General features: G+C 32.3%; 16 protein-coding genes and 1 non-coding gene across 32 annotated transcripts; 9 read left to right on the top strand and 8 right to left on the bottom strand.

Annotated features, from left to right (window-relative positions):
• Window positions 1-2296: 2296 nt before the first annotated feature.
• On the bottom strand, window positions 2297-5985 carry LOC114191930 (acetylornithine aminotransferase, mitochondrial-like). Its single transcript, XM_028081384.1, has 4 exons — window positions 5831-5985; window positions 5277-5739; window positions 3635-4069; window positions 2297-3242 (listed from the first exon to the last, which is right to left on the bottom strand). The coding sequence occupies exons 2-4, from the start codon at window positions 5694-5696 to the stop codon at window positions 2715-2717; spliced, it is 1383 nt and encodes a 460-aa protein (XP_027937185.1). The 5' UTR covers window positions 5697-5739; window positions 5831-5985; the 3' UTR covers window positions 2297-2714.
• Window positions 5986-20528: 14543 nt separating this feature from the next.
• LOC114192536 lies at window positions 20529-21276 on the top strand. Its single transcript, XM_028082284.1, has one exon. It carries the CDS (start codon window positions 20670-20672, stop codon window positions 21102-21104), a length of 435 nt encoding a protein of 144 aa, XP_027938085.1. The 5' UTR covers window positions 20529-20669; the 3' UTR covers window positions 21105-21276.
• A 2158-nt stretch (window positions 21277-23434) lies between these two features.
• Window positions 23435-24217, bottom strand: LOC114190223. Its single transcript, XM_028079022.1, has one exon. It carries the CDS (start codon window positions 24183-24185, stop codon window positions 23640-23642), a length of 546 nt encoding a protein of 181 aa, XP_027934823.1. The 5' UTR covers window positions 24186-24217; the 3' UTR covers window positions 23435-23639.
• A 3202-nt stretch (window positions 24218-27419) lies between these two features.
• On the bottom strand, window positions 27420-28028 carry LOC114192386. The gene has a single exon (XM_028082092.1). The coding sequence runs from the start codon at window positions 27973-27975 to the stop codon at window positions 27547-27549; it is 429 nt and encodes a 142-aa protein (XP_027937893.1). The 5' UTR covers window positions 27976-28028; the 3' UTR covers window positions 27420-27546.
• A 1235-nt stretch (window positions 28029-29263) lies between these two features.
• On the bottom strand, window positions 29264-36330 carry LOC114191104 (ABC transporter G family member 7). The gene is made up of 12 exons (XM_028080281.1): window positions 36007-36330; window positions 35550-35740; window positions 35309-35459; window positions 34906-35038; window positions 34337-34538; window positions 33133-33427; window positions 32715-32846; window positions 31503-31723; window positions 30864-31076; window positions 30615-30699; window positions 29756-30047; window positions 29264-29685 (listed from the first exon to the last, which is right to left on the bottom strand). Exons 1-12 carry the CDS (start codon window positions 36274-36276, stop codon window positions 29675-29677), a joined length of 2196 nt encoding a protein of 731 aa, XP_027936082.1. The 5' UTR covers window positions 36277-36330; the 3' UTR covers window positions 29264-29674.
• A 2540-nt stretch (window positions 36331-38870) lies between these two features.
• LOC114189709 (1-acyl-sn-glycerol-3-phosphate acyltransferase 1, chloroplastic-like) lies at window positions 38871-43348 on the bottom strand. Of its 6 annotated transcripts, none has more exons than XR_003605721.1 (8): window positions 43120-43346; window positions 42990-43033; window positions 42819-42879; window positions 42435-42596; window positions 41955-42361; window positions 41699-41800; window positions 39663-39992; window positions 38871-39211 (listed from the first exon to the last, which is right to left on the bottom strand). XR_003605721.1 is itself a non-coding variant. In XM_028078362.1 (8 exons), exons 1-7 carry the CDS (start codon window positions 43172-43174, stop codon window positions 39780-39782), a joined length of 1044 nt encoding a protein of 347 aa, XP_027934163.1. In that variant the 5' UTR covers window positions 43175-43347; the 3' UTR covers window positions 38871-39211; window positions 39740-39779. The 6 variants fall into 6 exon arrangements, 4 of the variants coding, with proteins under 4 accessions (XP_027934163.1, XP_027934164.1, XP_027934162.1 ...); XR_003605720.1 differs by having other exon boundaries at window positions 39668-39992; XM_028078362.1 differs by having other exon boundaries at window positions 39740-39992; window positions 43120-43347.
• A 1267-nt stretch (window positions 43349-44615) lies between these two features.
• On the top strand, window positions 44616-48708 carry LOC114189496 (ELL-associated factor 1). Of its 2 annotated transcripts, none has more exons than XM_028078071.1 (5): window positions 44616-44759; window positions 46330-46498; window positions 46693-47060; window positions 47552-47594; window positions 47974-48708. In XM_028078071.1, the coding sequence occupies exons 2-5, from the start codon at window positions 46381-46383 to the stop codon at window positions 48405-48407; spliced, it is 963 nt and encodes a 320-aa protein (XP_027933872.1). In that variant the 5' UTR covers window positions 44616-44759; window positions 46330-46380; the 3' UTR covers window positions 48408-48708. The 2 variants fall into 2 exon arrangements, with proteins under 2 accessions (XP_027933872.1, XP_027933873.1); XM_028078072.1 differs by having other exon boundaries at window positions 44619-44759; window positions 46350-46498.
• Window positions 48709-51766: 3058 nt separating this feature from the next.
• On the top strand, window positions 51767-56634 carry LOC114190926 (beta-glucuronosyltransferase GlcAT14A-like). Its single transcript, XM_028080004.1, has 4 exons — window positions 51767-52696; window positions 55366-55441; window positions 55522-55637; window positions 55724-56634. Exons 1-4 carry the CDS (start codon window positions 52213-52215, stop codon window positions 56236-56238), a joined length of 1191 nt encoding a protein of 396 aa, XP_027935805.1. The 5' UTR covers window positions 51767-52212; the 3' UTR covers window positions 56239-56634.
• Window positions 56635-57009: 375 nt separating this feature from the next.
• On the top strand, window positions 57010-58840 carry LOC114190925 (pentatricopeptide repeat-containing protein At1g71060, mitochondrial). Its single transcript, XM_028080003.1, has one exon. The coding sequence runs from the start codon at window positions 57027-57029 to the stop codon at window positions 58632-58634; it is 1608 nt and encodes a 535-aa protein (XP_027935804.1). The 5' UTR covers window positions 57010-57026; the 3' UTR covers window positions 58635-58840.
• Window positions 58841-60073: 1233 nt separating this feature from the next.
• LOC114192445 (probable splicing factor 3A subunit 1) lies at window positions 60074-64468 on the top strand. Of its 6 annotated transcripts, none has more exons than XM_028082167.1 (6): window positions 60074-60222; window positions 60570-62814; window positions 62929-63227; window positions 63399-63808; window positions 63907-63977; window positions 64078-64468. In XM_028082167.1, the coding sequence occupies exons 2-3, from the start codon at window positions 60652-60654 to the stop codon at window positions 63196-63198; spliced, it is 2433 nt and encodes an 810-aa protein (XP_027937968.1). In that variant the 5' UTR covers window positions 60074-60222; window positions 60570-60651; the 3' UTR covers window positions 63199-63227; window positions 63399-63808; window positions 63907-63977; window positions 64078-64468. The 6 variants fall into 6 exon arrangements, with proteins under 6 accessions (XP_027937968.1, XP_027937966.1, XP_027937969.1 ...); XM_028082165.1 differs by having other exon boundaries at window positions 62929-63250; XM_028082168.1 differs by lacking the exon at window positions 63399-63808.
• Window positions 64469-67988: 3520 nt separating this feature from the next.
• LOC114192834 lies at window positions 67989-68105 on the top strand. Its single transcript, XR_003606153.1, has one exon. It is a non-coding gene; the product is annotated as a U5 spliceosomal RNA (small nuclear RNA).
• A 565-nt stretch (window positions 68106-68670) lies between these two features.
• Window positions 68671-74121, bottom strand: LOC114191746 (putative pentatricopeptide repeat-containing protein At1g53330). Of its 3 annotated transcripts, none has more exons than XM_028081116.1 (5): window positions 72396-74121; window positions 71562-71814; window positions 70113-70518; window positions 69505-69616; window positions 68671-69407 (listed from the first exon to the last, which is right to left on the bottom strand). In XM_028081116.1, exon 1 carries the CDS (start codon window positions 74085-74087, stop codon window positions 72714-72716), a length of 1374 nt encoding a protein of 457 aa, XP_027936917.1. In that variant the 5' UTR covers window positions 74088-74121; the 3' UTR covers window positions 68671-69407; window positions 69505-69616; window positions 70113-70518; window positions 71562-71814; window positions 72396-72713. The 3 variants fall into 3 exon arrangements, with proteins under 3 accessions (XP_027936917.1, XP_027936916.1, XP_027936915.1); XM_028081115.1 differs by lacking the exon at window positions 69505-69616 and having other exon boundaries at window positions 68671-68875; window positions 68950-69407; XM_028081114.1 differs by lacking the exon at window positions 69505-69616.
• A 646-nt stretch (window positions 74122-74767) lies between these two features.
• On the top strand, window positions 74768-77207 carry LOC114190516 (mediator of RNA polymerase II transcription subunit 21). Its single transcript, XM_028079431.1, has 4 exons — window positions 74768-75140; window positions 76269-76346; window positions 76472-76523; window positions 76746-77207. The coding sequence occupies exons 1-4, from the start codon at window positions 74934-74936 to the stop codon at window positions 76826-76828; spliced, it is 420 nt and encodes a 139-aa protein (XP_027935232.1). The 5' UTR covers window positions 74768-74933; the 3' UTR covers window positions 76829-77207.
• A 568-nt stretch (window positions 77208-77775) lies between these two features.
• On the bottom strand, window positions 77776-82611 carry LOC114191878 (CWF19-like protein 2). The gene is made up of 10 exons (XM_028081323.1): window positions 82286-82611; window positions 81783-81846; window positions 81335-81703; window positions 80746-80949; window positions 80489-80656; window positions 79955-80329; window positions 79745-79824; window positions 79094-79451; window positions 78491-78703; window positions 77776-78375 (listed from the first exon to the last, which is right to left on the bottom strand). The coding sequence occupies exons 2-10, from the start codon at window positions 81816-81818 to the stop codon at window positions 78037-78039; spliced, it is 2142 nt and encodes a 713-aa protein (XP_027937124.1). The 5' UTR covers window positions 81819-81846; window positions 82286-82611; the 3' UTR covers window positions 77776-78036.
• Window positions 82612-86967: 4356 nt separating this feature from the next.
• Window positions 86968-87932, top strand: LOC114190705 (heavy metal-associated isoprenylated plant protein 20-like). Its single transcript, XM_028079685.1, has 3 exons — window positions 86968-87168; window positions 87274-87349; window positions 87463-87932. The coding sequence occupies exons 1-3, from the start codon at window positions 87097-87099 to the stop codon at window positions 87747-87749; spliced, it is 435 nt and encodes a 144-aa protein (XP_027935486.1). The 5' UTR covers window positions 86968-87096; the 3' UTR covers window positions 87750-87932.
• An 8269-nt stretch (window positions 87933-96201) lies between these two features.
• LOC114189704 (heavy metal-associated isoprenylated plant protein 37) lies at window positions 96202-98654 on the top strand. The gene is made up of 3 exons (XM_028078357.1): window positions 96202-96434; window positions 96618-96693; window positions 97228-98654. The coding sequence occupies exons 1-3, from the start codon at window positions 96396-96398 to the stop codon at window positions 98340-98342; spliced, it is 1230 nt and encodes a 409-aa protein (XP_027934158.1). The 5' UTR covers window positions 96202-96395; the 3' UTR covers window positions 98343-98654.
• A 2233-nt stretch (window positions 98655-100887) lies between these two features.
• LOC114190584 (actin-interacting protein 1-2-like) lies at window positions 100888-107686 on the bottom strand. 3 transcript variants are annotated; one of them, XR_003605829.1, is made up of 7 exons: window positions 107097-107686; window positions 105555-105716; window positions 104891-105077; window positions 104128-104553; window positions 102332-102739; window positions 101176-101648; window positions 100888-101101 (listed from the first exon to the last, which is right to left on the bottom strand). XR_003605829.1 is itself a non-coding variant. In XM_028079532.1 (7 exons), the coding sequence occupies exons 1-6, from the start codon at window positions 107486-107488 to the stop codon at window positions 101391-101393; spliced, it is 1833 nt and encodes a 610-aa protein (XP_027935333.1). In that variant the 5' UTR covers window positions 107489-107686; the 3' UTR covers window positions 100888-101177; window positions 101363-101390. The 3 variants fall into 3 exon arrangements, 2 of the variants coding, with proteins under 2 accessions (XP_027935333.1, XP_027935332.1); XM_028079532.1 differs by having other exon boundaries at window positions 100888-101177; window positions 101363-101648; XM_028079531.1 differs by having other exon boundaries at window positions 100888-101648.
• Between the last annotated feature and the right edge of the window lie 2964 nt (window positions 107687-110650).

The raw sequence follows: 110650 nt of genomic DNA, 5'->3' as shown, positions 1-110650 counted from the left end.
TATATATATAAGTATATTTTATTTATATGTATATATACTATATTATATTATATTATATTATATTATATTTTATGTGTAAATATATTATTTATTTATATATATTTTTTAGATTATTTAATAAATTATAAATAGTTTAATAATTTAAGCGGGGACGGGTATTTGGGCGGATATATATATATCCCCATCCCCATTCCCATCCCCAGTTGAAAATTTCGGGTATTACCCATACCCATACCCATATCCAGTCAAAGCGGGGATTCCCCGTCAAAACGGGGACGGGTTCGGGTGATACCCACGGGCACGGGTTTATTTGCCATCTCTAGTAAGGTGTACTAATTTGGATAAAAATATAATTAAGGTTTATGCCATTTTGATAAAAGAATTCCTAAAATCATAATTAAGGTTCATATTAATTTGAGTAAAACTTAATTTGGAAAAAACAACATAGGAGAATCATAAATTTAAGATACATAAATTATAAATTTATCGACTTTCAAAAATCGGTATTACCAGCTTTCAGAATCCGGTATTACCGACTTTTAGAATCCGATATTACCAAATTTTATTCTTGGAAGTACATGCTACAAAGATATTTAGTTTGTAATTTATTTATATTTTTTTTTGAAAGATATAATAATCTTCACGATCAAACTTGGAGGTGCAGAAGGAAAATTGGGAGTGCAGAAGATTTTATCAACCAAAACAATTTCAAATCATAAACACTCAAAACATCATCTGATTTTCGATCTAACATGCATTCATCACGAAGGCTGTGAAAAAGGAGTCTATGCAAATGTTACTAATATTAAGTCAAAAAATTAAAATAATATATTGTCTTTTAAAAATTAAATTAAATAATATTATTCCAAGTTAAAATATTACTAGTACTGTGAAGTTAAAATACAAAATTATATATTTTTGTTTCATTTTTTTATTTATTTTAATTTTATATATTATTTCGTTTCACTGTCATAAAATGAAATCTATAAAAAATACTTTTATATATAAATTTCTCATTTAATTTTAAATATTTAACTTGAGTTATTATATTTAAAATGTTATTATATAATTATTTTGATTTAAATTTTTATAACTTTCTGATAATATAATGCACAAATGAATTCCTTTTCCCATTCTATACATATTAAAAACTAAATTTAATTAAATATAAAAAGATTTGATTATAAATTATTATATAATGGAAGTTATTCATTTTTTATAAAATTAAATAGGAAATAAAACATATGAATAAATAATATAATATTTTCTATTTAATTAATAAAATGACTAGTTAATTTAAAACTACATTGATATTTATCTTTTTTTATTATTATTTAATATTTTTTAATTTATATTAACTAACTTTATATAACTTGTTAATTTATCTTAAAATGGATAAGAGATTTTCTAAAACTAAAAAGTAAAATTTAAATTTATTTTATAAGATAAAAAACACTATGCAAAAATATCAAAATTATTTTATAAAGAACATCTAAATTTTATTTTACTAAATAACTTTTGTGTATAAAAGTTAAAATAATTTTTATGTAACTAATATATTTTAATTACTTACAAAATACTCTAGTCAAATTTAATTTTTAAAAATTAATGTCAGAATCATTTTATACAAATAATTATATATTCCTCACTATTGATTACAAATTATTCAATATTTTATTTTACAAATATAAATTTTAATCAACATCATATTTAATGATATATTAAAATTGTATATAATGAATATATTACAATCATATATTAAAAATAAAATTATATAATAAATACATTATATTTTTCTAATAAAAAATAAAAAATATACACTTAAATTGATGAATATCACATTGATTTTTAAGAAAAATAAAAATGATTTTGTCAATAAAAATTATAAATGAATTTGAGAATAGACTGTTGTGTAGTCAGATCAATAGAAATGCTATATAAAATCCTTATTCTTTACAAGTTATACAACTTCATTGATGATGAAAAATGAAGTAATAATAACTATGTCTTTGAAATGAACAAATTAAGGTATGTCTCATTCAATTCAATTTTGTATTATGTCAGTGACCCACTGATCCAATGGCAGACAATTCTTTGCTTCATTCACAGAAAACATAACTCAATTGATTTTCAGAAGAAAAAGAATAAGAACAGAACAGGTAAAGAAAACTAGTTATTCAATTTTAATATGACCTATAAGATTTTCAGAAGAAAAAATCATAGAAAAACTTCGGCAAAACAAGTCAATGCGTCTTAGAAGCTTTTATAAAGGAGGAAAGACCTGTTGCACAAGAAATTTCCATCGAGAACAAAATAAAATTATATTCATAAACAAAAATAAACTTATAAATTAGAAAATATGTAAAAACTCTTATAACTTCTAGACAAACCCAAAGAAACACCCTAGATAACTAACATCTTCTACCAAAGGAGAGTTTATGTGTATAGAAACCGAGAAGATCTTATAGTCATTATTGCACTTCATACGAACAAAAGGCAACAAATAAAAGTGTGGGAGAATGGACCATATAAACCATCTCATCTGCCATGCATTACTAAGAAATGCAATAACAATGTTGAATTATTCTTACCATGAAAACATCTTCAATGAAAGGGAAGTAGTGAGGTTGGCATCTGAAACTTCAACTACTCAACAATACCCAACCAAATAAGTTAATTTTTGCTTGCAATGCCAGTCCTCTTTCTTCTCCCTCCTACTTATCAAGAACTTCTATAGTTTGGAACAAAATGTCAACAGCTTGCTCGATCTCCTTCTCTGTTATGATCAATGGTGGGACAATCCTCACTACATTTCCTTTTCCAGCAGTTAACACTAACAGGCCAGAATTTTGACAAGCAGCGACAAAGGGCGTGGCAGGTACATCAAAATCTATTCCTATGATTAGTCCAACACCACGAATTTCTTTCACATGTCGGTTTCCTCCCAACTTCTGCTTGAGTAGTTCTTTGAAGTAGAGGCCTTTCTTAGATACAGATGACAGGAAATCAGGTTTTGATATCTTATCAAAAACAGCAAGAGCAGCACTGCAAACAAGAGGGCTTCCTGCAAAAGTGCTTCCATGATCACCGTAATTTATAGAAGAAGCAATTCTCTCTGTCACCAAAACTGCTCCGATAGGTAGGCCTCCAGCAAGAGGCTTTGCAAGGGTCATCATATCAGGGAAGACCCCATATGCTTCATGGGCCCATAAAAACCCTGTTCTACCTAAACCACATTGAACCTACAAAATCACAAGAAGCATATGATAGTTAATAGAATAGTATATAAAACCAAATGCAATACTTAAATTAGCTATAATTATACCTCAACATATGACACCTATATTTTGTCACTCTATGAACAACATAATTCATGTGACAATGTCAATCTTCTCATCATTCAATCAACATGGCAAAGATAGACCAACAGACCATTTTTTGGGTCACAATGTCATCAACATACTAAACAATCTTTTCCAAAGGAACTTAGAAATAAACTGAAAAAAAAAAAACACTTAAAAGTGAAAATCAATGGAGTCTTGGCTTGTTACATACGCAAATTTAAGTTTAAAGTTTTTCAGGAACACTAGGCATTACCATTAACAGTAATATATCAATATTAGATGCACGATACCTCATCAAACACAAGAAGTGCCCCAGTTTCATCACAAGCATTGCGCAGGGACTGTAGAAATTCTTTTGTGGCACTGTAAATCCCACCTTCTCCTTGGATGGGTTCCACAAAAACTGCAGCAATCTTGCCCTGCTTAATTAATTCTGTTGCAGCCTGAGCATTTCCATACTCTAAAAAGGTCACTCCAGGCATTATGGGTTCAAAAGGTGTTCTATATTGTACTTTACTTGTCAAAGCAAGAGCACCCAAGGTTCTCCCATGGAAGCAGTTACTAAAAGCAATGAACTCTGTTGCTGGCTCCTTCCCATTAGTAGTTATTTGTCTCTGATGTTTTCTTGCAAATTTTATAGCTGCTTCATTTGATTCGGTTCCAGAATTTGAAAAGAACACACGATCAGCAAAAGAGGAATCCACAAGACGCTTTGCATATTCTACCTGCAACAATTCAAATATAATTATAGAATGCAACACTGTGCAGAGACGCATAACCTGCTTCTACAAGAAATGAACCAAAGTAAAGCATAATGGAACCACTATTAAATAAAGTATAAAGTTATAATAAAGACATACCCAATAACATTACAACCATATACTTATTAGAAAAAAAAAACATATACTAAATGTTATTTTCTTTCCTTTTCATAATGCAGATGCAATAACAGAATGACATAATAAAATCATATGATCAATGACCATCTCTTACTCCAAAAATCCAAAGCACAATAAAGAATGAAATCCCCAAACCAAATGATCAATGGCAAATCTTTTTCTATTTCTCTAACAAGTATAGGATCAAGGACTCATATACTGCCAGATTAACTGGCATTTATGCAGAACATATCAGGGATGGAAGAAATCTGATAATGGGAAACTACAATACTCTGGATTCTATGAACAGTAGAGTATAAAATTGGGGAGATGTAAATTAATCTTTTAACACCCTATGAAGACTAATAACTAGGATTACTCATAAAGTCCTTCATATTGTAAACTAAAAAATAATAGAAGCCTCGAGTGCTGACAACATTATGTACACTTATGTTTCATTGGGGACTTATTTATCATTTTTATATATTGGTTTAGTTTCCCTTTTCCTACTAGAGTTTTAAACAATTCTAATTTATAGAATTACCAACCAAGTAAGCACTATACTCTAAGGTTTAATGCCTGATAACAACAACTAGGTTTCCCTTCAATTAGCTAATGGTACAGTATAAAACAAGTAACCAATCCTGGAAATTAACTCTCTCAAGCTAAGGTAGATCACCATTAAGAGAATGTAATATCCATAGGAGAGGCACGTAGTGGAAACAAGGGACAGCTGGCAGTCCACAATGATGAAGAGCATGTGGCACCATAGTTTGTTAGGTGCAGTTGGTGACTCATCCCGCACGATTGAAGAACTGAGGATAGTATTTATTAAGGAATGAGGTCATATTCTTCTCTCTCTTCTATGGGCTCTTCTCTCTGAGATCACTAATTTTCTGTTGCTTTGTATGTAGTCCTAGTGACTTTCTATTTCAGTACTCAAATAACACTTTTAAGAGGATTTGTAAACTATACAGGTTAACTACAGTGTGCATACTAACACATAGATATGAAGAAATTGATATAACTCAGACATATAGTAACATGCACAAACCTGAGGTATTGTGTAGAATATATTGCTGGTATGAGTAAGGGTGGCAGCTTGTTCAACAACAGCTTTTAACCAATCTACATCACCATGTCCCAGAGCATTCACAGCAATCCCACCACTCAAATCTAAATATTCTTTTCCTTCAACATCATACAACTTGCAACCTTCACCCCTCTCAACCACCACTGGTGATCTTACATATGTTCCCACCAAATACTTCCCTTCCATCTCGATCACTTCCTTAATTTTCTCCAATTTTGTCTTCCCAGTGTTTGGTGCAGCAACATCCGCATTAAGACACGCACTCACAACACTCCGACCTCTAATCTGAATACCACGACTTCTTCCGATCAAAGTGCCCTCTCTGGGTTTGTAACATGATTGGGAAATTGAATGGTTTGGAGAAAGGTAAACTGCATTCATTCTGTTCAGTTAAGGGAGAGATTCTTCCACTTCTTCCCTTTTGCTGAAACAACAATAAAAATTATAAGAAATAAAAATATGAGCTTGCCATAGAGTTCAGAGTTCAAATTAGGTATTCAAAATCGCGTTTCAACCCTTCTTCTCCTTCTGGGATGGATCTCGAGTCGCCTGAAAATGTCGCGATACAGTCTCTCCCACCGGGGAAGAAGCCCACAGACCTTGCGGCGGCACTGATAAGGGCAATGTTACATGTTACTTGTGGTGGGACTTCTAACGGCTCCGTTACTTGTCATCCAAAAGATATTTTTTAAGTAAAGTTTTTTTCATTTAATAAAAGAAATAAAAAATTACTCTATTTAATAATCTTTTTCAACTTCTTCAAACAAGACGTTAGTTTTTATTTAATAAGGACTAACATCTATACTTAAACTTTAGGTAAATTAAAATAAGGTCTCGCTAATCAGTGTTCTAAGGTATTATTAAGAATAATTAATATATATTAGATTTTACAAGAATATATAGATAAGTATAATCTGACCTAATAATTATTAATGTAATTTTATTTTTTCTAAAAGACAAAAATATCCATAAATATTATACATGTATATTTAATATTTTATTTAATGTTCATAAATAAAATTTAAAAACTAATTAAATAATAAAATAACTATATTTTAATACTGTTAAAAATTAAATATAAGAAAATTTAAATTAACAAAAAACCAACAAAAAAAAATAGTGTTAAACATCTAAAACTTAAAAAAAATAACATAAAAAAGTATAAATTAATAGAAAAACCAACAAAAAAAATACTGTTAAACATCTAAAAATGTTACAAAAAAAAGAATAATTAAAGTGTCAATTTAAGACTTAATTGATTTTTTTTCTTTTTAGTAGAGACTTTAAAAATTCCAAAAGCTTGTTTTGTAATAGTAAGTTATTGTCTGCACATTTAAAAGGGTATTTTTATCTTTATAAAATTTATTGTGTGCATTTATACTATTTTAATTATTGTATTTAATTATTTCAACTTTTAATGTAAAAATGATGATATCAAAGCACATTTATTGTTCTTTAACCGGTGTCCTTAGGACACTGGTTAGCATTCTCCGTTACAATAATATAATTTTGGGTAAAACGTTTATAGAACCACAAATGTACACTTCTTATTTTCAGGAAATTTCTTTATGCAAACTCGTATTTTCTTCCTGCGCCCTGCATCTTTTGAAATTTTAATTATGCTTATGATGAAATTATAGGTCTAGATTACGTGATTAATAAATATTTTGATTAGACTATAATTCAAAAATAACAACTTTACGAAATTTAAATTATACAAATTCAAAATATAAATTTGTATTTCGAATTCGTAATACAAATTTTATTTCGGAATTATGTAATTCATAACACAAATTTCAAAGAGAATTCATAATATAAATTTTATTATAAATTATACAATACGTAATACAAATATTCGAGAGTTTTGCCTTTGACATATTTGAATTTGCAATGATGACTTAATTTGGCAAGGCACTATCTTACGACAATAATTCGTTTTGAATAATGATTATTAGGTGTGAGGAACTATGAACCAAAATGGAGGTGCACCGAGGCAAAGGGTGAAGGAGAGGTGCGGCTTAGGAAATCTGATATTAAGATTTTAAGTCATTTTTAAATAAACGGGGTGCAGTAAGAAAACACGAGGAGAAGAAATACCCTTATTTTTGTCCTACTAAAGCGACCTTTTTTTTTTTTTTTCTTATCCATGTCCTGTGTCTCAACTTTTTCTCGACATGTATTATAAATGGAGTTTCTCACTGCACCTCCAAACATTTATTCTGTATCCTCAAAGATTTTAAATTCCCATTTTGTCTTTAAGTTAAAATAACTACTTTTTTTCTTTTTCTAACTTACTTACTCCAAGGTTTTTTCGAATGAATTTCAATATCTGATATTTTTTATATGAAAGTCGATATTAAAATATTTTTACTATATATCAGATGTTGACGTTCAGTATTATGTTTTTTTTTCAAAGTTAACCTCCGATGTTTAATTTTATTTTACACATGCCAACATCTGAAATTTTAATTTTTTTTTATCGGATGTCAACATTATATATATATATATATATATATATATATATATAAATTTCTTTAATTTATTTTTATTTACTTTTCTTACTGTTAATCTTCTTAAAATTTATTTTTATTTTAACTTTTTAATTTATTTAATGTATATGTTTAATTTATAAATATTTAAATTAACATAAATTAAAAAATTAACATAAGTTTTGATACATTAACTAGATGTGGAAATTCGTTTAACACTTTTAAAAAAATTATAATTTTAATGTAATAAATATTAACATATTAAAATATAAAAAAATTAACAATAAAAAATTGAAAGTAAATATAAATTAAAGAATAAAAAATAAATGAAATATATATATATATATATATATATATAATTTATTTATTTCAAAATTTTATCTTAAATTTTTTTTTTTAAATTTGTTAACCAGATTTTCACGTTAAGATATGTAAAATGATGCTATTTTTGTAATTTATGTTAATTTAAATATTTTTAATTTTCATTAAATCAAAAATTAAACAAATAAAATATAATTTACTTTATATTAATTTATATAAATATTTTCAAAAATATTATATTAATATTTATTATTTTTAATTTAAAAGAAACATTTTTCAAAAAAATTTAACCGATTTTCATATCTGTTAAACATTTGTTAAATTATTTTAATTTAATTTATCTTAAAATATTTTATATTTTTAATATATTAATTTTAAAAAATTATATTAAACAAATTAAAAAATTAAACTATAATTAAATTGAAAAAGTAAGAGTAAAAAAATAAAAATAAATAAATTAAAAACTAAAAATACAAAATATAAATAATATATATATATATATATATATTTATTTATTTAATGGAATGTCGACATTCATAATAACATTTTTCTTTAAAAAAAATAATATATTAGATATCAACATTAGTAAAAACAAAACTAAACACCATATATCGACGATCGTAAATAAAAAAAAAAATAGACATAACATCCGTAAAAGAGGAAGAAAAAGGCATTAGATGTCAACATTTATGTGAAAAAGTTTCTTGAGAGTGAATTAGTTACAAATGATAAAAATAGATAAAAATGTTGTTACTTTTACATAAGGAGGCAAAGTGAAAATTTAAATTATTTTTGGAAGTACATGAAAAATGTTTGGAAGTGCATAAACAAGTCCCATTATAGATTTAGAGTAAAATTGGACTTATAATAAAAACATATATTAATATTTTGACGAATTGATTTTGGTATTGTATATTTTATATTTTTATTACTAAACCAGAATATTTTATCTACTTTACTTTTTATTACTATAACATTTTGTTTATCAAACAACTTTAACCTTTATATTATTTTTATTTAGTTATGCTCATTGTTTTCATTTTTAATTTCTTAATTTTTCCCTTTTGGTGCTCACGTGTCCTTAGACAACATTAAATGTTTAACAAAATTATTGAACATAAAAATAACCGTGGTTTAGAGGAAACATCCAATCTGAATTTCTCAATTCGATTAATTTTCAGATTACCTGTTCCGAAAAGTAAAAGGGATCATTTGCAAATCATAATTAATTATGCGTAACCAAACACACTACTACTAAATATGTGAAAGCAAACATTTAAAAGTGTCTTTTAAATATATATTATTCCCGTCACAAATGTTTTGCATATAATTTGCATTTACTTTTTTTTTTTTCAACAAAGACATATTTCTACCTATTTTTTCACTATAAACCACTTACATTGGGATGGTCAAACGATGAAACAAAAAATAATAATTGAAGTAGAAAATAAACTTGTTTAAATTGTATGAAGGATGAAGAAAAATAAATAAAAATGAGTGAAATATTTATATGTGTATGAGATTGATTTTATACAATTAAAAAGAGGTTGTTGGCATTAGAAAGTCCAAAGTGTCCTCCTACTATTTTTTACAAATTTAAAGATGCAATTCAAGAAATTATTTATGTTGGTGATAAAAAAAATGTTAAAAAATGTATATCTTGGGAAAAATAACCCACATAATCGGCTGTGTAGACATATCACCCGTAAAATAATGTCTTTTTAACAGTATATAATTATTACGAGTCATACATAATCAATTATGTTGGACTACTAACATATTATTTTTAATGAAATATCTTTACATGATTTACAAACTTCTCTTCTAAATATAACCATGACTTCATACAATTTATTTTCTAATATATAAGAGTATCATGTAAATACATGTAATAACAGTATCATTAGTTCAAATTGCACTACAAATAAAATTTGACATATCAAAGATAAACAACAATTTACAACTTGAATTACATTCAATAATCCAAAGAAAAAAAATTGGAGAAACTCATTTACAAACAACATATAAACAAATAATTTTTTTATTAGCAATAAAAAATATTAATATAAACGGTGAACAAAGATCCTTCAACTTTTTTACAAGAAAAAAAACTATAAACAAATAGCAAAATAAACAAAATTAAAAGAGAGAAAAATATAACGACAAATAAAGAGCAACACACAAATTAAACTAGAAAACATATTGGTTTCATCTATTCTTAAACTATCCTCTTAAATTTCTTATAAGGCTTTGTGTAAATTGAAGTTTGGATTGTCACGAACACTTAATTCTTCATCCCCTCTAGGCATGTTTGTCCTTCAATCGTTCTAGTCTATACGAATTTTACCAAAAAATAAAGGTTTTGACTACAAATAGCCTAACAAATGGTTAAGATAAATACCAGCAATCCACAAGCATATAGGCCATGCATGCTTAAGAAAAGTAAGTTAAAAAGCACAAAGATTGCACATAATTTGACTATATGCAAAACATCACACTCAATTTACGCCCTTTCCTTGTTAAGGAGCCTCAAAACTGCTTAACATATGGTTTGTTGTTTCCGTAGCTACACACATAACATACGTTGTGTTCCTACGATTACCCATTTGTTAATCAAATTTTCAGGGGTTACTACTTTATTAAGTAAGACTCTCTATGCGAAATGTCGTGCATAAAGGAGGACATTTAATTTTCAAAGTAATTAAAATAAATCAAGGTCTTCCTTTCTAAAACCATCATGAAGTTTCTTATACACTGATTTAAAAGTGTAAGCTTACCTATCTTTCATATTTCTATCTAGGGCATCCCGTTATTGAAATTTTTTTCTTAAACTCAACAAATTTAACAATAACCCCTTCAAAACCATAACGTGCAGTCAAAGTCAAACTATTTACACTATAACATTTTTGGCTTTAATACTAAATTTGTTCGCGAGTACAAAAGTGTTTCATTTACTATATTAAATAAACACTTTTGTAGGCGTTACTTAAAAACTACCAAAGGCAACACGAAATTAGACAATGCGTATAAAAATGTAGCCTAAAGACATGAAAGGCAACGTTTGTGCAAGTGTGGTGTTCAAATTACTAAAAGCCACAATTTTTTAAATGTTGGCACTAGAATGTATGACTACATCAATGAAAACTATGACCTCACTTTAGACTAAAAAAATTGTAGGATTTTTTCCACTAAACCCAAAATCGATGTGCTCGAGAAAAATCATTTTGCTTTCTGTCGCAACTGAGATCGCGGTGGGACAACAAAAATAATTAAAAAAAAACAGAAGAGTCGTCACCATAATTTATTATGGAAACTATAGAAAAAACTTAAAAAAAATAGTCTTCAAAATCAAATATGGGTTCGGGAGTCGGTTACGTGTGAAGAAGGTATTAGTACCCCACAATGTCCATCCTAAGACGGTTCCCTTTAATTAAGTATATGCAAGATAAAAGTAGATGTTTTAAAATATTTGTTGTTCCCAAAAATCAAACAAAATAAACATACAAAATAATAAAGATTTTTTTATTCTCCCGACAAAGATTGTACCTCGCTCCTACGCCTTTTCATTTGGAAAATTAGTGATAACGTAGTTATTTGAAAAAAAACTATTTGAGATGATGAGTTAAAATTTGAAATTTTAAATAATTATTTTTTCAACTTATTCATTAAATATCTTTTATAAAATAAATATAACTCATCTAAATATAATTTTAGATTACTTTCAACATCAAGGACAATTTGGTAATCTTGTTTTTTTCTTCATTAAACTTACTTTTTAATTTATCACATCAATTAAATAACTCAAACATTCACGCACTTTATTTTTAAATTCACTTCAAAATCCCTTATGTTATGTTTGAATTGAGAGATGAAATCGAGGGATGGGGTGAGTTTGAGTAAATTTGTGTTAGGAATCCAAGTGTGAGTCTAAGTCCCACATTGACCAGAATTGAGAAAGTAGAGCACCATATAAGGATCAAGACCCATAAACCCATCGCCTTAAGGTTTTGGGTTGAGAGTGGTGTCAGTGTCTTATGTGGTTGGGCTCAGGTCTCATTGGTGTTGTATCTCCCCAGTGATACCTTCTCCTTTATAAACCTGACAAGTGATATCAGAGCCGATGGTTAATACGGGCTCAGACGAGTGCAGTATGATCCCTGACAGTGTTGGTCAGGTAAAGCGTGTCCCGTTAAGAAGAATGGCGGTACAGAAAAGGGTAGCTTCCGCTGGAGGGGGAGTGTACCAATGTGGTTGAAGGTACTCTCCCTCAGTCTAAGTCTCACATTGACCAGAATTGAGAAAGTAGAGCACCATATAAGGATCAAGGCATAAACTCATCGCCTTAAGGTTTTGGGTTGAGAGTGGTGTCAATTTGAAAGTGAAGGTGAAGGTGAGGTTGTTTTGATTAAGGGAAAGATTGTGTGATTCAAAATCAAAATTGATGAAATTTTGTGTATAATATAATAGGTATGATAAATTAAAAAACAAACTTAATAAATAAAATAATATGATTACTATTTTGCCCTTGATGATAAATGTATTATAAATAGAAAAAATAATGTTAAAATGAAATTAAAATTGCAATTTAATATTACAAAACATAATTTATTAATTCATTATTATCATTATTTTAAGTATTGTTACTAATTATATTGTTATTACATATAAAGTTTTATAATACAATAGATTATAAGTAAGACTTTTTGACATTTCACTCCTTTTCTACACAAATCTGTTCAAACATGTGAAGAAAGAAAAAAGTGAACTGCACACCTTGTTTTTCATGTTTTTCATTTCGTTTTTCACACTATCTTTTCATTTATTTTTTGGTGTTCGCAAATCCTTATACGAATTCAAACAAATTATTAAAATGAACAACACAAACTTTATAATATAATAGATTATAAGTAAGACTTTTAAGACATTTCACTATGTTTCTATACAAATATGTTCAAACATGTGAAGAAAGAAAAAAGTGAACTACACACCTTGTTTTTCGTGTTTTTCTTCTCATTTTTCACACTATTTTTTCATTTCTTAGTTGGTGTTCGCAAATACTTATACGAATCTAAACAGATTATTAAAATGAACAACACAAACTTTATAATATAATAAATTATAAGTAAGACTTTTAAGACATTTCACTTCTTTTCTACACAAATCTGTTCAAACATGTGAAGAAAGAAAAAAGTGAACTGCACACCTTGTTTTTCGTGTTTTTCTTTTTGTTTTCACACTATCTTTTCATTTCTTTGTTGGTGTTCGTAAATCCTTATACGAATCCAAAAAGATTATTAAAATGAACTACAAAAGCTTTATAATATAAGAGATTATAAGTAAGGCTTTTAAGACATTTAATTCATTTTCTACACAAATCTGTTCAAACATGTGAAGAAAGAAAAAAGTGAACTGCACACCTTGTTTTTCGTGTTTTCTTTTCGTTTTTCACACTTTTCTTTCGTTTCTTTGTTGGTGTTCGCAAATCTTTATATGAATCCAAACAGATTATTAAAGTGAATAACACAAACTTCATATTCTAATCCATTCAAATTTATTTATTTTTACACAAATCTGTTCAAACATGTGAAGAAAGAAAAAAGTGAACTGCACACCTTGTTTTTCGTGTTTTCTTTTCGTTTTTCACACTTTTCTTTCGTTTCTTTGTTGGTGTTCGCAAATCTTTATATGAATCCAAACAAATTATTAAAGTGAACAACACAAACTTCATATTCTAATCCATTCAAATTTATTTATTTTTACACAAATCTGTTCAAACATGTGGAGAAAGAAAAAAGTGAACTGCACACCTTGTTTTTCGTGTTTTCTTTTCGTTTTTCACACTTTTCTTTCGTTTCTTTGTTGGTGTTCGCAAATCTTTATATGAATCCAAACAAATTATTAAAGTGAACAACACAAACTTCATATTCTAATCCATTCAAATTTATTTATTTTTACACAAATCTGTTCAAACATGTGGAGAAAGAAAAAAGTGAACTGCACACCTTGTTTTTCGTGTTTTCTTTTCGTTTTTCACACTTTTCTTCCGTTTCTTTGTTGGTGTTCGCAAATCTTTATATGAATCCAAACAAATTATTAAAGTGAACAACACAAACTTCATATTCTAATCCATTCAAATTTATTTATTTTTACACAAATCTGTTCAAACATGTGGAGAAAGAAAAAAGTGAACTGCACACCTTGTTTTTCGTGTTTTCTTTTCGTTTTTCACACTTTCCTTTCGTTTATTTATTGGTGTTCGCAAATCCTTATATGAATCCAAACAAATTATTAAAGTGAACAATACAAACTTCATTTTCTAATCTATTTAAATCTATTTTTTTTACACAAATCTGTTCAAACATGTGAAAAAAAAAGTGAACTGCACACCTTGTTTTTCGTGTTTTCTTTTCGTTTTTCACACTTTTCTTTCGTTTCTTTGTTGGTGTTCGCAAATCTTTATATGAATCCAAACAAATTATTAAAGTGAACAACACAAACTTCATATTCTAATCCATTCAAATTTATTTATTTTTACACAAATCTGTTCAAACATGTGGAGAAAGAAAAAAGTGAACTGCACACCTTGTTTTTCGTGTTTTCTTTTCGTTTTTCACACTTTCCTTTCGTTTATTTATTGGTGTTCGCAAATCCTTATATGAATCTAAACAAATTATTAAAGTGAACAATACAAACTTCATTTTCTAATCTATTTAAATCTATTTTTTTTACACAAATCTGTTCAAACATGTGAAAAAAAAAAGTGAACTGCACACCTTGTTTTTCGTGTTATCTTTTCGTTTTTCACACTTTTCTTTCGTTTTTTTTGTTGGTGTTTGCAAATCCTTATATCAATCCAAATTGATTATTAAAATGAACAACACAAACTTCATCTTTTAATGTATTCAAATTTAATTTTTTTTCCTAAATTAATTTCCACGTGAACACATCCTAAATCGGATATATTGATACTTAAAAAAATTGTAACATTCTAAAACAAAGTTTTAAAGTTCACATGTGAATAGCACGTGATTTTCATACATATGCATAGTACACATAAAAGAAGACAAAAAAAGAGAGGGCAACGGCAGAAAAAGGGAAAAACCTGAAACCTGAATTTTGCAACTATTCATGTAAAGAAGTGACAAACAAATAGGTCCAACATTTCTCACCTTCCTTGTTTGCATTTCAATGAATTTAAATCACAGGTAATGAGTTTTCGAAAACATAACAGTTAAATGTAATCTACATTTTTTCTATACTTACCCATGAACTTCAACTTTGAACTATGGATACAATTTTTGTTTTACTCGTCACTTTATTTCACACCATTCAAACATTCAAACAAGGTATTATAATGAGAGTTCCTTTGTTGGTGAAAATTTGTTGCATTAAAGTTAAAACTCTTGGTAAAAGAAAAAAAAAAAAAAACCGAGTGAAAAGACAACACACGAGAAGACGTGTTCGTAAAAAAAAAAGATTCCCCCAACTTGATTTATGAGCGATACTAGTTGATAGGTCTTCTGAAACATCAATGGCTATTTATCTGTGCATGTCACCTGTGGGGGTGAGTTTATCAGAAAAGAAAGAAATGAACCAATTGAGAATGAAGCATGTGATGTGGTTCGGAAATAACTAGTTTCGGTAGAAATTGATCTGATCGAGAAAACCTATTTGGTTTTGGGAACGAACCAGGTTCTTTGCATGGGAACTTACCTTTTCCTCTTACCCATGCCAACTTCATAAATTTACTCTGTAACTTGTTTGAATTTTAAAATTCATTCAGCAGTTGAATTATGTTTACACTTTCTTTTTTAGATAATATGTTTACACTTTTAGAAGCATAATACATCCTTAAACTTTTTCAAAGTATTCTTTTAATATGAGAATAATAGAATAATATATTCTCTACTTCCACCATTTCTTTATAAACAAATACCTAAAAATTTTAAATGAATAAGTATTTTTTTGATTTCGAATCAATACATCTTGAGTAGTTAGAAATGCAGAAGAGTTTGAAATGCAAGAGATGTAATGAATAAAGAAGTTATACCCTCAGAAAAAAAAATATAAAAGAAATTTTACAGAATAAATTGTTATATATATATATATATTATAATCAAATCATACCTTATAAATTATATAAATTATTATAATCATGACATATTTCATAATTATGAAATAGTAATGAATAATATAATAATAATTATACATTAATTTAACTGTATGAGAGATTTGAAAAAAATATCAATAGAAAAAATAAATATTTAGTTCATATTTATACATATTATTTCAAATTTAATAAAAGATATAAAATAATTTTAGATTGGTAAAATAATTTAGGCATAATAAGTGTACAAACTTTTAATTCATGAACAAGTTTTAAAAATAAGTTATCTGATTAATTTTTTTTTGAAACGTCGTATTATAATTTACATTAATATCATTATATATATATATATATATATATATATATATTTTTTTTTTTTACATATAATTTTTTATTTTACAAATTTACTGGAAACTCATATTTCATGACTACATAAGATTGAACTTCATCTCCATACATGGAGAATGATATACAAATGTGTATACAAATTCTCTTATATACACATTTGATAAATCTTCAGAATTAATAATCAATAAAGTAACTTTTAAGTCAAGTAGTGAATAATCATTAATGTATGTATGACAATTGAACTAGACAGTAAGTATTTATGAGAGCAAATTAATTTTTTTTATACATATTTTAGAAATACAAAATATATTTTATAAAATTTGTTTATAGAAAGTTAGATTACTGATTTTAAAGAATAGTATAATAAAGTATTCTATAAATTTATATTAACCAGTAAAAAAATTGTGTAATCTTTTATTTTGAAAACACTTGTAAGAATTTTATCTAAATATTCTATAAAAAAATAACGAACAAAATATGGAAGATGGATTTGAAATGATCATAATATCTGTTGCACCTACCAATCAATTTAGCTCTTTTCTTTTCTTCTCGGTCAATTAGCCACTGAGAAGAAACAGGAGCTTGTTACAAACAAATATATTGTATTCATCAACGTCATTATAGCTGGGTCAGTAAAATCTTGATCCGAATCTTTGATCCATTAACATAATCTTGCATTCTGGATTATTTTCTTATCAGTAATAATGATGAATCTGGTTGAAATTTGACCACACAAATACTGTGTGTAAAGAAATCAGAATGAACTCCATGACAGGAACATTCGTTATTTGAAGAAGATTATATAATACTGTAATGAATTCATTAATTAATGTTTTAGAATTGCCTAGGAGATATTATTAGTGTTTTTTTTTTATTTTCTTTGGACAGCATACAAAGAAGACAGTAATAATGAGGCGACACAGATTGCACTAATGGCTATGATAAGTTTTATAAGTAAACAAAATGGAAAAAAAAAAAGAATGGGAAAATGTAGAAAGTGATTTAGGTTAATTATAGAAGGACAATTGATGGAGGAAGAGGTGTCAGCAAGGCCAATGGAAGAGTAATGGAGCCAGCTGTGTTGTGTTGTGTCACAGAGAGATAGATAATGTTAAGCCATACAGCTGTTTGATTAGATACAAGCAAGTGTACGAAATTAAAGAGTTGTCTTCATGGATTGAAATGAAAAGGCCTCACTTCAACACCATCATCATCATCCAGAATCTTCGCTCACCCTGCTTTTAGATTTGTATGTCCCAAAATATCCCCTACCTTCTCCTATTTAAACACGCCCTTACCCTCTTCTTTTCCTCGTACTGTGTCCAAACATGTTAATGTTTGTCACTCCTCTCTCTCCCTCCTTCGCCTATCTCTCTTTCTCTGTGAGACCCGTTTTCTAATGTTTTGCTAGAAGTCTAGCCATCTTTGAATATAAATGTTAATTCTATGTTTTTATTTTCTATTAGACTGCACAGTAAGGTTTGCATTGCTTTGTCCATGGGTGGTTTTTTCTTTGACAAATGCAGTGCTATAGAGTTTCTGTGCTACAAATACTAACATGCATGTGGTTGTATAGAGTATGTGATGAGAAAACGAATTAAATTTAAATTATGTAAGGGTTACGAAGGGGCTCACTTCAGTCCAGTCCGCGGCGGTAGAAGGCTGTGACTCAGCTGCTGACTCGTTGGTTCAAGAGTTCACCATTTAAGGTCAATGTCAGCCCATGAAACAGTTAAGGTTGTAACAGTTAAGGTGGTGCGCTTCTGATTCAACGATGCGGGAGCTGCATTCGGCCGTCACTGTCACGTCTTGGACTGAAGGGGCCTCTTCATTTCTTTTATCTGTTTGGCTCCTGTTTGGTTTTTTTTTACCAGGTATTGCCATGAAGGTTGCAAATGGTCGATTCGAGATTATCAAACAGTTTTATTGAGATTACAGTTGCGATGAGAGGTATAGGCTGAACTTGTTATTTTACCTTTTTGATCTTGTAGTTCCTTTTTGTTTTATTGTATGTTAGAGTACTTTCTGTTACAGTATATTCACTTGTTATCGGTATTTTATGTTGATAGGAATTCTTCTGCAGCGGCTGAAGGAGACTCTTGTTTAACTGCTGAAAAGAACCCTTTTGAAGGTTTAGGGCATTTCTCTGACGTTGGTTCCTTTACACTTTGAGTTTATGGGTTTTTTTGGATCAGGATACTGTGTTTGTTGACAGTGTTTTATTTCTTTGAGCAGAATCAGGTGACTTCTCTGGCGGCTTTTGTTCTTTTGCACTTAGAGTTGAGGGGTTTTTTAATCAGACTGTTGTTATATATGTCGACATTGTTTTACCTAAGAGCGTGTTCTAGTTAATGATGTAACAGATGATTCATAAGGGAGAATTTTCCTTTGAAGAATCTAGAAGGATCTAGAAGGGGAAGCAGGATGTCACCTTTTTCTTGACATTTAATGGATTACTGAAAATGTCTGCATGTTAGCTTTTGGAGACTCGATTAACTGTAATCAATTAACAGTGTTATGTATTTTGATGGGAGAAGTAATGATATAAGTATTTTAAGTTGTATATGAAGTTGAATAAAACTGAATATGAATATATCATGATTTGCAGTTATTATATTTGTTAGACTTTAAACTTTGTTGGTACTTTATTTCTATCTTATTATATCCAAGGAATGTTGAACTACTTAAAGTTCATTACCTTTAATAGTTCATAGCCTTAAGTAAGTCTTTATAATTGCTGAGGTTGAGTTTTTGATAATGTTTTAAAAAACAATTTGTGCAAAAATTTCTGTAAACATAATGCTATGAAAACCAAGTCTTGAACAACAATTAAGTTATGTAATTTGCCATTTTATATTTATTTTATGTTGTCTGGAGATTTTTGATTTGGTAGGAGTTTGCATATTTGTATTGATTTACCATTATTTCGATAAAGGAGTGAGAAATGATTAATCATTTCTATTGTTACTACTGAAAGTCACTTGAATTAATATATATTAACGTCCATAAATATGTTGAGATTTTTTTATATATCAAGTCCAAAAAGTGTCTAATTCCATTGAATTTGAGTTGTAAAGCTAATTAAGCTTACTATTGTCTTCAATAATAATTTACAATTAAATTAAATTTGAACAAATTAACATTGAATGCTATTTACAATTAACTTGTGCACACATTGTTCTGTGATGAAGTATAAGTAGCAAAGCAGATGCACACATTGTTCTGTTACGAAGTATAAGTAAGTAGCAAAGCAGATGGTGTGGATGAAGATAGAATTCAAATAATTTCAGGTGAAGATTACACTAAACATGTAGTTTTCACCTATGCTGGTATTATGTAGATTTTAATTTTATTTTGTTTCTCTTTAAGTTGAAGGATTTAAGCTGTTTTTTGGAAGTGTTGCAACACTATTCAAAAGTATTATTAATATTTGAACGAACAAATTATAGATATTATAAGAAAATCTTGGAAGTAAAGTAATATGTGGAGAACGCATGAAAAACAAATTTGTACCAACTCAAAGTAATTGTGTATACCGAAAACGTCCTTATTCACACGTATAAATGTCAACTTTTATTAACATAACCTAAAATTTCTGTATTAACATAACCTAAAATGTCAACTTTTATATATATTTTTTAAAACGTTCTATCTTGTTCCTCCTGCTAAATATTTATGAATACACTTAAATTAATTAGTTCAAGTTATTTTAGTTTAAAATAATAAAAAAAATTGAGATTATGAAAAAAAGTTAAAGATAAAGAAAATATATTAGATTTGAAAAGAAAAAAAATACTTTTAAGATTTTAAATAATTTATTTTTGTGGGAAAGAAATTTGTTTGGTGTGCCTGAATTTGGTCAAAATTTACTCTTAAAAGCAAAGATAGACTGAAATAAATGGACACGCCACTTTCCCATTCCATCTGTAATTGATTTGGTGTGCCTTAATTACCAATCTCTCATTCTTTGAATCTTCATTTTAAGCTGTAACACACAACACAACACCCTTGTTCCTTTCAAAACACTCCAATCACAAAACTATCCATTGAAACATTTGATCCCTTTCGAGCATTTTCAAGTTCTACAAAATGCAAGCAACCTCTCTGTCTTCCCATGTGTTCTTATCACACCCTCTTTCACGAGAACACAAGGTCTTCTTTGATGCCACCAACCCTCGTAGGAGTTTAATCTGTGCATCAAAAAGTGACTCCTCTGGGCACCACTGTGATGGGAAGATGGTGGACGAGAACATGATCCTTCTCAGAATGCGAATTCGAGAGATTGAGATGCTCGAAATGAAGACTAAAGCTTCTTCGGATTGGAACGAATGGGAGAAGAAGTATTTTCAGAATTATGATTCGGATGTATGTGATGCAGTTGGAGTGTTGCAGAGAGTGTTAATGAAGACTAGACCTTCTTTTGCACTTGCCACATTCGCTCTTCTTATGCTAACCATGTCCATGGCCACGCTGCAACTTCTGTTTCATCTTGTAGGGTTTGCCAAGGGAATCTATCATATCTGAAAAGACCAGCTTTTTGCATGAATAAGAGATCAACTTGAAAGGATGTAGCAGAAATTGAAAAATCTATGTTGTGAACGCAACTTTCTGTGAAAGGGACAATAATTTGTTGCTGCAAATGTTGTTTGTATTGTAGAAAACTAAGAGATTATAATGTGAACAATACATGTTGTCTTGTCCTTGTTTTTTGTTTTTTTTTTTATTTATTATAACCTATGATTGTTTCATCAGCAAAGTTTTTATGCAGTGAAAAATCTGGTTACAATCAATAAGATAGATTACAATCTTTCCGATTAAAAAGTATATGGTTTATTATAATGAGTTTACATGTTAATTGATGAGGGTGACACAGCCATGTGTATAATTAGCGTGAGAAGAAACAACTATATTTTCATACATTTTAGGTGGAGACAATGGTGAAGGAAAAAAAATGGTTTATCTTCTATAAAATGGAGAAACTGACTAGTGTTTAAAAATTTAACTATTTAACCAGTGTTTTATGATTTAAAAATTTTAAATGAGGCGTTTTATTTTGAAGTGTCAATAAGTAATCTTAAACAACATTTTATAAAGAAATTGTTATAAAAAGGTTTGCATAAAATATAGTTTATCTTCTCATTAAATTTAAATTTTACAATGTTTGGAAATTAGAAGGGACATTTAAATATACTTTCTCAATACTAGCAGAAACAAGCCTTATTTGTATTTGTACTATATTATTTTAATGAGTTAAAATTTAGGGTTTATACTAATTTCAGTTTTATAGTTTCGTTCAAAATATATATATATATATATATATATATATAATATTTGACATAGAATTTATAATTTGAATAAAAATAATGTTAAAAAAATAATAAAAATTGGAGATTTTCATATAAAAAATAAAATAATAAACGAAACGTAATAGTATAGTATTATACATCGAAACTTGTGCCAAGTGAAAAAAAATTATTTATCTTTTCTTTTTCTTTATTATTTTATACGTACCATGATAATAATTTTGAAGTTTATAGTATTTAATTTCTAAAACACAATTAAAAATAAAAAAATTAAAATGAAATATACTAAATAAGAAAAAAAATTATTGGTATATATATTGTCATATATTATTTTGTTAATAAGTAAGGATATAATATTAAAAAAGTAATTATTTTTAGTATTAAGAGTAATATTAAAAAAAACATAACTTTTATATTTACAAAAACTAAAATTATATTTCTTATATCACTTTTTTCAATTTTCTAATAATTTCCTGAATTAATGTTAAGGGTGTTTAAGTAAATAGATTTATATGGGTGAAATTACTACGATTAAATTGAAAATGAATTTTTTGTTTTTTCTAAGCCAACCTTTTTTATCTATATTAATCCATTACAATTAATATATTTATTATAGTTCAATAAAAATAAATTAATTTATTTTTTTAATATAATTAAAGTCTTTAACTATTTAATATAATATTATTATAGAGATAATAGTTGAAAATTAAAATATAATTTATATAATATAGCAAACAGATAGATTAAATTAACCCTTAAACTTTTGAGAAAAGGAAAAATTTGGTGGGTTTACAAATAAACTCACCTTTAACCTAATTGGAATATTTTTAATCAAAATACTAAAAGAGTCTGATTTAATTTAAACTGTATATAAAAAGTTTGAATGCTTTCTGATCTAACGTGAGTTCGTTCATTTATTGAAATTTATTGCGACATTTCAAATCAATGTAAAATTTAATGATGTAGAAAGCTGGTTCTAGAAGATGACATAAGTAAAGCTCTATTTGTTATTTATAATAAAGGAGGAAGGAGAGAGGCACATCAAGAGTAACGTTGATCTGGATTTAGAGAAATAATAACATTGTTGCTCAGATCGTCACTGTTTTTCAATAATTTTCTTCTTGTTTGTTAAAATTTTCTTCTTATTTTTTAATAGTCAATTAAATATCATAAAAATTGTTACAGAGTAATCGACTATAATTACATTTAATTAATTAAAATTATTTTACATGAACCTAATGAGATAATTATATATAACTTTCGATTTCAAAATTGGCAGAGTTCCCAATTCGAATAGTTTATCTGGAATCACATTTTCAAAACCTACCTTTGAAGACACTCGATCTATCTTTGGAGATCTAAGATATTGAAATATCATTTTCATAACAAAATAAACTAATAAAAGTAACATGCACATAGGGGCTGATTCAGCACTTGCTGATGTATGCTTTTGTGATTATTGGAATCAATTGTTTATGGGAAAGAAAGTAAGAAACACCCTTTTCTTCTTCTTCTTCTGTATTTTCCTTTTCACCATATTCATCTTCAACATTTTTTAATATATAACTGCATTATTTAGGAATCTGACGACGCCATTTTCTTCAAGCAAAAGCAACTCACAATTACAAAGCGAGTCAAATCATAACATTTACTAATCTGTATATAGGTAAAATCAAAATCTACACCAATTGGGATGAATTGAATGGTTTTTACAAATATGAAACCAAATTCAACACATGATGAACAATATTTTGGTCTAGGAGGGAGGAACTCCAGCAAGAACAGTCTTAGCCAACTGAACCAAATGAAAGAAAACCAGTGCAGAAGAAGTTGGAACACTGATTGCAACCAAAGCCATGGCTCCAAGAGCAAAACTAGGTCTAGTATTCATCAACTGGGTCTGCAAAACCCCCAATGCATCACAAATGATGGAATCATACTTGGTATAATAGCGTTTCTCCCAATCCATCCAATCCGAAGGTGGCTCGTAGTTCCTCTCTATCATGTTCATCTCATGGATCCTCTTCCTCAGTGTTATCATGCCCTCATCCACCAACCTTCCACTGAAGTTCTGATCTGCCGAACCTCTCATCGAACACTTAATCGGAGATAATAAACAACAACTTTTCCTGCCACCACTGCAACAACATGGTTTTGAGGATGAAAATGGGTGGAACAAGATTCGTGAGGAATTGAGCAAAGAAGTTGATTGCATGCTTTTTTCTGTATGTGAAAAACTGCGTTGTGTGCTATGGATTTGGTGATGGGAGTGGAAGAGGAATGGTGTTATATTTATAGGCATTGGGAGAAGGTTCTGTTTGTTTGGCTCATATTATAACACTTTTTTTTGCAACGGAAAGCCTTAGAGAAGAAGTAATTAATGGCCAAAACCGTGTTTATTTTAAACAACAGTTAGTTAATGTCTTTGTAAAAGCGCGTTTCTAGAGTGTAGCTGGATTTGTTCGAGGATATTAATTATACGGATGAAGGAAAAGGTGACGCGTGTCTGTGGAAAATGGAGTAATCGTGAAGTTCGTCGAACTTCTCTGTAGATTAATGGGATGCACCGTTGTTGACTTGTACTATTTTAAAGAACAACTTGTGGAAGGTTTGTGTATGTGATTCCATGTAGCAGAAACTAATCTGATACAAAAAATGATGAAGAGAATGTAATATAACAACAAATTTTATTATGTATATTATAAATAAAAGGACATTTATTTAAATAGTTGGAAACAAAAACATCAACGGTTATTAAAAAGCATCCTTTGTGAATACATATAAAAGTCTTTCTTTGATAGTGACTTTGTCGACCAATATTTGAGTTGTGGCAGAAACAGCAATACAACACAATTGAGAACTATAAACTTGTCTCTACAACATCATATACAGTATAGATCTACCCAACATTTACGTAATTTAATGTTCTTGAAACTTTCACATCAACTAAAGATAAAAACAATTTATAATATATAAGTGAGTGTAATCTATATCTTACGAACCGATTTTGTAGAATTCAATTAAATTTAAACTTCAATTCTAACAAACGTGGATATGAAGAATGAAAAAATTATTAATTTGGGTGAAGCATGTGAATAAAAATTAGGATAGCATTATTGATTGGATTGATTAAATAGAAGAAAAAAAGAGTTATGAAAGTGTAAAAAAAATAAGAGTTTAGATAGAGTGTGGGGCAAAGGGTATAGGGTAGGCTTGACTTTTATTGCAAGAAAATAAAAAGAAAAAGAACAATGATGTCGGCGATTTGTTATTGTTAATGTCAACTTTGATTCAGTGTTTTTTTTTTTTTGAGGTTCAGGTTCTCTGCATCTTATCTAGGAGTAAAATTATAGTATTAGTGTATTGCGTATGGTTGAAGATGATTGATGAAGGTTCCTATTTATGGAACCAGCATGACATTAAATGAGAACATTAATTTAATGTTAGGCAAGTAATTAATGCCAAAGAGTATATAAATACCCTACACTCACCCTGCACACTAATCTACATTTCTCTTTTTCAAGCTTCAACTACTCCATTATTATCAATAGGACAAATATTTTATGCATCCCAATCTAATAATGCAAAGTGGTTTTAAAGTTTTGTTTAATTATAAAGATTGTTTTGAAATTTTTATTTTTTGTGAAGTAATTACTTTTATTAAAGTGGCTTTTATTATTTTAGTTATGAATTATCAATATTAAGAAATGTTTGTTTCTTTCTCTTGTATTTAAAAATTAAAAAATTGAAACTTTATCTCTACTATTATTTTGTTTTCACACGTTAAATATTTAAAAAATTACAAATACAAGACATAGCTATAATGTTATTAAAATATTTTATATTAACCTTCCATAATCATTAAACTCTTTTGGGTATTGTGTGATGAGATTAAGAGGCTAACATTTATTATTTTATAAATATGACAAATAAGGTGAAGTTTAATTAATTTGATTTTAATAATTTTAATACGATGTAATTTATTTTTTACAGTCATTGCAGTATAGAAAAAAATATTTTCTAAAAAATATCATCCTTCCGAGTGATATGTGGAATACACACGAGGCACACAATGGTTCAATATTTTTCTTATTAAATAATCACTCCCTCATAATTGAAACAATTATACGATCTTGTATAAAATTGAAAACATTAATATTATCAATTAGAATAAATATTTAGATAAGGTTGCTTATAAATATATAATTTGAATATTTAATTGTATAATTCAAAACTTGAAATCCCTATGCTTTTTACTAAAAGTTATGTTTTTTTTCTTAATGTTAGTAGTGGTCGTATTTTTTTTTAATTGAAAACTGAAAGAACTCAAATCAAAACCTTTATATAATTAAAAAAACATACTTAATTTATAAAGTCAAAGGTGTTGACTTCTGAGTAGCAATATTTATATAGAATCAACATTAATTATCTGAATAGAGATAATTGAGGACAGTTTCTTAGAAATTAAAGCGTGTACAAGAAATTGTCAAAGTGAAGGGAAGCATATATTGATAGCTTTTGTGGCTATATCCTTTCAGAAAATAATATATATAAATATTCTAGTCGGCATGAGCAGTTAATAAATAATAAATAAAAAATAAAAAATTGTCAACCTCACTTCATACTTAACACTTTTAAACTGATAACAATATATTACTAAATTTTTAGAATGTGTTGTTTATTTATTTTTTATGATATTTCGAAGTATTTTTTCAACATTTATCTGGGTTTATAAATAGAAAATTTATAAAGTCTTTTCAATTTTATTTTAATAAAAATAGACCTTACGACTTATTCTTATTGACACATATTCTTTTCATTTAATAATTTCTATAACTAATATAATAGAATTATTCTTACCTGCGTAATTTTGTAAGACTCTATTTTTAATCAATATAAGACATTAATTTTATAGATGCATCCACTCCATACCCTATATTATTGGGTTTGGTGGGTAAATAATAATATAATTATTAAGCCCTTTTAAAATTATAAAAATTAAACTTAAATTAAGCGTGGTCGTAGTTATAATTAGAGTTATTGGATTTTGAGGAAGAAACAAAGTTTTGTAGAAAAAGGTGCTTATAATTAGAGCCATGCACGTTGTCAGAGAAAGTAGAAAAATTGACCTTCTCTATCTCTACAATCTTAAACAACATGAAGAAGCAAACAACGTGAAAGAATAGGTTAATTAAGAAGTGAAACTTCTTCCCTGCTACGAAACTAACCATTCTAGAATAAGTGCACTTTTTCATATGTTTCTTTGAAGTTGTGACGATATTTACGTACTTCATATAAAAATATTAATTTGTTTCTTACTTTTTTAAATATTTTATGAAATATTAAATGCTTGCTTTATCAACCTGTTACTGTTTCCAATCACAGAACTTTCTCTTTCAGGAAATAGGAGGTTACATGAGAATAAGCGTCTATAATAAAAAATTCTTAGGACAAACATAAGTTTTGAGGCATGAGCTCCAACTAAAATTGTATATGTTGTTGTTTCCAATTACGTTTTGTTTTGAAGTTACGTGACATTCATACTTTCTTTAATTTAAAAATGAATATTTACCTATTTTATTTTTTAATATTTGAAAGAAGAATAATTTCTACATCAAGTAAGAACATGGTTTGTGATCTCAATCCATTGCCCTTTTCAGATATCATAGGATTCCTTTGTCCAACCCTAGAAGATGAAACAGAAGTTGCAACATTGACATTGACATGGTTAGCGTAAGAAGAGCGAATGTGGCAAGTGCAAGAGAAGGTCTAGTGTTCATTAACACTCTTTGCAACACTCCAACTGCTTCGCATACATCCGAATCATAATTCTGGAAATGCTTCTTCTCCCATTCACTCCAATCCGAAGAAGCTTTACCCTTCAATTCGATCATCTCAATCTCTCGAATTCGCATTCTGAGAAGGATCATGTTCTCGTCCACCATCTTCCCCTCATAGTGGTGCCCGAACGAGTCACTTTTTGATGCACAGATTAAACTCCTACGAGGGGTGGTGACATTAGAGAAAATCTTGTGTTCTCGTGAAAGAGGGTTTGATAAGAACACAGGAGAACATAGAGATGTTGCTTGCATTTTGTAGAACTTGAGAATACACAGGAGATGTTGTTATGGGGATGAGAATGCAATGGGTTATTTATAAACATGTGTGTGTGTGTAAAATAGCATGGGGAGGTAGAGGACGGTGGAGTGGAGGATTGGGCGTAAAATGAAGATTCGAAGAAAGAGAGATTGGGAATTACGGCAGAGCATGTAATTGGGGTTGAAGGTAGCGTGTACATTGATTTGAATTTGAATGTTTCGTACGCTAAGAGAACCTTCTTGTCTTGAACAACTTTTTGGATTTGTTCTGTTTCTTGTGTACATAACTGCCCAACATTATGCCCATAATATATTGCAATTTGGAAGACACTTCAGTTTTTAAATCAAATAAAAATAGCTAATCATAGGATGATCGTTAATGGGGCCAAGCCGAAGAGCCTACGCTACAATATTAAATTAAATTATTTGAACGCTGATGTTTCAAATGACTCTATTGATTTTTTTTTTTGTTTTTGTTTTGACAGGGCAGCTTTATTTAATAAATTTTAAAATTAAATAATATTGTAAGAATAAAATACGTGATTCGGAAATTAAACAAATAAAAAGTAAAAAAATCAACGCATTGATAAATTGAAGTCGTGATACCACCATGACGGTAACAAAGGTCAAATCTTTGGGGAGGATAAATAGCATGTTCTGTTTAATTCTATGGAAAATAAAAGAAAAGGATAGAAAAGAAGAATTAAAAAAAGAAAATAGAACCCCTTGTTTGATTCTCTTAATGAAAATTAGAACATGAATCATTAACGGAAACAAATAAATTGTCATAATTATAGATTCCAATTAAAAATACTTTAATAATCCACTATATCCTCATCTGTCACAATTTATTGCTTTTACTGAACTAGTCAATTTATTTAATAAAAACACTCAAATTCAAGTTTATTGCAATTTCTAATTAATTGAGGGCTAAACAAAACAACAACAAATAAACAATCATTTAAACTATACAAACTTTTTTTGGAATGTAAACTAAAATACTTTTAACTATTTTTTGTTATTTTATCCTTCCATCCTTTCCTTTAACTAAAAAGAAAAGTTATTTTTACACGCGTCTCCTCCTTAAATAGTTATTTTCCATTCCTCTCCTTTAACTCAATCGGTAAAAAGAGAGAAATATCTATTCCCATTTCTTGGTTTCTTCTGAACTTTTAACAGCGACAGAGATTTTCCTTCATTTTCTGCTTTCAAACATCATATTAGGAATTGGAAAATAAGCCCCGCTACCAACGGGAAAGAAAAAGGGAAATAAGCCCACAACTTAGGTAGGAAGAAATGATCAATTAGGCCAATGTAATTCAAAACTAAGTTCACAGAAAAAAAAAAAAAAACCTGTGACCAACCTCAATTTTCACAAATTGTTGGTCACGGTAGTAACAGTCAAGAAAAACCCATCTCATGGATGATTCCACGTAATCTCTGATCATTGAATGAAAAAAAAAAAAAAACAGTAATCAAATGAACCAACATGAGACAGTCCCGGATTATAACCCATCGCTCTTTATTATGACATCTAAAAGCCTGTAATTCGGCCCAAAACTAACATCCTGTAAGCATTAGCTGATGTTTTCGTTGTCCAATTATCACATTGTGTTTGTGGTCTTGTTCTATAGGAAACGGCTTACTGTCTCAGTATTTGCTGGTCATCCTTCGCAAATGTATCTTTTCTTTTCTACTTAGCACCTGTATTAGATAAATCAATAAATAGATAAATATCTGATATGAACAGCAGTAGGCCCAGCTGATTACAAACCTTCGAGGACAAAAGGACCAACAAGATCTCCTCCAGCTGACTCAGGGGGCTGGTTGGAATCAACTTGGTCAACTGGAGGAGCTTCAACTATCTGTTCAACTTGTAGAGAATGGAGCATCTCAGTTTTTATTATTGGCTCCTTGTCGTCAGCAGGGATTTGAAGTGGCTCGTATTTGGGTTTGTTTTTCTCGAGGAGAAGATAGGTGGTGAAATACCAAAATAGTAGTATTCTATTTTGTGCTATCACCGTATCCCTGATCCTACTTTTCCCAAAGGAAAACCGCTCTAGCGCCTGTGAAAAAGGGAAGGGAGTACCAAAGAGAGTTGGATCAGCATTCGAGAAAGCGCATAGAAAACAAAATAAACTACCAGTTTTCCACATATTCTAACAGCGGAAATGCAGATAGGTAATTTGTATTATTGTGTGGTAGCATCTATTCCAGGTACAGTTACCCAAGAGATGACAACTGATCACAATTTAATTTCAATTTAAACAGAAATGGTTGAGTGAGAGTATATTATATGTCCAGGCTAATATTCCAAAATTACCATTTATATGGAGAGAGAGTTAAAACCTCACTACTCAAGCAACAACTGTAGTTCAGTAACATTAAAAGATATAAGTTGATTCAAAACTGATGATGACTGGTCTTTTCTTCCTCCCTCACTTGTACATATTAGTTAAAAACCCAAAAGGAACCATGTTTCCCTGCTTCACTACTTTCCTTTTTAAATAATTCATAAGATTTCTCTAAAGTTTTGATGTCCAAAGGTCTCGATATATCCTCTCTTTTTCCATTTCTATCAAACCTGACCTTAATTCGAATTGAAATGAAAAGATTGATAATTCTACTCTCACCTGCTCTCCAGTTCGAATATCAAATGAATGTTGATGGTCAAATTGAAGACCACTAAATTCATTGATAGAAAGTCCCTGAAAAGCCCTGAAAGTGTGCATAAATCAATTTGGTAATCATTAGTATCAGAGCAAAGGAAACCATTAATAAGCACTGCAAGGATATTTAGCTCAATCAAGTTCTATTTCCTAGTAAAAGCTATATAGTTGAAGTTAACTCCTTGCTAACTCATAAATCAGAACTGAGCTTACCATCTAATCAGCGAAACATTAGGAATCCAGCGGAAAATGATTGGGGTATTCTCAGGATTAGCATAGTAGCCTCCGAAAACAATAAAAACTGTCATCAGAGAGGGCCCTACTGCCATTGCTGCTTCAGTGGTTGGAACCATAGCACCAACAGTGAGACCCATAGCAGATGCAGCAAAAGATTCCATAGTTATAATGCCACAGAACTTTCCAAATCTAAAATACCAAACTAAGAAGTTAATTATAAGAGAAAGGAAGAATTAACAGGAATAAAGCCCTCGAAAGAATAAAGGCAGAAAGGAGGAAAGTGAACAGACGCTGTCAAAGGATAAACTTTTCATCCTTTCCTTGCATTATTATCTTTTTTTATAATGAATACAAAAAAAAGATCAAGGGAAAGAGGGAAGGACATTCATTGGTCACCCCCTATGTATGTATATACCCCTGCTACATTTAGAACTGAAATAAAAATAATCCTCATAAATGAAACAAGGGCAATAATGGATTGTGAAGGACGGCTTAGAAAATCATGCACATTTGACGGTCCTCTTTATACAAAAAATTATAGAAACTTTCAATCTACTATCCAACAAAATGTAAAATATGAAATTTTTATTCAAACTGGCTAAGATAGAAACTAACCTTTGCAAAGTAGGATGAAGACGTGCCATTGGATACAAAACAGTACCAAACATTAATGGAAATGCTGCTCCAATGGGAAGCTCAGCCAACAATTTTGAGAACAGATAGGGACCCAAGGAATAGGAACCTTTAGCTCGTTCTCTATCTACAATTGCCCGTTCCTTTGGAAACACACCTATCGTCTTTGTGAGAGCAGCCATAGCTGTGTTTATTGCAGTAACCTGTGAGCCTCACCATGTAATTGAGGAAAGCAAACTTAGCCAACTGAAATTGTCATGTTGATAACATAACAAGATTTGGGTTGAAAGCATTTCAAAGTGATTGTCAAGACAATTACAGGATAAAAGATGGAACTCAAATAGTCAAGTGTTCTAGATTTTGTATACACTATCCCTGTACAATTAATTGGTGGCCCCATAATATTTTTACTTTTGTCAACAAGCAAAAATCACACTGTTATTTTATGAATTTGACCTTACAAAATCAATTAAACTAACATGACAAATAAATAAAATTGGTAGCGGTGCAAGAACATTTTATGACAAATACCAAATTACATATTTTTCATTTTTCTCCTTGGAACTTACTAATTTACATCATGAAATAATAACCATTCAAGATAACATGGTTACTCTATCGTTACTATCTTTTTCCTTGTTCAAATTTTTTCTTCCTAACTACTTCACAATATTAATTAGAACCGCCTCAAGTATCTAAATGTAGTTGGAAAACATTGGATCACTAGCTTCACATCCTAATGAACAGTTTATCAGATATATGTGGTTTATTCACGTGTTAAGTATGCTCAAAACAGAGGTACATACTTGCAGACAGGTGCCTATGCCAAAATTCAGAGAAGTAAAAAAAAAAAAAAGGGTAGAAAGTTCATTTAGTTTTAATAGTTTTGGAGAACAGAGCATTAGCACATTTGTGAACAGGGTAACCCTTGGTAAAAGCCTGAAGGGGAAACGACCAGAAGGAGAGTTCCTCTATGTTTTTGTTTGAAATTCAATCACTAATAACTGCAGCATTATGTTCTTTCTCCCTTTCCTGTTACCTATCTGAAACACCATTTTCTATTCATGGGTTCCTACCACATTGTAGAATAAAATTGCATATGTAGCATAGAAACATTTCTTTGTTGTACTGCAATGCATGTTAGCAGCAGGGAAATATGAGAAACAAGCAACATGAATCAAGAACATCACATACCTGAAGCAATCCCATTCTGTCTTGTACTGAGGTCTGAGAATTTCCCATTCTCCAAAATACTGACCCAAAGATAATTGCTGATGCAATTGACATCCTTGCCCGAACTTTGTTTGTTGGTGCATCTCGCGAAGCCTAATCAGCGTATCATTAATCCAATGAATGAAAAATAAGTTTCATTATATATCTAGTAAAAACGTTGAATTTTTAATATGGAGAAAATAAATAATTTAACAACACAAGATATCAGATGTGAAAACGATAAATATCCCACTTTTGTGATTATATCTTGCCAAATGACATAAGGAAACCTCAATATACTTAAATCTGTGCAAGAAGGCAAACTTTATGGTACTATCAAGCAATTTATGCATGTTCTCCCATCCTAAGGGAAAACAGACAGAATTAAAAAAGGGAGGACCTGCATCCACGCTCTTTTTAGGAGCAACCTAAATTGCTTCCACCAAGTTCCTTTCTTCTTTCGTACTGCCCTCTGGGTGATTTTCTTTCTACTGTTCGAGAGACCGTTTACATTTGGGAGATCGTTTACATTAATTTGACTTGTGTATATGATTCTTGATAACGATTCCGATAATGACTGAATAAGACCATCAACTCTTTTTCGAGAGGTATAGACACTATGAGCAGAACTGTAGTCTATGGATATGAGATCAGCCAAAAATTCAGCAGGATTTACATTATCTGGGCACCGGTACCTGTTAAATGAACAGTTACCCACCAATTATTCATAAAAGAGGAAAAAGTCATAGATAAAAGAATAAATAACATATACACAGGAAAATAAAGGTTTTTCATACTACCATCCAATCCCAAATCCCCTTATGTGGCAATCTTGGTAAATTTTATGATAATTACCTTATAGTCATACTGAGGATATTCATGATTGGTTAACAATGTAAAAAAAAAAAAAAAAAACTTACCCTGACAACATATGTCTACTGAACTCTTTCAAAATATTATAATATTATTGTTGGAAATCATACATCAACTAGAGATAAGACAAATTTATAGTATAGAAGTGAGTGCAAAACTCACCTTACACATCAAATTTGTTGGGTTGAGTCAAGATTAAAGTCCACTTCTTAATATAGTATTAAAGTCATTTAGATATTTATTCTAATGACATTTGTTGTTAGTTTGACCTATCATGCAACCCACTATTAGGATGCTATTGGACTAGCCACAATTATCGGCATGAGGGGTTGTGTTAGAGATATCACATAAGATAAGATGAATTTATAAGGACAAACCTTATTATGCAAACTGGTTTTATAAGGTTGAATTAAGTTTAAAGTCCACATCTTAATAATTATTTCAATGTGCTATTTTTTACTCCGATTCAGATATATAAAGATAGCAACTGTGATTTCGCATTGATTCAACAACCCATATATTGTTAGTCTGGATTTCTCGGCTATGCTAGAAGTATACCAATTTAAATTAATATTGTCAAATAATAGACAAAAATGGGTGTTTTCGCAACTGAGTATAAATAAGTCAGTTACCAAATAAAAGGTTTTAAGCAATATAATATTGAGAGTTAAGAGAATTCCTCGTATGGAGAATGTATAATGGAATAATGTTAATAAGATTAAGAGGCTAACCCAAATTTTGAGAAGTATGTCAGTGGTTCTTGATGAGCAGGACCAGCATAGGCAAGTGAACCCTCTGTTAGCAAGATGATATCATCAAATTTACTATACACTGAGCCTCTTGGCTGATGTATAGAACATATAACGGTATGACCATCTTGTGCAAGTTGCTGGAGAGTTTCCATGACTTTCTCAGCCTGGAAGGCATCAAGTCCTGAAAGCACACAAAGCAACTTTATGACAAAATAGGCGAAGTGAAAACGCTGATAATAGTCTGTAAAAATTGACCATTTGCACAATATTACATGAAAAATATATAAAAAAAAAAGGTGGGGGGGGGGGACATTCTGTGACAAAATCATCAAAGGTGAAAGGGAGTATCAGTACGAAACAAGAAATCCCTTAAGTATATGTCAATGTTAGAAAAACCAGTTCTGGTTCAAAACTTATCTCCCTGAACTATTTCTTAATATTAATTTAAAGGCAGCATATATTCTTGCTTTACCGGCCACACACCTAGACTATATCAAATGCAAAGTTTAAATTCAATTTAAAAGCAGATTTTGCAAGTGTGTGATCACCTGTTGTGGGTTCATCGGCAAATATAACAGATGGACTTGCAAGCAGTTCACACGCCAAGGACAACCGTTTCTTTTCACCACCACTAATTCCACGAACTTTTGCATCACCAACACGTGTATCAGCACAACTAACCTTTTGAAGAAAAAACATACAGGTGCCAAAGGGAGTATCAGTACGAAACAACTATCAGCAAGTGGAACACATTTCCTATCATAAATCTGAAATAGGAAAGCTGAAAAAAATTATTTAAATACAAATTGTAGTTGTAGACTTGTAGTTGATCACAATGGATGAATTGAAATTCATTCTTCAAGGATAATATAAAGGATTATAGAATAGCCTATTTAAAACTGTTCCTACATTCCAACATGAAAAGGTTCCGGGATACAAAAGCAATCTCACCAAGCCTAGTTTGAAAAGGAGATTGTTCACGAACTCATCCCTCTCTTCCGCAGAAGATATGTTAGGAAGCTGAAGTTCGGTAGCAAGTGACAACGTCTCCCGAACAGTGAGTTGCGAGAAAAAGAGATCCTCCTGTCTCACATAAGCAAACCTACACCAATAATGAAAGGCATCTTAATGAATCTTCTCAGCATGCAACTGAAAACATAAAAAAAAAAAAAACTCAAACAAACAAGCATACTTGCACGCGCTCTTCGAAGCAGGCTTTCTATTAAACTCCACATGACCAGTCAAATACATTCGAGGAGATGCTGTGACCTGACCCGCAAGAACATTAAGCAACGTTGTCTTCCCTGAACCTGAAGGTCCCATTATGGCTAATAACCTTCCAGGTGTCGCTATTCCACTCATATTTCTAAGCAGAAATCTCACCTATTCATTAACATCACCTTCCAAGAATCACCAGATTATAAAAAATAAACCAAAATAAATCAAGAAATCCCTATAAAACTAAGCATCTAATACAAAGGTTGATGTGAAATTCAACATGCAAATTTCAAAGGTAGAACCAAAATAAGATTGCATGTCACGAAATGATTAACAGATTAATTACAATAAATATCCAAAGCCTGTAATACTCAAGCTTAATCAACAGTGTGTTAGGTAACATTCAAGAACAGAAAGAAACAGGAACCCACGGTCCTGGTGGATCTATCGTAGAGGCAGCAATTGACGCTACTCCATCTGATTGTGACCGGTGTGACCTTTCCGGCGCCAGGAGCTTCGGCATCCTTAGAACCGTTCTCCAGCGAATCGTAGAGGTCGTTATCCGGCGAGAGAGCAGGGCTGGGAGCGGAGAAGACGCGGACGAGGAAGGAGACTGCTACAGCGATAGCGACCTGGCCGAAGCCACTGCCGCCGAAATCAACGATCATTTGGTGCACTTTTTTCCCGCCAAAACCCACCATTATCGTCTCTTCTCTTCTGTCTGAATTGTACACTGTGAGCCAAAGTGTGAGATGTGTGTGTTCTTAAGGAGAAAGGTGAGGTATCCCAATGGAATAACGACGTCGTTTTTAGTAACAGAGATCAAGACAAGAGTGACACGTGTCCACGTGTCCACAACGGTATTAGATAAGGTGCGTGGGAAAAGCCAAAATAGAAACCCATAACAATCCAATTAAGAGTATGCTATTTTTAAATGAATTCAATTGAAATTATTATTTGTTAAAATGTCAGATTAAATAAATAACTTGATTAAAACAAGGAATATTGGGTTATTTCTTTTTTGAAAAGGTATTTAACCTTTGTTTTAAAAAACTGAGAACAACTTTGTGAGAGTTTAACCAAACAAAATGAAAATAACCATATCAACAATTATACTTTCTCAAGTTTATAAAATAAAGTTTATTTTCTCTCCTGTCGTCAAAATAGATTTTCTGTTAGGTGGTAATAATAAACTAAAATAAGTAAGTTAGTTCTTCCTAACGGCATTGTCTCTTGTAAAAACCCCATAAAATAATAGTTCAAATATAAAAATTTTGCAACAAAAATCATAAAAAAAAAAAAGTTAAAAGATTTGTTGTTGTCTTAATAAATGAAAATAAAATATAAAATTACTGAATTTGGTCATTCTTAATTCAGTTTTACTAAGACTTGAAAATGTTTTCCAATCTTATAAATAAAATAGTTTATATTTTTGTAATAAAAGTTACTTTTATTAATAATACGTTTTGTAAATATAGAAGAAAGATAAATAATTGGTTCACTGTTATAACTAATTCAACTTTAATTCTACCGGTGGAAATACATGTGTGTCTTTTTTTATTTTTATTGTAGATAGTTATTTAATTTAATTTAAAAAAAATGAATTTAAATAAGTAATAATATAAAAGAATAAAACAGTAAAATAATTATTGTAATTTAAAAAAATAATAGAATTTAAATTAACAACCATTTAAAAAGTAGAGATAAAAACATAATTTATTTTAGTTTAAAATAACAATGATTTAAAGGATGAAATTGGAAAAAAAATATATGTACATGAAAAAAGAGAATCTTTGTATATAAGTATGGATTAATTTTATTTAAATAAAGTTTAATATAATGTGATTTAATAAAAAGAAAATTAATTTTAAGATTTAAACAAATCAAAAGCAAAAAGTAGAGGTAAAATATTTCCTTCAAGATTAATTGTCTATTAATATTATTTTTTCATTTAATAGACACAGGGATAATTAGTAAATATTAAACAGTTGTTTAATTACCTCTATGGTTAATATAGTTCAAATAAAAATAACAAAATTAAGACTGTTAATTGTTTTTCTTATTATACTAAAAAATAAAAAATTTAGTAATGCTTATTGTAATTAACTTACTGCTTATCACAAAAAAAAATTATAAAAATCTTATTTTTCACTACTCTCTTTGGATTGGATTGAGGAGATTGGAGGGGAAGAACATAAGGCAAGAGACAATTAAATGAGGTTATTTGAATTAACGACAAATTAATGAAAAACAAACAATAGAGATGAGTAGAAAGATTTACTTAGATTTAAGTTTTAATTTATATAATATAGAAAAAGTTAATTAGAATACATGATAAATTACAAAAATATCATTGATATAATTTTAACGAAAATATGTATTAATTAAGATTAAAAATTGATTAATTATAAAAATCAATATAATATTTAAATTTTTCTTGTTAATAAAATGTCATAAAAATACATCAATTTAATTAATAATATAATTTTTAATATAATTTTATATGTATATACAAGTTTAACTTATTTTGTTAAAATTCAATTTACAAGAAAGAAAACTATTACTATCAAATTAGACAGAGTGATTAAAAAGTTAAATCAAAAAATACCTTTGCATGGTATTAACTAATGCATCCTCTGATGACATACAGTTAATTTGTATGTAATTATGAAATACAATTAATTTATAACAACAAATTTATGTTATAATCTTTAAATTAGTGTAATAATCATATTAATTTTAGAATTTCAACTTTTGCAAACTTTCTTTTTTAATTATTGTAATTAAAAATTAATTGCATTAAGTAACACCTTATGAAGATTTGTCTCAATAGTTTCTTCTCCCCATCAATTCAACCGTGCTCATTCATGTCACTTTATAGAGCGTCACTACCAAATGTGATTCTTATATAAAAGTTGGTGAAAGTAGGATAAAAAAGGTTACCTAATTATTATAACCAAACCACTAATAAGATCAAAATAGTTAAAGTATTACATAGAAATTTAAGGTGAAATGTACACTTTTAATTACTGACGTTATTCTATAGTTAAAACAAAATCATAAAAACCAATCAAATCCAGTTTATGAACGTTTTTGTACATTGACAACAATCCAGTATCCAGAGTTCCTACAAAAAGAAATTTGATGTCTAAAATAACCCTTTAAATGATTACTAATTCATATCCAAAAAGATTAAGAGGTGTAAATACTACTTAATTTTAAATTTTTGAGAGTGTTTATAATTAATTGTCTTTTTTATTGCAATAAAAGATAAAGAATTAAATTCAATAAAAGCTGTATAAAATGTACTGATAAGCATTAAAAAATAGCTATAAAATACACATCCTTGTAAAGCAACCAGTAAACTGTTTGCCAAATTCTACACTATTAGCTGAAGAATGGGTGAGTTACTTTTTGGACATTTTCCTGCACATTTATGTTATATGTGTGGTCCGTAAATGACTTTTACATGTAAAGTCTTCTCATAAAAAGGTGAAAAGTCCAAACTTAAGCATAAGTGATGCTGACATCTAAAAATCCTTCTGTAAGTGCAATGCAACCTCCTACTTTCTCCTGAAGAACAAATGTCAGGTGTTCCAACATGAATCAAGATAGCCCCACCTAAGAAAAACATAACTGCACCACAGGAAGTAACAAAATGTTTAGTAGGAACATAATAAATCATCCCTGAAACATATCTCAAAAAGAAAACAATATTAAATTGCAAAATTAGTTCCATGATAATTCATCTCAGAAACATTCCCAAGAAAGAAAACAATATGCACACAAGATTAAATTGCAAAATTGTAATCTTATAGCTGTAACAAAGAATGAATAGCGGTATAAAAGAATAAATAATGTACATATCCAATCACCTTGATCGATACAATACCAAAATATGCTTGCTAAGTTGACTACAAAATACTAATGATCCCTACTCCCTAATCAAAAAAGACGGCTTCCTCTGCAATGACATTTTCACTGCATGACATCTTAGTCCTTAGATTTATTTAATTTTTAATATATTTTACAAAAACAATCTACAAAACTCGTGTTTGAAATTCATGAAAGGATAAGATGAACACACTTTACTTTTTCATTTCAAAATTCAAAGGAGAGAATTCATTCTCCAACGAAGATGCAGGCATTTGATTGTATAAGTACATAGTTCACTTCAGGAAGCACACTTTTTGCAGTCTATTTCTCAGCTTTGAGTCAGTACACTTGCGATTGCCATCCTAGCCTCTTTACATAACACGTCAGATTCCTTTCCAAAAATTGGTTTATGTATAACCACTTTCACAGAACCTATGTTCAGTATACCCTCCTTTCCTGCAGGCATGATTTGACCAGTTCCAATAAGGGTAATAGGAACGAGTGGAGCATTTGTCTTTGCAGCTACACTAAAAGCACCCTTCTGCAGATCCTCCAAAGAAAGTCACAAACAATGAGTTAGTTCACTGATATAAATCTCAGACAGAACAAACATGTATAAAAAGAAGAAAATGACATAGTTGAAATTAATTTATCTCAAGTTACATTCCGTAATCATCATATAAGCTAGGGAGTCTCTTATTTTTCTGGGTCATAGCTTTCATGAGTCAGTCCATTTGACACATACCCTGATACCCTGCACCCCCCTCCTACCGATTTTTCCATCATCTATATGGTACAGATTCCTATCTAGGTGCAATAAGCGCCCCAATCACTTTATTCCCAAGTGAAGACAGGAAGAAATGAAAAAGGAAATGCTATCAAAATTAAAAAATAAGTTCATTTGTAATATAACTATTACTCTTCCAGTGTTTTGAGTGTTTTAGTAATGTTCTCAGATTGTGCTAGTGCTAGTTACTTATTTAGTATGTGAATGACATAAACTTCATCCATCTCCCCACATGACACAATTCATGTTATGAACACAAGTCAAATCGGAATAACAAATACTTTCTTTGTATTGTGCTATCATCTATTGTAATATAAAAATTGTACACCTGTCACCACCTGTTGGTTGGACAGTACATTGGAGTTAACTTTCTGTTTTTCCTACTTTCCCATCCATTTACAACTTGTAGCATGTTACTAAAGAAAGATCATTGTTAGTCATTTTAGTGGTCAACATGCTATATAGTTGAAACCCTAAGCCTTTTTTCCATTATTCTCTATTTTTCTGCTCTAATTGAGCACCAACTCCTGCAACTCGAGACTTAGTTTTTGCTCCTATTTAAGGATTTCACACAACCTTCCAGTCAAGGATAGTTTCTGCTTCTACTCTTCTAGCATGACTAACCTCTTTTCAATGGTTTCTAAATGAACTTCTCGACCTTTTTTTAGTCTAATTTGGTTGACAAATTGACTGGAAATTGAATTTTGTGAAAAGGCATTGCCAAAAAATACCCCAGCCATATGTTGCTTTTACCTCCTTGGCCATGCAATATTTCATACAATACAGTTCATTTGAAAGTACATCATTACAGCCCTCTTCATTCTGAATTACTCTATAATGAAATGCACATTTTGATGTAACTACAGTAGTCATCTTGTTTAGAATGCTTTCTTTTGTTCTGTTGCCTTCCAGCAAAGTTTATTTTGTGTTTATGGATAACTCATACAGCTTCAAGTATTTTCTTTTAGTGCTATTTGCAACAAACTGAGAACTTGGAAAACTTCGGGGTCATCGTATGTTCCTATTGCTGGATTAGGAATGTATTCTTTGCAGTACTCTTGAACTAGACCTATAGATTAATTAAATAATAAGCATCAACAAGTGTAATAAATTTTTAGGACAGTGATTATAGCAGATCTTGCTACAAGTGAAATATTATATCTTATTCTTATCTTTCCATCATAACCTAACATCTTGTTTATTTGCCACTAAGTTGCTACACTTATTCTTCCTCTGTCCTTTTCCTAGCAGCAGCAATATTCATTTTTAAAATTGTGTTCCTTTTGTATGGTATGAATTGAGTTATTTGATCTTTTTGAACTTATTATATGTATACTACGTGCATAAATACATACATATCTTTTCCTATCTAACTTGGATCTCAGTGTCTGCTTCTATATCATAATTATCTATAAAGATGGCAATGATTAATGATTACAAATTTTTTTACACAAATTCACCTTGAATGTGCCTAGTTTTCCATCTTTACTGCGTGTTCCCTCTGGAAAGAAAAACACAGAGGCTCCTTTCTTGATCAAATCCATACATCGTTTAAGACAGTCCTGTAGGTTAAGAAGCAAGCAAAACTATGACTTGAGCGTCATTTATGTCTTTCAAGCCAAAAGGGGAAAATAATTGCACAGAAAACACTGTCATCCAAGCAAGAACCCATTAAAATTAACTGCAAAAATAATAATAGTAATAGAGAAAGAATACCAGCTGGCTTCGGCTGTCCATGCGCTTCAAAGGAATGACGCCCAAAAAAAACATTGCCCACCCAATTATTGGAAAAAGAAATATCCCAGTCTTGCTAATAAACTTGAAGCTTCTTCCTAACGTGAGAAGAGTATATATGTCTAGAAAACTCTGATGATTCGAAACATACACAGCAGGGGTATCTGGAGGTGGCAGATTCTCCATTCCCTCAAATTCAATTTTAAAAAATGGTGCTACAGTCAGTGTAGCCCACACCTTGGCAATAAAATGGTGGAACTTTCTTCTGTAGCGATCAAACAGGAGTACCAACGGATGTCCAACCATCATCAGCACAAAAAGAAATATGGCACTGAAGGCTGTGACAGCATAAAAGCAAGCTCCCCTGACTTTAGATTCCACTTTCAGCTCTGTAAAATAAACCAGCCTCACAGTTCAAACATAAATCACAAAATCTAATCAAATAGAACATATTATACATACCTGGTAGTAAATAGCCATCTTCAGCAGACCCAGCTGCAGTAAGTTCAGATCTAACAACTACATCTCTGGACAATTTATTCTGAACAAGAAATTTAGGACTAACAAACAGCCATGATACATTTCCAAGCTTCTTGGAGATTCCTTGCATGCAACATTGAGGAGCTACAAAGGAAAGGGAAACAAGGATAAAGAATAAATAAATAAATAAATAAAAATACAACCAGCCATTTACAAAATTTACGGCTAGAAACAATCATTGCATCCTCATCCAGGTATCAAGAAGAAGCAAACAAACTAATAAGCACCAAAAAATCACCAGATTAGTATTGAATCTTTTGAAATGTAAGATGTTATTAAGAATGCATAATGAGAGTACACACTTACCCTTATGTGAAATCCTCAAAATTGGGTGATTATAAGTTGTTGTTCCTCTGTGAGTACACAACTGCAACACGAATGGGATTCAATCAAACAAAGTTAAAAGCCCGTTCACACACACACACGTAAAAAATAAACATGAGACGGAATAGAATGATAAAGAATTACATCACTTACGAGGGTGGAAGAGGATCCCGCGAAGAATCTCGCTTTTTTGTGGCCTATAGATTAAAAGAAAGGCAAAGAAATAAGTAAAAAAAAATCTGTGAAGAAATTAGAGATAGAAATAAGAAAGGAAAGGACTAACCGAGCTGAGGAGGATGGTGGATTGGAGAAGGAGAAGAGAGAAGAGTGATTTCCATGGTATCAAAATTGATGCGAAGAACCGCTTAGGGTTTGATTTGCACTTTTTTTAATTTGGAGTCGGAAATTTCAAAGTATCACATTGTTCGGATCAATCACATTGTTTTGTTTCTCGACTTTTGCTTAAGATTGACACAGCTCAGTTCAGTGGAATTGTTTTCTATCCCATTTCACCTTGGTTCAATTATAAACTACATTAATATTATTTTATCTCTTCTTGAAAATGTTTAAAATTAACTATTGCATTTAAAATTATTTTCTTATCCCACTCTTCATCTTCCTCTTCCATCTAACTCTTCTTTTTCTCTTTCCCATATATTTTCTTAATAGAACAGAAGTCTACTTTTTAGTTTTGGCCAAAATAATAATATAATGAAAAACAAACAAACAAACAAACTATATTATCAAAGAAGACATGAATTGAGAGGGAAGAAAATATTTTTATAAAGAGAGGATTCCTGATAAAAATTTATATTTATGTTTATCTTTTTTTTTAAATAAAAAAATTTAGTAACTACCGGTAAATGTTAAATAAGTATATAAATATGATATATTTATTTTGGAAATGAATTATTAAACTAAAGAAAAAATAATAATATTATTATAAAATTATAGAATAAATTACAAAATTATAAAATTACACAATAAATTATAAAATTATAAAATATCAGTGTAAATATACAGTTGAAAGTTATATACATAATGTAAACATCAATTGTGAACGTCAAACAAACAAGATTTTAATGAAGAAAAATCCCTAGATACCTTTGTACAATAAATTAATCATTATTTCCAAACAAAAATCAATTTCAATATAATAACTTATATCTTTAACAACACAGTCATTCCAACTAACATCCACTAATATCTGTGGTGCATGATTGAACCTTAAAAAAAAATGATATCATTAGAATATCTGTTATTTACTTTGAAAGTAGATCTCAAAACTAAAAATGATTATTAAGATTCTAATATATTATGATAACTATATTTCATATTATATAAGGTAAATCTTATTTACATTTTTATAATATAAAAAGTAGTTAAATAAGATTTTTTTTTTGTAATTTACTAAAAACTATATTTTGTTTATAATTTTATATTTCATATTATTTGTAAAAATATCAAAATTAAAAATCAAGTTTTAAAAAAATCTAAAACTTAACAAATAGTCAATTAATTATTATTTAATTGGTGCTTGTATTGTGTTATTATAATATTATTATTATTATTATTATTTAATTTTTTATTTTGGCGGATAAAATTATATTTTATTCTACCTTTATGTGTGATCTTCTTATCTTATTATATTAACCGAATTTTAATCTTAAAATTCTTTTATTTTTATAAAAATAAAAATAAACAAGTTTAAACTCTAGATGCTGGAGATAAAATATAAAACTACAGTTAAGGTTAACAATGATTCGATATATTTTAACAACGATTTGTTTATAATAAAAGAAGATAGCAATATAGTTGATTTCCTGGCTTTCCCCCTTTCCTGTTTTCAGAGAACACGAAAACAAAACATCGATGATTGAACCCTAAGTTTAAATTTACCGTGGGTAGCCAATTCTAACACTGGTACGTATTTTTCTGTCTTTACCACCTCTCTGTGATTCATCTCTTGTAATCAGTTTTTTGAAAATCATTGAATTGAACCGAAGTTGTAAGTTGAGTGATGTAATGATCCTCGAATGAACTTTTTGTTATTTGTTGTGATGAATGAAGGTTGTTTTGTGTAATTCGATCAGATTTTCTTCATTATACTGAGGGGGGAAATCAGATTGTATGTTTGGACAATATTTGATTTTATGTTCTGAGGGTTGAATGGAGGGAGATGATACAAAGTTGCAGTTGTCATTGCCATTGTTTGAATATTGTAATGGAAGTGAAACGCATAGAGAGATAGAGTAAGAGAGGATTGGTTTGGGTATGTATCTTCAGAATTAGAGAATTAGAGGAAAGAATGTGAGAATTAGATAATGTAATAGCAAAGTTGGAAAACTTGACTTTTCTGTTTCTTCTGTTGAATAGGTAAAAGCACTCCAATAACCAAATAAAACCACACCTGAATTAACTGGACCACTTTTTTAAATGATTTTAACCATACTTTTATTTATATTTTTGGATGGTTTCTGGTTCACCATTCACTATACAAGTTAGGAATACAGAAAGTTCACTCGGATTCACGTCTCATTTCTCTGTTCAAATGAAAACATCTGCCTTCTCGATTTGCTACACCAGTTCCATCTCAGTCTCTCCCCACAATCAAAACAAACAAAACCCTTTATTCTTCTTTGTGAACTCTTAATTCACACATCCCATTCCAAATCTCAATCACTTTTTTTTATTTAATAGTTATCTTCCTCCCTTGTGTGTATCACTGTAAGCTTGATTGTGATTCTCTTTTTCTGCATCTGTCTTTCTCACTGGTTTTGCAGTCATTTCTTGATTCACAGATATATCTTTTTTTTTTTGTCTTTATCTCATTCTGTCTCAGATTTTTTTTTGCTTTTTTAGATTTTCTCCTTTTATGTTTATAATATATGATAAATTGGTGCTGCCATGTTAAGTTGTTCTTTGTATATATGTCTTTGATTAATTTTACAAAAAAACAAAACAGTAGTCAGATGTTCTCAGGTTTGTTAGAGGTGGACACAAAAATATGATTTGAGATAAATTTAAGAAATAGTTATTTTCTGGAGTTCAGGAGATACAACAACTGTAAAGCCTTTGTTAGTGTGAATATTTGTGACTCATTATCATAGTTCAAACACTTTGAATGTGAATGGTTCTTCCACCAATTAAATTAGGATTATGAGACTTTTCCTTAGTAAATAAATACACTCTATTTGGATATTGTGGAAGAATAATTTTCTTGAGTTAACCCACTGTGTAATGTCAATTGATGCTCATACTAAATCCTACCTGACTGTAAAGAATGCCACTAATAAATGAACTTAAACACGACACTACAAACTCAAACAATTTCCAAACTCGTTCAAGTTGAAAACAATTTTCAAACAATATGATTCTGTTTTCCCTAGCCTTATGTTTCTGAAACCATTGATGAGTAGAATTGTTTTATCCTGTTATAGTACTAGAAGACTTGTTTAGTTATCTAAATTTGTGCCTTTTTGAATGAATTCAGTGAAAAATTGTTCCAATCAGGCTGCTCAGGTTTGTGAATTTTATTTGTACAATGGCCAACAAATCTCAAGAAGAGCCCAAGACTGCTCCTGAGCCTGATCGGTGGTACAATCTCACCCTTGGACCTTCGTTCAAAGATGAATCCTCCAACAAATACTGCACTCTACGATGTAAGTTCCAAAATATAAAATTCATTTCTAGTCTTTTTCTTTTTTCTGGTGGGTCAGTTCTTGTTTTCCAAGTTACTGGCAACTAGGCGTGGAATGTTCACACTTGATTTTGCAATGATTATATTGTCAAGCTTTTTGACTTTGGCTCTATTGTTTTTCCTTATTTTAATCATTAAAGTCTTGAAATCTGTCAGATGAATTTAAGCCAGCTTCAGTTGATAAGAATAAGCCAGGATTGCTACGCAAGACCAAAGAGAACAGGATATCTGTGGAATTTCAGAATAACCAAATAGGAAAACCCAAGGTGACATTTGAGGGGAATAGTGAGGATTACAAGGAAAACGATGCTGTATTGTTTTTTGATGGTGAGACACTTCGATTGGAGCGGCTCCATAGGGCCGTAAAGCAACTGCGACACCTACGAATGCCTGGTGAATCTGCAGGCGCTGCAACTACAGCTGTGGCTGCTCCATCTGGACCAGCTTTGGATCCACGATCATCCCCTGTTGGGAAGTCTGTAAAGCCAGCATCTCTTGGCAGAAGCTCATTTCAGGCTGTTCCAGTAAGTGTTCACTAAATATCTACGGCATAGTTGTGTATACTAGCTAATTCCATTGCATCTTAAAATTGTATGGTGTTGGAAATTTGCATTATAAATATGGTTATTTTTGCAATTCATGAAGGTTTTTACTGATTTTATTTAGTTAAAAATTTACTATGTATGGTATGTGCATGATTACCATAATGTATTCTTGATATCATAATGATAGAGAGAGAAAGTTGGGGAGGGGGAGGGTGAGTTGATTGGAGAGGCCTGGAGGGGCAATATAAATGAATGAACTGAAGGCTATTTTTCATGGTTACACAGTAAGCTATGTTTCATTTTTCATCAATTGAAGCATTTGTTTAATTAAGTGGGAAAAGAGTTATAGAAAGAACTGAAGGCTGTAAAATTATACTTTTGAGACTGGCGAACAAGGTTTTCTAAATGAATGAAGCAAAATAGTTTGTCTCCTGTACCATTTTAACGATATTTCTGTTGGTTCTGCACAGGTTGAGGTGGAGCGTATTGATATTGGTGAACCCGAGAACACTGGTATGTATCATATAGTTTGAAGATTTTTGTAATTGCATATTTGGACTGTATTAAGTTTTAAACTTTTTCTCAAAGTAAACAGGCGCTAAGCTTTTCATTTTCATCATTATGTGATGCAGCTTTTTATTTTCATCATATGGTTATTTACCGTATGATCTTTTCAGTAAAAGTGTTCTATTCATGTTTTCCAATTTGGTGATCTGTGTTTCCTTTGCTGCGTGTTACAAATTGCCTCATTGTTATCCCCAGTGCTGAAAGACTTTTTTATTGTGTAAACGTGTTCTATTCACCATTAATGAAATAGTTGATACTGGTTTTGCTATTTATTTATTTATATATGAACTATGATTAATTTAATGTTGTACGTGTCACATGACAGGCACCAAAGTTGGTTCGAAGAGGTCATCTGATTGTCTAAATGAACCGCCCATTAATACATCTCCAGATGCGAAAAATGTAGTCGAGGAACATCACGATATAGATATTAAAGACCTTTTTGGCAGCGAGTCACCGGAAGATGACAATAATGTTGAAGAAAAAGATAATGTTGGATTTGACATGAATGTTCCACACACGGATGATGATATTATGGATGTGGATGTGGATGATAGCGGTGATGAGGTGGACAAAGGACACAATCCTGCAGAAGCTCCCGAAACCCAGGCGAATGCAGAGGGAAGGGATGAGCAGTCATCTTCTTCTAGCAGTAGCAGTGGAAGTGGCAGTAGTGAAAGTGGTAGTGGAAGTGGTAGTGGAAGTAGCAGCAGCAGTGACAATGAAGACAGTGATGAAGACTCGGTTCATTCAATCTAAAGTTATACGACACCGGTTTCATTCTTTTTCTTTTCTCATTATTGGTCTTTACTTTTTGCTAAGTAATCCAATACATAATGAAGTGAATGTGTTGGTCAGGCCTGGCTTGGAAGGGTTCTGAATAATGTGCTGTATTTTATGTGTTTATATTATTAATCGACTTTAAATAATTTCACTTTGACATTGAAACATGTGAAACAATTTTTAACTGGCCCAACTTCCATGGTGGAAAATTGGCTAGCCTGAGGTTGATCTTAGGGAGACAAAATGAATTTGAATTCTTTACTAATGTTATAGTTTACTGTCAATAGGACTTTCAGTGGTTTAAATACTATTTTAGTTCCTATTTTGATCTAGTTTGTTCGATTTGGTGACTCTTTTTTATGCGTTCAATTTGATCTTTGATTTACCTTATATTCAATTTCGTCTTTTTTATTGATGTGGTTTAAATTGATAACAACAGGTGTACAACTACATGGACTGTCGCTGCCACTTTTGTGTGTTTTATTCAAATAAGTCTTTATTTTAGTTAAATTTGTTCAATTTAGTTTCACCCTCCACTTCATCATTCTCACTATTTATTTCATGACCCTTTACCATTGCACCCTTCACCAATGCCACCACCATTGTCGCCGCTACCACCACTATACTAAAACCACCACCATTGTCGCCGCTACCACCACTATACTAAAACCACCACCACCACCAAACTAAATCCATAGTCACCACCACCACATTAAAACAACCACCACCACAACGACCCTACAACCACCAACACAACTATCCCATACCATCACCACCACCTTACTAAAATCATCACGACCACCTCTACCACCGCACTAAAATCACATTCATCACCATCACACTAAATCCATCAACAATAATACTAACAGTAGTAGAGGTTTTAGTGTGATGGTGGTGAATATGGTTTTAGTGTGGTAATATTGTTGGTGGTGGTTGTAAGGGGTGGTGTTGGATTTAGTTTGGTGATAGTAGTGATTGTGGTTGTAGGATGGTAATGGTGGTTTTAGTTTGGTAGTGACAATGGTGGTGAAGGGTCGTAAAATAAAGAAAAATAAAGAGTGAAAATGATAAAAAAGTTCATAATAAAATTCATGATGAAGTGGAGGATAAAATTAAATAACACTTATTCGTAGTTTTTGTTTTTTCTTCCGTAGCTCACAACAACTAAAATAATATGTCCGAACCATTTATTTATCCTTTTTTGTAAAATCTTTTTATTAAAAATGTGATTTAATTTTATTCCATCGCTTTCTACCAAACAAAAATTACATGACTTACAACCAACTTCATGACATTTCAATAATTGACCAGGATATGCATTTGTTAGTTTTCAGATAAGAGTAAAATAATAAATAAACATAATCTTATTATATATATTCCTTGAACCACCGTCTGAAAAACAAAACAAGATACAGTCTAAACATGAATCTAAGGTCGAAACTTTTGACTTTTATACTTCAATGTTGTATCTACATTTTTTAAAACCATAATCAGAAGCGTTACTTAAAAACTGTCGATCAATTTTGATCGAAACACGTCACTTCCAAATAAATTTTCCAACCATTGTATTCCAACACGTCTCTTTAGTCTGAATTTTTGAAAGCAAAATTAGGTGTGAGAGCTGATGTTGGCTATCTGTTCCACGTTCTTAGCCACGCCCCGTTTCCGTTTTCTCATAACTTTCTCATTGATACAAGTCTTTTCAAGTCCATCACATTAAAGATTCGACAACTTCCAAAATAGATACAAGTATTAAGTTTAGACATCAAACATTATGCATTTCTCAACTATTTTTTCATCGACAAACGGTGAAAGTGACAAGGTAAATTCCATGATTCGCAGTACAACAATTTTTACACATTACAACTTATAAAAATATTATTCTTTTACCACATAAAATAAAGCGTCAGCAGAAAAAAAAAATCAACAAAAGTGAAACACAATACTAAAACCGTATTGAAACCTATTTTATTATTTACGTGATTCTTAATAAGTTGGTAACACCCAATTACAACCACTTATTCCAAATATTTAACATTCAAATTATTTCAATTCAGGATTATCATTCAAGCTCAAACTATCATTTATTTGTGCTGAAATCTCACATAATTAAATATTTCAATACGGTAAGATTTTTTCATTAATACAAATTCAAGACACATAACAAATCATGCACCAATTTCGAATGAACAAACGTGAACTCAAACTTTCAAATTTGTTTAGGGATGCGAAAGCAGATTAGGTTTGTCAGGAAAAGAGTTGGCCGGGTTGGAATTTTAACCTGTCAATCCGCTATAGTCCGGTTTGTCTAGCCCGCTCAACTGGGAGGTCAGTCTGTCCTGATCCGCCAATCCTTTTCTTATTTGTGTTTAAAATTAAAAATAAAAATAATATTTTTTATATTATATAAACAAATATATATATATATATATATAAATAATTTATAAAAAATTAAAAAGTAAAAAAAAATTAAAAAAAAATGGCGGCCCAACCTGCTGACCTGATGGTCCGCTAGCCTATCCTGAGGCGAAATGAGTTGAATTGTCCAACTCGTTTATTAGTGACGGCCAGCCCGACCCGGTCCAATTTTTGTGGAACGAATCAAACGGACTGGACTGATTAGTTTTGCCACCCCTAAATCTATCACTATTAACCAAATCAAGAACAAATTTGCTTCAATAGCAAAAAGACACGACGTAAGAAATATATTCACATATTTCATATTTTCATATTTTATACGATAAAATGCTATCAAAATTTAATTAGTTTATTTATCTAAAAAATTTATGTATTCCAAATAAAATTTGAGCAAGTGTTAATTTAATACAAGAAGATTAAACATGTGTCCATATAAAATCATAATAATCAAATAAAAATATCAATGTGATCTCAGAACAGTAAAAAGTATGTATTATATAATTATAATTTATTATGTATAATAGTTTTATTAATGTATTTCATACTTATTTTAAAAGTCGTGTTAAAATTGTTTATAACAATACAACTTCATTAATAAATTGGAAAAAAATATCATTAATAGTTAAATCTTTTATGGTAATTATTTTAAAATTAACGCCAATTGACAATATATTTAAATTCATCCCCAGATACTGTGACTAAGCTGTGATGTCTGAATTAAAAAAAAAAAAAAAAAACTGACACACGCGCTTACGTGGCAGGGCGATTAGAGAAACAGTCAAGTATTATTTCCACAAGTAAAGTATAACCGAATCACCAGTATCACTCTTTAACCAAAAAAAAAATGTAGGATTTGTCCACATTTTGTCTTTCTTTTTTCATTTATATATAATAATTTGCTGATTGTGATGATTACTTGAAAATTAAATAAACCTGAAATTGAATCTTAGCATCATCATCATTGAATAGAGAAAAGAGAAAGGAAAGAGCAAATCCGTGATCTCCATTCTTTCCCAAGCACCTAACAACCAATCTAACCTCCAAGAAATAAACCCTTGCCCTCTCTCTTCTATCACACTTTCTCTTCTCTACGAGGCTGGGATTTGAAATCGAGCACTGAAATAGCGAAAAACCTGCAAAAACTGGAGAAAATTTTTGGAACTTTCTGATCCATTCCCTTTTCTTATATGCATGTTAGTTTAACAGTTTCCATGCCCATCATCACCGAACCAGGAAAAGCCAAGATCTTTAGCGACCCTTTACCGAGAAGAGTCTAGAAAGCCAGACCCAGTTCTCAAAATCCCTTCTTTCAAGCCACGTCTTCATATGCCCCAGCACCAAGTTAGAGAGCACAGTAGTGGCTATGGGAGTTGACAGGAAATGGCTTTTCACTCTATTCAGTGCAGCATTGCTATCTCTCATGGTTCTGTTGATGTCCTCTTTCTCCGCTTTTAGTTCCCCCAAGGCTTTCCCTTCCCTTGTTCAGCATGGCTCTCGCTACCCTCCAGCTTTTGCATACTTCATCTCTGGTGGACACCAAGACAAGGACCGGATCTTGCGTTTGTTGTTGGCAGTTTACCATCCTAGGAATAGGTACCTCCTCCATCTTGGGAGGGATGCCAGGGACGAGGAGAGAAAAGCCCTGGTTGCCGCCACGAGGGCGGTGCCGGCCATTCGTGCTTTCGGGAACGTTGATGTGGTTGGAAAGGCTGATTATGTCACCTACTTGGGGTCCTCCAATGTGGCCATTGCTCTCCGGGCTGCAGCCATTATGCTCAAATTGGATAGTGGATGGAATTGGTTCATCACTTTGAGTGCACGGGATTATCCTCTCATCACACAGGATGGTATGCCTGTTTGGTATTTTCTGTTCGCTTCTTTGATTTGTGACTGTGTTTTGATGAGTCAGTTCCTAGATTGCTGTTGCATGGTTGGTTGGAAATTGCCTTTTGATTAGTTGGTAATTCAGTATTATGAATTTGATTTTGAGTGATCCAGTATTCAGAAGTAGTTGCTTGGTACTTAAGGAAAGTTTGTGCAATTTCAGTGGTCCAAAAACTCACTTTCTGTTCCTTTAGTTCATCCTTTGTTCTCAAGTTTCCCTTTTTTAGTAGACGCGTGAGGCTGGAATTTCAGAGAGAGAGGAAAGAAAAAAATTAGCAAAAAGATTAAGACATTAACTGTATGCTAATCTATAATTTTTTTTATTGCAGTTTAATTATTATCCTCGACAACTCAACTCCCAAATATTCCCTTAGGAAATCTAAAATATACATTATTAATTGCAAACTTGTTCTCTGTAGAATTAATTTTCAAATTGACGAGCTTCTCCTTAATCTCGCTTATCCCAGATGGTGTCTTATCGTTGAATCTCTGATATGATCAGCTTGAATTTATGTATTTCAGTATATAATTCAAATATTACGTTTTTTTTTTTTTTAAGTTCTTTTGGTGTCTTAATTTTAATGCCTTGTTTTGAAATTTTATGAATTCTGTTTGAGCAATTGCATTGATGTTAGCATAATATTGCTTTTATGTGGCTAAATAATACTTTCTGTAAGTTCTTGTTTTGAGATTTCTTTTTGTATTGATTTTTTGTTGTTGTGATACTGAAGATCATGGTTTATTCTTTTAAGACAATGCTGAAATTATCTTCGCATCAGATTAGTTACTACAGATTGATTAAACTGAGGCCTGTCCAAGTGTCATTTGGGATTCTACTTTTGATTTTCAGATTAAATCTAAAATTTACCTAGAGCCCCCCATTTTTATAGGCTATAGTTTTGAATGTTTAGATAATAAGTTAAAAAGACAGGTTTTCCAGCTTATTAGTTTTTCATGCATAAGGAATTTGTGCTAACAGCCAGAAGATGAAGCCAATACATAAATGGTGAGGGAGCTGCAAATGGGAGAAAAGGGTATTCAGTTGAAAACAGGGATCATTGGGGTGAGAAGAGTTCAGTTTGTTAGTAAATGAGTTTAGGTCTTAGGAATTTGAAGTCACTTCATTTGTTCATCCTTGTTGATTTGAACCAGTTTGTGAATGCATTTTGGACTCATGCCAAGATTTTGCACATTAATTTCCAAACGAAAGAGATTGGTTCTAAGCTGGAGATTGTTTCATGTCTTAGATGGTTAAATATCTTAAAGTGCTTATTATCGCAAAATCTGATGACCGATCAAGTCGATTCTTCTGATTGCATGGGATTACATGCCACTCGTTATTTGCTCATGAATTGATAAATTGAAATACTGGTCTTATTATACAGATCTAATAGGACTGGAGCATGGGCTTCTAGTTGGAGGAAAGTTTTAATCATCCTTACGAAGTGGAATATCAAGGTGGAATATGGTTTCGAATGCTGAATTAACAGCTACTGTTATGCAGAGGATATGATTTAGCATAGTTCAAATGTCAAATAGTCAAGCAAAAAAAGTTGTCACAAATAGCAAACTAATTCTTAGAAACTAAGGATGGTCTTCTGTTTTTATTTTGTTATCACTTTTAATAGCAAAATTATCACCTTGTTTTCAATTTGTTTCCTGTTTTCAAAGATCTGTACAGTAAACAGAAAAAACAAAAAAAAGGGTTTTGTTCATCATTTCCTGTACGAATCTTTTAAAATAAGAAAAAGATTGGAAACAAAGTTACAGTTTTGTAATTAAAAGTGAAAACAAAACGTTTCCTCAAAGTAAACTGGCACTGATGTGTTTTAAGGGGGATGGACAGTTATCTAGATTTTAGTTTCAGACTTTCATCACTTTCCATTATGCTTCTGATTAAACAACAAAAATTGTGTATGTTTCACTCTGATGTGCGCATGCTACAGGAAGTATGCTAAGTGTATTGTCATGTCTCAAATAGGTGCTTGCAACATATTTATAAGTTATAAAACCTTAGTAATTTGAGGGCTGCATGGAAGGTCTTCAGAGATATCACCAATGTCACTTATGCTAGTCAAGCAGTTAAGAAAGAACAAAGAATGTGACAGTAAAATTTGATTTTATAATGTAAGGGGGTATGATGAAAAAACAAGTTTTTATGTTGGTAGCCACAGAGATTGGCTTTTGGTGCCCGAGCATGTGAGATTGGTCGTGAGACATTCGATGACAGACACGTTGTTTATCATAGAATCTCCTAAGGCATTTCATGTTTTACAAGTGAACCCTCAACCCTGTAGAGCCAATGAGGGTGGCTGATCCTAAAACTTTGAGTTCGACTGTAGATTATCATTAGCCTCTAGATTAGCAAGTAGCAAAAATCTATTCTGCATCAGTGCGTCATGGGCTCATTCTATATGTTATTTTAGTTGCTGTACGAGAGAAACATCTATATTCATTATTCTGTTATTGAGTGAAGGAATACATAGAATTCTAAAATTTGTTCACTGAATTTTTCTTGTTTTAAGGTCAACAGAGTTCTCAGTTTTTTGTTCATACTCTCAGTTTAGCATGATGTATGCCTTCTTTCCCTACTTTTCAAAGTTACTGATCCACATCCGTTATCTTTTATCAGATCTGTCCCACGTTTTCTCTTCTGTTAGGAGAGACCTGAATTTCATCGAACACACCGGTGACCTTGGATGGAAAGAGTATGGAAACTATGCTAATTCTAGCTGCTACTTTTTCTCACTTATTCAGTTAGCCTTATATCATTTATTTGGTTTTGCAGGAGCGATAGATTCCAGCCTATTGTAGTTGACCCGGGGTTATATTTAGCAAGAAAGAGTCAAATTTTTCAAGCTACAGAAAAGAGGGCAACTCCTAACGCATTCAAAATTTTCACAGGCAAATCTTTGATCTCATAGCACAATACATGTCTTGCGCAGTGTTTCTTTCCCCTCTATATGTTGAATGTTTTTCTTGCCATGCAGGTTCACCATGGGTAATCTTGAGCAGGCCCTTTCTGGAGTTCTGCATTTTTGGTTGGGACAATTTACCACGAACCCTATTGATGTACTTTACAAATGTGAAGTTATCTCAAGAAGGCTACTTTCACTCAGTCATTTGCAATGCGCCAGAGTTCAAGAACACAACAGTAAATGGGAACTTACGATATATAATGTGGGACGATCCTCCAAAGATGGAACCACTCTTCCTCAATGCTTCCCTTTACAATCAGATGGTAGAAAGTGGAGCTGCTTTTGCAAGACAGTTTGAACTTAATAATCCTGTGTTGGACATGATTGACGAGAAGATCCTCCATCGTGGTAGCCATCGAGCTACTCCAGGAGTGTGGTGCGCTGGGCGGAGGAGCTGGTGGGTGGATCCTTGCTCCCAATGGGGTGATGTCAATATTGTGAAACCAGGTCCTCAGGCTAAGAAGCTTGAAGGGTCCGTTTCTAACCTTCTTGATGGCTGGAACTCACAGACCAATCAATGTCGGTGAATAGACACGAGAATAGAAGCATTTAGGAAGCTGTGCTGTCTAAGCACCACCATTCACAGTAATTGCCATTTGCAGAAAACACATTCTTTGGTCACCCAAGTGTAATGTCAATATTGGAGGCATAGCATTGTTTATAAGTGAGTTTTGATAGCAACACATCAGAGTTGTAGTGGGAAGGGAATATGTGTTTAAGCTCTTTGGCTTTGGAGGCTTAATATTTGTGGTGGATCCTCCAATACCTTACATCAGTATGTCTCCTCATTATCATAGGGATTCTGGACGATCAGAGCACAAAGTTCATTCTTTTTAGATATCATTGTCATTTTCCATTCCCCCATTATTGTACTTTCTTTTTTTTTTTAATATATCAGGAATATCTCTCTGTTAGACCTCAAAGACTAGTTTCTCAAAATACTGAAATCTATCTAACTATTCTTATAAACACGGGATTGAGATTGAAACTTTAACCACGTTCTACAAAATAAAATATCTACCGACCATGTCATAATATAGTGTGGCATTGGTTTTTTTATTATATGGGACCTTTGCTGGTTTAACAGCTTTTCACTTGCCATGTCATTGAGTAACATATTTTGAAATGGATGGACGAGGTTAGAGAAAATACACCAGAAAATTAGGGTGAGAATAAAGTTGTTTAGCAGAGTTGAAGAAAAGTTAAAATGGATAGGAATTATTTATTAATGTAGTTTTAGTTAGTAGAAAGTAAAAATTGATTTGATGGTCCAAATATACTAAAAGAAAAAACAACGTAATTTACAGTGGCATAGATGGTCATGCTGGGTAGCATAAAACGTGCCACATCCCAGTCAGTGTTGGGTTCCATGGCACTTTTTCGATCATCCAAAAGGTTCCTCATCTCCGATCTCCTCCTTCCCCTCACAGAATCTTCTTCGATATCCCTTAATCCTTCGTCAAGTTCAAATTTTCACCACCATTACCCCAAACCCACAATCCAATTTCCCTATGGGTCTCCAAAAAACACCACATTGGCCTTCCACACGGCCCAACCTAGGTCCACCTCCAACGCCGAAGCAATCTGCAGAATCTTATCCAACTCCCGCGACTCCACCGTCGCTGCCTCTCTCGCTGCTGTTGTGGTGAATCCCTCGCCGGAGCTCGTCCTCGAGGTCTTGAACAAACTCAGCAATGCCGGTACCCTTGCGCTTTCGTTCTTCCGTTGGGCCGAGAAGCAAGGCGAGTTCAAACACACCACAGAGACCTTTCACGCATTGATCGAAGCACTGGGTAAGATCAGACAGTTCAAATTGATTTGGACTTTGATCGACGACATGAAGCAACGAAAGTTGCTGACTTCTGACACTTTTGCCCTCGTTGCTCGGCGATACGTGCGAGCACGGAAGGTCAAGGAAGCAACCGAGACATTTGAGAAGATGGAGCGGTACGGTCTGAAGCCGCATGTATCGGATTTCAATAGGTTGATCGATGTGTTGTGTAAATCGAAGTGTGTTGAGAAGGCGCATGAGGTGTTTGATAAAATGAGGCACTTAGGGTTGGACCCCGATATCAAGTCCTACACCATTTTGCTAGAAGGGTGGAGTCAGCTGCAGAACTTGATCAAACTCAATGAATTGTGTAGGGAAATGGAGGATAAAGGTTTTCAGATTGATGTTGTTGCGTATGGAATAATCATCAATGCGTATTGCAAGGCTAAGAAATTTGATGAAACCATTGGGTTGTACCATGAGATGAAAGCTAAGGGTCTGAGGCCCAGTCCCCATGTGTATTGTACTTTGATTAATGGTTTGGGTTCAGATAAGAGATTGAACCAAGCTCTTGAGTTTTTTGAGGCATCTAAGGCTAGTGGCTTTGCACCGGAGGCTCCCACCTACAATGCTGTTGTTGGGGCTTATTGCTGGTCTTTGCGTATGGATGATGCGTATAGGATGGTTGGCGAGATGAAAAAGTGTGGAATTGGTCCAAATTCTCGAACTTTTGATATTATACTTCATCATCTTATAAAGGGTCGTAGGATTGAAGAAGCTTGCTCGGTTTTTCACAGAATGGGTGGCGAGTTTGGGTGTGAGCCGAGTGTGAGCACGTATGAGATCATGGTGAGAATGTTTTGTAATGAACAGAGATTGGATATGGCGATGGCAGTTTGGGATGAGATGAAAGAGAAGGGAATTCTTCCTGGAATGCACATGTTCTCCACGTTGATCTGTTCCTTGTGCCATGAAAGTAAGTTGAATGATGCGTGTAAGTACTTTCAAGAAATGTTAGATGTGGGTATTCGGCCTCCTGCCAAAATGTTCAGCACCTTGAAGGAAGCTCTGGTTGATGCGAGGATGGAGCATATTGCCATGCATTTTGCTTTGAAAATTGATAAACTCAGGAAGTCTCCATTGGTTGCTTGACACAAAGGTACACACAATAATATATCAGGAATTGGTGGTGTGAATTTTTCATGTGATCGTGAGAAATTTGTGTCTCTGTCTTGGTAAACGTTTGTTCACTGGAGATGGATATGATGTTCTTGCACGACAGTGTATGTGAGGAATCTGTTCATATCGTTTTGAGACATTTTATATATGAATGGGGTTCTTCAGAAGGAATTTGTGCATCACACTGTCTGAAAATTTCAGGTTTCCCTTGATATATCCCAAGGCTAATTCATATGGGATACCTATGATCAACAGAACCACCTGGCAGATTTTATTAAAGGAATTTTTATTAGGAGAAACTTTAGAGAATACTTTAACTCTTTATAATTTCAGTAATATACAATATGAAGGAAATGATGCTAATATAAATTTCAGTATTTATGCTTTATTTATACTAAAATAGTCAATAGACTAATTTTGGGTATTGTTGACTTTCTAGGGATGTTGTTCTCTATGTTATTAGTAAAGAGATTCATCTGCATCATTCTTTCTTAATTATTTAAAAATTATAATTGAGTTGAATTTCTTCGGCAACTGCGTTCAAACTCTTTTTGTGTGCATATATAAAAATTTACAAATTTCAACATTTAATCGTTAATATCGTAAAAGGTCATGAAAAATATTGGGAATAAATTTTCTAATTCATTCTTTATGATCCGTTAAATTTATTCAAAGCCATAAAATTACAAGATATTCATTCGAAACCATAAAATTACAGTATATTTATTAAATTGATGTGAATATTATCGAAAAAGGCAATTTCTGTGTTATTGAAAACCAAAAACTAGTCACATCATGTTGTTATGAACTTTGTTTGAGTTGTGGATAAACTGACCACTGATTATTTTCTTAATGTCTAATAAATCACATTATTTTTTCAAATTTTGAAAGCATTACTAAATGCATTCTTTCTGTCGTTAAGATCATTTGCATAGTCACTCTCAAGTATAAATAAATAAATTTTCATTTCGTTAGAAAATTTTCAAATTCTGCGTTCTCTGCAAATATAAGGCTCCCTTCCAATTGCTTGAATAAAGTATTATCAACCTTTACTTATTTATTTATTTTTTAGCAACTCAATACCTAAAACAAAACAAAAAAACACCAATTTATAGTCAACAAAATTAAATTATCCCAATATATTATCATGTTGCTTCTGATTGATTAAAAAATTCACTACAACCTTGTAAAACTTCAATGTCAATCTCTCTATATTTTAAATTAATCTTTTAGATTTATATATTTTTTCAAAATTATATTATTTTCCTATAATACAAATGACGATGGAGAGGTGGTGTGTGTTTGGGGTTAGTAATAGTAATATTTCTATTTATTTTAGAGGCAGTTAGAGTGTTTGGGCCATGTGCAGCCCAGCCCACACGAGAAACCGATTCTTGACGCGCTTGATACTAAAGAGCCCACAGTGTGCGCATTGAGGGAATAGTTTCGTCTCAGAGGAGAAAGATCTTCTCCCACCCTTGTGCTCAAGTAAGGTTTTCTCCTCAATTTGTGTTCTGCTGCTTCATTTCGTTCCTTTGGTTCTTGCGGGAGAAAGAATTTGGTAAGCAAGAGATTTTTGTCTTTGTTTTTCTCCAACTTCTCGATTTAGACCGCAGAACTCCGATTTTTTTAACCTACTATGAAAATTAACCCTTAGTTTTTTACAAATTGCATCTGAGAAGTAGCGCAATCTGCAGAGTTTGTTTTTATTTTTATTATTATCATAGTCAAGAATCTCTCCTTTTTTGTTATGGTTTGTATTATTATTATGTTGAATAATCTGTAATGTTTTGTCAGTTATCTCTAGATGTAAAGCAGGGTTTGCGTGTTTTTCTTTGCCCATTTCTCGAGTTCGTTAGGTTTACTTAGTATGGTTTTTTACATTTTTTTGTTTTGTTTTCTTTGCAGGAGCAAGAAGCTGGTTTGGTGTTTCTTTTTGTTTCACCTTTTATGAATTCCTGAATTTTGAAGGGTTTTAGGGTTTTACAACATGTTAGGTTCATTACCTATATTGCCTCTCCCTGCACCTCCTGCTGATGGAAATCTAGGTCCTCTTCCTGTGTCTCAAGTGTCTGAGGAGAGAACTTTCAATGAGGAGCAGAACAAATCAAATTCAGCTTCTGTTCCAGTGCCAGCAACAGTTGCAACCCACACAAGAACCATTGGAATTATACACCCTCCTCCAGATATTAGGACCATTGTTGATAAAACGTCCCAGTTTGTGGCTAAAAATGGTCCAGAATTCGAAAAGAGGATTATTGCAAATAACACGGGCAATGTCAAGTTCAATTTCCTTAACTCATCAGATCCCTATCATGCATATTATCAACATCGGTTGGCTGAATTTCGGGCTCAGAATCAATCATCAGGGCAGCAAACTCCTTCCCAGCCTACTGACTCGGCTGTTCCCGAGTCAGCTCCAACTGCCCCTATCCCTGATAGTAATGGCATAGCAGCAGTAGAAAAGCTCGATGTTTCTGCCCAGTTTAAACCTGTTAGGAAAGTACTTGAACCCCCAGAAGCAGAACAGTATACTGTCCGGCTTCCTGAAGGAATTACAGGTGAAGAGCTGGATATTATAAAGCTTACAGCACAATTTGTGGCTCGAAATGGGAAATCTTTTTTAACAGGGTTGACAAGTAGGGAAGTCAATAATCCCCAGTTCCACTTTTTGAAGCCGACCCACAGCATGTTCACGTTTTTTACTTCCCTTGCGGATGCATATTCGAAGGTTTTGATGCCTCCAAAGGGATTGACAGAGAAGCTGAAGAAGAGTGTGTCTGATATGACTACTGTCCTTGAAAGGTGTGTGAATAGGCTGGAATGGGAGCGTTCACAAGAGCAAGCTAGACAAAAGGCAGAGGATGAGATAGAACAGGAAAGAATACAAATGGCTATGATTGATTGGCATGATTTTGTGGTGGTTGAAACAATAGATTTTGTTGATGAGGAGGATGAAGAATTACCTCCTCCAATGACCATTGAGGTGGTTATAAGGAGAAGCAAGGTGTCAGCCACGGAAGATGATACTGTTGAGCCTGAGAAGGAGGTTGAAATGGAAATGGACGAGGAAGAGGCTCAGCTTGTTGAGGAGGGCATGAGAGCTGCTAGTTTGGAAGACCCAGATGACGGGAAGCAAAATGAAGTCAGAGTTACTGAAGACCCTGAACCACCAATGAGAATTGTTAAAAACTGGAAGAGACCCGAGGAGAGGATTCCCGCAGAAAGAGATTCAGCCAAGTTCGTTGTTTCTCCTATCACTGGTGAGCTAATTCCTATTAGCGAAATGTCAGAACATATGCGAATTTCTCTCATTGATCCCAAGTACAAAGAACAAAAAGAAAGGATGTTTGCCAAAATTCGAGAGACAACTTTGGCTGCGGATGATGAAATTTCAAGAAACATAGTTGGACTTGCCCGGACCCGTCCTGATATATTTGGTACCACCGAAGAGGAGGTCTCCAATGCTGTCAAGGCAGAGATTGAGAAGATAAATGACGAGCAACCTAAGCAGGTCATATGGGATGGTCACACTGGTAGTATTGGGCGTACTGCAAACCAAGCCATGTCACAGAATATTGGAAATGAGGACCAAAATGATACATCTAATAATGAAGCCAAGAACCTTCTTGGTCCTGCTGCACCTCCTCCAAGACCTGGTATGCCTTCGGTTCGTCCACTTCCGCCACCACCTGGATTGGCTTTAAATCTTCCTCGTGGTCCTGTCCAGTATTCTGTTCCTCATAGTGGTGCTCTTCCAATTCCTCCACCCAGGCCACCTGTCATTCCGATGATGCCATCTGTTCGGCCAGCTCCTCCCCCTCCAATGCAGATGACTTCTGGACAGCAGTCAATTATGGCTGGCCAACCGCCCCCAATGCCTCCAATGCACCTGAATAACCAAGGATTTCAAATACCTCCACCACCAGGATCCCAATTTACTCCTGTTCCAGTTCCCCGACCTTATGTTCCTCTTCCTGTTCCAGCATCAGTTATGCCTATGATGCATCCACCACCCTTGCCACAAGGAGTGCCACCACCGCCACCACCAGAAGAGGCTCCTCCCCCACTCCCAGAAGAACCGGAACCAAAGAGGCAGAAGCTTGACGATTCTGCTCTGATCCCTGAAGATCAATTTCTGGCGCAACATCCTGTATGGATCGACCCAGTTAACAATTATTATTTTGTTAAATGTTTATATAGCATTATATGTAGCGTTAGTGCTTTTTTATCTATCCTAACTGGCAGTTTGTTTTATTGACTGTAGGGACCTGTTCGTATCTTGGTATCTGTTCCTAATGTTGATGAAGGAAATCTCAAGGGACAAGTTCTGGAAATTACAGTGCAATCTTTGTCTGAAACCGTTGGTAGTTTGAAGGAAAAAATTGCCGGGGAGATTCAGCTCCCTGCTAATAAGCAGAAATTGAGTGGAAAACCAGGCTTTCTCAAGGATAACATATCACTTGCCCATTACAATCTTGGTGGAGGTGAAACACTTGCTCTCACCTTAAGAGAGCGTGGTGGTAGAAAGAGATGAGCTTGTCGCTTGCATGTCGGATGAAGAAGGTTGTTGTAATCTTGGCCTTATTGTAAGGCATATGGACTCTTATAGTATTGATAGACTACATGACTTAATTTCATGAATTATATGTTGAATACATTAGTTTTATTGTATTTTTGAGACATCTTGAACTATTTACTGCTTTCTGGAAGACTGATGTTAATTCTGGAATACAGATTTTGGCACCTTGGCGCTTCTCTCTTGAGGGAATGGGAAGTAGTGGAGTTCCTTTATCTAATATGCTCTATTCAAATTACTTGCATCACTGATTATTGCTTTCTTTTGTATTTCAGTTTAGTATTTTTTTTTAATTGAGAAGTTTCTTTTGCTGTCAGAGAGGGATTATTTACATATTGACTTTTTGTTTGTTTTTTTCATTTTCAGTATTGCAATAATCAACGTGAAGTGATGATTTAGTGTTTTCTTTTTCTTTTCCTTTTGTCTTCTTCCTAGTGTTTAGGTTTTTGTCATATGTTGGATATTTTCTCGTACAACGACACTGTTGGACAGTTGGTTAGAGAGGCGTTGGTTGCTGAGAGCTTATGTACCTTTAGCTGGGGTATCTTGTTTGGGTTCTAGTCAAAAGGTTGTTTTATTTTGTTGTTTATGTCCTTAACCTAGATTATTTCTTGCAGTTGTTGGTTGGGATGGTTGTTTTTTGATTTGGTTGTTTTGTCACAACAGAAGTTCTACTTGGAGTTGTGGGAAGGGCTGTGCAGCTTAGCCTGATGTGTTTTGAATGAGATGATGCGCAGGTAGAATGGTGAACAATCTTTTCTGTGCTGTTGTGATCTTTCACTTTTTATCTTGTAAGTTTTGTGCTGATGGCAGTTTCTGCCTGCCAATTTATTGCAGAATGGACCAGGTTTGGTATTTTAAAGAAGGCACCGATTCTCGTGTTCTTTTTTGGGATATGTTAGGAAACTTTCTGATTAAGTTAACTTGCCTCTGTATGATTAAGATTATCTGGTCATCCTTATTCTGCCATTGTGCATTTGTTTCTTCCCTCTTTTTACCCCCATCCTCCCCCATTGGCCTGAATTTTACGTGTTTTTGTGAGATTGTTAGTATCCCCTCATCGGAGCCCTATGTTTGACTCTCGACAGACTCACAAGTTGCAAACTGGTAAGCTTGCTTGCAAGACGCTCCCGGGGAACGGCATTGATGTATAAAAGATATTATTGAATTTGACTTCTGTTTCTATTTACACTGGGAATTGTGGTCTCTTACAAAACCTTATGATGCACCCTTTCTGTAGTCTTACCAGATTCCAACTACTCTAAGAAACACGTCATTATTGATACATAAGCGCCGAATAACGTTCCATTTGCCGTGAGTGAGATGATCATTGTTGATAAAAACATGTATGCAATATCAAACTATGCGTATTATCTATTTCTATTAGACTATAGATTTATGATTTAAAAAATAATCAAAAAGGTGAGTAAGATTAGAGATAGATAGTTTCTTTCTGTTTTAAATATAAGTTTTGTAGTTGTAAAAACCCACTTATATTTCCCGCCACATTTGCTTTGGATTTTCTTTTTTGTAAGTTGAGTCCATTTACTATCTTAATAAGTTATTTAATTAAAAAAATTATTAAATTAGTAAGACATTTACTAAGGAAATATTTTACCACAAGGGAACCAAGCGAAGTATTTTCGTACTAGAATGAACTTCCATCTTGGGTATCCGAATTTAATATTTGTGGATTAAAAAATAAATAAAAACTATTTAAGACGGAATTTATTTCAAGTTAAGTGTTAATCAATGCTAGCAAGGGAATCTTTAATCATTAATTTGTGAATAAAAGAAAACGGTCGACAATTGTTTTCTGCTATTTTTGTGATTTTTTATATTTATTTTTTTGGTATTACACACATCTTGATTATAAATCATGCATAGGATAACTAAAAATTTATAAATCTGATAATATTACAAAACATGAACGAACAAACAATAAGACCTAATCTTCTTGAAGCTGTTTGGAAATATGGAAAGTGTTTGGGAATTGAATTACTCAATCCCTTTTCACTTGTATCAATTAGTTTCTTGGCATTGTGCTGGCTCCACCATCTTCAGCTTCATCATGAACCCAATTTGAAGTGTTTAAATTTTTAAAATGCAGATATTAGAAAGCTAAGAACAAATATAAATAAGTAATCAGGGCTACACAAGAAGATAATGTTTGGCAACTCACCTTTTTAAAGTACAAAGTAGTTTCTTTGGCAATGTCTTGAGGGAGAGGAATGCACTCAACCATACAATGCCTTCGTTGCTGGGCCAATCCCATCACTGTCTCAATAAACACGACCTCCTTTCCTTGCTTTGCGAACATCATAACTAGGCACTTTTTAAAATTTTGAATTTCTGTCCACACATCTTCGTGCACAGTTCGTGTAGCAGATTCATGCTGATAAAAGGAAAAGACAAAGTAATAAGGTTAAAATTCCATCAAAATAAGATAGTACTAAATAAGCAATAACTTGTGGTTTCAACTCTTAAAAAACCGGCAGTAGTAGAAATTAAAAGTCACCTGAATTGGTAAAATGCAGCAATGACCAGGAACCACGGGTTGCCACTGTGACAACATAAGATATGTGAAATTTGCGATTGAAACAACATAAGATATGTGAAATTTGCGATTGAAACAACATAAGATAATAGTGTAACACATCAAACATGATTACAAACAAATACATAGAACTCTAAGAGCCAAATACCTGTTAGAACGACCATTTGATCTGATTGGATGATCTTCAATTTCATGTTTTTGTATTCATAACTTTTACTTCTTGCTGCCCACCAAACAAAATAAAAAACAGACAATTAAATCAAAATAATCAACAAACTAGAAGGATATGTTTCTGTAAATGAAAGATAAGTGCAATATGTTGAATATTAGTTTGTTCTGACTATATGTAATATGGTGGAGGGTGGGAAAAACACAATGCACTGGTTTAAACTGCAAAGACTATAAGATGCAACCAATCTAGAAAAGATACCATATCCTATTATTTTATGTTTTACCATCAGTTTTTCAGCTTCTTCATGCTCTCCCTTCAAACGAAGTTGCATAGCCTTAGCTGCCAATTGATTTGCACTCATCCCAGTCTTGACTTGAGCACTTCTTTCCAAAAGAGAGCCATCAGAATTATTACTCATCCTGCATAAAGCTTCCATCATTGGAAAACTTAGTTAGGCTAGATACTGCGGCAAAGATTAGCCCAACACCCTCAGCTACCACGTTTTGGTGGCTCTTTCGCTTTCCCCAATGCAAAGAATCTTGAACTTTAGGTTTTCTCATTTCATGGTGGCAAACAGAAACATCCTTTAAATAGTCCTGCTACCATTTCATTAATAGAGTATATTTCAGAATTCCAGAAAAATGTTATTATCACCAAAATATTTATTGGACATAAAACGAGTTGAAGGAACAAGAAAGAAACGTTAAAACCGTTCAATTCTGTCATCAAAGTTCCATTGTAGGAGCCCTTCGACCGTGCCTATCAGAAACTGGTAAATTTTCTTTATGTGCTCGAGCAAGAGTAGCTGCATTAGATGCAACATCTCAATCTTCGTTTACCAGTGCTACACATATTGAATCTTAATTTTAAAACTGTTTGCAATATTTAAATAAAGAGTTAACTCAAATTTAAAAACAGTTACCTTAAATTACATGTATGAATTACTTGTATGATGTTAATACAAAGGTTTTTGTTATATTTAAAATAAATAAATATTAATTTAAAAATATTTTAATGGGATTTATGCAACAATTTTAATAATGAAATTTCAAACATTTTTTTCTGACCAAGAAGTTAAAAGAAAATGAAAAGGTTGCACTTTTTGCCGACCGTTGAATCTCTGGTGTTGAACATTAAAATGATGATATGAAAAGATACCACAAATAGCAGAACTGACCTCATTCTCTTTTCTAGCAGTACAATCATCATCTTGATTGAAGCCATAAGAAATCGAGTCCAGATAAACTATTTGATAGGATTCCAATAAAAGATTTACACCATACTTCATTTCGGTAACCGGGTGAATCACTTGTTTAAGGCATGTGCATTTTTATGAATGAATTTGATAAGTGTTCCTCTGTAATGGTGTGAGACTGAGCTACATTGGTCCTGCAACCATTATTTTGGCTGAAGGAGAAGTTTCCATAAGCTACTGTAATTTCCTTTCATGTTCAATAACTTGTTTTTGACCATTGTCCACCACGTTCTGTCACTGAAACTGTGTTCCATTCCTAGAACTCTTTCATGTGATAGCTCATTATTATGTTGTGTATATATCTCTTTATTTCCAGCACTGGCAAAGTTGTAACTCAGTTTATTTATATCTGCTTCAGATAGGATATCATATTTTGATCTGATTACTTCATGAAGCCAGAAACCGAGTGTATGGTCATGGAGGAGGTTGCATTTTTAACTCTGGAACTTAACAAGTTTTGTGGGTTTGCGAGTATTCATATGTTTAGGTTGTTCAACTTTCTCTTTCATAACACCTGGTTTCTCATGTCAAATGGGAAGCGGTTAATCTATCTTCCACAGTTATATAACACAAATGAAATGATTTCTCTTACGAAACTGATTTTAAACGCTCAAGTAATCTTTATTCAGATAGCAGAAGAATACAGAGAAAAGGTTAAATGATAGTGTTTATATTTTTTCCAAGTCCCACATCGAACGATTTCAAAGGAGAAGTGGGCTGCTTACACTATAAGACGAAGGTTGGTTCTCTTGTATTACTCACGGAGCCGTGTGATAAGCACAAAGCGAACTATTCTTTCGCCTTTTACTAAAGAATACCGTGTGCTTGTCACTCTAAGCGGCATACGCCAATTTTTGAAAGGGCTTTTCTTTAGTAAAGTTCTGCAGTTCTAGTCTAAATTTTTTTGTATTGTTTTTAGGAAAATTATGCAATTTTGTCCAAATACTTTCTTTGCTTTAAAAGTAAATTTAAAACAATTATTTTTAAAGTATAAAATATCTTGTCTGCTTTGGAAGTAAATTTTGAGATTAATATTAATAATAATTTAATAAAACTAATTTAATTTACACTGTTATAAATAAAAGTTTATTTGGTGGTTAGATTTAATTATTAGAGACCAAGTTGCTGTGCTTCAGTAAAAAGTATTAGATAACGGTGATATTTTATCATTCTAAAGATTGAATTTTATCATTCTAATGATTGAAAAATTTGGAATTCTACTGTTTTAGGAAATTTAAAATTTTACCAAGGAAATCTTATATCAGAAATTCTGTATCCGCATTGATTTGTATCTCAGAACAACGAATTTTTAAGCATACTATAAAAGTTAACCCTAATTTTGTTCAAATTGCATCTGAGAAATAGCGCAATCTGCGACGTACTATTCTAAGGAATTTGATGCTTGTTATTATTGTAGAAATTAAATGTTAATGAAGGCCTGGCCACTTAAGAGAAATATGAGCTTAGGATTACATTGTCGAGAAAACAAAAGTGTTGACATGTTCTTAATTCGAATTATACAGGAAAAAAAGTAATTGGATGGCTACAATCCATGATTCCTAAACAAAAACTGTACTAGATTGCTTTCAGCAAATGCCCACAGGGACAGGATTATATTGCTTTGATAAGTGGAAGTGCTATATTCCATTACCTGCATTGATATTTTGGTTAGACAAGAACATAATTTATCGTCAATTTCTTTGGAAATAACAAGCAGTTTCCCACCTCTGCAGATAACAAAAACCAGCTTGGATAAGATATCTGACTGTTAAGTCTTCAGAGACATCTATCAATTGTGCACACCACAATACTACTGCAATCTTAAATTTTTTTTTTACCACTACACAACCGTTGCATAAAACTGAAGATCATCAACACAATCAATACATGACAACTATCAATTTTCCTTACTGTAAAACTGAATATTCTGATGTATTGTTTACTCAGAAATCAAACTCCAGAGACGAACACAACCGTCCTCCCCTGAACTGACCACTCTATCATGATGGATAAAAGTTAATCCGTATACTCCACCTAAATGAGCACCCTTTATGGTTCTGCGGCTTGAAGTACACTCCGTATACTTCACACGTGTCAAGTGAACCAGTAGCTACCAGTGTGCTATCAAGTGACCAAGCTAGATTGTTAATACGTGCAGTGTTAAACATGTAATTAAGCTTCACCTGAAAGATAAAATTTTCAGTCAAATGCCATCTCATGAAGAATTTCTTTGGTCAAAACAACTAAGCATTTCAGTAGCTATTACAGTATTTATCATACATGAAGCACACAAACTTCAAGAAATGAGCCGCGTCTGTGTTGGAAATTGCGTCGGTAATTCGAAGTTTGTTGTGTTTTTGTCAGTGAGGAGGCACGATCATCAAAACCTATGCTGTATCAGATTTTGTTATTTTATGGTCCCGTTTTACATCATTAATTGTGTGTGGATATATCCGGGGTAGTACATTCAATGCTTAAACGTTAAGGTTATTGAACTTTCTTACAATTATCCTAATTTACAGAACATGTACATTACCACATTCATTTAATGAATGTCTTCTTTCCTATCCCAACATTGGAAATACAGTTATAAACAGTAGTGGGGAAGCCAAATATAACATTCAAAAACATGAAGAGGTTCTTCATTTCGTCATAGATCTGAGTAAATAAGTTTAACTTTCCCTTAAGCAAATCAAGTATTACGACCACTCAAATGTTTCATCAGTGCTGCTCCTTACAGAATCAAGTTTAACAAAAACATACTTGAAATTCAGATGCACTCATCATGATGGGTAAAGCAAGAATGCTACTACAATCAAAAAGATAGAGAGTCACCTATTTCAAAGAGGAAAAGATAGTGTATGGGATGAAACAAAGTCTAATGTTACCTCTTTGAAAGCACGGTCCCATACAACAGCTTCACGATTCAAATCAGCTGATGTAAACATGGTAACGTCTGGAGAGTATTTGATTACGGTGATCGCGCCTCGGTGCTTCTCGAGTACAGTCTGTTCAGTAATTGTATCCCCTGAGACTGAATAGATGCGCAATTTGCCGTCTTGCCCTCCCACTTGCTTCAATGCCATCAGGTGAAAGAGCAGCCGTGGTCACAATAAAGTCCAGCTTTACAGTGGAAAGAACTTTTGCACCGTTTAGTAAGACAACTCCAGATTCAACTGCAACGATGGCAAGCTCAGGGTGGTCAAGTGCAAGGCTCAAATCCTTAGGTTGACTTCCAACATCAACAGTTTCAGCAAGACCTAAATTATCCCCTTCAAGAGGAACTCTGTATACCTACATTTAATACAGACAAGTTTAATCACTATCTACTGAAGCCTAAAAAAATCTTTAGTTTGGAATAAAAGCAAGGTCAATGTTCGTTAAATCTTATGAGGAAGTAAAAGAAACAATTGACTTTTCACAAGATTGAAAACCCAATTATAATCTGCTCCCCCGGTGGACCAAGTTATAAAATCAAGAATTAAACAAATTTGCTTAAACTATTTTTGAGTGAAAGAGGAATAATGATAAGGAGTTCGATTTTACAGTAAGCATTAAAAAAAATTATCAACGATGCAAAAGGGTGCCTTGTAGACTGAATAATTTGACTAACAACCAAGCATAGATTAAGAATTCAACTCAAAGATGTGGGGTTGTGAATATCAGGTCCAAACAGTAGTTTAAAATGACCAAGAAAGTAAAATCAAGCAACGAGAGAGACATTTCATATGTTGCAAGCCTTGCTCAGAAAAAGATGATCACTCATTTTTCTATATGTTTCGATGTTATAAAATGGCCACCCAGAAACGAAATGGACTATTAACTGCTATCTTTTTTTAATAAAAAGCTGAACTTTATTCTTTTTATGCACTCTGTTCCAATATGGAAACAAAAGTTATGAATTGTCAATAATGATTCAAGACTCAAAGATAATTCATACGGAACTTACAATGAAAGGCACTATTTAGCTACATGGCTTCACAAATCTTCACCAACAAAATATTTGTTAAACAGTAAACACCGTTAATAGAGTTGCAAAAGTCAGAGGCCTAGATCTGGATTCATTGCAGACATAAGTTCAATCTCTAATACTGGAATCGACATAGTTGATTTTGCATGTACTTTCAGGATAAACATAAGCAAAACTGACTTCATGGTGTGGTGACTAGCCTACTATCAATCAGAAATATTATACTACATTTATCTAGAAACAATTCCACAATCATCGTATATTTCAAACGTGGAGCTTCAGTGTTTGCAATGACGAAATAGATGAACCAAATATGTCTGTATAAAGATAAACCATAAAGGAATGATATCACATGTCAATCAGTTACCTTGTTGTCAAATCCAGAAGCAATAACACCATCTTCCCCAGCTACCAACAATTTGATTAATCCGAATTGTTTATTGTCAACCTTGCCAGCGTATCCCTTGCCTGGAATCCATCTAATGATCACTCCATCATAGCTGCTGGTCAAAAGCATCTTTTCACTTTTTTTGAGAAGAGTCAAAATGGTGACATTTTTCATGTGACCACATATTGACAACGGGCTTTTATCTAAATCCTTAGCAGAATATAAATTGGTCCTGCCACCAAGAGATATAGTAAGCAGAAAATCATTCAGCCAAAGAGATGTAGCATATCAACCACCTCAATTGAGCTACAGAAATTCCACTAAGATATCAAGAAAATAGTAAAATCATTTATTTTTCTTTCCCAGTGGGCTGTTTAGCTTGTTATAATGGAAATGGAAGCACCAAGCGAGCAAGTCCATATATCTGCTTAGTGTACAACCTTTTCCATGGGGATTTATTTCTAAGACAAAAATAAAAAGAAAAAAATGAAAAGTTTTGTTAAAATTACTTTATACACAACTTAAACAAATTAGAGAAACTATAAAGAGATAGTTTCTACAAATTAGCTTGTGCATAAAACAATTTTAAAATTAAGGAAAAGTTCATTTCCAGTTTTCTTCCTAATTTTCTCTCATAAAATCCTCGTAGAGAAATTCGTCAAAACAAGACCTATGTTTTATTACCATATCATTTTAATTTAATCACAATTAGATGCATCTCATTCACTTTATCCTATAGAAATCAAAACGAAAGATACTATTGAATTAAAGTATAATGCAAAACTCACAATAATTTAGATGGAAGTTACCTACCTCCTGGGTTGGAGAATCTACAAGTAATGCAACTGGTGACTTGATGACCCTTTGTTGGAAGGGGGAGCTTAGAAGGCCTCAGTTAGCATATCTCCTTCAACAAAAGCTGTGTCCAAACAAAACTCCAAGCCTTTAGCACTTGATTGCAATTACTCTTCATGGATATTCATCTTTGCTTTGTGGACTACAGATTCACCTCTCTGATATAGATCTAGTTCAATGCTTGACAGGATTTGGAGAGTCCAGGCTATCCCTGAAAATACGTATTTTGGAAATAACAGAATCTCACTGCATATTTACTGAAACCCAATATAGAATTCATGCCAACACCAATTCATCAGAAGGCTCAAAATCTCCCAACAACTTTTCCGACTGACAAACCAATAAAACCAAAGTTTTCCACACATCCTCACAGCAAAATCTCCCACCTACCAAACCACTCAAAACCTTCCCTAGCAACTCAAAATCCCCTTCCTTGCACACCATACCAACGAACTCATTCAAACTGGAGGAACGCGGAACATAGCCTTTAAAAATCATCTCCTCCAAAACCAACCCAGCTTCCTCAAACTGCATACACCGGCAAAGCCCATCAAACAGGGTGCGGTAGGTCACAACATCAGGAACACATTGTCTCCTTGGCATGTCCCGAAACAAATCATCAGCCTCCCTCCACTTCCCCTCTTTACACTGCCAACCAATAACCACATTGTAGCCAAAAACATCAGGCTTCACACCCTCTAATCCATCATCCAAAACCCTATAAGCCGCTTCAAACTTCCCCTCCCTACAAAACTCCCCAATTAACACATTACAGGTCACAGAATCCGGCTTTACACCACCACTCTTCATTTCCTCCAAAACCCTGAACCCTATATCCTTCTTCCCCCCTTTTAAAAACCCTGAAACCAAAGTGTTGTACACCACAGCATCAAGCTTCAAATTGTTCCTCACCATCTCATCTTTCAGCCTAACCGCGGAATCAAAATCGCCCACCTCGCAAACAGCTTTAATCAAATTAGTGTACACAAAAGCATTAGGCTTAATTTTAAAAACCCTCTCCATCTCTTCCTTCACCTTGAACGCCTTGGGAAGGTGCAATTGAGGGCTTTTGCACAGCAAGTTAATCAGAGTTCCGAACGTAATTTGATTCGGACGAACGCCTCGCCTACGCATTTCGTTGAACAGCTTCCACGCCCGATCGCGGTCGTCGGTTAGAGAACAACCGTGGATGAGGATGTTGTAGGAGCATGCGTCGGGACCGCGAAAGCGGGGGAGGTGCGGCAGGAGGCGCGTGAATGAGGCGAAGTCGCGGCAGGAGAGCAGCGCGTGGAGTAGGGAGTTGAAGGAGCGGAGGGAGGGGGAGGGAATGGAGAGGAAGGTGCGGAGGGCGCGCGATGGGAGGCCGGCGCGCGCGTAGGCGGCAATGACGTGGCGGAGGAGGGGTTCTGGGGTAGGGAAGCGCGTTTGGGTGTGGAGTTGGTTGAGGAGTTGTTCCATTTGGGGGAACATTTTGGCTTGGGCAAGTTTGGTGATAATGAGGTCATAGGAGCGGAGGGAGTGGCGGAAGGGGCGGGGGGAGGGGTGGTTAGGGTTTGGGTTGAGGAAGAGTTGAAGGGCAACGGAAGGGTCTTTCTGGGAGCGGAGGAGAGAGGTGAGTCGGAAGGAGGAGATGGGTTTGGAAGTAGACATTGCTGTGTGTTTCTTTAACTTCAGTTGCTTTGTGTGTTTCAGTGGTGTTATGGTGAAATTAAAATTTTGAATGGCAAAAATAAAAATTATTTGTCAAAACATTTTTTTTTTTTTTACTGTATGATATATATTGTCTGCTTTGGAAGTAAATTTTGAGATTAATATTAATAATAATTTAATTAAACAAATTTTATTTACACTGTTATTAATAAAAGTTTATTTGGTGGTAAGATTTAATTTATTACAGACCAAGTTGCTGTGCTAGTATTAGACAACCGTGACATTTTATCATTCTAAAGATTGAAAAATTTGGAATTCTACTGATTTCAAGTTCTTCTTCTGCTGATTTTTCTTTTGCCAGAGGTTTGATGTTGTTTCGTTTGGTTCTTGAGAAGGAAAGAAAGAACGTGATAAGCAAGAGATTTTTTTCGTTGTTTTTTCTCGTAACCTCTCAATTTGTACCTCAGAACTCCGAATTTTTAAGCATACTATGAAAATTAACTCTCAATCTCTATATTTTAAAATTATTGTTCTAAAGTTATATCTTTTTTCAAAATTATATTATTTTCCTGTAACAAAAATGCACATTACCTAGTTGTGGGTGTGTTTGGGTTAGTAATTATAATATTTCAGTTTAATTTTATAGGCACTTAGAATGTTTGGGCCATGTGCAGCCCAGCCCACAGCGAGCCCACAGTCTGCGCATTGAGGGAATAGTTTCGTCTCGGAGGAGAAAGATCTTCTCCCACCCTTTTGCTCAAGTAAGGTTTTCTCCTCAATTTGTGTTCTGCTGCTCCTAATTTGTGGTACCATATCAGGAAGTAAAAGTTCCTCCACAGAGTTGCAATGGATATAATCTCCCAATTACAAGAACAGGTTAATTTGATTGCACATTTAGCTTTCAATAGCATTGGGACATTGCAAAGGGATGCCCCTCCCAATCGACTGTCGCCAAATTATCCTGAACCTCCGCCACATCCTACAGAGGAGGGCACAAATTTTTCAGAACAGCCAAAGCTCATGAGTTCTACTTTAGTCAAAGCTGCCAAGCAGGTATGTAAATATATCTCTGGTTCTTGACACATCAGGTTTATTTTCTTGCAAATCTTGCTTCCATTTTATCACGATCTCCCAAGTCCCAAAAATGGTTCATTCGTTTTTGATAGGCCGATTTGGATATCAGTTGCTCCTACAAAGGTTAAATCTTTTGTTTGAACTGATGTTCTAAACTGGATGCCTGCCAGTGATTTAATTCAAATTTGAAGACCTATAACTGTATTGTCTGGTGACTATTGTGTTGTGCAGATTGAGTTCTGAACTTCTTAGCCGTTTCCCTTCTTTGGGTATAAGTTGTTTGGTGTTGTTGGTGAACATCTGGTTTTTCCATAGGGGCTCCAAAAGTTCCGGTGTTAATTTTAGAGGTTTAGACACTGATAGAGATGTTAACAGGCTTTGGCGTTCTCAATCTGTGATTGTTTGGTTTACATGGTTGGAAAGATATGCCGGATTTTATTTTTTTTTTGTCAAATGATGCCTCTGGAGTTCATGTAAGATCATAAAATAGTTCACTTAATTTCTTCGTAGTGTCCTACTAATGGTTTTTCTAGGGGTATCTTTGGTAGAGATGTACATAGATATTGGTATACTGTGTTGTGTCCTGTTCTTAGTTTTTTGGGTTTCCTTTTATTTCTTGATTTAATTGTTGAAATTTCTTGTTCTCGTGCATTCAATCTATCCTTAATAAGTTCCATTAACTAAAGAAAAAGGTTCCAGACATAGCTTAATTTTCTGAAGTAAATTTTCTGAAATATATTATATGGATCATACTAAATAAACATATTCTACGACTGGCATGGGTGCCTATGGTATTATTTCTCGAAGAAAAATGCTCTCGTTACCTTTGAATAAAAACAGATGGATTGTCCTTTAGGATAATAGAGAGATACAAGATGTGGTATCAAGTATTCCAATTGTGTGTTTGTTTTAGAGGACAACATGCACAATACACGCTTAGAAATTGTAAAGCAATATTGGATGTATACGTAGAACCAATTTATCCAATTGGACTCGGGCTTATTTTTTCTTATTTTCTGATGCTGAACTTCATTATTTATTGAGCCTCCTGTCTCATTATTTGATCACTCATAATTGGTCGGTTTAAATATATGGGTTTTTCTGCAGTTTGATGCATTGGTTGCAGCTCTTCCAATATCCGAGTCAGGTGAAGAAGAACAGCTTAAGAAGATAACAGAACTACAAGTGTGTAACTCACACCTCACTGAGTATTCTTCTTATCTGATTGACTGGTCAACTTAATAATAAGTAAACTAATTGTTACAAACAGTGTTTATGCTTTTACATTGCTTCTGCATTTTGCCTTCCAGGCTGAAAATGATGCAATAGGCCAAGAACTTCAAAAGCAGTTGGAAGCTGCAGGTGTGTCCAATTCTCTATTTATATCTGAACTCTGAGCTTTATATCTTGATTTCTCTGTATAACACATGAAAGTGTAAATTCCTGTTATGCGTCTTGTATTGCATCTGTAATGTGCATTCACTTATAATTCTGACTGAAAATGCAGCTGTAATGTGCTCTGGACTTTAGGATATCTAGAGAAGTTATGAGTCTAACTAATACTGTGTCTGTTCTTGATGTCAGAGAAGGAATTGAATCAGGTTCAAGAACTGTTTCGACAAGCATCAGATAATTGTTTGAATTTGAAGAAACCAGATGACAATTAGCTACATGCGTTTTTGGCTAGATCAGAGTGATGAATTTGGCCACAAGTATCTCAACTTGACACAAAGCAGGGACTGCTGCAGCAAGATTTTCCTTTTCTCCATGAAGTCTTGGTTAACTGAAGCATTATATATATATATATATATATATATATATATATATATATATATATATATATATATATATATATATATATATATTGTTTTTGCAACTTTTGCATGTCGGACGATGTTTTGCCAAATTCATAGTTGTTACTGTAAGTATATTCCTGCTGTCTATGGAGAAATGAAACCCGTATTGATACCAAGTGTTCTTTTTACCATCTTTATTCATGTCAGTCTCTGAAAAGTAGGCATCTTAGTGACACCTTTTTATCCTTAATAATTGTAAGTTAATGTTTTTCTTAAATATTGACGAATAATGTGTTAATTCTTAAATCAATTTTATTACGATAATGTCATTCCCTTAATAAATTCATTTTCTATGTTGTAAATATAAATATTAATGTAGTTTTCGTGTCAACAAATTAGAATATAATAATTAATATTGTATTGAGAACTGAGTAAAAAAGAGTAGTTTACTTAATCTTTGTTAAAAGAATATCAAACGATGCTTATTATCCTTTACTTTTAGACTAAAGATTTTAAATTTAAAAAAGAATCAAAAGGGTGAGTTAAGATTATAGATTCAGTGTCCTTCTGTTTTAAATTTAAATTTTGTAGTTGTAAGAACCCGATTATATTTCGTGCGACATTCGCTTGTTTGGAATTTTCTTCTCTGTAAGTTGCGAGTCCATTCCATTTCTTAATTAAGTTATTTAATTAAAAAGAATATAAATTAGTGTGACATTTATGAAGGAAACATTTTACCACGTAAAGGAAATGATAACAGTAATTTAAATAAATCTGTAAAATCATTGCAAAGTTCATACGAATAAACCTATAATTCTTCTAAAATAATTATACCATCTTGAGTTCCCTATACTGGTTGGGATCTTCACAAGCTAAAATTGTAAATTTGATGAAATAATGTACAGTACATGAACAACAAATAAACAATAACTCACATTCTTATTACCTTTTTTGAAAGGTAATGGGTGCAGAACACCGCCACATTCATTTCTATCACTAAGATATTGTATGCCAGGACAGATTCCAATGTAGATTAACTAAATCCTTAAATCAAAGAGGCCTAATCTGTAAGATGTTTGTTAAGAAGTTTCATGAAGTTGTTTTGTCCAGTCAAAATGATTCCACTCTTTGGAAAAGTTTGCAACTGCTTGTTTTTGTACCTCCACGGCCTCGTAGCGTCGTCGTCTATACATGTCCTCCTCTGCCAATTGTAGCATGCCTCTTACCACATTCAATCCAAGACTGCTATTAAACTGTTTTTCATCGTCAATGACATGGACAAAACCCTTGTTTAAGCCAAATTCAACGTGGAAATATGGAAAGTGCTTGGGAATTGAATTACGCAATCCCTTTACACTTGTATCAATAAGTTTCTTGGCATTGTGCTGGCTCCACTCATCTTCAGCTTCATCAATAGCCTGTCATGAACCCAATTTGAAGAGTTTAAATTTGAAAATGCGGGTAATAGAAAGCTAAAAAAAATATTAAAAAAGTAATCAGGGATACATAAAACAATAATGTTTGGCAACTCACCTTTTTAAAGTACAAAGGAGCCTCTTTGGCAATATCTTGGGGTAAAGGAATGCACTCAACCATACAATGCCTTCGTTGCTGGGCCAATCCCATCACTGTCTCCAGAAACACTACCTCCTTTTCTTGCTTGGCGAACATCATAATTAGGCACTTCTTAAAGTTTCGAATTTCTGTCCACACATTATCGTCCACAGTTCTTGTAGCTGATTCATGCTGTCAGATGAAAGAAAAAGACAGAATTACAAGGTTAAAATTCCATGAAAATAAACAATAACTAAGTTGTTTACGGCACAAGACCAGGCCGCTCAAAAATCTGTAGAGCACTTTCAGTTCAAGTCAAATTAATGCAACTTAATGCTACTACAAATTCATGCAATAATACTAATCTACCAAATTACTATCTCAAGTTCAAGAAAGCAGTATCAAATACACTTAAATTCTCATCACTATCATCCATTTGAATATTCTCTTGGACTAGCATATCACTCATATTGCAGGGATTGTGCTAAATAAACAATAACTTGTACTGGTTTCAACTCTTAAATAAACAATAACCAGTACAATAACTTGTACTGGTTTCAACTCATAAGAAATTGAAGTCACCTGAATTGGTAAAATGCAGCAATGACCATGAACCACAGGCTGCCACTGTGGCAACATAAGATATGTGAAATTTGCGATTGAAACAACAAGATGCATAGGTCGATTTGGATTTTCTAAACAAAAGAGGCAGCGCTCTTGTTGAGTCAAGAACCTATTGGTCTTTTTATGGATCTTGCTGTCATCACCTACTTGCTTCTTTCTACTCTTTCTGCTTGGACCATCCTCAAAATCATATTCATCATCAGCCTGAGTGGAAATACTAAACTTCTTGTTCTGCATTATCTTGTGAGCAAGATGCATATCAGCATCATCTTCTCCTTTCTTCTGCCCAGCAGCAGGTATCTTTTGCATAGCATTCCTTAAACAAGTAAAAAATCGCCATTAAAAGCATTATAAATAACAAAATATTACAAGGATGCATGAAACTGTAGAGACCACTAATAATAGTGTAACACATCAAACATGATTACAAGCATAAAAAGAATAAAGAAATGCAAACTAAAAATAAATAACGAGAAGCCCAGTTTTTTTCTGTAACAAGAGAAATGTTAACTAGGGCATAATGTTTTCACATTAAAAATGAATAAATTGTGAGTGGGATAATGGACAAGAACACAAACAAATACGCAGAATTCTAAGACAGCCAAATACCTGCTAGAACTGCCATCTGTTCTTGATCTAATTGAATGATCTTGATTTTCCTGTTTTGTGTTCATAACTTTTACTTCTTGCTGCCCACCAAACAATAAAAAAATACAGACAATGAAATCAAAATTATCAACAAACTAGAAGGATGTGTTTCTATAAATGAAAGATAAATGCAATATGTCGTATCATCTATTTCCTTATTTTATGCTTTACCATAAGTTTTTCAGCTTCTTCATGCTTTCCCTTCAAACGAAGTTGCATAGCCTTCGCTGCCAACTGATTTGCACTCATCTCACTCTTGACTTCAGCACTTCTTTCCACAGGAGTGTTTGCTTCTAACGGAACATCTTCCAATTCAACACTTTCCAAAACAGAGCCATCAGAATTATCACTCATCTTGCTACCGAAATTTTGCATAAAGCTTCCATCATTAGAAAACTTATTTATACTAGATACTGCGGCAGAGATTACCCCAGCACCCTCATCTACCATGTGTTGGTGGCTCTTTCGCTTTCCCCAAGACAAAGAATCTTGAACTTTAGGTTTTCTCATTTCATGGTGGCGAACAGAAACATCCTTTAAGTAGTCCTGCTAGCATTTCATTAACCGATTTAAGTAAAGTGCAACATAATAAATTTCAAAATTCCAGAAAAAAGTGATCAACACCGTAATATTTATTGGACATAAAACAAGTTAAAGGAACAAGAAAGAAACGTATAAAAGTTCTTTATTTGTCATCAAAGTTACCCTTTTAGGAGCCCTTCGACCATGCTTGTCCGAATCTGGAGAATTTTCTTCAGTTATCCCTTTTTGTCTATTTTTTATAGCACGTAGATGTGCTCGAGCAGGAGCAGCTGCATTAGATGCAACAGATGCGGTCAACTCACCCAGAGAACCCCACCTTTCTTGCACAACCTGCACATATCAATATAAGTAAATGGCAATTTTTTACCGGATGACAAAGATGTATTTTTATATATGAACAAAAAGCAAGGCAAAATAACCTCATTAAAGTTTCGTCCTTCTCGAGCTGCTTGTTCTTGTGAACGCTTTAAGGCTTTGAGTCTCCAACTTGCTCCTCCATCCCCAACAAGGGAAGAAGATAGAAGTTGGTCAGCACCAACTTTAGCTCCATCCTTTTCTTCTGGGTAACCACTTCCACTATCCTTCAAATATGGATTCATTTCCTTAGGATTTACTTTCTTTGGCTGAAAAACAAAGCAAACAAATATGCCCTTTTATACATTGGCCGAGAATGAAAGATGAAGACAAGCTGCAAACTGTATGACAATGTTCAATACAAGCCACAACAAATGGACAGCCACTTCAACTATCGAAATTTCAACAGAGAAATTGAAACATTGTTCCCCAAAAAAGTCCTTTTATCTCTAACAAAATAAATATATCAATAATGAAATAAACAAATGATATAAAATAATTCTCCAGAAGAAGGCCAAATGATCAAACCATTTTATCTTCAGGAGGCATTAGCTCACCATGTCACTGCCTAATACATTCTTTTAGTTATGTATGTTAACAGGAGATCTAAATATATTTACAGCCAGAAGGGAACGATATTTAACCGAGACATACCTCCTCAACAGGAACCTCCGACACATTCTCTTCTGTTTCCGCAACTGCAGGTTTCTTACTTTGAGCCCTGAGCATCCAATCCAATCCCATTTCTTTTCTCGCAATTTCCATCTCATTAGGGAAATCATCCCTTTTATTTTTTGATTTACTCTTTCTCTTTTCATCTTTATCACTCTCACTTTCACTTGAATAAGGAGAAGAGTCTTCATCGGACGAATACCACTTCTTCTTCCTAGATCCTTTCTTGATCTTAACTAAATCGTCATCAGAACTGTCCTTAGAGCTCCTCCCTTTCTTTTTGTTCTTTCTCCTACTCTTATCTGATTTTATCCTTTCTTTCGAGGCAGAATCCAAGTCCTCATCATCCACCTAATACATAATACACACGATCATACATAGGCAATAGGAACAATAACACTCACACTAAGATAAGAGTAGCTCTACTCACCTGATCCCGGGGAATGAATTTCACACCTGAAAACATTTACTAGATTCCTAAATGGTGCCAATGCCTGCATAATAATAAAATAAATATACAATCAACAAGACGAGGAATTTGAATGGACCTATCATAATAATACAATCAATCAACAACATTTTAAAACAATATTATGACCTGTGATAGCATGGACCTGAATTTGAATGAACATACACTGAAGTTGCAACTAAAACGCAGAGTTGAAACCATATAGAGAAGGGAATTGCAAAAGTAGAAATTACAAAAACTGGAAACTGGAAACTAAATCAAGGAATCAGAACCAATCGGTCCAATTCTCATGCATTCAAGATTTCAATCTCTACAACTACAACAGATATTATTCTAATACAATAATCAAATTGAAAGTTCAAATCAAACCTAGATTAACCAAACACTTCTAAACATTCACAGCTACACTAAGGAAAACAAATTTGAGGATAAAATGCAATAGAAAAAAAAAAAAAAAAAAAAACCTGAAGTACAGGAAAGTGGGTGCGGGTGGAATGCCCCAACGATGGGGAGCCAATAGTTGGTTCAGCTACAGCGAGACGATACACGTCGCAGCCGTGGGGGTTTCTTCGTCCAGAGCAACAGCCTTCGGCGCCGTCGATTTCGTCTCCTCTGTGGGGGTTTCGTCGTCCAGAACGAACCTGGATTTCTCCGCCCACAGCAAAGCCGCCGCCGCCGTGGATTTCGTCTCCTCCGTGAGTGACCAACGGTGGGTCTCGTCTCTCGAGCTCTGTTGTGTGTGAGTGAGAGAGATGAGAGAAAGAAGCGAAACAAAAAAGAAAAGAAAAAAAAAAAAAACAATGACACGGCCCACACAGGCGGCCCGTTTTGAACTTTACTTTCTCAAGCTAAAACGGGTTACGGGATCGGCCTGCACTCAATCTTTTCACAATTCAATATGCTAATGAGGGATGTTACTCTCTATACCTCCAACAATTTTTTCAGCATCTTTAAATATTTTAAAAAAATTTAAAATAATCTTTTAACTTTGACCCTTATCTAATCTATACTCTTAAAAAAAGTCAAAATCCAATTAATAAAGTTATCTAACCCAACATCCTGAATATATATACATATTTCGACATCCTAATATATATATATATATATATATATATATTGAATTTTCTTTTACTTTTAATTATTTTTTATTTTTTAATTTTTTTAACACATATTTTAGAAATTAAATAAAATATCAATTTATATTTTTATATATATAAATATTTTTATTTTTATTTTTATATAATATATTAAAAAATAAATAAAGTTGTGAAATAAATTAAATTAAAATATTAATTTATTTATTTTTTTTAAAAAAAAGTACTGAAATATTTATATATAAATTCGGTTAAGTTATTTTCTCAATCGGATTTCAATATTAGTATCTTTATTTTTAAGGTATAGATTAGTTAGCGGGTCAAAATTAAATAAAATATTAATATATTAATATGTATTTATATATTTCAGAAATTAAATAAAATATTTATATACATATTGATATGTATAAATATTTTTAATTTTATTTTTTATATAATATATTAAAAAATAAATAAAGTTGTGAAATAAATTAAATAAAATTAAAACATTAATTAATTTTAAAAAAATAAATAGAAAAAATTAAAGAACCGAAATATTTATATATAAAGTTATTTTCTCAATCAGATTTCGATATGAGTATCTTTATTTTTAAGGGTGTAGATTAGCTAGCAGATCAAAATAAAAAGATTATTTTAAAAGTTTTTGAAAATATAGGGGTGCTGAAGGAATCGGTGGAGGTGCAGGGAGAAACGGCCGCTGATGCGTTAGAGGATTTGGTAGCTCTGTACTTGTGTCTAGATTTCGTGGTTAAAAGAAAAGAAACAATGTTTGAACAAACATATTTGTATGAAACAGTATAATTTTCCTTTCACAATCACGAGCGAAGTGATAAATAAAATAAGAAAATAAATTATGTGATCTGAAAAATAACAAGATATAGACTGGATATATATTTTTTTTAAATACATATACGGCCAGTTCATTGTTTTGAAGAAAATAAAGTCATCAAATTCTTTTTTTAAGATTAAAATCGGTGGAATTTTTTTTCCTATTTTTATGAAATTATATATATGAAAGTAAAATATCACATAACTCAATTAAAAAGTTTTAAAATATTTATCAAAATTTAGTAGAACATAATTGATAATTTTTAGATATACTGTGAACTCAAAACCTAATTAAGTTTAAGAATTATTATTACATTATTATTTTTATTAATATTATATTTTGTTCTCGTTTTATTATTAATATTTTAATACTATAATACCAATAATAATAAATACAATAAAATCAACAAAATAAATTAACGAAATCAAATGGAAAGAAAAATTAGTAAATGATTTTGGATATCTCTTCCCCACCGATGTCTAAATAACATAAAAGATTAATAACGATAGTTACTTATATATCACTAAAAAATTAGTAGAAACTTAAATTAGGTAGCAGAGAAGAGAGGGATGAGGTTTTTACCATAATGGTATAATTTTATATTGAATTTATGTAAATGAATAACAAATTTAAATTTTACTATCAAAGCTCACATGATTTCATAGGAATTAAGTGAAACTACGATGACTTTAAACTTCTTTAAATGAAATTATGTCAAACTCTGTATGATTTTATTACATGAGAATAATTTATTTGTGTGAGTTAAACATAACTTTGATTAGAAATAGTTTTTGATTTTTGTTTTTTTACTAAAGTTATGCAAAATGACACAGCTTTAATGTAATATAAAATAACTTTATGTAACATCAGTACGATTTCACGTAATTTTCTTCTGTTTTTATATTATGAACGCATGACTTTGGAGGACTTACCTATGATTCCATAATTGTAAAATTTAAACCTTTTACCCATTTGCATAAATTCAAGATAAATTTGCACTATTCTAGTTTAAAAAACGAGGAAGGAGCTTAATGGACATAGTAATTTCTGCAAAAATGGAGGTTTTGAGTAAAAATGTCAAAATGATAATCTGGTCCGACCCAGTTCGACTCATCACTGGTTGATCATTTAATGAATCAATCCAACTCGATTCATTAATTAACGAGCCAAACAAATTTCAATCTGATCCGGCCGACCACCACTGCGGGTTGGTGGATTATACGAATTGGCTCACTTAATTAAAAGAAATACAATTTTTTCATTTTTTGAATCAAAACTATATTATAATTCTAATTAAAATCTAAATAAACTTTAATACAATCCAAATACAAATTATTTATATGTTGGTTAAAAAAAACAACCTAACATAATCCAAATAAAAAACTCAACTTAACAATAAATATTTGTGCGACCTTTTACTTGCGAGTTGGTAAGCCGCCAACCTAGCTTACCACTACTTCAATCCAAGTAAGCCGGGTTTTAAGTGAGTCAAATCAAAATTAAATGTAAATTGAAATTTCGACTTAAATTCATAGAAAATCGAATTGGTTTCGAATTCATAACGTCTCTAGTTTTAAGTATGAAATTGAAACAGAGGATAAATAAATCTACAATTTTGATGTAGATTTGGTTGATTGATTTGAAGGAAACGTCTAGGGTTTAGGAGAGGAAGTAGCAATGGCAGATCCCAGACAAGAAAAACATGTACGTATAAGGATGGTGACGCATGGACAATAATGGAGGTCAACAAAACGCAAATTTAGGCCCCAGGAGACTCAGAGCAAAAAGAATAGAAATTCTATGATTGCCATTCTCTTTTTCTCTCACTTCCATTAATATGTGGATGTATATGTTTGAATAATGTGTGAAAATGGACCCATCAATTAATTTTCACAACTCACAGGTGGTAGTAGGTTATCGAGTAAATAACAGCATGCATCTACACTTCAACTCTTTGATTTGAAAAGCCTTTGGCTTCTTCTCAGCCTCTTCCAAATCTCTAATCATCAATCAATAGCTACCACTCCACTGCACATGCCAGATACAAACCTCAAATTTTATATCTTTTCTTTATTTTCTGTCATGTGGAAGCTTCAACATTGGAGAAAAACACCAAAAAATCAAATTAGTTTCACACAATTTTCTCAAGCTTTTGAACACAATATTACAACTCACTATGCGCGTTGAGTGTAAAATCAACAAAACTCGGTTGCTCAACTAGCTGGAGCTACCAAACTTATTCTCTCTTTGCATCTCTTTCATGCAAGCAAAATGCAACACAACCTAGTTGTGGTAGAAATATTAATTTATGAAAGTTACTATCTGTAATATATACATGCATATAGAGTCTTTCAAACAAAGTGTTTGTCAAAAAGTATACACATATATATAAAGAGAGAGATAAGCATGAAACTGTTTTCATCCAAACAAATGTATTACTATAATTTTTTATATATATAGATATGATAGATTTTCTACAGTTCTCCACTGTTAAGATAGAAACACTGACATTCAAATTAAATGATCCATCACCATCATTTCCACCAAAAATAAAGGACAAAACATCCATCTCATTAATGGACATGTTTTCTATGGCTCCAATGAAATCAGTGATTAAGCTGTTTTCTTTATAGTTATACTTGGTTGAGTGGAGAAGATGCTGCAATATTTTTTCAGTTTTGATATCTTACATTACTTCTGATAACTTCCACATTTAAAAAGGACAAACCGATGATTTCTTATTCCCCATTGAAAGATATTATTGATAAAATTAACATTTTTGTTGAAAATTTGGCTTCCTTTTTTATATATGTGTGAATCACTAGCTCAAAGAAAGGAGTTTTAAATGAAGTTTCAGGAGAGTCATCATGTACCCTGAAGTCAAATTCTTGTGAAAAAGTTAGCCAGTACAAGATGGTGCAGAACAATGAAAAGAAGATCAAAGTTGAAAAAATGTTTGTTTCTTTGAGCAAAAGATAGCAGCTAAATATTTTAGCCATGCCATTATCAAATAACTTACTGTCTGCATTCAATAATTTTGTCTATTCACCATCAAGTCAAGTGGCTATTTGGTCACATATTTGTGAAGACAAAACAGGAGACAAATGTCCTTATCTAACTTTATTTTATACATTCAACTTTAGCACAACACAAGTAATGCATATATTAAAAACAGACCCTTTTAAATGCATAATTTGGCATCCCAAAATATTGTTATAAATAAAGCCTCTTCCCTCCCTCACTCTTTAATTTGCTTTCACTTCATCTCTCTCTCTCTCTCTCTGTCAAATACCCTGTTCTCTCTTCTCCTCTAGTTCTCCATTCATTCTTGTGTTAAAAAATAACCAAGAAAATGGGTGCTCTTGATTTCCTTTCTGACTACTTCTCAGTTTCCACCCCAAAAAAGAAACGCAAGCTAATGCAGGTTTTCACGACCTCCTAAACCATATATGTGAATGTGTTTCATGGTGGTTGTAGTCTAAAGCAAATTCTGATTTTTATTTTCCTGTCTAACCCTTTTGTGTTGCAGACAGTTGAAATCAAAGTGAAAATGGACTGTGATGGCTGTGAAAGAAGAGTTCGCAATTCTGTTTCCAACATGTCAGGTTGGTATCTTTGTTCTTTATACTCACTCTCGTAGTTTTCAATTTTCAAGCAATTTTTCATACGAATTGATGAGAGTTAACTAAGTTGAAGTAATTTGAAAACACGAACCCAGGTGTGAAAGAGGTAGAGGTGAGCAGAAAACAAAGTAAGGTAACAGTAACAGGTTACGTGGATAGAAACAAGGTCCTAAAGAAAGTACAAGGAACAGGAAAAAGAGCAGAGTTTTGGCCTTATATTCAGTACAACTTGGTCGCATATCCCTACGTGGCACAGGCTTATGACAAGAAGGCACCATCTGGGTATGTGAAAAACACTGAACAAGCACTCCCAAACCCAAACGATGAGAAACTCACCTCTCTCTTCAGTGATGACAACCCCAATGCATGTTTAATCATGTAAACTATTTTCAGTACAACAAGATCAGAGTTACCTTGCAAGTTCATGTGTGCATATATAGTTTCTTTCAGACTATTTCAGCTTCTTGTTACCTGTGTTGTCTTTCTTTAATGGCTACAATTTTGGTTCTGCTTTTAAGTTAGTATAGAACTTGGAGGAATGGATGCAAATTCTGTTTCCTGGCTCTGTACTTGTGTCTAGATTTCGTGGTTCAGAGAAACAAAGTTTGAAAAAACAGTACAATTTTCCTTTCACGATCACGAGCGGAAAGTAAATAAAATAAGAACTTGAATTCAAATAAATTACTTGATCAAGATGAAAAATAACAAGAAAGATAATTAATTATGTTCTGGATATTTAATTTCATTTTTAAAATAAAATGTACGGCCCAATATTAATTAATTAAATAATTATATTATCACGCTTTAAGTTTGTTTTTTATGGTATCCATATCAACTTTCTTTCAGAGTCATCGGAGCAACAACTCTGCTAAATTAATAACGAGAGTTACCAAAAGGTCCAAAAAGATACCTCCAATTCTTGATTCTTTATACTTGTAAATGATCTTTATTCATCCTCTTTAATCCAAAGTTGATATTTTGCCAACCCTAATCTGAAGATATTACATGCAACAATACCTATAATTGATGGATAAAGTAAATAACCCCAGAATTACGGAATGAGGACCCATGTTAACTTTTTATCCGATTAATTTTTTATATACATATATTCATCGTTATAACATTGTTAAAAAAATAGAATAATATATTTGCCTTCCCTTTAATTTTGGGAATCACACGCAGATAAGTTATTTTAATCCAAACTCTAATAGTATATGTATAGAAACATTGACAAAAATCGATATACCTTAATGTTAGTGGATACAGTTGAAGGATAAAGTTAGATGAAGACATGTCTCAAATATACTAGTGTGCAATAGTAATCCCCTTTAATGATTTCTTTTCTCCAACACATTCTTTCATCGCAATAATCAGATTCTTTTATTCAAATTTTCCCGTATCACTCAATCAAGGTCTCATATTTAAATTTGTGAAAAAAATGTGAATAATTATAGTACAAAATTGATTTAATATCAATAATGGTTATTCCAGCTATACCATATATTGAAAGATGAATGTGATTCGGACATTTGCTCATCAATAATTCACGGTAATTAGATATTTTTGTTACGTCACAAATTTATTCAGATTAAGGATGTCATAAAAATATGCATACGTGGATAAAATCCGTAACAGGTAGGAAATTTTTATTGAAAATGTATATCTGCAGACTATACCCACATGTTAACGGGACGAGTACAAGTATCATTGTATCTATACCCGTGGATACCTGTACCAACTATACTCTAATTTAAATTAAAAAAAATTAAAAAATTACTAAAGCATTAACATATTGATTTTGGATGAGTTATTTTTTATCAATTGGTTTAAAAAAATCTTTATTTATTTGTAAATTGTCATTCAACACTTTTTTAGATAAGTTATTTACACTTTGTTTGAAATTTATAAATGTTATGCATTGTATTTTTATTTGAATTTATGATTAAAATTTGTTGTTAAATATTAAAATTTTATTTTTTGTAAATACCTGCAGGTACCCATGGATATCCGTAAATATTAAAAAAATATAAGAATATCCGAATGAATATGAGTACATGACGAATATTTATCTAACAGGTAATGTACGAGAAAACTATTATCCGTATCCTACCAGCAATACTAATAGGATGGAGAAGCTAGAAACTTTTCGTTTTTTTCTTTCACACAATCATGTATATATAACATGAACTCAAGGCTTGTACTTGGTATGAGATCACTTGAAGAAGGTAGCTTTTACTTTTAGGAATAAGATACAAAGGAAACTTACATATCTTTTTGTCTCTCTGGAATTCAATGACTTTATTGAAAAAGCATAAAAGCAAAAAGGTTTTTGTTACTACAAATAGATAATGGCAGCATGTGTAATAGTATAGGGCAAGAGAAGATTTTTTTGGTTTTGCATTTAATGCAAATGCATAATAAGTGATTGCACTTTCTTACCAGCCAAGTGTGGAGATAGAGATGGAAGGATGATGAATACAATAATTAATTGTTCTATCTCTATCAAGTTAGGCTTCTGTTTTTTTTTTTTTTTTTTTTTTTTTTTTTTTTTTTTTTAATTAGGGGACAAAAAGAGAAGGGGTCCATGTTTATATTTCATTCCCATAAAACCTATAGTTGAAAAAAAGAGTAGAGGGCTATTATTTGGCAAAGGAACCTTCCACTTGGGGGAACAGCAACCATAACCAAAGCATTCTTGTTCTTTTTTTACATTGCAAGTGGGTGTCTTAGCAAGAAACAATAACTTCGATGGTTCAGCTGAGTTATCATTTTTTGCATTTTTTTCTTTTGTTCTTGTTAATTGTAACAAAAAACAAAAATGAAATAATGCTATTTTAAAAGTAGTTGAAAATAGCAAAATGATCGAATTTTTATTTGAAGAATCATCCATGTTTAGTATTAGTAGGAATAGTAATTCTGTCCTCTTTCAAAATTTAGTAGAAGTCCTACTGGGCCTTTTAATAATATTTAGACCCAGTTCAGCAAAGTAATAATGGGCCGTTTCAGCCATGAGTTTGACTCTTTTTTTTCATGTTTTTCCTTCCCGCACCCAATCGTTACCAAATACATCCATAAACTTAAAAAAGTTTAAAATACTGTTTTTTCACTGCTTCAACTTCACTGTTACCATCGTCCCATTGTCATCTTTGTAGAGGGAGAAAAAGAGAAAGAAAACACTGGTGAGAAAGAAATAATAGAGAGAATACGTTGTGAAAAAAAAAAAAAAACTTCTTTCAAAACTCATTCTGAAAATTCAATCCTAAAATCTTCTTTCGAAATTTATTCCATGCGTCCTGAAAATATTGTTCTGGAAGTCTTATTCCAGAAAATCTATTATAGAAATCCCGTTCTAAGAAATAATATTTCAAAATTTCTAGAAGCTTATTCCAAAAAAATTCTAAACACACTTTTAGAATGGTCATCTTGAAAATTTGGAGGTGGTGAAGAAATTTTGGTGATGCTTGAAGAATAAAGACTTTTTTTTTCATTCAACATACTCTAGACTTTAACTTCTATCATCTTACTAATTTCATGATCTACCTCTCATTCTCGTTTCTTCAAACTTTCCTATATCCTTTTGATCCACTAGCCTTTTGGAAAAAAGTAGCACCTTTTGAGTTTAGTTATTTTTTTTCCTGTAACAATGTCATCTTTCATATATAAATCTTGAATTTTTTTTATATCATATTATTAGCAAAGAACATTTATCAATTTTATCTTGATTCACTGTAGAGTCGTTAAGTGTGTAATAACTAATCCAAAAAATCAGTGCAGCTAATGGACACTAAAAGAGGAAATAATCATTTAAAACAATTCTAAAAGCATTTGCAATCTTATTATTGATCGAGTGATGATAATTGATATTTTAACTTTTTTAAATGTGTTGGTGGAACAAAGTGTCAAAGAAAGTTTGTTACGATAGTCTCTGACTCGACTCTGATATCATATTAGAAGTGGATTTTAAGACTAACTGAACCTCACACAACTGGCTTGGAAAGTGAGGTTTGCACCCACTTATTATTGTGAATTAGTCTTATCTCTAGTCGACGTGGACTTCTAATAAAACGTGGCCAACAATATTTTATCTTGATCATGGGTGTGACTTTAGCATGCCTAGTTGCACTTTTATGTGAAAGATGCATTGCAGCGTTGGAGCAAGATATAACTAACAATCATGTGTCTATATTGGGTTGATATCTTTATTCCATATCTTGAAGGCACTTTCATTGGCAGAGTAGGTTTTCAGAATGTATTGTGCTGCAGTGTTATTAGAGAGGCATGCTATGTGGCTATAATTGTGATAACTGTTCCTTGTTCAAGTGTAGAGTGGGAACATGCTTGTTTGGGTATAACAAGGACAAAGAAGTGCAGCAGTGTATGATAACAAAAATTGAAGTAATGAAGAAACACTGGTTTGAAGTTTCTGTGGAGTTGATTCCTACAATTTTACAGTTTCTATTTTTAGGCCATTTCTCACCCACGGGTTGCCTTTCATTTTGTCTCTTAGTGAAGCATTTTAACGTTTGAGAAGAAAAAAAAACCGTGTTGGAGTTAGAGCCTGATGGGTCAAAAATTTGCGTTGGAGTTAGAGTTTGGGCTTATTCTTTCTCTTTCTTCTTGCACACCACTTTCCTCTACTCTCAAACACTTTCGCTAAAGTGCAATATGCCAATATATGCTTTTGCCCTAACCAGTTTTGCCATTTTGTTTCAGATAATTTGACCTCAACAAAAAAAGAAAAACTGATAAAGTTAGGCTTGGACTTTGACCAAATGATGGATTCAAACCGAGGACTTTATATCACTGTAGTGAGGTTCTCTTTTTTCACGAATCATCACAGGTCTTGTAACATTCTGCTACTTTCTCTTGGTTATAATTCAAAGGGGTTACTTTATGCAGTTGAATATAGAATTCGATAATTACTTTAAGATGATTAAGTAGGTTGATTAGATGTAATGGTAATGAAATTAGCAGTGTGAAATGGTGGATATGTTTTGACATGAAATGGTAAAAGATGGTTGCAGGAAAAGAATGGGACACGTCCCATTCAAAGGCACTAGGGGGGGACCCCATGCTCACTGTTGCCATTTATGACTTTTGGATATGAAATACCAACCATATCAGATCCTCCTCTTCTGCCACGATACGATACAATACAAACCCACACCACATCATATGACTCATGTCACGGCCTGTAATAATAATACTCATTACCCATAAAACAAACAACAACCTCAAATTGTTGTGTTTAATCTGCTAAAAAAGAGTTACCTCTGATAATGTAACGTAACGTTATGGTAGAACAGCAATGAGAGAGGAATGAAAAAGGTTGATGTGTTGGAGAAGATGCAGGTGTTTGGGAGTAGGAAGTAATGATGACCTAACAAGAGGTTACAGTGGTGACTGAACCCCAAGTCCACACTTTTTCACAGCCTTTGTGTGATTGCGTGCACTTTCTCTCTCCCTCTGCCAATGCCCTATATCATAGCGTAGCCTATCAAAATACAATCACAAACAAACCCTTCTTCTTCTTCTTCTTCTTCTCTCTGTCACACCAAAAAATAAACTCATTCATTTCACCTCTTTCTCCCTACCATAAATAGCTTTTAAACCATGAACTATGTTTACAATTTGGACCCATAAAAGGTTCAAAAATTAATTTCTTCTTTGCTTTTTTCCCTTCACCTTAGTTATAGCACCACTTAACCCCTACCCTACCTACCCTCTACTCCACACACCACAGGTGCTCTACCAATTCTCTCACCTTTTCAAATTTTGCAACCCAACATTCTCTTTCCTCCCTCGTATACCTCGTCTACTGCCTTGGGAAACCTTTTCCTTCATCAACACACTCCCAATAATGTTGTTTTTCTTTTTCATGTTTCAATTTAATGTTATTTAAAGAAAGAGTGATGGATGATACTGTACATCTATGTGATGCACATTCAAAAACTTGGATGTGAAAAATCAAAAACTGTTTGGAGAATTGGATCACAGTGTGAAGGACACATAGGTATGGAATATTAGGATCTCAAATATGAGTAAGCTAGGGTGGAGAGTGTTTCAGGCTTTTTCCACTAAGATTCTCTCTTTTGTGTCGTTTTAAAGTACTTGTCTCCTCTATTGGCATCACCCTGACCCAACTGTTAGTGCCATTGGAGGAGATATGCTACAACGTTAATTCTAATTAAAACAACAAAATCTGCAAATGAATTTGTTGTGACTGAAAAAAAAAATGCATTGTGTACACAGTAAATAGTAACCATAACCACTTATTTCAATGTTGGTGTAACTTGAGAATATGTTCACTCTTCCTCACGAATCCCGACTTCGGTTGGGCTTGTAAGGTTAATTCCAATAGTTCAAAGTAAATTACTTAAAAACATAACTTTTTTGCAAATGTTTAACAAACATAAAAAATCTTTAATTTCAATAAGACTAATTCTTCACGGAATATAAATGAAAATAACTATACTGTATGTAGATTTTGAGATTTAAATATTGTTTTGATATAGCTGTTTTGTCCATGTGACGAAGAAGGGAATTTCCTTTCCGAAATCTTTTTCTCTTTTTCTTTGTTTCGATACAAAAATATCATGAGACTTTCCATTGACCTTCGTGTACATCGCATCATTCCTTATAGAGAAGTTGATCAAACAAATGATGAAGAGACAAAGGGGTGGTTCCATTCTCACGTGACAAAATTCAGTCTTAGGTCAAGTCATTCATATTCTTTTTTACCAGATTGCATGTATCATTCACATCATGTAGTTCTTCTTTAATAACTGTGCAATTTTTTATTGTCCATAATATCTTCTGTGCACCTTCATCATAACCATGGATTCCAAAACTACAATTTGGATAAGTTGACTTTTTATCAAAATTAAATAACTTAATCACACGTTAAATCTCTAATTAAATTAGTTCGTAGGAGGGTATAATGTGTCATTGAATTTCATTTGTTACTGCAATGAATCGGAAACCATAGCAGAGAATGATTGTAGAATATGAGTGACAAACAAGTGGTGACAATGTTTGCATTTGGATAGCGAAAAAATAGCCTCAGACAATGGTCGCAAACCAGGGATTGTCAACTGTCACCGAGGTACGGTGAAACTCTTCATTGTATTGTGCTAAATATTGTATGGTGGAAGAACAAGTGTAGTCATCATCATCTTCCATAACCTAAATCTTTAATAAAAACTCATTCTTTGTACCCCACCAATTTACTACCACTCATGCATTCCCTCCCACACTTCCTTGTTGCTGCAAGAATAAACTAACTTTTCCAACGGATAAGAGACAGAGAGATAGAAACATTATTGAAAAAACATTCTAGTTCCTTTTAATTATGAGTTTATTATGACCCGGAAAGTACCTGTTTTTCAGAACATTTTGTCAATATATGAAGTGTTCTTTAACCATACAACTCCTTTCATTCCACATACGTATCGTTTCAAAACTTTCTCGAGAAATTTCTCATACTAAGATGTACCCCTGAGGAAACACGTTACCAAATCTTATGTTTGAAGTCATCACTACAACAGCAATTTACAGATATTTTCTTCTGTATTTAAAATAATCTTAGCCGTTAAGTTTTGTATTAAAATGTGTGCCGAACTATGTGAAGTGAAACCAAGTTTAAATGACAACCAGACATGCTTTTTTTTTAATAAAGTATTTTGTTTGTTCCAATGAATGTGGTGACAGTGGAACTTGGTACAAACAAACAAAACAGTAGTTATCCAACTAAGAAAGTTATCAGCTCTTAAGAAGACAGTTATTGCACCTAGTCATGTTTGGCTCTGTTGTTACAAAAATATTAAAATTATAATTTTTTTTTGTTATGAAACATTTAAGAATAAAATCATTCTTCAAAAAATGTTTATTATGAAGAGAGTATGAAGTGGGCATGTGAAGTCGCTGTTGTTCTTTTATTGTTTTCCGTCACCATTTTATGTCAAATCACATCACTCAGAACAACCCCATCACTCACTCTCTCTCCTCTCCCACTCTAACTTTTTTTCATTATTTTTCCAATAACACACCCTTCTTTTACCACTATCTCAATTCTCATCTAGTTGGAATTCAGTGATTTATGACAACTCATTTTTCTTGTTTTTTTTTTCTCAAATAAAATATAAAATGTATTTAGTTAATTAATCTATTTTTTAAAGTTTTTATATGTAATTAATACATATATTTGTTAAATATAATTATTTTATTAACATATTCATTTGGGATGAAATGTATTGATGATAAAAACGGATTTTGAAGGATATATTTTGAATCTTTTATATGCATATTTTGTTATCATTAGGATGATTAAACAATAAAGAAGTCAATATAAATACTAAATTTAAATTCTGTTTTAAGAGATTTGTTAAATTTAAGTACACATATGTTCAAATTAATTTGATATGATTGTTATACATCGAAAAGAATATTAATTTTAATATAACTAATTTATTTATTTAGTTGTGGGAAAATTTGTTTATAATTAAAATTGAAAATTTTATAATTTAATTTATTTAATTGAAGTTGAAAGGTCTCCCCTCTCTCTCTCTCCTCATTTCCCCATTTTCCTTTCTAATTCTTTCCTTGGCATTTGCCTTTAGCTTCAACTCTTTTTTTTTAACTTGATTTAAATATTATGTTATTATATTCTTTGTGTAAATGCCTTGTACATTTTCTTTTCATTTTTATGATCATGATTTGAATCGTATAAAGTTTCTACATTTCAAAATCCATACTTAACATGAAACATAAAATTGAAATGTTATTTTAAAGTTATGTTGGAAGCCCATGTGGCTTTGTTTTGTTTGCTTCCGAAAACTGGTGGAGAGGGAGATAGAAGAGTGGCTACTTTTACCACTAGCCAGTATAAGAGAGAGACAGTAGAATCTATAAGTTGTAGAAACTCACATGCAACCCCTTTTACCGTTTGCTTAAGGAGCTTATTTTTTGGTTGCAAACAGAGGGAGAGAGAAAAGAGGGAGCGTGTTTCGTTCCAAACAGCACTGAAGAAATGACTAAAGAAGAAGACTTTAAGCTCCTTAAAATCCAGGTCTTTCTCCCTTATCCAACACATGCTTTCTGTCTTTCTTTTAAGACATCTTTTCTGTTTTTTTTTTTTGTTTTTAAATTCCATTCTCTATGAACACCGCAAAGTTGTTTGTTAGTCTTTTCCTGAGGAATCTTTCTGTTTCCTTTACTTGGTTGCTTTGTTTCGTCTCATTTTCATATACAGACTTGTGTTCTCAAAGTTAACATTCACTGTGATGGGTGTAAGCACAAAGTGAAGAAACTCCTTCAGAGAATTGAAGGTCCTCCCTTTTCACCTCTCGCTCTTACTGTTCATTCACTATGCTCATTCTTGTCTACATTATCTCTAGCTTCCCTTGTTTTTCTTCACTACATAGTGTACTAAACATGAAAAGTTGTGAAAGTTTTTCTTAGGTGGAAATCGTAATCCTAGCATAGTTGTTTAGTCCAAGTTGAGTAGAGTAGTAGCATTGCTAACTCACATCAAACGGTTTCATTTCAAGCTGACTGTTAAATGAAAACAAGATAAGTAACCTGTATTAAGTACTGACTTGCTCCTTTATGTAGAGATACTATGGATATTTTGTTTTGAAACCTTCTATGGGAAGTTTGGCTTTCAATTATGATGTTGTAGTTTGACCTTCGTTTATGTACGGCTTGGATCATGTTAAGGATTTGGTAAATTGTTTAGAAGAATGTCCTGTTTCTTTGTCTTTCTAGTGTTTGTACATTGTTAGATTTTCTGGTTGATCTATTGTTCTTGCAATTTATTGTTGAGCTCGCAACTGAGATTCTGGTTACTTGTTGTTCTGCAGGTGTTTACCAAGTTCAAATAGATGCAGAACAGCAGAAAGTAACGGTTTCAGGTAGTGTGGATTCTGCAACCTTGATCAAGAAGCTGGTGAGAGCTGGTAAATATGCGGAGCTCTGGTCTCAGAAAACAAACCAGAACCAAAAGCAGAAGAACAACAACAACACCGCGAAGGACGACAAGAACAAAGGACAAAAGCAAGGTCTTGCCAAGGGGCTTGATGCCTTCAAAAACCAGCAAAAGTTTCCTGTTTTCAGTTCTGAAGAGGATGAGTACTACTCTGAATATGAAGACGATGACGAGGACGAAGATGAGGAAATGCGGTTTCTGAGGGAGAAAGCCCATCATCTGCAGATGCTCAAGCAGCAAGCAGCGAATGCAAATAATGTGAGGAAGAGTATGGGGGCCATCGGAGCAGGTGCCATCAACGGTAAGATGAACAATGGTGGTGGTGGTGGCAATGGTGGTGGTGGCGGCGGCAAGAAAGGAGGCCCGAATCCGAATATGGGAATGAAGGAGAGTCCGAATGCGGGGCTTGATCAGAAAACAATGGCGGCCCTAAAATTGAACGGTGGCCATGTGGTGGGTGGCGAAGGCCTGGGCCTGAATCTGGGTGAAGCGAAAAGGGCGAATGACATCGGTGCCATGATGAATATGGCTGGTTTTAACGGTAACGGTGGCAATGTGACGAGTGCCACTGTTCTAGGGGCTAATAATTCTAGCGCCATGGGAGGTTTTCCTGTTCAGTCGAACAACATGATTCCAGGGTCCTCTGCAGGTTTTTCGAACGGTGGTGGGCAATACCCATCTTCTCTGTTAATGAACATGAATGGGTTCAACAACCATCCATCCCCATCTCCATTGATGATGAACATGAACATGAACATGCAGGCCAGACAAGCCATGCAACAACAGCCCCAGATGATGTATCACAGGTCTCCATTGATTCCCCCCAACACTGGGTATTACTACAACCATAGCAATAATGGGTACAACCCTGCACATGCACAACAATACTCCTATTCCTATGGCTTGCCTAGTTACCCTGGGGGTGATGATCACTCTGCGACTCACATGTTCAGTGATGACAACACCAGCAGCAGTTGTTCAATAATGTAATGATAGATAGTAGAGCCCAAAAAGTGAAAACAGAAGCAAAAATAGGTGGTGGGTTTGACCTTATAGTCCCATTTACCAAGCTAGAATAGTGTTTGACTGCAATGTGGTGGGGGATGGATGGATCAATGAATGAATGTGTGAGTGAATCATATCAGTGTATCAGTGTACTGGTTAAGATCATGTTTGGCTTCTTGTTATTTTTAAAACATTATTGTATCGCTGGTTGTTCTGTCTTGTGAATTAGAAGAACATGTTTTATGTTAAAAGTCCTAACTTTTTCAGGCAATGAAGTTTTATTATCTTCTTCTTCAAGGCAGTGTAAATAAGCAAACCTAATAACTTTGGAGTTTGGGTTTGTCGGGACATGGTGGATGGGTTAAGATATTATTTTATTGTATTGGATTTTGTTGGATATTGGAGAGTATGGTTGAAATTAGACAAGGTGACACGAGTCACTGTTTTCTGTGCACTGAGACATGAAATGATGACACCGTGTGTGTATGAACAGTTGGGTTGACAATGTGTGCATCGCTGTGAGGAATAGTATTATGCACGTTAGGTAGATACGCACGCGCGTGTCACGTGTGGGATCATGCAGGACCACGTTACAACTTGGGAGTTGGTGATATAATTATGTTTACAACATTGCTAATTATACAAACATATGATGCTGACATAACTCCACCCAGCCCAGGTTGTATATTAATTATCTCAAACAAAGCACATGGCACTGTGTTTAAGAGACAATGTTAAACCAAACCCAACCAACGTTGTAACCTTCAAACATTGGTGTTGAAGTTCAAGTGTGATTATGAGAAGATTTAGGTTTGAAAAAAAAAAAAAAAGTGGAAGTTGGTTGATGGTTGATGGTTGGTTTGTTATAAAGGAAGGGACAAGGAGCAGGAGGGGCCATGTTGTGTGGTAAGCAAAACGCTAGTGCCAAGACAAGGACCATGACCATGACCTTGAGCAATAAATAATGAATAGAATGTCTACAAAGGTGGTTGCCAGCAAATTAAACAACAGGTATAAATTATAAAGTGGAATGGATACTATTGGGAACTGGATTATTCTAAAGAAGGGTTTTAAAAACAACAAACTCAGATAATTTAATTCACAGTATTCAACAGTCAATTCTCTAGCTAAATATCTCAGGAATGCTAGCTATGCCATTTGCGAATAAAATCCTTATCCAAAATATCACACCAAATTGGTACAGTGAAAGAAATTACTATGAACGAAGCAAAGCAGAACTCGTCACAGTTCATGCAAACTCTTGTTGTCAAATTCTAAATAATATATTCTCTGCATTCGTTCGTTGCTAACAATTTCGATAGGTTTATGAAATAAACAATGCATTATAATCTACTCTGGTTTTTTCGCTATTTGCTTTCTAGAATAATACACTTATATTTTGATGTAAGTTACATTTTAGAAGAAACGATTGATATTTTTATGAAATGTTTTATAACTGTTACGTACTTTTAAATTTGTATTTACTTTTATTGAATATTATCAATATCTGTGTTTTATATTAATAAATAGTAAAAGAAGAATTTAGAAAGTAATTCATAAAGAATGTTAATTTAGTACATTGATAATATTTAAAAAAAATTAATATAATTAATCACTTTCATCGTTGATTTTGTCAAATAACATTATTTATCAAATACTAGAAGAAGTCAAGCATTATTGTTTTTTTATTCTTGATACTTGGAAGTGTGACTTTGCCAATTTCATTCCTATGCTTTCTCCAACTCTGGATTTTAGCTTAATTACAAATTTGCCCCTTTTTCAAGGAAGTATTCTAATACTTGTTTTTTTTTTTTTTTGTAATTGTTTCTACACTCTTTTAAATAATGCATTCTTCACTTCACTTGTGCTCCTTTTCAGTGTTAGGTCAATTAGATTTACACGCAACATGATGTCAGAGTGAGATAAAATGAAAAATCAACTTTAGTTTAAATTAGGAGAGATTTTGATATTCCAAAATTTTCACTAAATTAATTATGAGCGATTTTAATATTTTAATGCGAAGATGTCACGCATACAAATCAAACTTTATTTTATTTATGAAGATTTTGAGATATAGATGAATTGTATATGTTAAAAAGGTTAAATATTTACTGTAAATTCAATAAAATTTAAAGGACATTGACGAGGTCAGATAATAGTTTGAAAAGGAAAAAATGGTTTGTGCGGCAAAATTTAATTTTTAGGTTGGATAAGGTTGAATAAATAAGAAATGTCGAAAGAATATTGGATCAATTTATGAAAAAAATTGAAGAAAAAACTCAAATTGAAGATCTTAATTCAAAAAATTAACAGTCTTTTATTTTCAAAAAATTGGAATTAATTAACTTAAACAACTATGGGATAAAAATCAGTTATAGTCCAAATTAAAGAGATCAAATCTGCAACTAAATAAAAAAAGAAAAAACTTGAAGAGAACATATTTTTTACTTGTGCAGGAATTTGATGCTTGTTATTATTGTAGAAATGAAATGTTAATGAAGGCAAAACAAAAGTTAGATTGTCGAGAAATATGAACTATGAACTTAAGTGAAATATGAACTTAGGATTACATTGTCGAGAAAACAAAAGTGTTTACATGTTCTTAATTCGAATTATACAGGAAAAAGTAATTGGATGGCTACAATCCATGATTCCTAAACAAAAACTGTACTTAATTGCTTTCATCAAATGCCCACAGGGACAGGATTAAATTGCTTTGATAGGTGGAAGTGCTATTCCATTACCTGCATTGATATTTTGGTTAGACAAGAACATAATTTATCGTCAATTTCTTTGGAAATAACCAGCAGTTTCCCACCTCTGCAGATAACAAAAATTAGCTTGGATAAGATATCTGACTGTTAAGTCTTCAGAGACATCTATCAATTGTGCACACCACAACACTACTGCAATCTTAATTTTTTTTTTTCACCACTACATAACCGTTGCATAAAACTGAAGATCATCAACACAATCAATACATGACAACTATCAATTTTCCTTACTGTAAAACTGGATATTCTGATGCATAGTTTACTCAGAAATCAAACTCCAGAGACGAACACAACCGTCCTCCCCTGAACTGACCACTCTATCATGATCAATAAAAGTTAATCCGTATACTCCACCTAAATGAGCACCCTTTATGGTTCTGCGGCTTGATGCTGGTTTTCCAACTTCATATATAATCACACATGTGTCAAGTGAACCAGTAGCTACCAGTGTGCTATCAGGTGACCAAGCTAGATTGTTAATACGTGCAGTGTTAAACAACATGTTATTAAGCTTCACCTGAAAGATAAAATTTTCAGTCAAATGCCATCTCATGAAGAATTTCTTTGGTCAAAACAACTAAGCATTTCAGTAGCTATTACAGTATTTATCATACATGAAGCACACAAACTTCAAGAAATGAGCCGCGTCTGTGTTGGAAATTGCGTTGGTAATTCGAAGTTTGTTGTGTTTTTGTCAGTGACGAGGCACGCTCATCAAAACCTATGCTGTGTCAGATTTTGTTATTTTATGGTCCCGTTTTACATCATTAATTGTGTGTGTATATATCCGGGGTAGTACGTTCAATGCTTAAACGTTAAGGTTATTGAACTTTCTTATAATGATCCTAATTTACAGAACATGTACATTACCACATTCATTTAATGAATGTCTTCTTTCCTAGCCCAACATTGGAAATACGGTTATGAACAGTAGTGGGGAAGCCAAATATAACATTCAAAAACATGAAAGAAGTTCTTCATTTCGTCATAGATTTGAGTAAATAAGTTTAATTTTCCCTTAAGCAAATCAAGTATTACGACCACTCAAATGTTTCATCAGTGCTGCTCATTACAGAATCAAGTTTAACAAAAACATACTTGAAATTCAGATGCACTCATCATGATGGGTAAAGCAAGAATGCGACTACAATCAAAAAGATAGAGAGTCACCTATTTCAAAGAGGAAAAGTCTAATGTTACCTCTTTGGAAGCACGGTCCCATACAACAGCTTCACGATTCAAATCAGCTGATGCAAACATGGTAACGTCTGGAGAGTATTTGATTACGGTGATGGCGCCTCGGTGCTTCTCGAGTACAGTCTGTTCAGTAATTGTATCCCCTGAGACTGAATAGATGCGCAATTTGCCGTCTTGCCCTCCCACAATTGCTTCACTGCCATCAGGTGAAAGAGCAGCCGTGGTCACAATAAAGTCCAGTTTTACAGTGGAAAGAACTTTTGCACCCTTTAGTAAGACAACTCCAGATTCAACTGCAACGATGGCAAGCTCAGGGTGGTCAAGTGCAAGGCTCAAATCCTTAGGCTGACTTCCAACATCAACAGTTTCAGCAAGACCCAAAGTATCCCCTTCAAGAGGAACTCTGTATACCTACATTTAATACAGACAAGTTTAATCACTATCTACTGAAGCCTAAAAAAATCTTTAGTTTGGAATAAAAGCAAGGTCAATGTTCGTTAAATCTTATGAGGAAGTAAAAGAAACAATTGACTTTTCACAAGATTGAAAACCCAATTATAATCTGCTCCCTCGGTGGACCAAGTTATAAAATCAAGAACTAAACAAATTTGCTTCAACTATTTTTGAGTGAAAGAGGAATAATGGTAAGGAGTTCGATTTTACAGTAAGCATTAGAATATTATCAATCAGAAATACTACTATTTTGCTTTTAGATCTTACAGTTTATTGCAGTCGCAGAACTGTTTTAAGATCTTGAATATTTTTCTGATCTTTTGAATGAGTATTAAAATCCATAAATTGAAGGTATTGTAAATGCAACCTCGAAGTAATAAAATCTTGACTCGAATTTCATTTTTGGATTAAACCAAAATTAAACACACTACTGTATGTAATTCACAGGTACTGTAAATTCTAACAAAACAACTGCTTAAAACTGATAATAGGTTAAATTGCATCTGTTATTTGATATTCGATCAAAATTTCCCTACATGAATAAATAGATTGTGTAGTAGAAAGATTTCATAATGAATATCAACGATGCAAAAGGGTGTCTTGTAGACTGAATAATTTGACTAACAACCAAGCATAGATTAAGAATTCAACTCAAAGATGTGCGGATTGTGAGTATAAGGTCCAAACAGTAGTTTAAAATGACCAAGAAAGTAAAATCAAGCAACGTGAGAGACATTTCATATGTTGCAAGCCTTGTTCAGAAAAAGATGACCACTCATTTTTCTATATATTTCTATGTTATAAAATGCCCACCCAGAAACAAAATGGACTATTAACTGCTATCTTTTTTTAATAAAAAGCTAAACTTTATTCTTTTTATGCACTCTGTTCCAATATGGAAACAAAAGTTATGAATTGTCAATAATGATTGAAGACTCAAAAATAATTCATACGGAACTTACAATGAAAGGCACTATTTAGCTACATTGCTTCACAAATCTTCACCAACAAAATATTTGTTAAACAGTAAACACCGTTAATAGAGTTGCAAAAGTCAGAGGCCTAGATCTGGATTCATTGCAGACATAAGTTCTCTAATACTGGAATCGACATAGTTGATTTTGCATGTACTTTCAGGATAAACATAAGCAAAACTGACTTCATGGTGTGGTGACTAGCCTGCTATCAATCAGAAATATTATACTACATTTATCTAGAAACAATTCCACAATCATCGTATATTTCAAACGTGGAGCTTCAGTGTTTGCAATGACGAAATAGATGAACCAAATATGTCTGTATAAAGATAAACCATAAAGGAATGATGTCACATGTCAATCAGTTACCTTGTTGTCAAATCCAGAAGCAATAACACCATCTTCCCCAGCTACCAACAATTTGATTAATCCGAATTGTTTATTGTCAACCTTGCCAGCGTATCCCTTGCCTGGAATCCATCTAATGATCACTCCATCATAGCTGCTGGTCAAAAGCATCTTTTCACTTTTTTTTAGAAGAGTCAAAATGGTGACATTTTTCATGTGACCACATATTGACAACGGGCTTTTATCTAAATCCTTAGCAGAATATAAATTGGTCCTGCCACCAAGAGATATAGTAAGCAGAAAATCATTCAGCCAAAGACAACCAACAAGCATGTCCTCCACCTCGCCAGATTCAGTACATGACAAAGTCTTATGAAGGGTTCCACTGCTACCATCCTCAACAATATTCCATACTTTTGCTGATTTATCAGCGGACACAGTAAGAACCTGCCATTGATTACTTAGTTTAGAGTAGCATGTAAACAGAACTGCGCTGAAATCGATAAAGCATAAACACAATCAAATCGTTTTATTCTTTACACGATTAGACTGGTCTTTGCTCATAAGTTATTATACTTGAAAAAACTAAATATCTTCTGCTACCATCTATTCTATATTTTCTTATTAGCATATTTTTTATCAGCATGTCTTCTTATTAGCATGTTTAGAACTACGTTCCAAACCACGTTGAAGTGGATTGAATGCAGAAACTACATATATTATGTAGCGTGGGAATGAATTCACATTTGTGGATCTCAAACGCGATAACAAGCAAACACTATACCTGTTTGCTGTCAGGACTCCAACTAACTGCATATATGCTGCCCTTGTGACCATCCTCCGGGGACAACTCACCAAGTTTGTTCCCTGTCTTTCCATCATATATAATGCCCTTCCTATCCGAGCTAACAGTAATAAATTTGTTCCCATCTGGAGAAAATCTCACACAGTTGACAAAATTCGAATGGTCCCTGCAGATACAGAATGTCTTCTATGACAACCTGAATAAAGAAATGGAAACCTACTCAACCCAAAACATTTCTATATGCTAAAACAACTTCACCCTATTTTCAAAAGTAAAGAATTAAATTAATAAACGAAAATGCCGCGATTTGGTACTCCTGATCATACACTATATATAGCTATAAGGAAGTTATCTTTATCCACACCATCCGAAAACTCTTCAATCCTGATCATGTTCTATTTATAAAGTTCCTTCATATCCCAATTACCTGGTAAAAGACATACATTAATTTTTACGTGCATCTTTACCAACAGAAGAGAGATGCCAACTCTCACAGAAAGTCCCTTCGTAGGAAATTAATATACTGCCCACTAAAAAAACTGAGAAACAAAAATGAAAAAGAAGCTCCCCAAGTTAATTTGAAGAGGCATTTATCACTATTAAACCACAGTGACAAATATGCTACCCCAGGTCATAAACTTACCTGATGGACATATTGAACTTGAACGGTGGACCATCATAAAAATTCGCCAAAAAATCTTCTCCACACGTGACAATGCGGAATGGCCTTGTTGGTTTAAAGGCACAGCTTAAAACCCGTCGCGAATGGCCATCAAAATCACCAACAGTGGAACCTGAATCCCACCTTAAAATCCAAAATATATTAAAAATGAAAAAAGGGGTCAGGCAATTAGATGTTCAAAAACAAGAAGCACTTTTTCACATGCATGCATTTGGCCAATTCTTCTTCTAATATAATTCTGAGAACATGTAACTCAAAATTCAAACATTATGAATTGAGAGCCGTAACAGAGAAAAAAACGTTACAGAGAAACTCAAACAAATTAAAACAATTTCAGGTGAAAATTTGCTTAGCTACCTCCATTCAAATCATACAGGGTCATAAGAAATGAAACTTAAATACTTCTGATGGCACGAAACTTTAACTATGACTAGATAGATGAGAGTCAATGTCAAGTTGTCGTTGATAATGTAATTACACATTATCAATTACTAGTTCTTTTAAAGTATCTCATCAAAAGAAATTCTTACACGATATGGATTTAGTGGAAAATTAAGAATATAATAGATTATGGCTGATCTACAATCAACGAATTTTTTTATTATAATAATAATGAATAATTAAAAATAATAAATAAAATCATTTTATTTGTCATTCTCTTTTACTTTAGCTAAATAGTCCTGTTTTTTTTTTCTTTTTTTTTCCTTCTCACTTTTTTCATGTGCTATCTAACCAAAGCATTACTCACTTTTTTAATTTAATTCTTGACATGACACTCAACCATATGATTGCTGATAAAAAAAATACGCTCAATCATATGTTTGCTAATTAAAAAAAACACACTCAAACACATACCTCAATTATTCCTATAAGATTGTAAGTTTTACGGGAGTCTCCTTCAAGTAAGAATTTTGTTTGCTTTTGTGTGTATATTTATTTGAACAATATCAGACATATTGCTTATTAATACAGACTCAAAAACTAAAATTAAGAGAATAATGATAATATTGTTAAATTTTTGTCAAATATATGAATAGTAATGTTATACTCACGATATATAATTATTAAAAGCAAAAATATTTTAAAACTTTTACATTGATATTCCATGCCTATTAATGAAACTATGATGAAAATACAAATAGAGAAAGAGATGCACTACCCAGAAAAGTGTAACAATAGAATCGAGTTTAATTGCCATCAACTATTAGAAACATTGATAATTAAAATAAAACTGAAAAATCTTGTCCGAATAGACATTTTTCAGAAAATATTTAAGCATGTTTAAAAAATAAACTCATACATAAAAAAAGTTGTGACAAACAGATGATGAAAAGTTCTAGGCTCCACCAAACAAAATATCTAGATATTAAAATTTGATTCCCCAGTGCCATGGAAGATTCATGCTGATTATTAAAAAAATAACTCAAAATTGACGTAACTAAAGAAAAGTGCAATTAAAATTAAAAAGCAAATAAAAAGAAGAGGAAATGAAAAGACAGTTACATAAAGGCGCGAACGAAGGACTTGCCCTTGCCGTCCCCACAAGCGACGATCCTCATTCCGTCGAAGGACCACTGGAGGTCGTCGATCCGACCCGAGAGGACCCGAAACTCGTTCTTCAGAACGTATTCGTTACGCGTCCCCCAGATGCGGACGGTGCCGGAGACGTCGGCGGAGGCGATCCACTCGCCGTTGGGGGAGTAACGCGCCACCGTGACAGGGTAGGCATGCTCACTGTATACGGAGACCTGGAGCGGGTTCTCGAGGTTGCGGATGATTACGGATCGGCCGGTGCAGTACAGAATGTTGTTGGATTTGGTGTCGCCGGAGATGAGGATGCCGCGGCCGCGCTCCGTGGAGGGTGCGCAGGAGTAGGTCTCCAAAAGTGTCGCCATTGTTGAATCGGGATTGCTCTGTGTCCATTTTTTTTGGGTTGTTAAGGTTGCGAGTTATAGAGTGCGATAGAGAGTGCGTGTTTGTGTCCGAAAATTGAGGACCATGTTTTGAACAAGCTCGCTCTCTCATTGCCATTCACATTTTCAGTTTTTGTGTCAAACACTTCCCTTCCTCCATAACACTAATTTCAATTCATAAAATCAATAATATTTTATGAGATTACTTCTGTAATCTATATATTAAAAATTAGTTTCAAAATATTAGACCTGAAAATTAATATTAAAACATCAATCCAAGTGAAAACATATATATTATCCATGCTCTAATCCTAACAAAGAGGACATGAAGAAGTATTATCAATAAAATTGTTATAATAAATTAGTTCTAAAAATGTAATTATGAAAATTGTGAAAAGTTATAATTCAATTCATTTTTTACTATATCTAAAGTTTAACTTGATTCTCATTATAATTCTGTAATTATTCTCTAACAGATTATCTGAGTAAAATTAATTCTCTTTATGTTTCTCCAATTTCTGAAATCAAACACGTCTTAGAAGCAATAATGTTTTAGATTATAATGTTTTTGTCTCTACTTCTCTCCTTTCTGGTGTCTTCAACATGCATGATTCCCTTGAATTGGTTTTTTCTTTGCATTTGTCTTTTAGTTGAGTCTCTTGGACTTTTATGAGATTTATCACCTTGGTAAGATGAACATGATTTTGTTGGTTGGAGAGAATGCCAAAATGACTCTAATGAGTTATGTCACTTTCCCTCAGCTACCATTCCGGCACCCTAAATCCCTAAAAACACATCTCCTATTAGTAAACAACAAAATAATGCCTTAATCTAACGAATGGATAATCATATTTTAATATTCCTTTATTTATATATATATATATATATATGTCAAATATAAATATTATATTCTTCGTATTTATTAGTATTCATTGCCATAAAAAAATATTAAAAAAATCACTTATAATTTATTAAATTATATTTATATATGTTTAGATTAAATTTAATTAAAATTAAAATTTAATTTAATTTATATAATACTTAATATTTTTTATAATTTTATTTTAAAAAATTAATAAATATTTTTTTAAAATATTCCACGGTATCCCATATTTAAAAAAATTATAAATATTTTTTAAATAGTAATTTAATAAATAAGCGAACAAGTAACAATTTTTTTTTAGCGATAGACAAACACAAACACCATTCGCCTCTGATCCAACATGTCATCCTACTAATGTCAACTTAATAATAATTAGACACTTTAAGCTTCAATATATTTTATATATCAATTAAAGATATTATCTTTAATCAAATTATTTGTGTCTCCTTTTAAATATAATATCCAAAATTTAAGTATAAATTAAACGTTAGAAAAAATATACTCACAAACATTAAATGTTTTGTTTTAAAAGTAGTATCATAATATGTTTTGTATAAACAAAATTATACTTCAAACGTTATAGTAAAAATTTGTGACTTTTAAAAAAAAAATTGAGTTCAAAATCCTATAAAGATGTGAAACAGTCATGTGTTATCTTATTTAAATAAAAAATTTAATAAATTTGTATTTTGTATAATATATATTATTGTATGACAACATGTTCTTATTAAAACAAATTGTTTCTTTGTTAAATTTGAGCGATAAAAAAGTTATTTTAGTTAAATATAATTCAATAGATTTTTTTTATGTTATATATATATATATATATATATATATATTGCCATAAAACTCAATACTGTTTGATTTTTTTCTCTAAAATATAAAATAAATTACAACTTATTTAAATAAGATATTACAATTAAAATGAAAAATATGCTACAACATACTTTTTGTTAACATTTAATAATATTATTCATAAAATATCCTTATTGTAAGTGTTATTTTGTGATATCTTAATTTACTTCTTTTTTGTTAAATTCAATACTTCTTTATCACTTTCTTTTTTAATATTTTACTCAAATAGAAAAGACTTATAAAATTTATACTTTTTTACTGGTTGTTGGATTTTATACTACTTATATTTTAATTAATAATTATTTTTTTGGTGATTAATATTTTCAGAAACAGGAAAATTAACTTTTTATTATTGGGAATGGATGATTTATTTAAAGTTTAAAATCTAAATTTTATATCAGTATACTTTAATAGAAACATCTCATAATATTAAATTTTAAACTTCTGATCTACACTTCAGTTAACTTTTCCATAACAGATAAATATTAATTAATAAGAATTTATGTTTTATTTTACTAATAGGTCAATAAGTACTTCACTTATTACAAAATAAATGAATGTCTCATCGATAGACTCTACAAGGTAATAATCGGATATATTAACTAATATAATAAACAAATGTCTCATCAATAAACTTTATTACGTAATAAGTTAAATATATTAAGAATTAATCTTCAATAACTCTTTAGTATAATTTTCTTTCAGAAAGAATATCTGTTTTAAAATAAAATCATAGTTTTTTTTTTTAAGTATTTTCGATGGAAGATCTTCTTCACTTGAAATTTTACATATAAGATTTCCTTTTGTACGACCTTTCACTTAAAGGAAAGTTATTGTAAAAGAATTATAAAAAAAACTTTAATATTGCAAAATGATATCTATAATTATAGAAAATAATAAATGAGATTTTATACCTTATAGGTGACACACCGGGTAGTATAAAATATTAAAATAAAACCTTGCACTAAAAATGCTAAATATCATTGTTGATAATTACGATTTTAATTTTATCATTAGTATACTAAATAGCAGTAACATTGAGAAACACGGTTTTAATTTTATTATTATTAATAACATTATTAATTATAATAAAAAAGTTATTAATTATAAGAATAATATCCACTACTATCATTATATTACTTTAAATAATAATAATAATAATTTATATTATTACAAGAATAAGAGAATCATTAATATTATTTATAATATTTATTATAATAATTATTGATACTTGAACCATCATTATTATAATTATTATTGTATAAAATTAAATCGTGTTTTATTCATATAATAATTCTAGTAGTAAAATTGAAGTTGTATTACTTCACTTAGATTTTGAAAATAGAAATAGTGTTTATAAATATGCTTTTTTTAAAAACAAAAAATTGTCTCTTTATGTGGGATTC

Source organism: Vigna unguiculata, chromosome 7 (genome assembly GCF_004118075.2).
Source record: "Vigna unguiculata cultivar IT97K-499-35 chromosome 7, ASM411807v1, whole genome shotgun sequence".
Lineage (NCBI taxonomy): Eukaryota > Viridiplantae > Streptophyta > Magnoliopsida > Fabales > Fabaceae > Vigna > Vigna unguiculata.
The sequence above is the reverse complement of the archived record's forward strand: the minus strand, read 5'-3'. Positions and strand labels throughout refer to the sequence as shown.

What these genes read in the sequence shown, in the direction of transcription:
- LOC114191930 (XM_028081384.1), bottom strand. Translation starts at nt 5,696, where the DNA reads ATGAATGCAGTTTACCTTTCTCCAAACCATTCAATTTCCCAATCATGT. An exon ending in TATTCTACACAATACCTCAG is followed by an intron (nt 4,070 to 5,276) that starts GTTTGTGCATGT and finishes GAATTGTTGCAG; the next exon opens with GTAGAATATGCAAAGCGTCT. An exon ending in CACTTCTTGTGTTTGATGAG is followed by an intron (nt 3,243 to 3,634) that starts GTATCGTGCATC and finishes GTGATTTTGTAG; the next exon opens with GTTCAATGTGGTTTAGGTAG.
- LOC114192536 (XM_028082284.1), top strand. Translation starts at nt 20,670, where the DNA reads ATGCAAGCAACCTCTCTGTCTTCCCATGTGTTCTTATCACACCCTCTT.
- LOC114190223 (XM_028079022.1), bottom strand. Translation starts at nt 24,185, where the DNA reads ATGCCTATAAATATAACACCATTCCTCTTCCACTCCCATCACCAAATC.
- LOC114192386 (XM_028082092.1), bottom strand. Translation starts at nt 27,975, where the DNA reads ATGCAAGCAACATCTCTATGTTCTCCTGTGTTCTTATCAAACCCTCTT.
- LOC114191104 (XM_028080281.1), bottom strand. Translation starts at nt 36,276, where the DNA reads ATGGTGGGTTTTGGCGGGAAAAAAGTGCACCAAATGATCGTTGATTTC. An exon ending in ACGATAGATCCACCAGGACC is followed by an intron (nt 35,741 to 36,006) that starts GTGGGTTCCTGT and finishes GTTAATGAATAG; the next exon opens with GTGAGATTTCTGCTTAGAAA. An exon ending in ACATACTTCTCAAAATTTGG is followed by an intron (nt 33,428 to 34,336) that starts GTTAGCCTCTTA and finishes TTCATTTAACAG; the next exon opens with GTACCGGTGCCCAGATAATG.
- LOC114189709 (XM_028078362.1), bottom strand. Translation starts at nt 43,174, where the DNA reads ATGGAAATCACTCTTCTCTCTTCTCCTTCTCCAATCCACCATCCTCCT. An exon ending in AGATGGCTATTTACTACCAG is followed by an intron (nt 42,362 to 42,434) that starts GTATGTATAATA and finishes TTTATTTTACAG; the next exon opens with AGCTGAAAGTGGAATCTAAA. An exon ending in TGGACAGCCGAAGCCAGCTG is followed by an intron (nt 41,801 to 41,954) that starts GTATTCTTTCTC and finishes CTTAACCTACAG; the next exon opens with GACTGTCTTAAACGATGTAT.
- LOC114189496 (XM_028078071.1), top strand. Translation starts at nt 46,381, where the DNA reads ATGGCCAACAAATCTCAAGAAGAGCCCAAGACTGCTCCTGAGCCTGAT. An exon ending in CAAATACTGCACTCTACGAT is followed by an intron (nt 46,499 to 46,692) that starts GTAAGTTCCAAA and finishes GAAATCTGTCAG; the next exon opens with ATGAATTTAAGCCAGCTTCA. An exon ending in TGGTGAACCCGAGAACACTG is followed by an intron (nt 47,595 to 47,973) that starts GTATGTATCATA and finishes GTCACATGACAG; the next exon opens with GCACCAAAGTTGGTTCGAAG.
- LOC114190926 (XM_028080004.1), top strand. Translation starts at nt 52,213, where the DNA reads ATGGGAGTTGACAGGAAATGGCTTTTCACTCTATTCAGTGCAGCATTG. An exon ending in GGTGACCTTGGATGGAAAGA is followed by an intron (nt 55,442 to 55,521) that starts GTATGGAAACTA and finishes TTGGTTTTGCAG; the next exon opens with GAGCGATAGATTCCAGCCTA. An exon ending in CGCATTCAAAATTTTCACAG is followed by an intron (nt 55,638 to 55,723) that starts GCAAATCTTTGA and finishes CTTGCCATGCAG; the next exon opens with GTTCACCATGGGTAATCTTG.
- LOC114190925 (XM_028080003.1), top strand. Translation starts at nt 57,027, where the DNA reads ATGGTCATGCTGGGTAGCATAAAACGTGCCACATCCCAGTCAGTGTTG.
- LOC114192445 (XM_028082168.1), top strand. Translation starts at nt 60,652, where the DNA reads ATGTTAGGTTCATTACCTATATTGCCTCTCCCTGCACCTCCTGCTGAT. An exon ending in AATTTCTGGCGCAACATCCT is followed by an intron (nt 62,815 to 62,928) that starts GTATGGATCGAC and finishes TATTGACTGTAG; the next exon opens with GGACCTGTTCGTATCTTGGT.
- LOC114191746 (XM_028081116.1), bottom strand. Translation starts at nt 74,087, where the DNA reads ATGTCTACTTCCAAACCCATCTCCTCCTTCCGACTCACCTCTCTCCTC.
- LOC114190516 (XM_028079431.1), top strand. Translation starts at nt 74,934, where the DNA reads ATGGATATAATCTCCCAATTACAAGAACAGGTTAATTTGATTGCACAT. An exon ending in AGAAGATAACAGAACTACAA is followed by an intron (nt 76,347 to 76,471) that starts GTGTGTAACTCA and finishes TTTGCCTTCCAG; the next exon opens with GCTGAAAATGATGCAATAGG. An exon ending in AAAGCAGTTGGAAGCTGCAG is followed by an intron (nt 76,524 to 76,745) that starts GTGTGTCCAATT and finishes TCTTGATGTCAG; the next exon opens with AGAAGGAATTGAATCAGGTT.
- LOC114191878 (XM_028081323.1), bottom strand. Translation starts at nt 81,818, where the DNA reads ATGTTTTCAGGTGTGAAATTCATTCCCCGGGATCAG. An exon ending in CGGAGGTTCCTGTTGAGGAG is followed by an intron (nt 80,950 to 81,334) that starts GTATGTCTCGGT and finishes TTTGTTTTTCAG; the next exon opens with CCAAAGAAAGTAAATCCTAA. An exon ending in CTCCTTTGTACTTTAAAAAG is followed by an intron (nt 78,376 to 78,490) that starts GTGAGTTGCCAA and finishes GGTTCATGACAG; the next exon opens with GCTATTGATGAAGCTGAAGA.
- LOC114190705 (XM_028079685.1), top strand. Translation starts at nt 87,097, where the DNA reads ATGGGTGCTCTTGATTTCCTTTCTGACTACTTCTCAGTTTCCACCCCA. An exon ending in AGAAACGCAAGCTAATGCAG is followed by an intron (nt 87,169 to 87,273) that starts GTTTTCACGACC and finishes TTTGTGTTGCAG; the next exon opens with ACAGTTGAAATCAAAGTGAA. An exon ending in TTCTGTTTCCAACATGTCAG is followed by an intron (nt 87,350 to 87,462) that starts GTTGGTATCTTT and finishes ACACGAACCCAG; the next exon opens with GTGTGAAAGAGGTAGAGGTG.
- LOC114189704 (XM_028078357.1), top strand. Translation starts at nt 96,396, where the DNA reads ATGACTAAAGAAGAAGACTTTAAGCTCCTTAAAATCCAG. An exon ending in TTAAGCTCCTTAAAATCCAG is followed by an intron (nt 96,435 to 96,617) that starts GTCTTTCTCCCT and finishes TTTCATATACAG; the next exon opens with ACTTGTGTTCTCAAAGTTAA. An exon ending in ACTCCTTCAGAGAATTGAAG is followed by an intron (nt 96,694 to 97,227) that starts GTCCTCCCTTTT and finishes GTTGTTCTGCAG; the next exon opens with GTGTTTACCAAGTTCAAATA.
- LOC114190584 (XM_028079531.1), bottom strand. Translation starts at nt 107,488, where the DNA reads ATGGCGACACTTTTGGAGACCTACTCCTGCGCACCCTCCACGGAGCGC. An exon ending in TCCTTCGTTCGCGCCTTTAT is followed by an intron (nt 105,717 to 107,096) that starts GTAACTGTCTTT and finishes TTGGATTTTAAG; the next exon opens with GTGGGATTCAGGTTCCACTG. An exon ending in GGAGTCCTGACAGCAAACAG is followed by an intron (nt 104,554 to 104,890) that starts GTATAGTGTTTG and finishes AATCAATGGCAG; the next exon opens with GTTCTTACTGTGTCCGCTGA.